Source organism: Podarcis bocagei (genome assembly GCF_964188305.1).
Source record: "Podarcis bocagei genome assembly, chromosome: 5".
NCBI lineage: Eukaryota > Metazoa > Chordata > Lepidosauria > Squamata > Lacertidae > Podarcis > Podarcis bocagei.
Window position 1 is genome coordinate 22,707,910 of NC_138129.1, and position 111,593 is coordinate 22,819,502.

Genomic DNA, 111,593 nt, shown 5'->3' on the forward strand with positions numbered 1-111,593 from the left:
TGGGCGCAGGATGTTGGACACAACATTATGTCAGATGACTGGGAATGGTTATGGAACACCGGTATTAAATTTACGGCATGTAATGCCTTAAAGGAAAACATTATGAAAATGGTATACAGGTGGTACATGACCCCAGTCAAGCTGGCAAAAATCTATCATTTGCCCGATAATAAATGTTGGAAATGTAAAGAGACTGAAGGTACTTTTTACCACCTTTGGTGGACATGCCCGAAGATAAAAGCCTTCTGGGAAATGATCTATAATGAAATGAAAAAGGTACTTAAATGTACATTTTCTAAAAAACCAGAGGCCTTTCTCTTGGGCATTGTCGGCCAATTGGTGACAAAGAAAGATAGAAATTTCTTTATGTATGCCACAACAGCAGCAAGAATACTCATCGCAAAGTATTGGAAGACACAAGATTTACCTACTCTGGAAGAATGGCAGATGAAAGTGATGGACTATATGACACTGGCTGAGATGACAGGCAGAATCCGTGACCAACGTAAAGAGATGGTGGAAGAAGAATGGAAAAAATTTAAGAGCTATCTTAAGGACTACTATAAACTCAACGAATGTTAAAATGTTGTGGTTGCTAGAAGTAACAGGGTACAGGGATACAAGGTTAGATAATAAAGGAGGACTAAGATGACAGAGATTAGAAAGTAACAACTGGGAGTTGCTAGTTCAAATATGGACACTGGGATGCAGAGAGGGGGGGTATGGGGAAGTCCAAGAAAAGAGGTTTATGAAAATATCTTTGAAAGTATTTTGTATGTTTGTTTTGTTTTGTGTTTGTTTGTTCTTTTTAAAAAATGCTGTAAAACCAATAAAAATTTATTAAAAAAAAAAAAAATATTCTGTATTTGCACCAAGAACAAGGTGGTACCTGACTGGTGGGCAAGAAACATTTTCCTGTACCAGTCTTGCATAGAGTATGAGAAGTAATCATGTTATAGACTGGTTTCTTGCTCCCTTGTAAACTGCAATTATGTATTTTTAGTTCATTTATATCCTGCCACAAACATTTGTTCGGAAGTATACAGAAACAGCAGCACAGGTTGCTAGATATGCAGCCAATCTCCAATTTTGCCCTTTCCAATCTTAAAAACATTCAGCTCTTGTGCACACACAAATGTATAACATTCATGTGCACCATACGGGACTGAATAGGCATTACGCAAGTGTTGGGTTGTGTGCTCATGTAGCACAACTTACCACTTTGCAGCAATGCAGCTGTTTGTAGATTGCACTAATTCAGATATACAAGTTGGAGTGCTCAAACAATGTTTTAAAAAACAGAAGCCCCACATATACACAAGACACAGATTTCTCAAACACGAATTTCTCCATCATCTCTCAACTGGCAGTAAATCAGTGCGAAGCCACCTGTGCATCAAGTTCTCCCACAGCAATACTTCAACAGATTAAGTTTCAAAACTCAACAAAAGTATCCTAAGGCAAAGGCACACTTTTTATTTAATGCATTTGATAGTACATAAAACATCAGTGTGGTGCAATGACACAGGGCAGTATGATACTCAATTTTCAATTCCTTTCATGCTGCAACAGAATGACATTTTCTTTCCATTATACAGATATCAGGTGTACACGCACACAACTATCCACACACATTTAAGGTAACATTCAGTTAAAACTGTATAACCAAAAAATTTGGCTTTCTGAAAAAAAAAATGAGACAAATCTGTCAGTGTAGAGGCTTAGAAGATTTATAGGTGCATGTTTGCAATTTATTTCTGGCCACTATGCAGTTACTGAACCATATTTTTTCACAAATATGAAACATAGTTCCCAATATGGAACAGTGGATAGACTCCACAAATTCAAATGCCATAGCCACTACCTTTTCCATTATTGATACAGTACATACATATTGTGTTAAAGTTCTAGGTTTGCCATTTATTTAAGAAAGCTGTTTGAAATTAGCTAACATAAAACATTTTAGACAGTACAGACTTCAACCTGTAAACCCACAGTGTCCACAGCTATCATCCTTAGGATGTAATAGTGTAATTGGCCTTTGGCCTCCCCTGTTACATAATAGTCCAGAACTATAAGCAAGTTGTTCAAAAAAACATAGTATTGCAAGCAGCACTGAACACTAAAATCAGGAAACAATATTTTCATCAAAACTGCTTAGAAGTTACTTTTATCAAATGAGGCATTCATCATTATACAAACAAGTTTTATTAAAATCATAAAAAAATATATTCTAGTTCAATGGTAAACATCTTCAGTAGAAATATACAGGATTGTGAGAAGTCAGACAAATTCCTATAATCTGCACACAGAAATAAGTTGGGAAACAAGAAAAATGGGCTCAAATCCTGAATAGCATTTGCATACAGATGATGACTATGTTTATATAACATACCAAAAAATTTCCTATTGAATGATTTTATCTATGTAGCAACATCAAAGAATATGTGACAATGGTTTAATTGACTTAATGAGAAATAAAGAATGATTTGTCACTTGTTTGTCACAGAAGCTGGTCAGAAGTGAGGTTTGATTTCATCACAGGACTGATGCAGACTGATTTCTGAACCAATCATAAGAAAATGGTTTGCCAATGTCACAGTAGATGGTTCTCCTGATATATAGCACATGGTAGCAAACCTTGCTTATTAAATATGTGTTTGCGTGAACATTAAAAACAACTCAGTAAGCTGTAATAGCTAACTGTGATTTAATTTATCATACAGTTTGTGTATGAAACAGGGACATCCGTGCTATCTGATGACCCTGCCATTGTGTTTCTGATGAAGGTACTTGAGGCATCTGTTTTAAGCATTTTTCCCCATCAAAGGCTTTAAGTGTAGTTGCTTTAAATAAGTACACAGCTTTTGTGCATGTGATAGCTTCCCAGCTGAGTGCAGTGTTAAGATAACTCCATGCACTCTGGGAATGAACCAAGTAGGAAAAAAATTGTGCTTATGGCAATGTCTGGTGGTTGGTATGGGGCTACTAGATACAAACTATGCTTGTAATCAGCAAGACTTTCAATAGCATATGGATCAAATTTTTATAGTGTCTTACAGACTTTAATCAGCTTGGACCATTTAAGCAAATTGTGTTAATGCTTTTACAGAATCCAAATGAATAGTAGGAAAAACCACAATTAAATATTAATATAATTATATAGATTTCACAAAATTCCTATATACCACAACCAACAGCACATATAAAGGGCAGAGGCTCTTACTGCTTACTTGCTCACTCTAAAGTACAGAGCTTAGAATGTGCTTTCAGGATTGCAGTCTATGTTTCCATTTGTCTCATTTACAGAAAATATTTCACTTCCTACTTCTCTAGAAGATAGCCTGGGAAAGGGAAGAAGTTTCTAAATGGAAGCCTGAAAACAGTGCCCTGTAAGCAGTTCAATGAACCCAGTGGGGCTTCAAAATTATTTTTACTCAAGCTGCAAATGCCCTCCATGCTGCATGACAAACATACTTCAATCAGTAAGGAGTTTAAAAACCTGCATGATGACATAAAATTCAGCTTGGTCAAAGTAAAAGAAATAACACTGGACTTCTGGAAGCCAGCTGCAAGAGTCTAGTAAGCTCTTTGGGTTTTACAAAGCTTCTCTTGAAAGGTTAACCATTTTTCTAAACCTTAATTATAATTGGATATTTTATCACACAGCTGTGCTATTTAGTGATTATGCACATCTGTTATACTAACCACTGATGAAGTGTCTGTTTATGACACTGAAGAGCCAGGTTCAGCTTGTTTTGAAATAAGAAAAAAATATTGGTTGTTTGTTATACTACATAATACAAGAAATGTGACTTAAATCTGAAATGATATGCGGCTCTGCTCATTAAGCATTCATTTTTAGATTCATGAAACAGTTAATTGTATCTAAACCAGCATAAATCAAACTTAAGCACCATGTGAATATGATTTAGTTTTGAAACTTACTTTTCAGGACTTCAAGAAGCCATGTGTATTTATATATAAATAAAGCCAGCTATGTGGGGTTTCGTATTAGGTAATTCAGGAGACCAATTCAGCAAAATCTGCCTTAATAGACTGCCTTCACAGTCATTTTCAAATACACAGTGTGGCCTCAAATGAACTAGCAGTTTTCCAAGATGAAGATATTCATTGATTTTATTCTCTTTCCTTAAACACTGTGTTTAACCATAGTTATCCAAATTATGAACTTTTAAAATAGGAAAACCATCTGGAATTACTTCTGAATAGACATTTCGGACAGTTTGAGAATAATGTGCAAAACATTTTCTTAAAAAACAAAATGAAAAAACCCTAACACAACTTCCTGCCCAAGTCCAGAAATTAAAGTTTCTGAAAGCTTTATACTTAAATGAAATATTAATTATATTTTAAAGCTTCAAATAAAAGCAATGTCTGATTTATAAGCCTTCCATAGCATTGAAGGATTTGTACTTACATTCAAGAGTAAGACAAATAATTTTTCAAAGACTGAAATTAATAGTGGAGATTGAGCATCTAGGTTAAATAAGCTAAAACCATGTTGAAGTACAGTGTTCTCACCATAACTTTGTTTTGATGAATTTTTAAAATATATTATTTCAGCCAGAGTCCTTTAGTGAACACAACTCTGGTAATGGAACATTTTCATTAATCACCAAAGTCTTCAATTAAAAGGTTGCTTTCTGGTTCTATGCTCCTCATAACATTTTTGATTTTCTTTTTCTAGGTGATGTACCCTCTTCAAATTTTACTGCTCCATTGACAAAGTTAGCTGCAATAAAAAGAGAAGATTAATGCAACACCCATTTGTATAAACACAATATTGTAATCTCCTAAATTGTCAGGATTAGACTTGGATTATTACTTAAACATCCAAGTGGGTACCTTCTATTACATATGTCATAAATAATCTCAGTTCCTTTGTCACTTCCTTCTGCTACCCACCTCTGCAACTTATTGAAAATTCTCCCCTCTGAACATGGCATAGTCCTTTGAAGAACCATTTTTCCAGCAAATATCCCAAGCTTCACCTTACCAAACTGCTAGACTCCCCATCTCCAACTCAAGGATAAATTTGGAAGAAAGGTAGGTGCATATTCCTATTTCCCCATACAGTTCCCCTGTTCCCCCACTATTTGCTCCGAAACATTCTGATAGTTGGGAGGCAGCACCCAGGGCAGCAGGAGGGAGGAGGAGAATCGCCAAAGAGCATGTGAATCCCTTTTCTGCTCACAAAAGGACTCCACTGGATCAGACACTTTCATCATCAAAGGTACACAACCTGAGTTACCGTATTTTTCGCCCTATAGGACGCACCGGCCCATAGGACGACCTAGTTTTTTGGGGGGGAAATCAAGGAAAAAATTTTTATTTCCCCCCCAGGTTTGTGCAGCCATCCCCAAGCTAGAAGATGGAGACGGAGCGCTCCGTCTCCCTCTTCTGCCCTCAGGGACAGCCTCTCTAGCCTCCGTGGGGCAGCGGCTTGCCCCGCTGTCCCCCGAGCTTGTGGGGCTGGCGATGGCGAGCTTGTGGGGCCCGCCAGCCTCCAGACCAGGTCCGGGAATAGCGGGGTGGCGGTGCTCCGCCTCCCCGCTATCCCCCGAGCTTGTGGGGCTGGCGGGGGGGGGGGGGGAGAAGCAAGCTTGCTTCTCCCCCCCGCCAGCCTCCAGTTCAGGTCGGGGAATAGCGGGGTGGTGGCGCTCCGCCTCCCCGCTATCCCCCAAGCTTGTGGGGCTGGCGGGGGGGGGGGAGAAGTAAGCTTGCTTCTCCCCCCCTGCCAGCCTCCAGACCAGGTCGGGGAATAGCGGGGTGGCGCGCTCCGCCTCCCCGCTATCCCCCAAGCATGTGGGGCTGGCGGGGGGGGGAGAGAAGCAAGCTTGCTTCTCCCCCCGGCCAGCCTCCAGATCAGGTCGGGGAATAGCGGGGTGGCGGCGCTGCGCCTCCCCGCTGTCCCCCGAACTTGTGGGCTGCAGGCTGCTGCCCGCAAGCCTTGCGAGCCCGCGGGACCTCCCGCCGGGCTTGCGGATAGCTTCCTGAAGCCTGGAGAGCGAGAGGGGTCGGTGCGCACCGACCCCTCTCGCTCTCCAGGCTTCAGCGAAAGCCTGCATTCGCCAGCCATAGGAGGCACACACATTTCCCCTTCATTTTTGGAGGGGAAAAAGTGCGTCTTATAGAGCGAAAAATACGGTAAATCAGGGATTTAAAAACAACTAATAGTGCAATCCAATACAAATCAGTATACTCAGAAATAAGCTTCATTCAGTCCACTTAACATGTTAAGCATACACCACGCTGCAGCCCTAGATGAAGTTTGCTTTAGACTTAACCAACAAGGTATACTCTGTCTCTACAGCAAGATGAATGGACTGAGCAAATTACATTCTATAACACAACACCAACTCCAGTGCTAAGATACCAAGCAAGTAACATGCTTTTCACTGGAAGCTGCCACTATAATATTGCACATTCAGCCATCAATTGCTACATATACAAATCATGCTAAACTTTAGCTGTTAAGCAATGGTTTAGTGCAGGTGTGGCCAACCTTTTTCAGCCTGAGGGCCTCAATGAGGATTGAAGCCTTCATGTCAGTAGTGGGCATGGCAAAGACACACTTAAACAGACCATCCAGATAGCACACTTATGTTTACCAGATAATCACACAGGCACTCAGCAGAGGAGAGAAGGAGATTCCACTCCATTAAAGCGCTGGGGCAAAAAGATGGGGAAAATGAAAGCGTTTCAAAGATCTTACTTCTGAAAAGTCCCACTTCTTCCTCTGGTACAGTGTCTTTGTTAGGAGCTATAAAAGAGGAGGAAGACTCCTGTTTCCCAAGCCTCTCCCATAACTTCAAACAGTGGCACTGTGCACTTTTCAGAAGTAAAATAAGCCACCGAATTTGGGAAGAGGCCACTCCTTCAGGAGGCAGGGTAGGATATAAATTTAATAATAATAATTGGATCATATGTTTACTGCAATGTGCATGAGCTGAATGAGCCCAAGCTCTCCCCCCACCTTAGTTTCAAAACAAGCCAACTTTGAAACAAGAGTTATGAAGCTTGTCTAAACCAACCATGCTTGAGTTAAACCTTGATAGTAGACTTTCCCACAACAAATTGAGATTATGGGATATGATGTAAAACACTGCCAAACTGGAAAAGTAAATGAAGTCAAATGTTCTACCAGGAAAGGGTGAGGGGAAGCACATGAGCCAGACACTCACTCCAGCTCATGTTTATCACAGTAAACCATGGTTTAGAACAACATGCCAATGTGGCAGTTACATTTTGTGACTGATAGCAGTATATGAGTATGAGGAATATACCTACCTTTGGATGATTCTTTCCTTGTTGGTTTAACCTTTATGTTTGTTGTTTTCTTAGGAATTTGATTCTGAATATGCTCCCTCCATTTCTTTAATTGGAAATTAATGAATTTCCACATCATCCAAGCTTGGGTCAAACAGATTGCAGCCAGACAGCTAATTCTAGTAAGTTGAAAAATGTTACATGGAAATTAATACAACAACAAGCACTGAACAATAAATATGAAAAGTTTAGAAATAACGCATTAAATTGGCTCAAGTTATGTTGGAGGCAAGCATGTTTGAAATGATCTACATTTATGGAGTACTGAAGAAATAAAAATTACTCAAGACATGCAACCGCACCTTTGTTAAGAGGGATGTCACTTTCCTGTGCTTTTAGAAGCAACCTGATGTTTCTGAGTGATATGGCTAATAACTATTAATAGACCTAACAAATATGGAGCAATATCCCTCCTGTTTCCAAATACAAGTTCAAGCAGAGGATGAACTTGTCAGAGACCTCAGGCTGGTCACTGCTGGAGACAGAATGCTGAAATGGCTGGAACTTATTTATTTCAAAACAGAAATTCATATATAGTTTTGCTATTTGAGCTATCTAACACTATTCCATGTACTTCTGATTTATTTATTTCTGCGCTTGCACAAGAAGCTACCAGCAAACTCCAAATAAAGAGAATATTCCCAATGTTCTGGGACAGAAGCAACAGCTGCCTATAAATCAAAGGGCATATTCCATAATTTACCATAGCTGGCATTGAGTACTGTTGTGTTTATCCTTCCCACCCTGAACCCAGGAAGGGGACCAAAAATAAAGGGGGAGGGGCTGAGCATACTAAGTGGGCATTGAATGCTGGCTATCTACTGGGGAGGGAAAGAACAGAAAAAGAATGGAGTGGATGAAATCCTGAACAGAAGAACTCAAGATTGCAACATTTTCGTGCAAGGTCCCGCTTGATCAATTAAGATAGATTTCAGATATCTCACACAAATTACCAATCAACTTAATAAATGTAATATTTAAAGGTGCAATAATAAAAAACCAACAGTACATTTTCCCGCAAGAATAGCAAGTTCTTTGCCATTTGTTAAATTCACTATACCTAAGAGTTAGTATGTTGAAGTTTCCTTCTGCTATGGAAAAGCCAGGATTTTCTGCTCTTGCCAGACCAAATCCAAATGTGAGAACTGACAAAGTTAGAGTCAGAAGGCGAGCCAATATGAACAGTAGAGCCCAGAGGGTAAATCTGAAAAGAAATTCATAGTAAGTATTTCCCCCCAAATCAGTTGCTTCACGAACGCCCTAAATTACCAGATTTTTTAAAAAACTGGGTCTTATAAAATACAGCACCAAGTCTTCTCACGTCCTTTGTATATCACAAAAATAGCATAATAAATGTGGGAAAATATTCAAAACTTGTGTTTCATTATTAGTGGTCAATGTACAAGTTCTTGGTTCATGAATTGGTTTATAGAATATGCATTCACCATGGTATGGTTCCCCTTTATCACATACACAGCACAGCAAAACAATGACAAGAATCCACCGACAGCATACGAATCAATCTGGCTAACCTGATTCAAAAATACACACTCCCCCCCCCCCAATTCTCACTACAGCCAACCAAAGACAACCAACCACACCCTAAGCCACCCCAACCACTTTCACCACCAAAGAAATACAACTAGTGAATATTAAGAAAACCCATACAAGTAATGCTGACACAAACCCCCCACCACTAAGTAGAAGAATAGAAGCATAACCACCTGACCCCACCCCCTCCCCTTTTCCCCCTCCCCTTTTTTCTTCCTAATTGTTTTTGTCCCCATGTCAGTTTCAGTTTATTGGTTAGTTTTTCTAATAAGGCTGTTTCCCATACTATTTGATACCATTGGCCCATGCTTACTCCTGACAGGTCTCAAATACAAATTACCAGATTTTAAGTTTCCTGAATATTGTACTGATAATTATCCCAAATAGCTGCTTAGAAAGGGCACCTAACAAATCCCATCATAGGAAGCCCCCGCAAGGACTTCCACTTGTGCAATGGGGCTTTCCTCCATCCTCCATGCACTCCAGCAAATTGAATCTAGGGGTCAGACTAGAGAAACCTAGAACAGCACACGAGGATGGAAGAGGGGGATTGTTCCATCTGGCAAGCTGAAAAACTTGAGTTGATGGAACAATCAACATAACATGACATTGAATTATTCTCAAGGAATCTGCTGTATAGCAGTGTTTTCCACTGAGTGGCGCTTTCCACATCATATTACTTCTGCAATAAAAGTTTCAAAAACTTGCATCATGTGGCACAGGGCAACCCTGCTGTACACATGCAATATTTTAAAGCTGCAAAAGACAGCTCATTGTATAAGATGGGAAGAAGAGGAACAGATAAGCCCTGAGATTCCTTCGAATCTTGGAGGAAGAAATTCTATAGATACGGGACTACCACTGAAAAAGGCCTTCACCTAGTAACTACCAACCTGCTCTTTCCCAGTGGCAAACTAGAGAACAGGGCCTCCAAGGCTGCTCTTAAGACCCAGGAGGCCCAAAAAGATGCACACAACTAGTGAAATAACCTGGTCCCAAACCAAATGCTATTATGTTGGTAACAAAAGAGGGCGAGGGGTAAAAGAAAGCGGTAGAGGGAGAAAATTAAAAGTTAATTTCATAATAGTAACAGTAATAATAAATAGAAATTACCCTTTTTGCTTATTCTCATCGCTGAAGTAGAAAAGGCGTGAGGCATGAAAAATAAGTTCCACAAGGTAATGCGGAACCAGCAAAATTAAGCCCAAGCGATGCAGACTGAAATATTAAAAACAAATATCTTCCTCAATATATTAACACAGTTCAAGATATCAGTAACTACTAGGCCAATGCATGGTCTAGTTACAGTACGGTTTGTTTTGCTACAGAAAAATCTGTTTTCAAATCCCAGCTCAGCTAAAATCAAATTATCTAACCATTGTTTCCCAATTGTGTCATTATCCTTATACAACATATAGGTAGTAGGGTTTAGACACATTTACTGAACATTTACTTTGCATGCTATAAAATACAAAGTTTATAGATACAGGCACCCCCCCACTTAAGCGCACCCCACTCGAGCACAACTGTTTTTACATGGGTCACTGCTAAATAAAGCGGGCTTTCTCTTGCTCGGGGCTACTACCCGAACAAGGGAAAGGCCACAGCAAATTTGAACCCTTGAAGCAGCTGAAGGGGAGCAGACTGCATAGAGTCCTCCCAGCGTGCAGGGAGCTGATCGCCTGCTTGTTTGCTCACCTGACTGCTTGCTTGCCTGCCTTTTGGCTGGGCCAACACACTCAGCCTCCTGGGACTGTCCACCTGCCTCCCTGTCTGGGCTGCAGCACAGCAGCACTGGAACATGGAGGCAGTACAGGTGGTGGGAAGACAACATGCCCAGTGGCAGCTGCTTTCAGCTGCCCTCCTCATCCCCTTGCCTGGTTTGCAGCCGGATGCCACAGCTGGGGTGGCTCGGCAGTCTTGGGATGGAGCCTGCACATACTGAGTGCCCCCCCCCCAGGGAATGAGGGGCCTGCTTTTTCTCTTCCAGACCTTGCTTGCATTTTGGATTGGGCAGTGGGAGGAGGGGAGGAAGCCAACTTGCCTAGCCCAGCCTTGTTCCCCTAATGCTCACCCAGTCCACCTCACTACTGCCTCACCATGGGGGAGAGTGCCAACTTCCAAGCTTCCTTACTCTAGAGTCACTTCTCTCTCTCTCTTTCTCTCTCTCTCTCTGTCCCTCCCTTTCTATTAAAGTGGGGTGCTCCTCACTTTACTCGATTTCAATTATGCATGCGGGGCCCCGGAACGTAACCCTCACGTAAGTGGGGGGACGCCTGTACTTACTTCAAAATGTAGGCACCGGATATGTGAACAATATAAAGACAGATGTAGTACAACTGCCTAGGAATATCTTCCTAGAATTATATGAAAGAGGAAAAGGAGACATGTTACATTTTAAAAAGACAAAAGAAACAACTCTGCGCAAGCTGTGTGATCTTTCATTGTTCTTCATACTTAAATTAAGAAATGCAGATTGAGTTGCAGGCATTAACTGCGTCATTTTGTCTTCATAATGTCTTCCAGTGCTATTTTCTTGGGTTCTGGAAAGGGAGGGCAGCAAAATTAAGTTTTCCCCATTTCATTCAAACTTCTCCTTATTTGGAACACCCACCATTCTCTTTGTACCCAAGATCTAATTTGCTGTTTTTTGGCCTAAAGTTTTTAAACGGTAGAATATTAACAATAAAAATATGGTGAAATTGCAACTCATACCTTTCGAATCTTTTGGAAGTACAGTTCTGGCAGTGAATGAAGCCAATAGGCAATTTGGCAGATATAGAAGAATTTAACCTGAAAACTAAACACACACACACACACAAAATAATTAAAAATTCAAAAACGGTGTTAACCTAACTCATTCAACCATTACGCTTGCCAGGGCAATTTTGACTCTGCTATCTAGTGAACAATGTGCCTTCTTCCTAACTTTCACGTTATGGGGGGAGGGATGGGGGATAATCCAAACAGTTTCAGTAACCTTCCAGTTCTCATGCTAGGAGGAAGGCAGGGCAAGGATTGCCTGTGACAACCTGGCATGAGTGAGCTGGCAGTAAAGCACACCATGCAAGTTGGAGTTAACTCTTTATTAGCAATAACACAATCTGTACAGACTTGGCAAAGTGTCAGTCCTAATGAGTACAGCAGCTCATCCCTGGTAAATCTTGCCCCATGGATCAGTTGCTGAGACTGAAAGTCTCAGCCTCCCTTGGCCCCTTTCATGCTTCATCTGGTTCTGGGAGACCGGGGGGAACACAGCAGGAGAGGGAGACACCCATGACTCTTCACCAGCCTGGCTCATCTCTGCCTCTTCACCTCCCTCCTCCCCTGCTTCAGCTTCTGCCTCTTCTGGATTTCCCTCTACCACAGACTCTCCTAGCTCACTAAGCCATGTTACCTCTTCAGCTTCAGCTTCAGCTTCCAACACCTTCTCTTCCTAGCATTCCCACCATTCCTCTGCATCCAGCCAGTCCATGACATCACCCTTACCAGTTCCATGGGAGTTTTTTGGCTGCCACTACCCAGTATCAGCTGAAGCTGATATACTCTCCAAAAGAGAAATATGTGGGGAGAGGGAAGCTTCTTCAGCTATTGCTGAGCAAAGGGGTTTTAATTCCTATAACCAAGCATCAGCTGAAGCTGGAATGCTCCTTTGCTGTAGGGGAAAGGCACTTGCCCCGAAGGCAGAAGGGGAGAGAAATCTTGCAATTGTATTTTTTGGCTTTGTTAGCAAAGTCAGTCAAGAATGTATACCTTGCTCATACAATTTGACTTTCTTGATTAAATTAATCTGCAACACTCAACATTCATAGAAAAACTCCCTAATATTTTATTTTAATGAATGTTTAAATATTATGTAAACAAGTGAAAGATAGCAAGGGCACTCTACCACATACTGTAGCCTGACAAATGCAATCTCAATATGCAGGCAGCACTTAATTGGCATAGTCTTTCAAATGTTCCTGAAAAAGCATAGCAACCATTGGATAAGAAGATCCCTCCTCTTATGGACAAGGAATTGGGGACAGGGTGTTGGCAACCAAAAATAGCTGTCACTACACTGGCAGTAGATCCCACTCGGATCTACATTTGTACTGGGTTTTTAAAAATAAACTATCAAGATATGGGTGTGAAACAGACAATGAAATAGGAAGGGCAGTAAAATCCCAAGCCCCTCTGAAGAGCTTCACAGTTGACTGGACAATGGAACAGCAGACTAAATTCAGCCTAAATGAAAACTAATGTACAATCCTACATACATAATGGAGTCTAAACTGCTTGCTTTAGGAAAGATCTTGGTTGACTGCAAATGGATTCTATTTGCAAAGTCAAACATAATTTCAAATACTGGTAAATATATCAGCAAATATTGTAAACTATTATATAAATCTAGGATGAATATTCAGATATTCAAAAGAATGCATGACAGATTGTGTAGGGGAAAATTTTAAGTGTATTATAGGGAAGGGGACATTGCAGATGGGACTTGTATACCTACTGCCCTCTTCATTCATTCAAAATGAATGGTTGAAGAGGGTTAGTCTTATCCCGTCCCCCAATTCAAGAGAACATAACAGAGTCACAAGAGATGCAACTAAAGTAGACCAGCGACTGTTACAATTTCTTACAAAAGGAAGGTTAATTTTTTTTCATATATATTAGCTTCTGGAGAGAGAGAAATGCAACTGAGGGGGACGTGACAACACAAATGTATAAAACTATGATTGGAGATTAGACACTGCAGAGATGTATTCAACCTGAAGAACATCAGAAAGTTAATTGAACAAGTAAAGCAAGATCCACTAAAATCAGATGAAGGAACACAAGAACAACACTTACAACATTCGAGAATGAGGGTAATCTTTCCACAACAAAGTTGGATTGGTAGTGAATTCTTCCTAATGGGGAGAAATATACAGGTAAAAGAAGTGATCATATATTTTGTGCTAACATGTATGTCGAAGAAATTCTAGAAAGATAACTTGACTTACTTACTGCAGACAAAATACTGGCTCCCCAGACAAATGAAAACAAGTAGAAAACTGCTAGTTGCCCTGATTCGTTGAATTTGCTATGCTTTGTTTTTGACAAGTGGAGACGTCTATTAATTTTCTAGAAATTAAAAAACAAAAACATGAGCAAGAGTTTACATGAGTTAGGAAGTGGGTGTTTTTCTGTACTGATTACGCTATCTGGATAATCTAATATCAGCACGTCAGTGCTTATCTTATCTTCTCTATTTGTATTCCAATGCAATAAGGCTATAAATTGGACTTTTAGCCTTATTAGCCACGTCAGCAATATGACTATCATCCACAGCAATTCTACCCTATCAGAGTAGCCCTAATACTCAAGTGTTTGTAAAATTGTAACATGCTGTGCCCCATACTGGCTACTGAACCTCTCACAGTTCAGAGCCCAAGATGTACAGCTTATGACATACTGTATAGCTAACAAGGGTAATAGGCAAGTTCAACTGGAATGGTGGCCAAGCATGCATACAATATGGTTACTGGTACTAGTATCTCTTCTTGACTGACAGAGAATAAATTTTCTGGCTCAGCAATGAGAGGACATTAAGAGAAGTCTCTAACATAGAGACAGAGAAGCTGTGTGCTTCCAGGTGTCGATGGACTCCAACTCCCCTCATCCTTGGCCATGCTGGCGAGGGCTTATAGGAGTCAGATTCTGACGGGCCACAGATCCCCAACCCCTGCTCTAGCAAGCCTTGCAGTGACTCACTGAATGAACAGTTTGTTGATTTCTGGCACCAAATATCAAGTACTTCATGACAAGTACTAGATGTACTTAAGAAAGCCATCTTAAGAGCTAAGAACTTATCAAATCCAAAATATGTACACCCATCTAATAATGGTCAACTTACATCTAGTATGTATTCCTGAATCACTGCATGAAGAATAATGGCTATAAGCATGTAGAAAAAGATGGTGGCCACGTCTTTTGGACCATACTCATAGAAATGTACCGGCTCAGGCCTCTCATCTGAAATGCATAACATCTTATTATTACAACAGTATCCAACTGTATAGAGTGCACTTGGAAAACCATTAGGCAATAAAAGAACACAAAAATGGTTTTCATCAATGTTGCTTATCTTAGATCAGTTTTAGAAACTCATAAGCCAATCTCCAAATGGCACTTTTAGCCTAGGTTGTGGTCACAACAACAATATCTAGGCACCATTTCCCCCAGTGGTGCTTATTGTTTATCCTTCATTTTATTATTCTTTTCAGTTCTATACCGCTTTATATTTTAAAGAAAAAATCTCAAATTGATTTACAACACATTAAAACATCAAACAATCCAGAATAAAAAAAATTCAAGCTTCAAGGAAAGTATTTCAGATCCTTCTGTAAGTGACATTTCACTTTCCTCCTTTTTATTTCCCTACGTAAATTACATAGCTTCCCCTTAGCAGAAGTACTCTAGGAAGTCAGTATGGTATAGTGGTTAGTGTCAGACTAGGACCTGGGAGTTTAGGGTTCAAATCGCCACTTAGTCAGGAAGCTCACTAGGTGACATTGGGCCAGTCACAGTCTCTTAACCTACCTAAAAGGGTCGATGCAGGGATTAATTGAGGAGGGGGTTGAATTAACCATGTACTCCTTGGAGAAAAAGGTGGGATATAAATGCAGTAAATAAGCTCTTCTGCTTACCTGTTAAGAAAGCTGGAGGGGCGAGCCAGATGGAGATGTCAGTTGCTAACCTGGCATCCAGAGATCTCCATGTGGTCACAATTGGACCCACACCAGTTGCAAAACGTGCCGGGTGTCTGGCTAATTTATAACGTTTTATATTTCTATGATGAATTCTTCAGGAAATAACTGGATAACAATTCAAGACTAAGGAGTATGTGCTATCTAGGATTAAAGGAATTTAAAATAAAGTCTTCTCTCTTGCATTTTTAAGTCAGTGAACTTGTTAATGTTTTACAGCCCCAAAGACATATACATGCATAGGATCAGGCTGTACTGCAGACTCAAAAAGATTATAAATGAAGGCTGCAATCCTATTCAAACTAAGGAGTAAGACCCACTGAACTCAGCAGAACTTACTTCTGAGTAAGCATGCACAGGATTGCACTGTAAATAATTGGCATGAGACTTCTCAGTGTTTTATTGTTTAAATCAATGGCCAGCCATGCAGATGATTTTGTTTTACTCTTACCTGTGGTGTATGTAACATTGTACTGAACAGTAATAAACATAATGGCATATTTGGCTGTAACCTAAAATTTAAAACAGAAGGCAAATTAGCAAGCACTTACATCACTTACATGTTTCCTAAAAGCTGCTACCGTAAAGTTTTTATCCTTTGTTTTAACACACAACTTTCTGGCTTTCAGTCTTATTATATTTATATGCATCAGGGATGGTAAACATTCACTGGTCTAGGATTGTATCACCAAGTTCAAAATTGGGCCATACCAAGGGCTGACACTAATGTAACACTGACAGTCCCTTAAGAGATCAGTCACAAGATTGTGCTCTCTGATGTGCAAATCCTCACTCCCGTGAGTTTTACTCACAGTTAGTCAGTATGTCTACAACTGATATAAAACGTGGTTAACACACTAAGCTGGGTTTGATCATGAGGAGGACCCAAAGCTAAGTTTTGACGTTGGCTCCTAAGTTCTTGTTATGAACAAAGCCAGCTTAGCATTAGCCATGCTTAACACGTGCAGGCATCAACAAAAATAAATAAATAAATAATAATAATAATAATGGCTAACCATAGGAAAAACCAGGGCTTAAAATGTTAGGAAACATGAGAGTCCAACCCCAGAACCATGGTTAAGGGACGAAAAGTGTTAAATTGGCAAAGGATCCCCAAAATACACATCAATACATTGTTTACATGCTTGCCATTTTATTTTTGATACACAGAAGCATGCGCATTACATTCAGTCCCAAATCTCCTTTATGATGCAGGCACAGTTGTTCAGAGGATAGTTCAAGAAACAGGGATGAAAATATTTCCCCAAGAGAGACCACAACAGCATGGAAGCAAAGGTCAGTATCCTTTCCTGGTCTACCTTCAGCAATAGGCAGCTAACCAACACAGGCTTCTTTTAAAACTTTCCTGGATTGAATATTGCAAATGGAACCTTCTATGCCAGGACACATGCGATGATTTACAGCCAATGACAATGGTAGGATTTTTCAATGACAATGGTAGGATTTTTAGTCTTTTTAAAGCCATATTCATTCCACTCAAATAAATAGGGAGACTACAAACACAAAATGCTTTTCTCTAAAGGCAGAATACAATTCCACATTCAAAAAAACAACTCCTACTCTCTACCTACAGGAATGAATATCATCTTATGGTCACAGTCCACCAAGGAATTAAGTGCTACACAATTAAGTCAAAACCTCCCTAACTCTCTGCTAGTTTGTAGCCCAAATATTTAAGCAAACAAGTCTTTATTACTATGTAGCCTTTGGTTGTTTGAGGAAACCATACACTCCATAAGGAAATGCATTTTAAGGCATCAGATGTGTTAAAAGAACAAGTATACTGATGTATAATATAAGGCAATATCTGCAGCTAGAATGTCACTGAGGATCTTTGCACCTTCACCATTAGCAGAAATAAAGAAAAGTATATAAACTGAATTAGAATGCTTATATTGCTACTGTAAATCCAACGTCCAGTTTCATCTGGAAGATATTCACAACTCTAAAAACTGAAATTCCAGTCATAAGTCTATTATACACTTGTACTTAATGCATTGCAGATCTAAGAGTACAACTGCAGTTTGCAGCCTGATTACGTTAACAATCTGCTACAAGTCTCCTCATACTAGCACCACATTGAGTTGTATTGATGAGCATAATTATGCCAAATCTTCTGGTTGTATTTTACTCTAAGACCAATTCAAACACCTTACTGAGTGAAGGTAGAAACTGATTTCCCTATTGTAACTTTCCCGTTTTTACAATGGCCTTCGATTAAAAAAAAAGCACCACTTCATTTTCAGACCATCACCTTAGCCATTGCAATTCTTTTGTCATATAACAGTGCTGTGCAATATCCAGATTACATGCAAACAGGGCAGTGAGAGTAAACCCTCCAAATGTTACTGGTCTTCAACATTCATGTGGAGAACCAGAGTTCCCTATCCCTGGGCTAAAATAATGTCTAGATCCACATGTCTTTATGACTAGAGTAAAAACTGTAGTGGAGAGGAAGTTGCTGGATCTGATCAACTCTTCCCTAACCCACAATTGGTTGACCTTCCCCTGCTGCTCCCTGTGAACTTCCTCTGTATCCTTCAACATTCATATTTGTATGTTGTTCAGGATCATAGCATTGCCCCTTTCTCCCTATTTACTCCCCCGATCTGTTTACTAATTCCTTTGCTGTTAAGACTGCCTCAGACTGAGCTGGGATACTTGAAAAGCACATGGGAGACTTTTCAACCCTACATATCCCTCTCTTTACTGTTCATTGATTTGCCTGCCCACCTCTACGTAACATCATGTTTGATGGCATTTTTTGAAAACAGGGCACAACTGTGACACAGTCATTTTATATCAAATCTAAGGTGTGCAAAAGTAATTCTGAGTCTTTTTCCAAATTCCATTTTGCAGGTTTATGAGTCAGTGATGAACATGTTTATGTAAATTTGGCCACTCTTGAGGCTTGACTGCTTAAAAGGCATGTTAAGTTGTTTATATTAACAGTATCCCATGTGGAAAGAACAAACATACACATCTTACACCTTTTTATCACAATTAGTTTATCATGGAACTTTGAAGTGTCAGGCATAGCCCTACTGGCTTTAGCCCAAACGTAGCAGAGTTTTCCTGCACAGCGAAGAAGCTAGTTGCGGCGGTAATGACTAGTCAGCTAGACTCAGAAGAACTATTTACAGGATTTATTAAAAGGAAAAATAAAACCAGCAGAGTTTCTGCATACAAATAAAAGCAAAGTAAACCCTCTCTTTCTCTCTCTCAAAACCATACACAGCACTTCTAACTCCTAACACACCTCACCCCAAACTGTGCTAGCAATCCCTAGATAACAGAGTTGAGTGCTGCTCGTTAACCAATCAGAGTGAGTAGTTTCTAGGTCAAGCAGACCTGGGCTTTCTGCCAAGAGTAAATTGACACCAGCTTGAGTTAATTGGTGAAGCTAGAATCTGCAAGTTTCCCACGAGAACCAATTAACAGAAACTGAACACCCCCTCACAGATTCTGCTGAACAATTAACTCCAAATACACCTATGTAGGAGATTATTTTTCCAGCAAACCTAAACCCTTGCACATTCGCTTGTTCTTTACCTTTGCCAATGGTTTAGTTAACACATCTGCTACATTTTCTTCACTTGACACATAAGTACAGGTGATTACATTGTCTTGTACACAGCAACGTACATTTTGGTATTTTACAGAGATATGTTTGGAACGCGATTTGAAGCCCTCTGTTTTACTTAAGGTTATACAAGCTTGATTATCAATGTAAACTTGTACTGGTTCTCCACAATTCACATTTAAATCTGTTAACAAATGCTTGAAATAAATCACCTCGTTGCACAATTCACTCAATGCGGCGTACTCTGATTCCGTTGATGACACACTTACAATGTCTTGCTTGCGTGACCGCCAGCTGATTAAAGCTCCACCGACCATTATAACTAGTCCTGTGACAGATTTTCTATCTGGCAAATTTCCCCAGTCACTATCACAGTAGCAACTCAACATTTCATCCTCTGAAGAATTTAATTGTAACATATAGCCAATTGTCTGTTTGAGGTATCTCAGAACTTGTTTTACCCCTTTCCAGGCATTTAGTGTGGGTTTTGAGACCAATCTACTTAATATGCCTACTGCATAGCTAATATCAGGTCTGGACCACTGTGCTATATACAACAAACTTCCAATTACAGAGTGATATACATCAGGATGTTCAAATTCAGGACTCTCATCTATGTGAAGTGTTTTTATGAAACCTGGATCCATAGGCACCGCTGCCCCTTTGCAATCCTGCATCCTGTATGTAGTCAGTAGTTGTTTAACTTTGTTCTGCTGACTAATTAGGCAGCTGCCATCTTGGGCCCAGCACACTTCCAACCCTAGATATGTCCTAACCGGGCCTAAGTCTTTCACTTTGAACTTACTGGACAATTGCTTGGCAAACCTTTTAGTTTGTTTATCTGTTTTACAGGCATACAATACATCATCTACATAAATCAGACAAAACTCTTGATCACTGCCTGTACCACGTACATAAACACAATTGTCAGCTGTACTCTGCTTGAAACCAAATGACACTAAGGCCTCATGGAAACATCTGTTCCAAGATCTTGCAGCCTGTTTGAGACCGTATAGAGCTTTGTTTAATTTCAACACTCTATTGGAACCTGTCTCATAACCAGGCGGTTCGGCTAGATACAGGTCTTCTGATATTGATGCATGTAAATATGCAGTCTGAATATCAAAATGGTTTAACAGGAGTTTTCTCTTTGCTCCAAGCGTTAGAATCAGCCTTACACTGTCCCCCTTAGCAGTAGGGGAAAAAGTCTCGTCATAATCTTTTCCAGGCCTCTGAGAGTATCCTTGAGCAACTAAACGAGCTTTGTATTTGTACTCTCCTGTCACCAGAGGTTTAAGTTTGTACACCCACCTGCAGCCTACAATCTTTGCCCCCTCAGGCGCTGCTACTGGTGTAAAAACCTTGTGCTCATTCAGAGAGGACATCTCTTCCTCCATTGCCTGTTTCCAGCGCTCTGCCTCCTCTTTTGGTAACTTTAACACCTCCTGAAAACTCTTCGGTTCTGCACTTACACTAAACACATTTGCAGTATCTGGGGAAAAACGCACCGGAGGCACTCCTTTGTTTTGTCTTTTAGATCTTCTGGGAGAAAATTTTTCTTCTGACCCACTTTCCTCCTCAGAACTACGACCTCTCTTTTGTTGCTTAGCAACTGGTCTCTGGCTAACTCCACTTTCTTGAGAGCTCTTATCTGAACTTTCCTCCCCCTCAGACTCTGATTCTCTGTGTCTACCTTCAGAGTCATGAAGCTCCTGGGAAGGTTCAAACCAAACCTCAGTATTGGCATGTAGTCTCTCCCAGCCACTATGTTCACAAAAACTGGCATTCCTGGAGATCACAATGCCATTTGTCCCTTCAGCAAAGCGGAAACCTTTTCCCAGCTCCTGGTAACCCACAAACACTAACTGTTTGGTCTTAGGATCTCCCTTCTTCCTCATTTGTTTCGGAATTAATACCCAGGCTTTTGATCCAAACACATGCAAATGGTCAATTTTGGGTTTTTTCTGAAACAATTTAAAGTACGGGGTTGTACCTATTGTTTGATGAAAGAGCCTGTTTTGGAGATAACACGCGGTGAGCATGCTCTCCCCCCAATAAGACATGGGCAAATCAGCATCATCAAGCATGGCAAACATCATATCTTGTAAAGATCTGTTTTTTCGCTCTGCAACACCATTCTCCTCTGGGGAAAAAACGTTCGTTTTTCTATGCCCAATGCCACGCTTTTGTAACCAATCTTTAAAGGCATTTGACATAAATTCGCCACCTCTGTCCGTCTGAATCCTTTTGAGTTTAATGGACAGAAATCTTTCCACAGATGCCACCCAGCCTTTAAACTTAGTGAACACGTCACCCTTATTTTTCATGGGAAAAACCCAAGAATAACGCGTGGCGCCATCCACAATTGTTAGTGAAAAGCGCGCTCCACCCCTGCTTACAGCAAATGGACCAATTACGTCCATGTGAACCAGCTGTAGCGGTGACTCACTAACTCTGTCACTTCTGGGGTAAGAGACTCTGTGGGTTTTAACCTTTTTACACACATTACAATCAAGGTACTTGTTACAACTCTTTAAATTACCCCCATCAGCCAATTCAGACATTTTTAGTACACTTTTCCAGCAAGCATGCCCCATTTTCCTATGCAATAAGTGCACACAGTTGTCATGTATAGCTTTGTTACTCACTGCAGGCTGAGATTTACTGACTACTGCTGCAACTTGAGATCCTGCTTTAAGCCAAAACAAGCCTCCCTCTGACTTAGCAGTGCCTAAAATCTCACCAGCCTTCTTAATAATGCAACTGTCTCCTTCAAAATACACTTTAAACCCAGCTTTTAGCAAACAATCTACAGACATCAGATTGCTCCTTAATGATGGCACACAAAGTACATTTTGCAGGCATTCACGCAGACATGGAACATAAACTGAACCCCCCGAAATCACTTCGGAAGTACTTCCGTCTGCTAGAGCCACCTGGCTGCGCTGTGCTGAGTTCTTGGAAACAAACAATTCATCTGAATTCACGATGTGGCGAGACGCTCCCGAATCGACCACCCAGACCGCTTGTTTCTCATCAGCAATCTTGACCTCGCCGGTCACCAGCTGAGCCGACTGTTTTCGTTTGAAGAATTTCTTTTTACGCTGCTGCTGCTGCTGATGATGATGATGATCTCGTCTCTGCTCCTGCACCGGCAACTGAGACTTGACCAACTCCGGACATTGTCGTTTTAGATGCGCTGAAGACCCACATCGGAAACAACGCCTAACAGCAAACGCTGACTCCTCACCAGTACGCTGCTTTTGCTTCACCTCTGGCACGGCATGGGAACTCCTTCCAAACCGCCCACCAGTAGAAGCCTCTGCAGCCAACGACCTTTCTTGCCTCTTCTGCCATTCTTCAATCAAACGCCCAGTAACGTAACTGACTGATAAATCACGCTCCTGTATGCTTTCTAGAGACAAAACTAAATTATCCCAGCTTTCCGGGAGAGAACTCAAAATAATAGCCACCTTCTCCTGCTGGTCTAACGCACAGTCTCTTTCCTGTAGCGCAGAAAACTTTAACTGTAAACTGTGTAGGTGTTCCTGCATTGTAACCCCAGGCTGTAACATTGCCTTGTACAATGCCTTGCGAATGAACAGCTTGGAAACCGCTGTCTCACGCACATGGAGTTCTTTAAGTGCTTGCCACACACCTCTAGCTGTCTTGATTCCCCTCACATACGGCAACTGGGAATCTTCCAGCCCCAAGACAATTGTGGCCCTTGCTCTTTGGTCTTTATCGAGGTCTTCATCATCAGGCTTCGTAGGAAACTTACTCACCACTTGCCAGAGACGATCCCTCTGCAGCACTGCCTGCATGCGTTCCGACCACAGCAAGTAATTGGAGTCATTCAGACGCTCAAAAGCCATCTGAACTGGTTGTGAGGCCATCTTGAGAGCGATGTCCCTGGAACCCGGAACCAGCTACTCACGACCACCGAGAGAGAAAACAGGAACCACAGCACCCAGCACTCACACGCTGCAGCTGTTGTCCTTGTGTCCGCTGCGTCACCAGCTCACCACGGTCAGGAACCAGCCAGAGAACAACAACTTCTGGAACTACTGGAACCAACGCCGTTGATGCTAACACCACCACAACTCAGGCTGGCAGCACAATGCCCATAACCTCATGGAACTTTGAAGTGTCAGGCATAGCCCTACTGGCTTTAGCCCAAACGTAGCAGAGTTTTCCTGCACAGCGAAGAAGCTAGTTGCGGCGGTAATGACTAGTCAGCTAGACTCAGAAGAACTATTTACAGGATTTATTAAAAGGAAAAATAAAACCAGCAGAGTTTCTGCATACAAATAAAAGCAAAGTAAACCCTCTCTTTCTCTCTCTCAAAACCATACACAGCACTTCTAACTCCTAACACACCTCACCCCAAACTGTGCTAGCAATCCCTAGATAACAGAGTTGAGTGCTGCTCGTTAACCAATCAGAGTGAGTAGTTTCTAGGTCAAGCAGACCTGGGCTTTCTGCCAAGAGTAAATTGACACCAGCTTGAGTTAATTGGTGAAGCTAGAATCTGCAAGTTTCCCACGAGAACCAATTAACAGAAACTGAACAGTTTACCTGCTGCTTGAACCAAATGGGGCAAAAAGCATTATTTAAGTAATCAACCAACCAACCACATTAACACAGCTTTCCGTAACTTTTACACACCTCATTCCTTCTGAATAGCGTGCACCCTATTAGCTTTCTAATGTTGGTTGGCATCCATCTGTTTTGAGAGACAATGGAGTGCACCAAACTCTGCAGGATTTTGGTGCTGCAGGAGTTGCCAGATGGAGGTGTACAAGGCACCATCCAACCATCTTAGGAATTCCACTCCGGATTTGTGTAGGGCTTACTCCTTAGCCTTTCGTTCTCCCAGCAAAATCCCACAAGGCAATGGAGCTTTAGGATCAGAGTTTTCCTTCTTCCAAATGGCCTACCTTCCCAGGTTGATAAGCCTCATGTGCCCCTCACTTCCATCTACAGCACATGCAGAAACTGCCTTCTTGACTGTTGGAACCCACTATTGGTCTCATCTGCTCTATGTGCTGGAGCCTAACTTACTGAGGGTTTGAGACCAATCTGATACCCACACCTGGTTTAGCTGGCACACTGAAGCCATTTCTGGGGTGTATTTACATGCTGACAGCTTCTAGGAGCCACAGGTGAGGTGACAGCTGAGCCCAGACAAACTATCACAGAAGGAGCGTATGTCCCCTACCAAAGGTACTACGGCTCCCCTAACACTCCATACACCCTTTCTAATGTAGCATCAATAAGTATATGTTATAATCAATGCTACAATAATATGTGTCATGCCAAATAGCTGCATTTGGCATACCACACGATTGCCAACTCATATAAACATATGACAGTGCCTCAAAATGTACAGACAAATAATGCTTAACACAGAAAATGAGATACTGTACTGAGTTCTGGTCCTCCTCAAACTGGTGCCCCTCCAGATGTTTTGTACTACAACTCTCATCAGCACTAGCTGATTGGAAGAGAGACAACCAGATTGGAAAGGGCTAGTCTAGAAATCCTAACCTTCAAATCTAACTTCTCATTAAAGTTTAGTAACCAATGAAACTTGAGATTCCTTATACTGACTGAGGTCTGTTCTTATCGTACACCGTAGAACTGAGCTTCAGTGCTGAAAATAGATGCCCATGGCTGGGCTTGCAACACTGTGTGACCAGCTCCAGAGAGCAGCCAAGCAGATTACACACACACACACACTGGCCTTGAAAATGGAGGATGGGCCAATTTCGAATACAGTGGTGCCTTGGGTTACAGACACTTCAGGTTACAGACTCCGCTAACCCAGAAACAGGACCTCGGGTTAAGAACTTTGCTTCAGGATGAGAACAAAAATTCCGTGGTGGCAGCAGCAGGAGGCCCCATTAGCTAAAGTGATTATCTCAGGTTAAGAACAGTTTCAGGTTAAGGACTGACCTCCAGAACAAATTAAGTTCTTAACCCGAGGTACCACTGTACCTTGGTTTACAAATTTAATCCATTCCGGAAGTCCGTTCTTAAACCAAAGTGTGCTTTCCCATAGCAGCAGGGGACTCAATTTACAAATATAACACACTCAACAGGAAACGAAACATGTTCTCATTCCAAGGCAAAAAACCCCCCACTTACTTCTGGGTTTGCAGCGTTCTTAATTCAAGTTGTTCATAAACCAAGCTGTTCTTAAACCAAGGTACCACTGTATTAGTAGAGGCAGGACAAAACTTTCAGGGGCGGGGCGGGGGGCGGCTTTGCCTCCCACTTTGCTTTATCTAGCGCTACATTGCCTACATCTATCGCTGCTATGCCGAGAAATCGTTTAGTTGTGGGGTGTTGTTCTTCTTATCAGTTCGGCCACCGAGAATTTATATCCCACCTCACCCCGCCCCTCCCTCTCCCGACAGAGGGTCTCTAACATGTGGCTTGGCTTGCTTTCACGAGTTATCTGAGCAGAAGACTCCGTGCGGGGGGAGGGAGGGAGGAGCGGTAGGCGAAGCCGGCCCCGGCAGGGATAACGTCGCCTCCCTTGCACAGAGGAAGAACGTGAACGGGCACACGTAGAGGGGGCTGGTGAGAACCGCCAAGGAAAAGGAAGCGCCCGAGCCGAGATTTCGGAGAAGGGCGGGGCCGCGCGCGGAGGAGGGGGAGGGGGGGAGGAAAGGGGTGTGCCTCAGCCGAGAAGCCCGCGCTTCGCTACTACGCTGACCACCCTACCCGCCCCCCGCCCTCTCTCGCCCCCAGGCCCTACACAGCGCTGATACCTCGAACATAAGCCCCAAGAGGAGGCCCATGGCCAGGCAGGACACGGCGTCCGCGTGGTTCTGGATAACGAACTCATGGCTCAGGACTGGCGGGCTCTTATTCTTCTTCCGCAGCCCCATTGCTGAGGAGGCTTGTGAGGCTGGGGAAGCTCCAGGCCCCAAAGTGGAGGGGAAAGAGAGAAAGAAAGAGAGAGAAAGAGAGATGAAGGATGAAGAACACCCGGCAGTCCTTTAAAATAAATAAAAAAAACTCCTCAACAATCCCCCCCTCACCTCACGCCTAGTAAACACCAACGACTTTCACCCCTTCCACAACTCTGGCCCGCCTCCTCCCTCCGGGGGTCGTCCAATCGCCGCGCAGGGTGAACGTGACTGTCGGCTTCGGCGGCTAATCGCTTGCCTCGGCTGTAGCTTGCCAGGGGCGGGGACTCGGGAATCGGGGAGGGAGGGAGGGAGAGGGGCGGTTGAGGGAGGCTGCCCGACGCTCGAAACGGCTGTTTGAGGAGGGAGGCGGGGTTCGCGTGACTGACACCTAAGTGCGGCCACTCGTTGGCCCCCGGAGGTGGAGCCTGCGCCGGGTCCAGCCACCTGTATCACTTGCTCTGAGCTTTCGGTAGCGGAGGCAACATCCTGCGAGGAGTTTTTAAGAGAGAAGAAAGAGCGTCAGGTACCGGTTGTGGGTGACGGGGCGGGCTTGTTGTTGTTGTTTGTTTCTCTTATGTGGTAAAAATTCTCAAAATATGCGTCCTGGGCTTTATCACAGAAAAAAACCCCGAAGCGAGCCACTTTCTGAAAATAAGAAGGACGTGCAGACCCCAATCCTGAGAGGAAGCTTTTTTGGGGTTCCTTTCTTTCGTCAGAAACTTAGCCCTGTTGAACTTAGTGGGCTTTCCGTCGGCCGGAATCCGGCTCCCAAGGCAGGGCCCCGCAGCTGGAGAAGTAGCAGAGCACGTGTTTCCCTTGGGAAAGTTCCCAGGTTTCATCCCAGGCATATCCCTCAGAAACTTGAGGGGGGTTGGGGGCGGGACGGACGGACGCACGGGAATGGGTCATGGTAGATCTTGGCCCCCAAACCCTGGAGGGTCGAAGAAATAGACCGCCACATTGCTCAGCGTGAGGCTGCTATGAGGAGGCTGCTTTCCTTCGTTCCCGCATCTTATCTGTGTGTGGCCTGGTTTGTTGTGTTTGCTTCTTCCCAAAGCCTTTCTAGTCTTGCTTTCAAATCTGGATTTCCGCAGCAGCTCACAGAATGCTAAAACTCATATAAATAGCGCAGGCGAGAATGGCTTCAGCTAATGAGGATTTCCACTTAAGATTTTGTTGACTTCTAAGTGGGGCCTGCAACAAAATGTTGCAGTGTGAAGCACACTTCAGATTTCCAGCCAGACCCATCATTAGGCTGAGTGAGGCAAAAGAAGCTGGGGAGGGGGAACAGTTGTATCCCCCCTCCCCTACTTCTGCAGACCCTCCTGAGCCACCTGGCCATTCCATTCTGTTGGAGATCAGAGCTAAGTGTGCCACAATTTGTTGTGTTTCCCTCAATTGAACTTTTGCTATCTTCAGGTGTACTGGAGGGTAAGCAGTAAAGATATGTCAGAAATTTTCTGTATGACATTTCATTGTTTGTTTAATAAAAGAAAAGTTCTGGGTAAAAGAAAAAATGCCTACCAGACTCTTAAGACCTTATTAGCTCCATCTAAGAAAGGATGAAATTAATGAGGAACCAAAACAAACAAACAAAAAGAATATAGGAACAAATGCTGTAGTTGTCTTCTGTTTTGCAGATGACAGTATTTTGTGTTTCTCTACCAGTAGCTTAGTTTAACTGAATATTGGTGTGTAAGACTTTATCATAAACCAAACATAGGGAAAAAAAGTAATGCTGATTTGTTTTCTCCCGCATCTTAAATCTAAAATCAAATTCATCTGGTTTGTTTTTCAGAGTTATAAAAGAAAGCCACCCAAGAACTTGTTTGTCATGATGGGGTAAGTGTAGTCACCCTCAAATGACCAGGTCTAATACATGGAAGTTGGAGTGACACAGATTAACATGGTCTGGCAGCGAAACTGAAGGGCTGCCAACTGTTTCAGGACACAGACTGGAAGGTGAAGCTTTTCTAAGCATGGTGACAGGGCCAACCCAGTACATTTTGATGCCTGAGGTGAACCACAAAATTGGTGCTCCCCTCCCAGCGAGGGAAGAGGGGTTGATATACCGTATTTTTCGCCCTATAGGACGCACTTTCCCCCCTCCAAAAATGGGAGCGCTCCCGCTGCTTGGGGAGAGGTGCCGGCATCCCGAAGCCTGCGCACGCTGATCTCAGCGCGTCCAGGCTTTGCGGACCTCTCCGCAAGCAGCGGGAGCGCTCCCGCTGCTTGGGGAGAGTTGCCGGCATCCCGAAGCCTGCGCGCGCTGATCTCAGCGCGTCCAGGCTTCGCGGACCTCTCCGCAAGCAGCGGGAGCGCTCCCGCTGCTTGGGGAGAGTTGCCAGCATCCCGAAGCCTGCGCGCGCTGAGATCAGCGTGTCCAGGCTTCGCGGACCTCTCCGCAAGCAGCAGGAGCGCTCCCGCTGCTTGGGGAGAGTTGCCGGCATCCCGAAGCCTGCGCGCGCTGATCTCAGCGCGTCCAGGCTTCGCGGACCTCTCCGCAAGCAGCGGGAGCGCTCCCGCTGCTTGGGGAGAGTTGCCGGCATCCCGAAGCCTGTGCGCGCTGAGATCAGCGCGTCCAGGCTTCGCGGACCTCTCCGCAAGCAGCGGGAGCGCTCCCGCTGCTTGGGGAGAGTTGCCGGCATCCCGAAGCCTGCGCGCGCTGAGATCAGCGCGTCCAGGCTTCGCGGACCTCTCCGCAAGCAGCGGGAGCCAGCGCTGGGCTCCCACGGATTGCAGAGAGCTGCCTGTTTGGGGGCTGGGGTCGGGGGAAGCTCGGGCAGCCCCAGCCCCGCGCCTGGGGGGAAAATAATTTTCCCCTTTATTTCCCCTCCAAAAAACTAGGTGCGCCTTATGGGACGGTGCGTCCTATAGGGCGAAAAATACGGTACATTAGGAACAAGGGAGCAGCGAATGAAGATCTACGGTACATCAGGATCTGCTGCCTCTGTGGATCCTGCCTCCTCCTAAGGCAGTTGCCTACCTTGTGTCATGCATGGGTGGGTTGGTCCTGCATATAGATAAGCAATGTAGCCAGTGTTTGCAGATCACACTGCTTCTAAAAAGCTCATAACAGGCCAGGCAGAAGTCTGGCAAGCCCAAATCCCTAAGGCGTTTTACCAAATAATTTTATTGAAATGAATCAGGTTCTATAATACCATTGTTTAGTCGTGTCCAACTCTTCGTGACCTCATGGACCAGAGCACGTCATTAGGAATTTGCATAACTTAAGAAAAAACTTGCCAAATTTGCATCTTAGTAAACTTTCTCTTGTAACTTGCTGGCCTAGGAAGCCTGTAGTAGTGTTATTATATTTGCATAGGCATAGGTTCAATGTAAGCTTTAACACTTGATTTTTTTAAAAATGTATTGATTAAACATGTATCCCCCACTATTCAGTTCTTGTTCTAATCATATATTCAGCAGTGTACATAAAGTCAACATGCAGTAGGAAAGCAGAATCACACCTCTGCATCCTCCCTTGGGATTGGTACAGTCTAAAAGTTATATACATGTATTTGTTCCTATGTACGTGTCCTATTTATGTGCATTTTTAGCAAGTCTCTCCTGTATTGAGCTTTAAAGTTTGTGCATTTCTGATAGGCGCTGACATGTGCTGACATGTGAAGTGGAGACAGGAAGGAAGTGTGCGGATATGTTTCCAATGTCCCTCCATGTGTTGATAATGTCTTCATTCTTTTTATATACTTTGACCAGTGAGTGACTAGAGCCTCTGTGTGATCTGAACAAACTAGTTATTTTGTCCTCTTGTTGGGAGAAGGTCAGATATAACCAATGTAGTAAAAGGTTTGATAGATATTAGTAAAAGAGCTTTGCATGTTAAATCTTTGCTGGAGGGAGCATGTGTACCTGCCATGTGGTGCCTCATTTCAGTCATCCTATTGGCATACCTTAATGGTGATGGCCAAACTTGGCCCTCCAGCTGTTTTGGGACTACAATTCCCATCATCCCTGATCACTGGTCCTGTTAGCTAGGGATGATGGAAGTTGGAGTCCCAAAACACTGGAGGGCCAAGTTTGGCTATCACTACCTTAAAGGTTGCAATAGCTGCTCCTGAAGATTGTTTTGTTGACGTTTCTGAATTGAGTTTGTTTTGTTTTGTTTGTAAAACTTTTTATTCCTTTTTATAATGTATATAAAACAGATAAAACAATTATAACAGATGAAAACCAAAAGATGAAAAACAAAACTATAAAACAGACATGTAGAATGTGTAGTTACATATGAGTTAAAATAATAACGTCCAAGTAAATACTACCAACTTTAGCAGATCATGAAGTACTGCTATATTTCCAGATTTGTCAGGCTTGTAACGAAGTTTGTCTTGAAAATGGTAGTTCCACTGTATATGTCATAAAGGAATCCCAAATCACATAAAAATTGTCTGGAGGTTCTAGTCCTTGCTGGAATCTCAAATTATGGATGATTTTCTCCATTATAGCTATATTCCAGAGTGAGTGGTACCAAGCGTCCAGTGTAATTTTTTTAGGCTGCTTCTCATTAAGCTGCAGTTACTATTCATGCTGCCAAGATTTCTGTGCTACTGATAGTCATTTACTTAGTGGGTTTAAAAAAAAGAGTGGTATTCAGAAGTGAATGACATTTTCTGCAGAGCGGTATAGTAGGAACTTGCTTTTCCTGCAGGGAACAGTGAACGTGATCTGTCAGAGTGTCAGTTACTAAATAATATGTTTAGTGCTTGATAAACTTTCCCTCTGATGGGTACTTAAATTAACACTTTTCATACTAGCTAATCAATGACAGAAATTTCACACAAATGTGTTAATCTGTGACAGACATTTCAGAGATAAATATGGTCTGGTTGAACCCAGGGGAAAAGACACTTCCTTAGGATACTAATTAAGGGCCTTTCCCCATTTACCATTGATAGAGGTAAAATTTATGGGTTTTTTTTGGATTTTTTTGCTATACTGTCACATTATATTGTCTTTATTCAGCTAGTATTCCACTGTACTAATACAATGTTTTTTCTTTGAAAGATCTGGAATGGATTCTCAATATTTTCATTTGTGTGGCATGCGTACAAGCGTCATCCAGGTTTCTGTGTGGAAGGGGAGGTGGCTATTGAGCGTGATTTGGGAGGCATCTGTTTTATGCCACTTTCTCTGACCAGTATGAGAAAGATATGACAGGTGGAGATGATGATACTGAGTCAAAGTACAGGCACACACCCCTTACACATGTTCTATTCATGTGCTACCCCATATATGTGTGACGCTTGGAAATAATTAAATAAATAGAACCATGCCAGGAAATGGAGGGAGAGAACTAGAGAGTCACTGTGATTCCTGAGGAGAACCTTATTGGAGCCCAAAGAGGGCATCAGTGAGGGAAGAAGCAGCCCCGAAAACACCTGGGGCAGAGATTTGTTTAGGCTGCTCAGCCTCCCTGCCTGGCAGCTGACATGCAAAATAGTGTAGCAGCAGCTGCTTTGCCACACAGCCTTCAGCCTCCAGCTTGCCCCAGGACTTCAGCTCTTTTTGAAGAGAGAGTTGTGTGGAAAGCAAGGGGGGGAGAGAGCTGGAGAACGGGGAAAAATGGGTGTTCAGAGGCTTTTTAGAGGGTGTTCCCCCTTCATATGATTTCACTTATGTGCGCTGGGGCCCAGAACGTAACCCCTGCATAAGGTGGGGTGGGGGGGAGCGCCTGTCACTGGCAGCAATTATTGGCTGTGGGCAATATTTCATCACAATAACCAGGTTTGTCATTGTTCATCTAGACCAGGGGTCTGCAACCCGCGGCTCCGGAGCCGCATGTGGCTCTTTTACACCTTTGCTGCGGCTCCGGGGCGGATACTAGCGAGGGGAGGAGGCACATTGTGCCCCCGACACTCCCCACTGTGGCGGGCGCTGTACTGGCTGTGACGTCGCATGGGGGTGGTGCGTGCGTTAGTCACGCACCGTCCCGACGTCACCTTCCCGCCCGCTCTCAGATCGGAGGGCAGTGGTGCGCATGCTTTAAATGTTGCAATGGTTTTGCGGCTCCCAGTTTTTTTTCCTTCGGAAACGGGTCCAAGTGGCTCTTTTTGTCTTAAAGGTTGCAGACCCCTGATCTAGACACATAGTTCCTCTTTTAATCTCCTATATTTCCACAAGATTAGAATTCTGGAGTACTAGACTTTTTTTTCTTTCCCCGAACATGCGATGGAAAGGGGACAGTTTTTTCATGAGGTTATTCTGGCGTCTCCATACTGCAGACCATCTTGGTAAGATCACCAGTGCACCTCACATCACAAAAAAGCATCAGTTGCTAAAGAAGACACCTCTTAGATGTTTTTGATCTCTTGTAATTGAATACAGGTGTTAAGAACTTCTATGGCTGAACTTACTGAAGAAACTGCTTCCATTTCATTTTCTAAATATCCTGCTTCCTATTCAGTTGAGTTCTTCATTTAAATTAACTATAAGGCTTACGCGGGTGGCGCTGTGGGTTAAACCACAGAGCCTAGGACTTGCCGATCAGAAGGCCAACGGTTCGATTCCCTGTGACGGAGTGAGCTCCCATTGTGCGGTCCCAGCTCTTGCCCACCTAGCAGTTCGAAAGCATGTCAAAGTGCAAGTAGATAAATAGGTACCACTCTGGTGGGAAGGTAAACGGCGTTTCCGTGCGCTGCTCTGGTTAGCCAGAAGCGGCTTAGTCATGCTGGCCACATGATCCGGAAGCTGTACGCTGGCTCCCTCGGCCATTAAAGCGAGATGAGCGCCGCAATCCCAAAGTTGGCCACGACTGGACCTAATGGTCAGGGGTCCCTTTACCTTTATAAGGCTTACAAATTCAAAATCATTCTGTTTGTCTGTAATAGATATTTTATATAGTTGTATGTTCACATACTCAAGAGTGTAATACTAATGGGTATTGATAAAGAGTGTGTGCCTCAAGGCCTAGAAGAACCAGGTTCCTTGAGAATAAGGGCTCTCAGAAGCAAGGAACCTTGAAAGTTGGGCTAACAAGTTGAAGCTAGGTCTGGACGACTATAAACTACATCATGCTCCATTTGAAGACTGTTAGTTGTAGAACAATATTGGTTCTCAGCTGTGTTGAACCCAGTTTCTGGTTTCTTCCCTCACTGTTGCCTACTAATACCTTGCTCTTGGACTACAGTACTGTGCTGTGTTTGACCTGGGCTTTGTTTCATGATTCTGCTGTTGGACCATGCCCACTTCTGGGCTGCCTCACTGTGGACTGCTCGACATTAACTCATTCTTAAGACCTTGTGTATTTGAATTGCCTTGTTTCCCAACTGCTAACTTGGACCTCCAGAGTTTGCCAGCCCTTGTCCTGGGAATGTAACATCCCTGGGGGTTTTTTGGCTCGGGGGCCAAGCCAGGACCAGACCATTACATGTGGATGGGTACATAATCTTAACTGAATTGAAACTTGGAGGAGTGTCACACCAAGGCTGAATTGCAGTAGGTGCATTCATGGAGCTGGTTACTTGAACAAGGTCTAAAATAATTTCATTTTCCCCATGCACCTTGGAATATGGTATTTATTTCCCTGTATTATGATTCAGTAGGGGTACACTCTCCACCATGGGAATCTTCTTAATAATTGCAGGAGGACCTGTGTGTGTGCATGTGCATGCATGCATGCGTTGCCAATAACTTATTTGTTTAACTGTACACATTTAAGTATCTTTACATTTTGTGTGGCTATGCAGCTCTTGCTTCAGACTCATACTTCAGAGATGTTTAAAAGTACAGCCCCTGCTCTTTTTTAATGAAACTTTTTCATGACTCTAGAGTCAACACAAGGCAACACAAGAGGGTGCTATATTTCTATTAACGCAAGAGGAGAAAGCAGAAGCAGTTATCAATACCCTGCATTACTCCTCTCCTCCAAGTCACTCTCTTGTTCCTATTTTTTTTAGTTAAGTAGGTGATACACTAGGTAACTTGGAGTATGGAGTACATTAAGGTAGAAGATGACACAAGCAGAGCAACCATTTAACAGTTGTTTATGGCACAAGCATCTGGGTGATATTTGATTAAGTCATATATGGAATGGACTTAAAGGTCAGTCATGACTATCTTAAGTCCATTGATTTCAGTGGATCTACCCAGAGTATGATGTAGTTGGCTATAGCAGGCTGTACTTAGAAATGATTTAAGACTACAGCTAGAATTTAATTTAAATTTAAGCAATACATAGAGTAACTCCAAAAGGCCCTATCACAAAAAAATATGATATGTAAGAGTGAATTTGTGGGTTCTCAATCCAACTTGGATGAACAGCATTTTAAATTTCTGTCCTAAGTATACTTTATTGGAAGCAAATACTTGATTTACAGTTACAGTCGAAATCATTCAGCCCCCATTGCAAATCAGCTTTATTATCAAATTTTACAGACTTTCATCTGCTTGCAATGAGCAAATCAAACAAAAGCAATTGAAATAGCTCAACACAATGTATACTTAAAGTGATTTCCTCAAAATCAGCTGAAAATGCAACTTATACTGGTTTCTCCAGTCTCACTATTATTTCACCCCCTGAATAGAATCCTTCACAGCAGCACAAATACAGCAGGTGTTGTCTCAAGCACACTTGATGCAACTAATCAAGGGCTTCATTAGTTGCACCAGGTGTGCTTGAGGTGGAACACAGCAAACCCCTAGCCAGCTCAGGTATTTCATGAGTGTCAAATTTGGCTGCATGTTAGAAATATGGCTAAGTCAAGAGAATGGTCCAGGAAGGTAAGAGAAGAGATACCAGTAATTGCCCTTCACAAACAAGGAGCAGGATACAAAAAGATAGTGAAGGCACTGAATGTTCCTAGAGACACCATTGGAAGTATAGTTTGCAAGTTCAAAGTTAAAGGAACAGTGGTTACGCTACCTCAGGCATAGGCAAACTCGGCCCTCCAGATGTTTTGGGACTACAGTTCCCATCATCCCTGACCACTGGTCCTGTTAACTAGGGATCATGGGAGTTATAGTCCCAAAACATCTGGAGGGCCAAGTTTGCCTATGCCTGCACTACCTGGATGGGGCAGAAAAAGGAAGCTACAGTAAGTGCAGCCAACTTACTTCCAGATAAATGTATTCAGGGCTGAGATGTTTGACAAACTTCACAAGATAGATAATAGCCAAAAGATGCAATCCTAACCTGTCCCTGCAATGGGATGAGCTCCCGTTGCTCGGTCCCTGCTCCTGCCAACCTAGCAGTTCGAAAGCACATAAAAGTGCAAGTAGATAAATAGGTACCACTCCGGTGGGAAGGTAAATGGCGTTTCCATGCGCTGCTTTGGTTCTCCAAAGTCATGCTGGCTCCCTCTGCCAGTAAAGTGAGATGAGCGCCGCAACCCCAGAGTTGTCCGCAACTGGACCGAACGGTCAGGGGTCCCTTTACCTTTTTACTTTTGAGTAGACATGGCTAGGATTGCAGCCTAATCTGCAACATTGGGTACCCATAACTAGGGCCAACACAAACTTAGGGAATCTGAAGAAGTGTGTATCTGAAGAAGTGTGTATCTGAAGAAGTGTGCATGCACACGAAAGCTCATACCAAGAACTAACTTAGTTGGTCTTTAAGGTGCTACTGGAAGGAATTTTTTTTATTTTGACTATGGCAGACCAACACGGCTACCTATCTACTACTTAGGGAATGGGAATTTGGGATAAAAGAGAAGAAGACACTTGAGCTGAATGAATTACTGTTGCTAGGCATCTTTCTTGTGTAGAGGTTCATTTGCTCAGACAGACAAATACTGAAGTATAGCAACCCACAAATATTCTAGTAAGCCATCCAGCCTGTATATACATAGTGTTGCAGGGTGACAGCAGGGGGCCTAGCAAGGTTTTCACTTGGAAGAAATTATTACTACTTATAGACTAGCAGACAACTTGAAGCGTACGTTAACCAATGCCACACATTTGAAGTTTAAGCAGATGGATTTTTCCTTTCTTTGAAGCTTAAGTGGCTAATTTGGTCTGGCAATTCTCAGCTTAGGTTTTTTTTTGTTATTTTCATAGTTTAACTATAAAGAAAATTTGTGGTCATACACATTTTCATTGTTGGGTAGTAATCACCACCAGTGATTTCCATCATCATATCTGCATCCCACCCCTTTATCTGTTTCTAGAGAACTAATCTCATGAACAAGCAATTGCCTTTTTGCATTTCACATCAGGACAGCTAATAACATTATACAAATTATGTAACTGAGGGCATCCCCACAGCCACAAAAAGTATATGTGTTCACAAAGAACAAAACCAGGAACATGACTCAAGCTGAAATGTATTTTTTATTATTATTAAAACAAGAGAAAAATAGCAAGCAGTTTGTTATGTGGGTCAATTGGTTCTAAATTTCTTCCTTCCAGTAGAGTTAACTGGCATTTTGGGTTATGGCAGCGGCAGCAGGAGCTTCTTGCCAGCAGCAGTTGTCATGTACTTGTAGACTTCAGTAGCAACACCCATTAGTTAGCACTTGCCTGGTGCAAGCATGTGTGCCTAGAACTGCACTACACAGAATGTCTGCAAACCAGTGTCTTGGAATGCTGATTAGGGTGAATTCTTCTGCCCCACAATTTCTCACCCAAATTGTCCCCCCCCCCCGGTAGTTGGATTTATTTCTGATCTTGATGCCAAGCAGGAGTAATGTGGCTGGAAGGAATGGGTTGTGAGGGGAAAGCGGTGAGAGGCAGAAAGGTTTGACACCCCTTACTTGACTTGCAATCACTTCTCTATCTTGCCACTTTACTCTTACCATAACCTGTTCTCTAAGACATGGCTCATAAATGTTATGTTTGACTTTGGCACCCATATAATTGGTCATGAGCAGAGTAGTAGCATTACACCTATTGTCTCCAGTGTTGCCTACTCATCCTTTAAAAAATACTAAATATCAAAACGCTTATGAAGCGGACATCATCCCACAATTGCATGCAGTACTCTGCCTTTATCCTCTTTAACCCCACCTCTCTTTGTTCCGAGGTCTTTGGAAATTAAGTCATGCCAGTAGCCTTTTGAGTCCCAATAAGAGAGCCTATATTGGGATGCGGGTGGCGCTGTGGGTAAAACCTCAGCGCCTAGGACTTGCCGATCGCATGGTCGGCGGTTCGAATCCCCCCGGCGGGGTGCGCTCCCGTTGCTCGGTCCCAGCGCCTGCCAACCTAGCAGCTCGAAAGCACCCCCGGGTGCAAGTAGATAAATAGGGACCGCTTAATAGCGGGAAGGTAAACGGCGTTTCCGTGTGCTGCTCTGGTGCCAGTTCGCCGGAGCAGCTTCGTCATGCTGGCCACGTGACCCGGAAGTGTCTGCGGACAGCGCTGGCTCCCGGCCTCTAGAGTGAGATGAGCGCACAACCCTAGAGTCTGTCAGGACTGGCCCGTACGGGCAGGGGTACCTTTACCTTTACCTTAAGAGAGTCTATGGTCTTTGGCTAAGTTAGGAATAAACATTCCTTCTGACCTTGAATGCATTTAATAGTACAGACTTCACCATGGCTAAATCATATCTTATTGTTTCCTTTAAAAGTATTTTCTTCTTTGTAAGAAATTAACACCGCATTAAGGTGGAATGATATATGAAAAATTGCATTACATGAAAAACGTCCCTTGTACACTCACTTTTTGAAAGAAAAAATCAAGGGTAACATCTTTTGGTGGGATTTTATTGAATATATATAAAGGGAATTTTACACTGGCCTTTTCCACAAGTCTCTCAATAAATTTAGGATAAGTAACGTCTACTTGGTTGAAAATATTTCATAATGTAATATAGAGCCTTTTTTTGGTACTCCTTGTGCCTCTGATAGTTTCAGTTATAGATTTATGTTTCTCTATATCTTGTAAGTCATGTGTGCCACACCTCTTGTTCTCCCATTTCTTATGATTATACCCTCCACTTACCTGTCTGTATCTTATCACAAGCATCCAGATAACCTGCTTTATTATTTTTTATTGTGTTTGTAACATCTCATGCCAGCCTTGGTTTGGTTTAGTTTTTGTGTTTGTATCAGGAAGTTCTATTTTGTTAGTATAGTAATATGGATAACATTTAATAAAACTAGAAAGATGTTGATGAGTAAAGCTGTTGTGTTTGAGCTCTGCAGTATATTCTAATTCTAGAGTGTTTATGTTTTGAATAATTTTAAAGTCAGTTGGCTCAGGAGTGTTAATTGCATCATGCAGGTATGTAGCATATCTTTATTATCTGTTTTACTTTCATGTGGCCTTAAAAGCCAAATAGAATCATAGAACTGTAGCGTTGGAAGGGACCACAAGGGCCATCTAGTCCAACCCTTGCAATGCAATAATATTTTTCCCAACATAGGGTTTGATCCCATGACCCTGAGATTAAGAGTCTCATGATCTACCAACTGAGCTATGCCAGCTGCATATTTTAATTGGAGAACAGACGCTGGGAAAGTAGTTGTTTTGGCTCAGCATTTAGCTGATAAGGAATGCTTAGCTGCCTCATCTTGCCTGAAGTACGGTAATAGACCATGAGGATTCCCTGGGAACTTTTGTTGTTTTTAATTTATTTTTGCTTTTAACTTTTTAATTTTTTAAAATGATTTTATTCTGTAGTTTTATGTTTTTATATAAACTGTTGGAATATATTTTTGATACAGTGGTATATAAATATTTTTTATAAATAATAATTCAAAGAACAAAATGCTGATGGTCCAGAAAAGCTGAAAGGTGATCAGTAAGGAAATTCTTTCCAAATGTAACTAAGCCTCTGCAGCATGCTTGTCCTCCAGAACAATATGAATTTCTAAAATAGTATATTACTGCACATCACGCAGCATATGAAAAAAAGAACTGTGCCAGTTTTGAGTATTAGCATTGCCCTTTTAATCTCCCCACACCCCCATACACAGGCATCATTGGGCCAGTATTCCTCAGAATTCTTGCGACTAACTGCTTTAATATTGCCTTGGTGCAAGAGGCCATTATACTCTTTAGTACCTAAGGAGTATCCTGCAGCTGAAGTACAAGAGGTTTCATATGGGGGAAGGTTGCCTATCTGAAGGTGTCTGTCTGCCTACTCATGAAAATAATGATTTTGATGTGGAGTGTTTTTAAACAAGCTACTGTATTTTTCGCCCTATAGGACGCACTTTTTCCCCTCCAAAAATGAAGGGGAAATCTGGGTGCGTCCTATGGGGCGAATGCAGGCTTTCGTTGAAGCTTGGAGAGTGAGAGGGGTCGGTGCGCACCGACCCCTCTCGCTCTCCAGGCTTCAGGAAGACATCCGCAGCCTAGGCAGCCCTGCGGGAGGTCCCGCAGGGATGTCTAGGCTGCGGATAGCAGCCTGCTTCCCGGAACGTCGGGCACCCTGAAAGCAGAGCGCCCGGCGCTTCGGGAACACATCCGCAGCCTGCTTCCCGGAGCGTCGGGCGCCCTGAAAGCGCTTCGGGAACACATCCGCAGCCTAGGCAGCCCTACGGCAGGTCCCGCAGGGATGTCTAGGCTGCGGATAGCAGCCTGCTTCCCGGAGCATCGGCCGCCCTGAAAGCAGAGCGCCCGGCACTTCGGGAACACATCCGGAGCCCTGACAGGGCTCCCCACACTGCGGATAGCAGCCTGCCGCCTGGCGGGTGGGGCGCCCTGAAGCAGAGCGCCTCACGCGCCAGACAGACATCCGCAGCGTGGGGAGCCCTGCAGGAGTTCCCCGCAGGGCTCCCCACGCTGCAGATAGCAGCCTGCTGCCCGGTGGACAGGGCGCCCTGAAGCAGAGCGCCCCGCCCGCCGGACAGACATCTGCAGCGTGGGGAGCCCTGTAGGAGTTCCCCACAGGGCTCCCCACGCTGCGGATAGCAGCCTGCCGCCTGGCAGGCGGGACGCCCTGAAGCAGAGCGCCCCGCGTGCCGGACAGACATCCACAGCGTGGGGAGCCCTGCAGGAGTTCCCCGCAGGGCTCCCCACGCTGCGGATAGCAGCCTGCTGCCTGGCGGGCGGGGCACCCTGAAGCAGAGCGCCCCTCGCGCTGGGCAGACATCGGCCAGCCCCGCTAGCTCGGGGGACAGCAGGGAGACGCAGCGCCGCCATCCCGCTGTTCCTCGACCTGGTTCGGTTTCCCCGACCTGCTTTTGGGGGGGAAATAAAGGGGGGGATTCCTTTATTTCCCCCCAAAAAAACTAGCTGCGTCCTATGGGACGGAGCGTCTTATGGGACGAAAAATACGGTACCTCCCAAGTGAAGTTGACATGGTACAAGAAGTGAGAAGACTTCACCATGTAGCCTCAGTGGCTAGAAGTGCCTTTTACTGACTGACTGGTTCAACAGCTGTGGTCATTCCTGGACTTTCTCAGTGCTTGCTACAGTAGCTGCTGTTAGTACTGTGCAGTACATTGCAACATGATTGCTGCAGGAGTGAGACTTTTGTTAGAATATAACACCTGTGCTCAGAGATCTGCACTGGCTGCCAATTTGCTCCGAGGCCAAGTTCAAGGTGTTACTATTAGTATATAAAGCCCTTAACAACTTGGTACATGTTTATTTATGGGATCGCTTTACCTTACATGTGTCCACTCAACCACTTTCATCAGCGGAATTGGCACTACCTACAGGTGCCACAGGGGACGCGGGTGGCGCTGTGGGTTAAACCACAGAGCCTAGGATTAGAAGGTCGGCGGTTCGAATCCCAGCGACGGGGTGAGCTCCCATTGTTCAGTCCCTGCTCCTGCCAACCTAGCAGTTCGAAAGCACATCAAAGTGCAAGTACAGTGGTGCCCCGCAAGACGAATGCCTCGCAAGACGAAAAACTCGCTAGACGAAAGGGTTTTGCGTTTTTGGAGCTGTTTTGCAAGACGAATTTCCCTATGGGCTTGCTTCGCAAGACGAAAAATGAAAACGTCTTGCAAGTTTGTTTCCTTTTTCTTAACACCGTTAATACAGTTGCGACTTGACTTTGAGGAGCAACTCATAGAACTTGGTGTGGTAGCCTTTTTTGAGGTTTTTGAAGACTTTGGTGATTTTTTAAGCTTTTCCAAAACTTCTTTTGCAGCCATTTGGTAAGTTAACCTTTTTTGGGGGGGGTTGGATTTTGGTTTGGGGTGTTTGGAATTCAAGGACTTGGTGTTGGGGAGGGGTTTGCAAGAATCTGGAAGCTTGTATGGGTTTTTTCTGCATTTTTATGATTTTCTGTGACCATTGGGCCACTCTGCTGTTTTTTTTAAAAAATTCTGGATTTGAATTTCTGTGTGGTGGGTGGCTGGGGAACAGTTGAGGAGGGGGTTCTTCAGCAAGAAGCAAAGAGTGGAAGAGGAACCTTCTTCGAGTTGTCCTCCAGAGTCTTAGAAAATGTACTGTACACTTTGTTGATTTTTAAATGTTTTTCTCTCATGTTTAGAAACTTAATTTATTGTTCCTTCAATTTTTGAAATGCTCTTTACAGTATGTGTGACTTTAAAGAGCACTTAATAAACTCTTGTTGTACCAAATTTGGCTTTGTTTGGACTTTTTTTGACCATAGGAATGCATTAATTGAATTTCAATGCATTCCTATGGGATTTCGTGCTTCGCAAGACGAAAAATTTGCTAGGCGAAAAAACTCGCGGAACGAATTAATTTCATCTTGCGAGGCACCACTGTAGATAAATAGGTACCGCTCCAGCGGGAAGGTAAACGGCGTTTCCGTGCACTGCTCTGGTTCACCAGAAGTGGCTTAGTCATGCTGGCTACATGACCCGGAAGCTGTACGCCGGTTCCCTCGGCCAATAAAGCGAGATGAGTGCCGCAACCCCAGAGTCGGTCACGACGGGACCTAATGGTCAGGGGTCCCTTTACCTTTACAGGTGCCACATAATACCTGTTTTGCATTTGTAAGAACTTTATAATTTAGTGTAGCAGCTCCTGAACTTTGGAACTCCCTGTCTATTGAGATCAAGCAGGCAGCCTTCACTGTACTATACTATTTTTGACACCTGCTAAAAACATTTATTTTTAGGCGGACCTCCCCAGATGCTTAGAAAGTTGGGATAATTTTAATCTGTTTTAGTATTTTAACTTTTGAATGTTTTAAAGTATGGTTGTGAATCTTTCTTGATTTTACTGTTTTATCTTTTGTAAACTGCTTTGAGGGATTTTTTACAATCAAGCAGTGTATAAATTTTATCAAGTAAATATAGTCAATTCATGCACGTTACAACTTGCCATTAGTACACTGGATCACATGCCAAGATAGAACCAGAGCAGTCCTGTACTGATGGCATCAGCTTTGTTAGAACACTTGAGAGTTAACAAGTTTAATCAGAAAGGCTTTCACACCATGTCAAGATCATGTTGCAAGCAATGTGAGTTTACTTGCTGTTTTTCAAGTTGTCTGTAGGAAGATGAGGAATGTGCAGTCTTTGCTAGAATATCCCAAGCCACAAAAATGGGAAAAAAAATCAAATAGGCAAAAAACAATGCACAGATATGACCTCCAGCTTTTCTGCATGCTAGAAAACTGGTTCATCTTACTCAAGTGTTTCAGGCAGCTGGTTTGCTGAGCTCTAGATCAAAATATCAGTCTTTTAAGGCAGGGTTAATAGTTTGACTGGGAACAATTCCAGAAATGCAAAACCTCTAACCCAGCCATTTATCTATTTGAAACATGAGATTCTATGGGTGGAGTCTAGCTTTCTTTTAAATAGTCTGCTGTATAATTCAAGGCAACCATATAGCTGTCTGTAGGCAATTGCATCAGACACTGCAACCCAATGTTATTAAAATGCAGATGAAGGAGTTTGTGCTAATGGAAGGCAAGAAGTATTCAGAACCCACATAAAAACATGGGAAACATGCTTTTGTTTAAAAACAAGTATATACTTGCAAATCCTATTTCACTAGAGCTAACAGTGCAATGGTTTGAATGTTTACAGCGGAAGAATAAGGCACAGTAGAACATGGCTGCTTAAGGCAGAAGTTCTCTCAAACTTTCTACTCACAGGGCCCACTTGAGATGGCTAAAATTTATTAAGGCCCATTAGTCTCAAAATGGTGGTACAGAGGTAGAGCACAAAATGGAGATAAAATTTGACATAATCAGGTAGCAATTGCTGACATTACTTTCCAATGATATCTGTTCCATCTTTGGAAATTGATAAGTTCTTCATCACAAAATTTTGCTTGTGTCAAGGAGTTCCATAGTTCAGCTTTCCTCAAGCTAAGTACAGAGGTTTGCTGTAGAGGTATATATCCAGATATTTTTACTCATGTCCTGTAATTTCTTCCATACCCTTTTTAAACTAAATTTTTACCTAATTCCCAGCCCAAATTTATTTCATTAATCATCATTGGTCCTTTTGCATTCACTTGTTCCTCCTATAAAAGCTTTTACACTATCTGGCTAGGTCACTTTCCAGTTCACGTGAGGAAGCCGTTTTTCCATGTTCCTAGGGTCAGAAAAGAGACATCTGTCCATAGATATCAATGGAAATTAAATAATTTTATGTAGATGGAATTGAAGAATTTAATGTAGTGTGCCCACATCCACAGTCTCCCCCCCCCCCCCCGCTGACGGACTGTTGGGGAGTAGGAAGAATTAGGGCTGTGGAATGGGGAGTTTGGGACCTTCAATAGAAGCCTTGCAACATTTTGTTGCAAGAGCTCACTTGCCTATATAGTAGTAGCGGTATGTTGTCCATGGTTTGAGCAGATTCGGCAACAAAAGTAAGGGAAAGCTTGAATTAGTATTGGCAGACTCAAAGTTAGTTTGTTATTTTTAAGTGTCCTAAGGGACAGCTTCCCAAATACATCCATACATTAAATTGTTTAATTTCTGCATCTGGGAATGACATAGAAACCCCTCAAAATGTTGACTGACTGTTAGAGGAGGGTGAGAAAAATAGTGGGCAGGGTGTGGAGCGGTGTTATTCATTTTAAAATATTTTTCTATTGCCTTTCATTTAAAAACCACAAAGTGATGTACAGCACAAGGTAAAAACTGGAATATTAGCATCTATACAATAATCTTTTAAAAATGGGAAAACAGGAAAAACAGTAATCGAAAGCAAACAGATTAAGAAGAGATTGGTATTAACAGCCAGCAAAGGCTTGGAAGAATAAATGAGATTTCAGCAGGTGCATAAATATAATCAGTGTGAGTGCCTGCCATAATTCAGAGGAGAGATGATTCCATTAAGAGGCCACCACAGTAGAAAAGCCCCACCTCGTTACTACAAGATGGATCCCTGCTGATGACTGTGCAACCATACTGTCCATACTACTTCACTACTTTTATTAGCTGTGTGAGATTACTACACTAATAGATAGATTCCCAAAAAGAACAGTAGCAATAATTTCCATACATACAGGTGTAGAATAGATGCTTGGTTGGGAAGCCCCAGGTTTTTTAGAAAGGGAGGTCAGAGATTCTCCAACTTCTTACCACAAGGGTGAGACTGCTGAAAATTACTGGGAGTCACAAAATGGTGAAGGAGCAGAGCCAATCACAAAATGGTGGTACATGGAGGCAGAGTTTGGCATAATTAGCTGCCAATTACTGACATATTCTACTAATATATAATTCATAACTGGGAATTGTTAAATTCATTGTCAAAATGTTTTGCTTGTGGCAAGGAGTTCCATAGCTTAGTTTTCCTCAACCTAAGTACAAAATTTGCTCTGGAGGTATTGTGAGTCAGCACCTACATTTTAGGCAAAATATTCTAATCCAGAGGTTCCAAGTGCAGAAGCCTTTTAAAAATATTTTTTCTCTTTCTGGCACCACATAGCTCTGAATGCCCCCCCCCAATATTCTGTAATTTCCCCCCACATTCTTCTTTCTCAGTCAACTTGTGCCTTATTCCTATTCCCCTGCCTCCCACCTAGCCCCTGCTGCCCCCCACCCAACCCCTGCTTGTTTCTTTTATCCTTTCTCACTGGGCCTTCCCTCTCTTTTCCCATTCATTTCTTTTCTCTGTTTATTATTATTAATAATATATTATTTCATTTTTTAATTTGCTTCAAAACCACCTCTTGCCCTTTCCTCTCAGAGGAGGGAGACCTTACTTCCCTTCCCCTCTTTTCCAGGCAACCTTTACTCAGCATGCAAGAAGATGCTGTTGCTGGCATTGCTCCTACTAGAAGGCTATAGCATGACTGGAAGGCATGGCAGACAAATAAGGAGGCACTGCCTTGGCACAGAAGCCCATCTGAAAGTCTTGGCCCAAGGCCCACTCTTTGAAAAACACTGGTCTAAATTGCTTGAGAAACACTGAAGGAGAGATAACAGGATGCATCCTGATCTCTGTCATATCACCTAACAGTGCCCTTGCAGCTATAGGCTAGAAAGGCTATTATTACCCCTCAAGGTGATTTGCATAGCTGAAGGCCATTTGGCATTGTTATTCCATTTACCCATTATTACCCCCCAGTTCACTAGCCTGGATGGTTTGCCAACATCCTCCATATACCCTTTGCTTGCTTGTTAATTCATATGTTTAGAAAACTTTAACCAGAAGGTAAGCTTTCAATACTAGGTAAGACTGTTTTGTATCTCATGTTTTATTTCTAATTTCTGTTATGCAAAATACTTGTTTCATATAGTACCTGGGCACCTTCTCTTTGGGGGATTTTTTTTTTTTTACTACTTGCATGATGCTAAAAAAATTATTCTGAACTACTTTACTAATGTAGACCATTGAAATGTTCATGGGCCAATAATACCACCAGTGAAGGCATACATCTTTTTCCAGTTACTTTTGAAATACAGTCTTCTGTCTATCAACCTTGTGGACATATTCTTCCCTCCCCCCATTTCAGAAACATGTATGCTGCTCCAGTCTCCTATCTGGTACAGTGAACCATCTGCAACAGCTCTCTGACTCCTTTGTAGTATGCATAGTTGAGCAGCCTACTTCTGCATGCATCTATTTTTCCTTTTCATATAGCTCATGTTGCCTGTTTTCTTCTACACAGCTTTTTCCTTTCTGCCTGAACATGTCTCAGCAATTACTGTTTTCATGTCTTGTGAACAGAAAAGCATCTTCTTTTGTCTGTGTCAGGCACTGGCTGCTCTTTAGGGAGAGCTCTTATTTGTAGTGTTGTGGGCCATAAGTACCATGTGTGGCATTTTCTGGGAGCAACTCTCCCTCCCTTCTGCCTTATGGGTAATAATGCACTCTCTCTGAGGCAATCTGTAAAGAGAAGAATTGAGGGAAAGTGCCATGTTTCTAGAGTTTTCTATTGGCTTGTGGTTGATTGAAAAAACAACAACTCTTCTCCCACATCCTTCTGTTTCTTTCTAGGCTTTGTTTTCATGGTTTTCAACCCCCACTTCATCTTTTACCACTTGGGTTCTTCAGACTGCTACTGATTAACATCTCTGACTTTAGCCCTCTATTTCCGCCTTCCTGCCTGTCCTTCCCATTTCATTGTTGTTTTTCTACAGCCTACACTCTCAAATAGCCACACCCCAGGAAAAGCAATTGGCTAATCCTGCAGTAGGCTATGCATTTTAATGGCCTTTTATTACAGGATAAGACACTTCATTCACTGATTGCAGCAGGGGTTTTTTCAGTTGCCTTAGCTTGAAGCATGAAAGCTTCCTTGCTTTCAACAACATATATTGTTCCAATAAAATGTACTTTTGCCTCTCATTCTTTTGGGGACTTGGCATGCAAGATCATTCCAAATGGGGGAAGAGCAAGCTCCAATATTTCTTCCACTTTCCTAATTTAAAATACTTAAAGGATATGTTTACCACAGTGAGATAAATCTGCTGTTTGCCTCTGAGTTCAAAACAACATGAACTACCTGAGAGGGCTCCCCAATTAGTCTTTGTTTTTACTGGCACTTAAAAGCCCTTTGCTTTAGCTCAGTAAAGCATTTTGTTGTTTTAGAAGAGCAGAACTTGAGGCCTCATCTAGCTATTGCTGCTATTAAATTACTAGCTGATATGTGACCAAATCCTCCCTCCAGGGACTGAATGTGTCACTTTGGCTATGTGCCCAGCCACCATCAGTGCCATTGCACTCCCAGAGCCAGGACGTCTTTCCCACAGAGAATCAAACTGTATACCAGTTGTATTTGTTTGGGAATGTTGTTCTTGATATGAATAACACTGAAGCAGAGCTGCCAGTGAAATAAAGCCACATGGGCAGCCTCCATAGTGGACTCTCTCTCTTTCTTGGCTTCCGAATCATTAAAACTTTAAAGCACCAAGAGTGAATAAGAGCTATATGTGCAGTTTGCAAAATGCTCCTCTGTATTAGACAGGGCAAGGCAAAGGAAGCTTTGTCTACAGCACTGACACTGCTGCTAGCAGCCATTTTGGTGTTAATATGGGTGTGCAGTCCGCTGGGGGCAATTGTGCTTGGAACATGTGTCCAGTCAAGTACAAATTAAATATCTGTTTAAAGTTCATAAAATGAATTCATGGTGCAAAAAATAGCCACATTCCTATAATAATCTTTCCCCCTCAGGATGTAATAATTCAAGTAAATATTAGTTGCTCATTTCTCATTGTTAGAAAAGCACCCTTGCAGTTTTACAAGTGGTGATTACATATAAATGCTAAGCCAAAGCCATGTTTTAGTAAGCCACACTGTGCATGTAGCTTGGGCACATTCTGTTTCACCCCTTCCTTTGTGCAAGTGGGTAAACAAACCACCAAGGGCTTAGTGTGAGGTCTGAACCCAAATGTACTTTGTTTCACCAGAACAAACCCTGATCTCCAGCTAGCCTTAAACCATGATTTACTGTTAGTGATTGTGTGTGTTTTTTTTAGGGCAAAAGCTCATGCACCAAGCTCATGCACCAAGTGGCTTACAAAACTATTGTTTATGGCAGAGATGGAAAACCTGTTGCCTTCAGGCATTGTTGGACTACAACTCACACAATCATCCCTGACCACTGGCTTTGCTGGCTGAAGCTGATGGGACTTGTAATCCAGTAGCAACTGGAAGGCCACAGGTTCCCCACATGCCTAGTATATGGCAGTGTTTTCCAACCTTTTTTGGGCAAAGGCACACTTGTTTGATGGAAAAAATCTCGAGGCACACCACCATTACAGCCCCGTGACGTCAGCGCGCAGCGTCACGCCGGGAGGGACGCACGAAAGTGTAAGTTTCAATTTTTTCCCTCCCCCTTGCTGGGGAAGCTCCAAGCTTTGGGGGTGGGGGGGGAGGAGGCAGCAAAGCGAGGCAGGAAGGAGAACGCGGCTTGGCTGGGTGAGCTTTGGCAGGGGCAGGGAATGAGAGCCGCGAGGCAGGCGCTGCGGACGGAGGCGCTGCCCGCCGAGCTCACAGGCAGCCAGGCAGGCAGACGGCGAGAGCCCCGTGCTGGGCGGCCTCTCCTCGCCATCGCCGCCCCACCTCTCGCCGCCCGACTCGCCCGCCTCCCTCCAGGCAACATCTTGCGGCACACCAGGCAACATCTCGCGGCACAGTAGTGTGCCGCGGAGCAGTGGTTGGGAAACACTGGTATATGGCTTAGCATTCCATGTTAGCATCAGACTTCAAAGACATTAGCCTATTGATTCGTGCCCCCCCCATTCTTGAAATGTCATATATTATTGACACAACTGCACACTAAAGCTGTAGCTAAGTATTTCCAAGAAATGTGTTATACTACATGAGCAGCATTGTCTTGTACTGCAGAACTAAAGGAATATTCTTTCCTTTCTCTACCTGCAATGATTTGATCCCTTTGGTTTGCATGTTTTACTGTTTGGACGCCCCCCCCCCCCCGCCCCCATCTACCACCAGGAAGCACCCTTTATAATTGTCCATTACAGTGTTGGTTGTCTCAGATCTATGTTCAGTCTCTCCCATTACATGGATAGAATGTTGCTGTGCTTTCAGTCTCTCCCTATCTAAGAGCGAGTGTATTTATTTATTATTTACATTTATATCCCTCCTTTCTTCTAACATGGAACACAAGGAAGCATACACATAGTTCCCTGGAGGCCTCACAGGCAGGCATTGATCAGACCCAGCTTAGCTTTAGCAAGGTGGTGCCCTCCTATGCCTTCAGACCATAACCATACCTTCAAACTTCAGTCCTGTACTCTCCAGTATAGCAGCCATTTGAAAACACAACAGCTGTATGTGTTATATGTTGATTGTGGGAAAGGACTGGTTGTGCTTTTTTCTCCTTTTTAGTGATTTTCACTGTCCCAACACTCCTACCAGTTGACCATGTTGGGAAGAGGAGGTGAGGTAGAGCTAGAGGGGTTTTAGCCTGATCCAGCAGGCTCTTCTTACATTCTTGATTCTTGTCTTGTTTTTCTTAAGGTAGTGTTCTAAAACACGACCACATTTCTAACTATCTGATATAAACTCCTATTGGATTATTGTTTGATCTATAAAACCACTGGATACAAAGAATTACCAGAATAATAATAAAGAATTCAGATTAAGCGTGTGGTCTTTTATTATTCAGTAGTTTCAAATACTGAATAATATCCCATAGATTAGCAGTACTATCTGGTGATTCCTTCTTTCTCCTGTAGGGAATGAATTTGATCCTGTGTGGGTTGTCACCGCCCATTCCTTTGCATTTAGAATAGAAACATAGGTTTCTGTACTTTTATCAGGAGTTGCCAACAAGGTGCCCTCCAGATGTTGCTAGACTAATCATGATTCCTACTAGCTAGGATTAATGAAAGTTGGGGTCCCGGAACCTCTGAAGGGCACCACATTGGGTATCCTAAAATTATAAAAACTGTCTCTGAGACTCCTGGATATAAACATGCACAGAATCATAAAATTGCAGTGTTGGAAGGGATCCAAGGGTCATCTAGTCCAACCCCATGCAATGGAGGGATATCAGCCAAAGCATCCAAGACAGATGGCCATACAATCTCTGCTTAAAAACATCCAAAGAGGGAGAGTCTACAGTCTTCCAAGGGAGTCCCTTCCACTGTCAAACAGATCTTACTGTCAGAAAGTTCTTCCTGATGTTTAGTTGAAATCTTCCTCGTAGCTTGAAGCCATTGGTTCAAGTCCTAACCTCAAGAGCAGGAGAAAACAAGCTTGCTCAATCTTCCATGTGAAGATGGCTTTCATATCTCCTGTCTCCTCTTTTCCAGGCTAAAAATACCCAGCTCCGTCAACTGTTCCTCATAAGACCTGGTTTCCAGACCCTTTATTAGATCGGTTGCCCTCCCGCCCACACGTTTCAGCTTACCGACACCCTACTTAAATTGTGGAGTCCCGAACAAGATACAGCATTCCAGGAGTATTCTGCTCTCAGATAGTAGAAAACCTAGTAGATTTGCTATTTCCAGCTCCCTCTTGCTGCAAAAATGGGGTTAAAAATTCCACCCCCACTGGTGTACAGCAAGCCCACAATTTACGCACATTTAACTTGTGCACATTTAACTTGGCAAAAAAGGGGGTTAAAAAGGAGGTGGGGTTCCAGGAAAAATGACTTTAGCAATCCCACCCACCATTGAACATAGTGTGTTTTAACTATATGGAATTTTGACTTTAGACACAATCCTTGGAACATAACCCCCACATAAGCTGTAGGCTTACTTTACTTCTCATTGTTGAATTTGCACATATGTAGACCTATTTCTAATATATTGTCACCTACAGAGTAGTAAACTATGTCCCCAAGTTTTAGCCACAAACATTTTATTTTTATTTTTTTAATGTTCACAAAAGATTTCACAAACAAAAAGATTCAATGAAATCTGTAGATTTTTGGCATTTGGGGGCCTTTTTTGTTTCAGGCAATTGTGGTTTAAAAATGTCATATATGAATGACACAGGGAAGCAGATAATGTGCCCTTCTGACACAATACACATGGCTTCACTGGGGGACATTTTACTGCCCTTAAACACTTTGGGATTTTGCTTGGGTTAGCAAAATTGCTCAGAAATTGCCTATCTTAGTTTCCACTGAAGATGGTTAAGTGGCATATATATTTCCCCTTTATTATATTGTTCAGTTCCTGCTGCATTTTGAAAATGGACAAAAACTGTGAAGGTACGTTCTGAGTTTTGCTGCTCACCATCCTGAAAAACAGTGATTAGGTTTTGAAAGGCAAAAAGCTTCTGCCTCGCAGAAACTAGAATTTTGTATATCAAATCAGTATTAAACATATTTTGCTGGTATAGCCTGAAAAACAGCCTTGGTGAAGGACATACATCTTCTTAGTGGCATAAGCACTGAGTTTTCCTGTGAAGTGTAAAGATGATGGTTATCTTAGAAAAGCATGGCCACAGCATGAGGCAAGAGAGCCTGGGATTATTTCTTTGCCTTGGATTATGCACATGTGACTTAGTAAAATCCACAATCAAAAGGGGTGTGTGTGTGTGTGTGTGTGTGTGTGTGTGTGTGTGTCAGTGTCCGTGTCCGTTCATCTCTCGGTCTTAACTTTGATTACATTACTGAGTGTTGAGATTGGGGCAGTTAAGAAATAGATTTAATTTGATTGCTAGCCTTTCTATTTTGTGGCCACAGAATGCTGTTGCTTGCTTGTGTACCTACGCACCTTTGCTTATCGGTTCCCTGCTCCCATGGCTTTTCTATATATTATTTCAGGTTTATACTCAGAACTCTTTATTTTCTTTACTAATTGCTTTCAGCAAACTCACACTTCCTTATTTTGGTCTGTTCATATACAAGGTTGCTAATATGCCTTTCTCTTTTCGTATACACGTTTCTTTGCATGGTAATTTGTAGGTGCAGCTGGGGCTTTTTGTTTTCTTAACTGTTTTAGCTGTGAATACAGAAAAAGGTCAGCATAAATGTAAGCATTTACTGGAGAACCTGTGTGAAAACCTGTTCTTTGAAATGTTTCATCTAGAACTATTTCCTTTCCCTCAGCATAACAACATCTTTTAAGGCCTATCGTAGCAAAACTGAAATACTGGCTGTTTTGGAAAAGAATGAAGCCTAGGTGTGTGTCTTTTTCACACACAGAGAAGTGCTTAAGAACTGGCCCCAAATCAGGCTATCCAGTTTTGGCTACAGTGTCCTGTGTATACTTACATGTACCATTGATAAACAACAGTGGTTACTTATTAGTAGTTACGTTCGGGATCGCACTGTAAATAAATTATCTTTTAAAACAACCTTTTAAAATTGCTTCCCATTTTTGGAGACCTAGTTTAAATGAGGGCTGTACATGAAATGTTTCTAAATTCAGACTGCACTCCCATTGTTCCTCCCTGCTCTGAAAGCAGCTCTGGTATTTTTCCACACACTGAAACTCAACTCTTCACAAGGCCTGCATCTTAAAAAGAGCCGAATGTGATAGGGTTAATGGACAGGAAGCTGCAGCTGCAGCAGACTAATAGGCAAGCGAGATTTTTGTTTAACTGACAACTTTAGAAGGCCTTAGGGATGAGGGAAGGGCAGTTTGTGAAAACAGCATGCAGCATACTACTGAAAAACGTAGCTATTTTCTGCATCCTTTATATTTAATTAGGAAAGGGACATTGTAAGTGATTAGGAAATCAGAATCCTGGTTAATAATCCAACTTTTGTTAGGCACTGCAACGTATGTTGGGTAAAAATCCAGAATGTGGGTTCTTACAGCTCACGGCAATCGTGTGTGTGTGTTCTGTGTGTGTGTGTAGGAGAGAGAATCATATTTGCTTTTTGAGCTGTGTAGATGTTATATAATAGCTGAACTACAGCACTAACCTTGATCCTTTATTAAATGTTTGTGTATCTGACTGTATCTGTGTCTGTGTGTTATGCTTCAAAACATTTTCCTTCCTTTATGTAGTGTGCTTTTCACAGTGTTATTCAGAATCGCTGTTTCTCTGTAGCAAAAACAGCTTTTGTGACCTGGGGAAACCTCCATGTTTAGAAAACCTCAAGCAGAAGCAACAGATGTGGTTTGAGAAATTCTTTATTTAGACTAGCACTTAGTGTTCACTTTATTCTTCTTGAAAATCTGCTTTCTGCAAGGAGTTTGTATGTGTGTGGCTCTTTTTTAAAGTTTCTTTTGCTGAAACAGGCCTAGTTTAGCCTGTCTTCTCTGTGCACAGGATGGCTCCTGCTTGCCAGAGCTGCACAAAGATAATAGCTCAGGAAGTGTTTCAGCCAATCCCCTGAAGCTTTACATTCAGATTTTCCAAAGTAGCCAATCCAGGATTAGCTTTTATTAGGAAGACAGATCATCAAGCTGAAGTGCCAAGCCCTTTCTGTCTGAGTACTGAGAGCCTGTCCTCCATGTTTTATAAGTATTGACATAACACTGTGTTAACAATGCATCCACAGAGGTAAGCTTTACTTTTTTACATTTTTTTCCTCTAAAACCTATGAGTTGTGGTTTAACAGTGTGATTCTCTGTGATTTGTCGCGCAAAACTCACCCCACAGCACTTTATTAAGTTGAAAATGTTTAAATTTGCTTTCTTGGGTCACATGGTTTAGTAGCCATTAGCCATAGCTTTATTTTACAGACTGGCAAAACGTTTGCATACATACTTCTTCACAAGGGGATGGTGGTTTTTAGAGTTTGTCAAGATACTGTTCTTCCAAAGCAGCTTTCTGTGTCTGAGCAGTTTGCCTGCACTATTGTCTGTTGTGTCACATGCCTGCTGAAGAGAAAATGGAAGCTAGGGAGCAGATGCATTTAACTGCCCTACAGGGAGACAAGCAGGGATAATGGCAGACAGCAGAACAGGCAAGTTTACCTTTTCAAACAGTGAAAAGAAGAGCTATGCTACGTTATCCCTGATAAAATATGGGATTTTTAGCAGCCTAGACTGCAGTAAATAGTGCTAATAGTAGATTGAAGATACTGGGCCTAACTGGTGGATTACTATTGCATCATGTTTTTTGTGCAGTTTTGCCTTAACTTAAAATGGATATTTAACTCTCTCTTTTTTAACAGGATCCTTAGAAGCAGTGTGTGCATTTTTCTGGATGAGAATATATAGCTTACAAGCTGTCTCTTTAAAAATGACTTTCTTATTGTAGGTTTTAGAAATAGTTAAGGTCTAGGTCTGAATCCACCAGGCATAGCTATGCATCTCTTCCAGTGTCTTACCTATTTAAAGACAATTCAATTTTTATCTATTATCTACCTTTTATTTAGTACAGATAAAACGATTTGACTTTTTAACTGTGCTTTTCTCTTCTGTAAAAAATCAGGCACAGTTCTCAGAGGTGGAGTGATATAAAATCATGTGTGGTTCATGAGAGCATTACATGTTCAATTTTTTCCTCCTTTTCGGGCTTTTCTGGTTTTTGGCATGATGCTACGTAATTATTTCAAAAATTTCCTTTTGGTCAAATCCCAAATCTGCCAGCTTCTTGTATCCTATTTACTGGGGAAAATGAGATGGTTGCTTGAACACTTGGTAAGTAAACTTGTATGCTATTCTTTGATAATTTTAAACAGTTCTCAATCTTTTGCTTTTAACAGGGCAAAATTAATCCAGCCAGTGAATTTTTGTGGATAGCTAGTTCAGTAAAAATAAATATTATTGTATTCTCAAAATTCTGTTCATTCAAACAGAGTGCTTTTCACAATGTTCTGCCACACATGAAATGTATACTTCCTGTTTTCCTCTGAAAACAAAATTCTGCTTACTCTTTGTTCCTAGACCCCCTTAATTAATGCATTTGCAGGTTAAAGCTCAATTCAGACTTTCCTCAGGCTTTTGAAGTGTGATGAATGTGCTAGTTCTCAGCAAAGTAATTTACTACATTGTTATAAGGCTATCCTTCAGTAACTCTATGCTTTTGTTATCCTATGATATATCATCCAGCATGAAATTTGGTTTTAGAACCACTTTTGAGTATCTTGTGCTTTTAAAATAATCTGGAACTGAGACATTTTGTATGCATGTCTCAACAAGCAGCTTTTCATTTAAAATTTTCTCACAGCATTACACTCTGCTGTGTGTTCAGTTTGTGCATAGTTTTGTAACAGTGCAATTCACAATATTATACAAATGTATCTTCTGAAAGAATGCCTTGTCACCATTTGTGCAGGGGCCTCATGATGATTATAAACTGCTATCTAGTATCTCTTTTACTATGATTGTGTCCTTAAGCTCTATCGCTTGTTGAAAAGCTCAAAAGTATGTACCATTAAGAATACCTAATTCAGATTATTCTCTTCCCCTCCCCCCATTTCTAAAGAAGCTGACATTTATTATCAAGCTTTTATGCTATTTTAGAACTTATTACCAATATACCTTAAATGTTTAGTTCCAATGGTTGTCAAAACTGTGCTCAGATGTATTTTTCTTGCAGCACTTTATTACACGTTAGCAGCTGGGTGTGGAATCTTAACATTACACAATATGATCTTATGAAGAAGCTGGAGAAAATGAGCTTGAATTAAAATGGCTCCCCTAGGTTTTGTTGAAGAAGGATGTGTCTCAAATCTGCACCTTCAGAGGTATTGTTGACAGGGGGAGGCATATTTGCATGGACTACCCTTGTGCACATAATGAAACACAGCATCACAAGTCCCCTGAAGTTCACCCTTTTAAATGTTCAAATGCTAATTCTTTCATAGTTCACAAAATATAAATGTCTGCATTGCAGCAAGATGTCTGAGGCTAGGAGAGACAGCAGTGTTGTTTCCAGATCAGACCAATCATGCTGCTCTTTCGAGAGCCTGAGCCAATAGAAACAGAGGATAGGTTAAAGATTGGCAAATACTGTAGCAAGGCTAAGAGAGGCCTTCTGGAAATTTCTCCCATCTTTGTTCCATCAAAGTAAAGCAAATTCAGCCAAAGTGAGGAATTCCAATTAAAAAGAAATGTTTTTGCAAAGTATAACAGTCACTTTTATGGATGCCATATCCTTAGAAGCACAGTGTGCCAACCCATCCCACCCTTTTTGAGCCAGGTGATGTTTTTGTCTTTAAACAACAGAGGGTGGGTAGATGAATACTTAAATCTTTTTGCCCAGACAGTACTGAATCTTGAAAGTTTTGTTGTTGACTGTAGTTTGTATGAAGCAACATAGCTGTGATTTGGTCTTCTGATAGAAAACAATAGTTTTGGCAATAAGGAAGTAGTATAATTCCAATTTATTTATTCTTAGCAGCTACATAATTTTTTAGATTGGCCAGTATGAATATAATTCACCACTATTATTTAGACATCATTCGGTTACTTTTGTAATTGACTCTACAGAGAACCGAACCGAAAAACAAAGCGTTCTGGTTTAGAAAATAAAATAAAAACATTAGCTTTAAAAAGACCACATGCCTTTCATTCTGAGTAGCAGTACTATTTTAGTTTTGAGCTAAATGGAAGTGGGTAAGTTTATTGATAGCACTTGACATTGCAGGGAAAGGAAAGGGTTCCTTATGTAAAGGGTCCAAAAAAGAATGCTTCTCTCCCCCCCCCCTTCCTTCAGCAGCTGCTTTGCTGACATTGGAAGAACCATATGCAAAACAGCCCCTAGGTTTTCCCACACATTTGTAAATATAACATCCGTGTACATGAGCTTCTCTGTATAATGGCCACTCTCCCCACTCCCTCGTTCAGAAAAGCAGCCATGTTTGCTTTATACCTGGCAAGAAATAAAAGAAATTCAATCCTCCCTAAGACAGGTGCTACTTTGTAGTCATCCGCTCTAGAGTGATAAGTCTCAGTGCCAGCTATGCCCTAGATTCTGTTGAGCCAAGAGTATCAACTTAAAGAGCCCCAGATGGCATCTTGGCATTCTGGGAGCTGTGCTTGTACCAAATTCTCTACGTAGCACCACAAAATAGGTGCACTAGGCCTTAAGATTGGACTTTCAAAACCTGTTGTTAGAAACCAGGGCCCAATGTATTTCCCCCCACAGAATCTGTTACATGCAAGCTGAGTTTAACATATTTTGCTACAATCAGACATGTTTTTTCCCTTCAGTGGTAACAATTTATTGTCAGAGCCCATGACACTGAGTGATTCAAAATATGATAAAAAGAAACCTTTAACCTGAGGTAATATTCACAGCACTAATCTAGTGTTGGTTGTGCACAAAGGAATATACTCAGTTATGTTTCCATATTTTGGAGGTGTTCAGCCAGAGTTGGCTTAGGCATGTCAACCTCTCCATGGGATTGAGCTGTTAGTATTATAAGAAACCTATTTATGCCATATAAGTCTTGATTAAACAGTTGCTTGCAAGATCCTGTAATATGTGAACATTATTACCACTTTCTCATGCTTTTAAGAAAAAAGCACATTTAAAATGTATGTATGCATCTGGATTTAAACTGCTTAATTTGTCTTGTACATATTGTCAGTATTATTTAAATTTAATACATATTAGGCTTTTTGCAGGGTAACTGGAGAAACATTGTCAGTGCTTGCACATGCAAACTGAAGCCAGCATCTAAAATGGAAGGATTTCCTTAGTAACCTGTGACTTCATAGAGCTCCCTGTCTTCTGAATTTTAGTTACACATTAGGTTATCAGATATCACTGTGTCATCTTTTACAATTTTTTCTGCTACCGAGATGATTTCTTTGAATACAGTGCTGCTGTTTAAACAAGGGACATAGTTATTGAATAAATTGCTACCATTTTAGCTTTCAGTATAGGAATGAGGCAATGCAGTGCTGCCAGACGCCATTTTAAGAATCCCTGCATAAATAGCATAGCTACCGATGAGTAAGAGACTGTTATAGGTGAGTGCTTATACACAGATGCTATTTATTCAGTAATGGCATGCAAAATACTTTGTCCAATTTCTTATTAAATGCAATTTCTGGACATTTTATTTTATGATTGCTGCTCACAATCTGAGAGCAGCAATAATTACTTTGAAGCTAAAAATGAATTTAAATGTTTATGATGTTAAAACATTGTTTTTCATTTAAATGAAATAGCTTCCAGAAATGTATGGTGCTTGAGATTAACTTAAATACAGTAATTTCCATAACTGATACTATTATATATGTGGGCAATATCTTCTAGGTAGATTTCCATATCAGATTTCCTGGTTTAAATGTCAAGGTGCAGCAGTTCATCTACAACTTTTGACTGCTGTCTATAGTTAACCTAGGATAAGGGAATATGCAGATGTTTCTACATTCATTTTTTATTATTCAGGGTGTAATGAAATGATACTCTCTGAAGGATATATCTTATTTGTATAAATAAAAAAAACCTATAATACCTTATGGAGGCAAATTGGAAATATGATTCTTTTTTTAGTTGTGATAAAGATAGATATGCTGCAAACCCATAGGGTATGTTTGTGCTCATTTATAACCCTCCTTTTTACTTCCCATCTCCCAGCTTCCCTGTAAAAATAAAGGAGGGGGAGAGATTCCATTTGCAAATCATCTCTGTCATGCAAGTTAAAAAGTATATGAGGAACAACTTAGTTTTGTTTTAACATTTGAGACTTAATTGAGTGTGTGTTACTGAACCTTATAAATGCTGTAGTTAATATAAATTTTAGTCAGTTATGTTGTTGGCAAAGATTTCCTCACAGAAGTGCTCTCTTCAGTGTCTTTTTCTAAGAAAAGAATTCTCTCACAGAATATATATATTTGTGGTGGTAGAAACTTCAATACTATTTGTGGTACACAGCTCTAGACTAGTATCTTCTTAAATATACAGTAAAAGGCAAGAAATATCAGATTACTAAAATGAGCTGAATGAATTGTTGGTGAATGTGGTAGGAAAGATGTTGTATATTTACCCCTCAGTTTTTTACTGGTTTTCTTTAACATTATCTTTAATATTTTCTTTCTGGTTACATTTCATTTGATGTCAAAGTGCACTTCCATTTTTAAAAAAGCAAAAGAATAGAAAGGAGTATTAGGGAAAGGGAAAGCATTGCAAAAGTACTGAATCACAGCTGTTTGGGAAATGTTTTCTTTTGAGATTGTCTCTTTAAATCTTTTATTTAAACTGCTGGTGAGATGAATGAGATATTGTATTTAAACAGCCTGCAAACAATTATTATGGAGAATTAAAGGCTAGAACCTTTATTTTTTAAAATAGAAACATAAGAAGCTGCAGTGTACAGAGGCAGATCATTGGTCTGTCCAGTTCATTGGTCCATTTAGCTCAGTATTGTCTGCACTGACTGGCAGTGATTCTCCAGGGTGTCAAAGTCTTTGTCAGCTCTACCTGGAGAGGCAAGTGATTAAATTTGGGACCTTTTCCATGCACAGTGTGTTCTCCACTATGAAGTTATCCCCCCGCCCCGGTATTTAGGATTTGGAAAGCTGCTATAATTCAGAAGAGTATCACAGAAATCCTGACTTCAAGAAGCCAGCATAATTTACACTGTCTTATGTTAAAACTACCAGCATGAGTTTGACCAAACTACGGGAGGCAGTGGAAGACAGGACTGCCTGGCATGCTCTGGTCCATGGGGTCACGAAGAGTCGGACATGACTAAACGACTAAACAACAACAAAGTTAAAACAGTGTAAATTACCCCATTCCTAACTCTGTTCAAGAGCAGGGCTACTGCCAGCTGAGCTGGCCTAAGACTGGCAGTGGGAAAACAGAAATAGAATTTGACTTACACCAGTAAGTCACCCCTTTTGATGTTATAGGTTTGGCGCGGTCACCAGCTCTTGTGACCAAGCGCAACGGTGTTAAGATTCTGCCCACCCCACCCCCAAAACACCCATTTTAAAGGGCTTATGCTCGTGGAAGATATACCAGTCTCAGTTCAGCCAGCATAGTCAGTTTGAGGGAGTTATGCCAGTGTATCTCTGGCTAAACCAGAATGTGGGGCATATGCCGACACGGCCTGGTTGAGCTGGAGATCCTCTGGATCCTCACTTAGACATCCCAGTGAACCTTGGGTTTGGAACGTTCCTTAAATTACATGTAGTGTGATTACAATTAAAATGGAAGGTTATTCTCTATGTACAAAATTTCACTGCTATAACCCCAATTAATAAGTGGAACCAGTGTGTGTTTATAGCTGCCAGAAAATGCAGGGATATTCTAGCCCCATAATGCAAAACCATTGTGACAATTGATAAACATATATCTGTATAATGTTTCACTGATCTTGGGATCCTGATAGTGTATATAACAGAGATGTGAAGTCAAATCTATGGTCCTATCCTTAATCTATTTCCAAAAAAGTATTCTGTTTTACCACTAAAATGTGTTAACTGTAGTCTTGCACAATTTTAGAAAATTTAGAAATTTCAGAACTGTGGGGGATTTGGAAGAGCAGCAGAGAAGAGGCAGGAGTAATTTATTGTATCTATTTCTGTCATGCCTGCAAAGAGAATATTATCTTATCTGCAAATATGTAGATAGAAATTAGTTCAGAATATTCTAAATACTTTGAAAAAGATTTTTGACAGTTGACTCCTAAAGAATGAATTAGGGCATTGTACGCGGGTGGCGCTGTGGGTTAAACCACAGAGTCTAGGACTTGCCGATCAGAAGGTCGGCGGTTCGAATCCCCGCGACAGGGTGAGCTCCCGTTGCTCAGTCCCTGCTCCTGCCAACCTAGCAGTTCGAAAGCACGTCAAAGTGCAAGCAGATAAAATAGGTACCACTCCGGTGGGAAGGTAAACGGTGTTTCTATGTGCTGCTCTGGTTCACCAGAAGCGGCTTAGTCATGCTGGCCACATGACCTGGAAGCTGTACGTCTGCTCCCTCGGCCAATAAAGCGAGATGAGCGCTACAACCCTAGAGTCAGCCACAACTGGACCTAATGGTCAGGCGTCCCTTTACCTTTACCTTACAGATCATTAGTTGCTTAAAAACAAGGAGAAGATGAGCATAGTGGGCTTCCCCAAGAATTGTTACGGAATTTGTATAATTTAAGCTATGCATAAATGATCTAGTTGTGGATAAAGAACCAGGTTCTCAAGTTTAACAATGACTACCAAAATAAAAAAATTCCTTCCAGTAGCACCTTAAAGACCAATTAAGTTAATTCTTGGTCTGAGCTTTCGTGTGCATGCAATACCAAGAACTAACTTAGTTGGTCTTTAAGGTGCTACTGGAAGGATTTTTTTTATTTTGACTATGGCAGACCAACACGGCTACCTATCTGTAAATGACTACCAAGTTATTCTGGATACCAAGCAACCGGCAAAGATTCCCAAAGCAAGCTCTGTATGCTGTTACTGTGTTCTCCTTGTCATGTTGGCTCTTCTAGAGCTGGAGCTGGTGTAGACCAGGTATAGGCAAACACGGCCGTCCAGATGTTTTGAGACTACAACTCCCATCATCCCTAGCTAACAAGACCAGCGGTCAGGGATGATGGGAGTTGTAGTCCCAAGACATCTGGAGGGCCAAGTTTGCCTATGCCTGGTGTAGACAATAGCAAATGGAATAATAAAGACACAGTCTTAGTTGTAAGGAAGGCTAAAGAGGATGAACTGCCCTGAGACATATAAATTCAATAAATAAATAAAATATAGCATTTGCGTAGTTCCTTACACCAGATGGATGTGAAATTGCCAGCTCTGGATGGGGTTACACTCTCTCTAAAGGAGCAGTCACATAGCATGGGGTTACTTCTGGTTCCATCACTGTTGCTTGAGGCTTAAGTGACTTTGGTGGCATGGAGTGTCCCACCTATGCTCCAATGTGGACACGAAGAGCCTAGTTTCTGTTTTATACGCTCTGGTAATCTCTATGTTAATTACTTCAAACTATTGCACTTGGGGCTGCCTTTGAAGATCATTTGGGAACTGCAGGTAGTATAGAATTCAGCTTCCTGGATGCTCACCAGGACAATATGTATGGTCTGAGTACATAACACTAATCTTGGTCTGTCTGCACTGGCTTCCAATTAGATTCTGGGCCAATTTCAAAGTGCTGGTTTTGACCTATAGAATGTTGTGTAGCTCAGGACCTCAAGGACCAGCTGTCTCTATATAAACCAACCCAGACCCTGCAATTGTCATCTGAGACCCTTCTCCATGTGCCACCTCCACAGGAGGCCCTGTGGCGACACAAGAATTAACCTTTTTAGTAGCTGCTTCCTTATGAAATGTTCTCCCTAGGGCACCATCATTAAAAGATTAGACAATTTCTACAGGATAGATTTGATAGCCGTTAAACATGATAGTTAGTAATGGGAACTTCCAGTTCATATGTGGTATATATTGATTACTAAGTGCAAGAGGTGATCAAAGAGAGAATGACTATTGCCATCATGCCTTCAGTGGCCACCTTTAGGCATTTGTCTTTAGGCATGGTTTACATGGTTTACAAAGCCATGGGTTCAAAGACTTCTCTCACCCTTCTTTTTCCCACTGTGCACTAGGTTCAATGTGGAAATCCATTAAGCCAGAGTTACCCATTTTGCCTGAAACTGGGAACTCTGGCTTAATGTCATTTAACACACTGGGCTAATAAGGCATGAATTATGAAGCCATGGATGATTGCCTTTTGTGAGCTTCCCAGAGACATATGGCCAACTGTTTTTAGAAACAGAATGCAGGGCCTTGAATTCTTGTTATTTCATGACCTTAAGTATTCCTGCTGTGTCCTATTTGAACCTCTGCCATCTAATCATTTATATTCCGTATTATTCTGGTTGGTGGCAACTGGGCAGGTTTCACAGGTATTGGCAGCTCCTATGAGTCTCAGACATTTGGAGAGCCATAAGACAATTTCCTGCTTTTTGACTGAAGCATATTGCAGTAAGAATAAACTCCCATGTTTCCCCTCAGCTATGGAGACAAACTGGACTTGTATAACCAAAGCCTGGAAAGCAGGGAAGGGGTGGTTTTTCCAAGTTGTGTCTGCCAGGGTTTTTAGTTCATCACCAGAGCAGATCCTAAGGCTTGAGGAAGTTGTCCGTATAAATTGATACTTCGGTTTCTGGTTTCTGTTTCTGAGTTCCTTGTGTTGTGCCTGGCACTGGATGAACAGGACAGATTAGGGATTGCGTTTGCTCCTTGCTCCCGACAGTCTCCCCGCCTGAGCATCTGGGATGTGGTGTTAAGATTCTCCAGGCTGTCCGTCCTGAGGTATTTTAACATCCATGCTGAGGCTGCTGTTTCTGGGGCAGCTCAAGACTTCACAGGGTTGTCCCAACTTGTCTTCAGCCTAACACACTTAGCTGATCACACACCGGACCTGATTTTCTTGGTGGGGTAGGAAGAGAGTGATCTGAAGGTGATCAGTTTTGATACCATTTCCTTGGCATGATCTGCTCACCTGTTGAAGTTCAGATTAACTGTAACTTTCCCCCTCTAATGGTCTGCCCTAATGTATCCTATTAGTTTCCTGTTGGCTCTGGGGTCTTCTCTAGATGACAAGGTCTTGCAACCATATCAAAGATCTGGTCACTCTCACGGATATAGAAATGATCCAGGCAGATGACATGATTGCTCCTGAGTATTCTCTTCCACTTAGCCAAGCCTGGGGTGGCACTGTGGTATACCACAAAGCAGAAGGCAGTGATAGCAGTTGGAAAACAGCTAGAATGCAAATGATGAAAGTCTCCAAACAATATAATTGAACTCAAGTGCATGCTCATATAGTGTTAGAAACTGAGATATGAAAGCTAGGAGCTAAATGGCACCCTAAACCTAGGTTACGGACGCAAAAACAAAATGTTTAGACACACTTGTTTATAAGAACACCACAAAGCTGAAAATGAATGAACTGCAGCTAAAATATTCATTTTTCACATGGTCTAATCTTTTCCTAATATTCTTAAGAAGGATCTCTTCTCCAGTCTTCAGAGAGTAGCTAGGAGTGGGAGACAGAAAAAGGTCCTCCTTTCCTTCCACTCTGCAGTTTTAATCTGAAATCTTAGGTGCAGTATTGTGCCCAGAGCTCAGAAACTGCTCGCACTTAGGAAATTCCCTGTTGAGCCTGCTTTGTGGTGGAAAGCATCAAGGAAGAGTTGCTTCTCTGCCTCCATTGCACCCTTGGTGTCATATTCAGTGGAGCTTTATAGAGTAGTACAGTATGGAGCTTTTACATACTGGCTGAAAGGAAGTGATAGAACACATAGTAGTCTGCATTGACTTTTTGCAAGGCTTTTGAGAATAAAATTGCTTGTATTCATGGGGACCTAGACTCTACTATTGTAGCGGATCAGTAGTAAGGAGTACCTTGTGCTATCGGGTCAGTTGTTGGAAAATTTGTTTCAATTGATAAGGTTCAAGGATGTGGATGGGAGTGGTTGACCGTTTGTGTTCTTGGCCCTTGACCCTTGTGGTTGATAGATAACATGACAGGAAGAGGACTGCTAGCTGACCAAGGAGATGTATTAGTCCCTCTCTAAAAGAAGGAGTGGTCCCAGGCTGCCTGAAAGAAGTGAGAGTTAGACCACACCTTAAGAAAGTGTTCTTGTTACCACATGATCTTAATAACTAATTGCCAGTAAGCTCTAATGGTTGTAATCATGTTATAAATTACTTTTTTTTTAAAAAAATCACAAATAGTTTTCATGAAAAATATGTGCATTAAGATTCACTAAACTTCATTCTGTGTCTCAGGGTTAGGGTTCACCATGGCAATTTGTTTTTTGTGGGCAACTCATTTATTCTCATTTTGTATCAGATTTTAAAAATATATTAAATACGGTGCTGCAATGGTATTTTAGAAAACAATTTTTCAGACTATGCTCTAAGTGTAGTCACCATAGTGCCTTGAATATTATCTCTTAGAAGTCTGTATATTTGTCATTTACAGAATTGCAATAGAAACCCATACAACTCTTACCTTCTCTGCTTTCTACCATCTTTCTTAGACTGAACATTGTATTTATTTATTGGATTTATATACCATATTTCTTCCAAAGTGCCCAAGACGGTTTACAATTTAAACACTAAAACAAATACATTATATGAATAATGAAATGTGCACTTGCAATCTTCTACTTCTGATAATGAAAAAAGGATATTGGAACAGGTCAGGTTCTTAGGCATTTTATCCAACTTACAGGTCTATCCATCCAAAATCAAACACCAATGTAATTTATTGTATCAATACTTCCGAAATGTACCTAATACATCTTTGTATTCAACATTTCTTATAGGAGTTGACATTACTACTACTCAGAACTGTCAATTTTTGATAGGTAACATAAATTATTTCTTGCAAAGGTGGATTCAGGATCTTAGTCAGGCTCAGCACTGTTTTGACCCCTCCTCTTTCCTGTCCCCATTGCTCAGTGCCCTTGGTATGTGTAGGTGATAGCATACCAGAGATCCTTATGAGGTTGGTGTGTACTCTAGTGTTGAAATTTGGATGAGAGTATTAACTCCGCTGTTGCCACCCTACCCATCCACTGCAGTAGCACATGGAAGTGAGAATCAGGCTGCTAGTCAGCTTCCCTTCCTCTTTAAGGCCATAATATGTAAACTACAGTGTGAAAATAATAATCTTAAGTATCTCTTTGCTTTCTTAGCTTGGCTGAAGAAGAAATAAAGGCAGAGCAGGAGGTGGTGGAAGGGATGGATATCTCCACTCGATCCAAAGGTGAGTTAATACAGTGTTTCTGTTCCTCAGAGCATAAAGTGAATACTGGCTAACGTTGCTTCATCTGGTGACTTGGAACCCTTGACATTGATTTGACCTATGCTCCTGCTCCTGTGAGTACTGTGGCATAACTATTTTACAAGTGCCATTCTTTTGGTTCCTGCCCAGACACTTAATATTTATTAGGTCATTAATCTTATTTTGTCCTGTATCTCAGTGAATGGACACCATTAACAAGGTCACCATCCACTCTTTAAATACTGTAGTTTTATCGTTGTTTCCCATATTCATTATATTGCCACCATGCTCTTTCTCCCAAACCTTCTGCTCAGCTAAAGCTCTGTGTTATGCCCTGGTCATATTCTGCTATGACTCACATTGAGTTGTTTTTCATCTTATCTAACACAAATCTGGCAAAATCATTCATCTTTCTCAGTGTTCATGCCATGTGACAACTTTTCTCAAATTCTTATGCTGGCGAATTCCCTTTCCCTTCTACATCCAGTACAAACTACCTGCTTTTTTAAAGCTCCCGTCACAAAGCTTTGTTTTCATAACCCAATATTTCTGTCAATGACCATCACTTCTCCAGCTCTACCATCCTGAGTTGCCTTAAAGTCTCTCTTTCTTGTAAAAGCTCTACCCAGTCTCCCTTGCTGCCTCTTAGGTATAACTACCTCCAAGAATACCTATAGGTTTCTACCTGCATTTGCCCCCATTCATCCCTTGTTGTCCCCACCCCTGCCCCCCCCAATCTAAATTTAGATTGTGTATGAGTTCCTTAGAGCACACATTATTCCCTTAAGCACTATATACTCTGGTGTTGGTGTATACTAATACAGTGGTGCCTCGCAAGACGAAATTAATTCGTTCCGCAAGTTTTTTCTTCTTGCGAGTTTTTCGTCTTGCGATGCACGGTTTCCCATAGGAATGCATTGAAAATCAATTAATGTGTTCCTATGGAAACCACCTTCAGACCAGGTCCGGGGACAGTCTGTCCCCCGACCTCTTCTGAAGGCTGGGGGGGGGACAAGGGCTTTTCTTCCCACCCCCAGCATTTTAAAAAACCCCGGGACAGCGGAGGACTTCTCCGCTGTCCGGGGCGATCTTAAAATGCTGGCGGGCGGCATTTTAAAATCGCCCGGGACAGCGGAGGACTTCTCCGCTGTCCGGGGCGATGTAAAAGCCCCTGGGAAGGCAGGCAGGGGGGACAAAGACTTTTGCCCCCCGCCCGCCTTCAGAAGAGGTCCTGGACCTCTTCTGAAGGCGGGCGGGGGGCGAAAGTCTTTGCTCCCCACCGCCTGCCTTCCAAAGCCGTCCGGGACAGCGGAGAAACGTGCTGCCTTTCTCCGCTCTCCCGGGAAGGCAGGCAGGGGGGAGCAAAGACTTTCGCCCCCCGCCCGCCTTCAGAAGAGGTCCTCGACCTCTTCTGAAGGCGGGCGGGGGGCGAAAGTCTCTGCCCCCCCGCCTGCCTTCCAAAGCCGTCCGGGACAGCGGAGAAACGCGCTGCCTTTCTCCGCTCTCCTGGGAAGGCAGGCGGGAGGGAGCAAAGACTTTCGCCCCCCGCCTGCCTTCAGAAGAGGTCCTGGACCTCTTCTGAAGGCGGGCGGGGGGCGAAAGTCTTTGCTCCCCCCCGCCTGCCTTCAAAAGCCGTCCGCGATAGCGGGAAGCGCTTCCCTGCTATCCCGGACTGCTTTTAAAATGCTGGCGGTGGGGAGCAAAGCCTTTCGGCCCCCGCCGGCCTTCCTGGACCTCTTCTGAAGGCCGGAGGGGGGGAAAGGCTTTGCTCCCCACCACCAGCATTTAAAAGAGGTCCCCGGAGATTTCCCTATGGGCTTTCTTCTTGCGAAGCAAGCCCATAGGGAAATTCGTCTTGCGAAGCGCCTCCAAAACAGAAAACCCTTTCGTCTTGCGGGTTTTCCGTCTTGCGAGGCATTCGTCTTGCAAGGTACCACTGTACACCTAATATAACAGTTCTTCTGTGCCTCTGTGGGATATTGGGGAGAAGACTTCCATTTGGGATCCCTCTTAGTTATACCTGGTCATAGCCAGCCAGACTCACACTCTCAGTTTCTCCTTTCTGGCATTGGAGAGTATGGCTCCATGACTTGGAATGGAGGAAATAGACTGCAGTATTAATCCCTTTTTAGTCTTGCTCTTTCTGTGACTTGTTCACCCTTTGTGCAAAGAGATGCAATTTTAGTTTTGCTAGTTGCACTGTGAAGCACTTACTGTTGTTACACTGTATTTGCAAATAATTGGAGAAAGGGGTACCTAAAGCCTCTTCTTTTGGCAAATTTGGACATTATACTTGCATCAATAAGCATCTATTTAGCACTTTTCCTTGTTGTTCAAAGTGCTTTACATACTGAGAGGATATGTTTCTCACAACAACACCGAAAGGCAAGCCATAATTATTATTTTATCAGTTGTGGGTGCTGTGACTAAGATACCCAGTGGCTTGTCTACTACCTTATGAATTTATTGATAAGGTAAGATTTGAACTTGAGACTTTGCTGCTCCTTCTTGGTTAGCACATCATGTCATGTCAACACAGCTCAGTTATGCCTTTGATAATGTGAAAATTAAATGAGTTCCCATCTCCTCTGAATTTCAATAGTTCCAAAGCAGCAAATCTCTAATTATAGGCCACAACAAGTGCAAAGTATACATTGAATTCTCTCATATTTTTTTCTCCTGAGTTATTCATTTTTCTTTTATTTTAATATATTTTTTATTAACAAACCAATCAAATCACATTAATTCCAAATTACAGAGCCAAATTTTTTAATTTTTGTTGGGTGTACCCATGCTTCAAGCTCAGAAAGGGATCCAAACATATCTATTGCTACTGCTTTAGTATTCACAGTTCTGTCCAAATAGTATTCACAGTTCTGTCCAATCTTCTTCTTTATAATTTTCCTCATCTTCTTGTTGTTATCATATATTCCTTTCTTTGTGACCTCTGATAGTCTCCACAAGTGGGTTAAAAACAAATGGAGTTATTCATTTTTCATGTAACAAAATATAATATTGGAAACCTATGGGATTGTTTACATTTCCCTTCATGCAGGATATTTTGCTGGAATCCAAGATCATGAATGATGGCTGTTTATAAATAAGTTGTGACACTACATAAAGTTGCATTTTATTTTTGTCATTTGGGTAACTATTTTGGGTAAAAAAGCACACCCTTTTCTGAAAGGTGGGCTGCCATATGTCCATTTCCCCCCAGACACACCAGCTTTTTTAGACTTAACATTTCTGTCCAGGTGGATTTTTAAAATTTGGCAAAATGTCCAAGTGTTGTTGTTGTTGTTGTTGTTCTCTGTCACCATGGGTGGGGAGGGGGTTTGTGGTTAAAGCACAAATAAGAGGAAAGGGAAGTCCCATTCCATGAGCAGAAGACAAATCTGCAAGTGGGCTGACAGTGTTGGATGAAAATCAATTGCATCTGGACTTCTGGCAAGGCAAGATGGCAACCGCCACAGGATCGGCAAGCTGCTAGGGAAAATACAATACCAGCGGGAGTGTCTGGCTGGTCCTTGCACCTCCAAAGCCGTTGTTGCAGCTGTTGCTGCAGGCAGAGAGGAGCCCAATGGGAGTGAGGGAACCGGAGAACTCGTGGAGAAATGTGTCTCCCTGGGCGCCTCTCATCCTGGGATGGAGACAGACCCAACTGGTGGCCTGATAGAACCTGGAGGCCCAGGAGAACCGTGTGGTAGGACAGGCACAATGGGGGAGCTTCTCCCTTGTACTGAGTGGCCGCTGAGCTGCTGCTACTGCCGCTTTTACAGAGGAGAGGCCGAGAGGGATCAGAGAAGGGTGGAGTAGGCCATGTGGAGGCATGCCACGGGGACTGACTGAAGTGGAGGAAGAGACTGTTCAGGCAAGGGACAGGCTGATCAGATTCCCACCATCCACTACCCCACTGTTTCCTGGGACCTGGAGCAGATGGAAGAGGCAAATGCAACAGCAACCTCCTTGTGTAGGAGAAGTGACTGGTTACTTGTCCACCCTCCATAATATGAGGGTACTTAAGCACACGGTGGGGGCGTGGTCCCACTTTAAATGTGTGGCTTTGTCATTACAGAATTTAACTACCAGCCATTTGTTCTCTTTGGTTGGGTGTGCTCAGGACAAACTGATATTCAGAAGCATTATTGTCACACGTAAGAGTAAGTCATGGTGTAACAGTTTAGTGCTACATGAACGAGTCTGCATGTGCAAAGCATTGGGCTTGCATGCTCCCCCTTTCCCTATCCTCTTTCCAGTGTTACAGAATCCTTATGAGGAAAGGTTGCAGCATTTGAGACCGTTTAGTTTAGAGAAAAGGTGTGAGAGAGAAATTTATAAAATTATGTATGCCATGGAGAAAGTGAATAGAGAACTCCCCCCCCCATAACACTAGAACTCATGGACACACAATGAAACTCGATGTTGGAAGATTCAGAACAGATAAAATGAAATATTTCTTCACACAGTTAGGCTATGGAACTCACTCCCACAGGAGGCAGTGATGGCCACCAACCTAGATGGCTTTAAAAGAGTTTTGGACAAATTCGTGGAGGAGAGGACTACCAATGGCTTCTAGCCATGATGCCTATGCTCTACCTCCACAGTTGAAGGAACCAATGCTCTTGAAAACAAGTTGCTGGAGGGGTGAGTTCTCTTGTGCTGGAATCCAGCTTGCAGGTTTCCCACAAACATCTGGTTGGCCACTGGGAGAACAGGAGGCTGAACTGGATGTGCCATTGACCTGATCCATCAGGCACTTATATGCTTATGTTGTGTTTTAGACCATGGTCCTTGGTGCAAATATAACAGTAAACTGGGGTTCTGTGAAAGGGAAACTAAACTTAGCTGAAGTCATATTCCTAGCCATGCTGGAGGAAGAGGAGACAGGAGCTTGCATGCTCAGCATTTTGCTGGAGTTTTTTAAGGCTCATCCATAGATCATGAACTATGGTTTAGCAATGCATTACATGCAAACATGACCATTGGAAGTATTCATAGTCCTTGTCTCCTTTAGACAGATTTTGTATTGATGAATTTGGTGTTTGTGTTCTATGATTTTTGACTGTGAACACAATATGGGTTGGTTTAATGGCTTTTTAATATTTTTATTGACACTGTAAGCTGCCTAAAGTCTGTTGGTTGAGTAGAGTATAATGTAAATAAGAAATATTTAAGAGGGCATAATTATGAGGGTGTGGAAAATGTTCTCCCTTACTAAGCAATTGAATTAGGATACATAATTTGGTAGGATTTTAATGGGAAAGTGACTGTTACTAATATAATGTAATTAGCTCCAAGCTGTGTTGGCAAGCTGAACTTTATTTTAGCAGTTCTGCCAAGGGATCTTCAACAAGACTATTTTTTTCTTGTTTTCTTGACTTTGCTGTACCTCAGTTTTTCAGGCTTCTAAACTGGAAAGGCGAAAATGTCAATATATTTACAAGTGGCTTGAGTGGAGAACTGAGAATGTTCCTTTTTGCACATTAGGAAGGATGTGGAAGTGAGATATTTCTCTAAAAATAACGTAGCTAGTCCTGCCATCATCACAAAGGCTGACTGTGAACATTGCCACAGTGCACAGTCAATTATACTAGTTTTTTTTGAATCTGGTTGTTATAACCTCATTTCCATAGTGGATTCAGATATTTTGCTGCTTCCTTGCAGTTATATAGTTAGTCAACATAGTACTATCAAGGAGATTTGCCTTGGCTGGTTCTGAGCTAGATAATCTGGGTGCAAGGAGCAATGACTCTATTCTCATGCGTGCACTAGAGTGTGGTGTTGCCACCTTGTATATTTTTTCTTGGTACTGGGGAGTGCTCTCTGTTTTAGACTGCAATAGCACCAGTGTGTGGGAAGAGAATCAGTAGTGTGTGAACTCCACAATCAGGACCAACAGGACATAGGTGACTTCCCAAGACAAGCATGAGCTTGTCCAGGGGACAATGGGGAATACAACAACAGCTGTACTTTAATTTTGTGTTATGTCATGCCCCCATGGCCACCATTTTGTGATAGTGCCCATAGCAGTTTCTCAAAATTCAAAATGTGTCCATTGGTTGAAATTGATTAGTAAATCCTGGTATTCAAAATACCAAGCGAGCTGGGCCTATGATATGATTTGGTAGAAGGCAACTTTCATGCTCATCATGTTTTGCTTTTGATCCAATATATTTGTGCTGTGGTTGCTCTTAGTGTGTGATTATAGGAACTTTGATTACATTTGATAACACACAACTTTCTAGGACATATTTGAATACAAATGTGAAGTGACATAAAAAAAAAAATCTACCACAGAAAGTACATTTTGTAACCCTGTCACCCGACAGTACATTTTGTATGCTGTCAAATATCTTAAACCCAAAGTATGTTAATTTTCATGCTAATTTTTAAAAAAGTACAGCAAATACATAAATACATTTTTTCCCCTTGCTGATTCAGAAAGGTCATGTTGCATACAGTGGTCAAAACAGCATCATTGAATATTACATGTATGGGAAACAAAATAGCTTTCACCATATCATTGCAGAAGTGTTTTATTTTTATTCAATAATCAATATAACTTAATTTTAAAAATATATCAGATGACATTGTAACATAAGAGGGTACAATTTTAACTATTCTCATGAATGTGTGATACCAAAATAAGCCCAATCGGTTGAAAAATAAGCAAAACAGGAGGTTTTTTCTAAAATGACGCAGAAATTTCATTGGCCTAAATCACGTGAAAATAGAAATCTTCAAAAAATTATCCTGCGCCCAATTTTGGAAATCTTAAAAAAAAATATTGAGGTTATCTCATAGGTATCTACATAAAAAAATTTTTTTGAAGAAAATCTGAGTTGTGAGAGCACGTGGCATCAGGTGATTTGGCATGGAATGACCCACAAATAAGTAATACAATGGTAGGGAAATTGTCATGTGAAGATTAAAAAATTGGGTAGCTACATTCCAAACTGAATTTCTACTTGGTGTGTTTTTCTCTGGGTATTTATATAGTATGCAATATTAAAATAAATTTATTTTCCAAAGGCATTCTTTGGAACCCTTCTGGAACCCTTTCTAGTTATGCTTAATCAGTAGAATTAAATCACATCATCCTCTCAGTATTTAGTGTTCTTAAGCTGTTGACTTTTCACAGTTGTGCCCAGCAGTATTGTTTAGGTTCTGTATAACCATTTCACAAGACCAATGACCAAGAGTGATGTTAGGTAATAATCATTCTGGAACTTTCCAAGGTGTGTAATATTTGCCTGCTTGGCCTCAGTTTCATACTTTCTTGTCTAGGCTGATTCCTCATGGCTTAGTGGTGATAGTCATGTAGCTGAGTAAGTGGAGAGCTAGATTATACCTATAGAAATTACTTGCATGTAGTATTTGATACTTGCTGGCTATATCTTAAATAAAATACTTTTAAATTTGTGGCAAGGGGAAATTGGTGGAATTGTTCACAATACTGTACAAGAAAAAGTAGTTTGAGAGTCCACAGAGAGCCTTCCTGGCATTCTGTCACTTTACTGCATTATTACCTTTATTATTATGTCCTGTTCATTGAAATACTAAAAAGTGCTAGTACATTAGTGGTATGCTAGGGGTGCTTAATGTTGGTATAATTTTTGTTATAGATCCTGGCTCTGCTGAACGTACAGCACAAAAAAGGAAGTTTCCAAGTCCTCCACACTCTTCCAATGGCCACTCCCCGGAGGACGCATCATCAAGCCCTATTAAAAAGAAAAAGAAACCTGGCTTATTGAACAGTAATAATAAAGAGCAGGTAATAGAAGTCGTGGATTTGATGCAGTGTTTTATATGAAACCATTGGAGATTACTAGGTGCTCTACTCTTTCCTTGGTTCAGTATCTGTACTTATAGTAATAGTTCTGCATTGGCTGTAGGGTCTACTGAAGATGGAGATTACTGTTTTATTTCTAGTTTCTACAGCAGCCAAGATTTATCTGAAACTAAGAAGTGAAGTCTAAATGAGTGCTATTTTTGTAAGTAAACAGAATTCTGGTTAAACAGACTCTAATGTCAGTCAAATTTTCTTGCCCCTTATATTGAATAGACACCCCGCCCCCCCCCCCGTACTTCCAGGGTTTGACCAACCTAAACAAAGGGAATAGTTTATTCTTTCTTTATTTAAAATAATGAATTGACATAACGTATGAAGAGGTCTACTGAATCAAGCCAAAAGCTTATCTAGTTCAGCATCTTACTTCCAGACATGGCCAACCGGTGTTTCTCCATCGCTTTGGCTCTGGTAACCAGTCCTGCTCCTCTCTTCTCAGTTCCCACACTCAACAAAAGTATAGGTGCAGATCAAGGGAAATAATAGTACCACTCTATTCTGCCTTGGTCAGCCACACCTGGAATACTGTGTCCACTTCTGGGCTCCACATGTGCAGAGAAGGGGCAACCAAAATGATCAGGGATCTGGAAACTAAGCCTTATGAGGAGCGCTTGAAGGAGCTGGGTATGTTTAGTGTGGAAAAGAGGAGACTGAGAGAAGATGTGATAGCCAACTTCAAATACCTTAAGGGCTGTCACATGGAAGAGGGAACAAGCTTGTTTTCTCCTGCTCTGGAGGGTAGGACTCAAAACAATGGCTTCAAGTTGCAAGAAAGGAGATTCCGACTAAGCATTCGAAAAACCTTTCTGATAGTAAGAGATGTTTGGCAGTGGAACAGACTCCCACTAGAGGTGGTGGACTCTCCTTCCTGGAGGTTTTTAAGCAGAGGTTGGATGGCCATCTGTCGTGGGTGCTTTAGCTGAGATTCCTGCAATGCAGGGGGTTGGACTAGATGACCCTTGGGTCCCTTCCAACTCTGAGATTCTATGGTTCTAGGACTCCTATGCTAAGCACCACTTACTTGCTGCTTGCTGGGTGTTCTGCTAGCTTTTAACTTGGAGAAACCCAAGTAACTGAAGGGGATGAAAACAGCCTCATGTGGCTGTTGTTCAAGAACTCTGGAGATGGACTTAGGGCAGAGCAGCAATTAGCAATTTCAGTGGAACAGGCTATCATGAGGAGGGGGTGTTATATTGCTCTGTCTACCATTTGCCCCACTCTGCTTGTTGCAGTCTTTATAATACATTAAATTGCAATGTCTCCCAAAGTGTGCTTCTGCCAGCCCCAATGGCAACGGCCTTCATGGGTGCCTTGCCAGCAGGCTACTTAGCTCTTTTGCAAGTAAACTGGGCAGGGCTGGGAAGTTCTGGAGCTGTATGTTTTGAGAGAAATACAATGCTAGAGTGCTAAAGTGCTGCTGATAGTTCATTTGATGAAATATCCTACTCAGAAAGTGTTTTGTCTGTGATGGCAAAATACCTTCTACATTGCTACTCCAGTTGCTACTTTTGTATCTGTATTGCTAAAATGAAACAACAACTAACACCACTAACAACTAATGCTACTTAGTAAATAAATATAGCAAGATAATATCAAAGAGATAATTTTAGATTGCTGATATTTAGATTGCTAAATAGTTCCAGGGAAACTAGGAATTTTTTCTACATTATCATGCTCTAAATTATTGATCACTATGTAAGCACACAAAAAGCAACTTTTTCCTAGTAATAATGATTTCAAGTAATTGAGTCAAAGCCCAGGTATACTTAAGCAAATGTAATATTTATGCATTTTATTTGTTTATTTCAACCAAAGTTCTCAGAATACATAGAGAAGATCTATTACAGCTTAATCCTAACCAGCTAATCATTGGATGCTTACTGTGTTAAACAGTTTCTCCATGCCTTGGAGAAACTCCATGTTCAGCTGTGGTATTAGTTTCTCTGATGCTGTAGCATTTGTTGAAAAATGGTATCTCCTGATGGAGATTTCCTATTTTCTGCATACTCATCTCCTAGTCTGTCTTCTATTAATAGAAAATAATTAGGGCCTCATGTGGCACTGCCCAAATTTTTGAGGTGGCAATTGAAGATAATGAGTGTGGTTGCTATATTTGTATGATTGCAATAACTATCTTCTTGTGATTGTAGTATTCATAATGTAACTACAACCACTAAAGCACTTTCAGATGAAGTATAAGTAAGCAGTGATTATTTCTGGTAGGCTAAGTAACCACAACAAAAAGTGAACAAAGCATTCTTGGAAAATACTGTAAAATTCTTCATACATTTTACAGTAAAAAAGAAAGTTCTACGTTTGAATTTTTGCAGTATTCTACAAAGCACTAATCTTGCTTAAATAACAGCAGTGCTATTGTTGTTTTGAAGCAAATGCAAAGTCATTCTAAACCATTGGTACCACATTTGTCATTTTTAGTATTCTAGTTTCTTATACAGTAAGAACTGAAACTAAGTCTTCCTATCATGAAGCTGCTGAGAGAAAACATAACCAAATGTCTCTTTTGGTATTTCTTATACATGTGTTCCTTCTCTATTTCTATGGGAGTAAATCAGGAGAGTGTAACATTTTTGGTATTGGCATATAGTTGGTGATAATACTAATACTATTTGTTGGCACACTTATCAATGTAAAAATTAATACTGTAAGTGGGAACAGCAGCAGTAGCAATTTAGGTATGGTAATCTTAACGTGTTACCCATAGTGTTGAAGTAGGATTTGTAATGGGAAGTCTCTCCCAAACAGCAATGTCGTTAGGACTATTTATGTATTAAATATTTCTATCTTACTTTTCTATGGATCATGCCTAAGGCAGTTGCCAACAACTGGTACAAAAACATGAGTAAAACTATCATATATTTTAGAACTAAATACATTAAAGAAGTGGAATAAAATATAATGAAAGAGCAGAACAAATAATGACAATAACATGCCAGAGAGAATGGAAAGGAGAGGAAAAGCTGTCTGGTCTTGTTATTAGCATGCTGGTGGTACAACATTTAAATCTCCAAACAGCCTCGCCCAGTGATTTTGTGCAGATGTTGAAAAGCATAGAGGACAAGATGGAACACTCTGAGTTACCATAGCCTAATTGCAAGCAGTAATTTTCAGCATTGTATTCTGGAACAGACCCTCCAGGAAAGACTGGAGCCACTATTAAAACAATGTCCCCAAGTCCCATCCTGGCCAGGCTATGCAAATGGATACCCACTGAATGGATGTAGAAAATCTACCTCATCCAGGAAAACCTGGAGTTGATAAGTCATCACATGCTCAGTCAGCTTAACCAGGAATGGAATGTTGGAGACTGGCTAGAAATGATCAATGAGAGTTTTTTCCAAGAAAAGTTTTACTACCACTTCCTTAAGACCATGTTGGACCATGCAAGAGAGACATTTACCACTCTTCTGACCTACTTGGCTAGTTTTTATCTGGCAATCTTAATACATTGTATGTGGTAGGCCCTAGCCTTCAAAGAATCTTGTCCATGTCCTCAGGTTCTACAAAATGAAAAATATCCATAACAGTTAGGCAAGCAGTTACTTAGAGGTGCATCCTGCAGTACATACTAAGCCTGGAGCATCTACGTTGGAGCAGGTCCAAGCAACTTTTAACTTAAGTGTCTCAGGTGTCACCTAGTGGTCATAACTATTACTAACCTATTGCAGCAAAAAGAAAAAAGACACATTTAGTTATGTAACTGTTTCTAGAATTGAATTAACACTGATAGAGTATCTCTAGTGTTACAGCTATTTTCAAGTTGCTGTGAAAATAAGGAAAGGAACCTTTTTTGAGCTGAAAAGTTTTTGCAGCAAGTTGTCCAACACACAAAAGGGCCTTGAGAACAGAGTATGATATGATTAAGTTAGGGTTGTTTATCTTGTAAAACATGTCAGAGGTGGTGAATTCAAGGTGGTTGTTCTCAGTAAATATACTTTATTTACATGGATGTGAAATCGAGGATGATTACTGTCCTAGATTGCAAGCAACATATTTCATGCCTTCATAGAACTCTATAAACTTCATCTCCAGCAGCAGCCAAATAATTGTTTGAACTTCAGAGTCACTGATTTCTATATGAAGCAATAGTTACTTCCAAGAACTACTGATTTCCCAGTGGCAAACTGAACTTCAGTTTTTGATTGAATACTGTAAATGAGTTTGAGGTTGCAGTAATGTTCAGTTGTGTAACATTTAAAAATATATAAAGAAGGCTAAAATTGCATAGAGTAGCCTTTCTCAACCATTGGTCCTGAGATGTTGTTGGACTACAACTCTCATCATCCCTAGCTAGCAGAATCAGTGGTCAGGGATGATGAGAATTGTAGTCCAACAGCATCTGAGAACTGAAGGTTGAGAGAGGCTGGTATAGAGAGTTCAAAGACTGAAACTATATAAGAGTTTTAAGTTTCTCCTTGGGTCTGTTTATTTGGTTTTCTAACTTTGGAAATATTGGGAATGTCAGGTCTCAAGTGTGGTCTTTTTGTTTTGCTGAAGGTGTTCCTTGGAGGCTCAAGGAATGTGAATGAGGAGCACTCTCAGGACAAATCTTGTCTGCGCTAAAGAATTGCTCCTAATTGGAGCAGTGGGGCCACTTTAGTTTTAGTAATAATGTTTGGCATTTGCCCTCTAGTTTTGCTTATTTTGTCCATCAATGTTGTATATTCATTATCCTTTTGACACACTACTGCAGTTTATGTTGCAGCATATTTTATGATACCTACTGGACCACATTTAGAATTGTACACTAGGAAATGATGATAGGTTGGGTCATATTAGTGACCTCTTTTCACATTGACATGCCTAATTGTAGTAACTAGATTAAAATGTATGTTTGCTGTATTTTGGTGTGAGCAGAACACTTAGCCGCCCAGAGTGGCTGGGGAAACCCAGCCAGATGGGCGGGGTATAAATAATAAATTATTATTATTATTATAACAACATATTTTGAACACACGCTGCTGGAACTGCAGAAGTGTTGGAATCATGTGTTTCTTTGGAGTTGACATGGGTTTAGCTATTTTAAGTTTTTTATTTCTGCAGGGTTACTTTCTTTGCAAAGATATTAAAGGCAGAAAAAGTAAAAAAAAAATTCTATTGTGAACAAACATGTCCTGTTTCTTTTGGGCTTTTATTGAATGTGCTCATATACAAAATGGCTAAAGACCAAAATATGCTTTGCTTTGAAGCCAACTTCCACTGTTAATTAATTTAGAATCAATGTTTTCTGAAGTGATAGCTGAGCAACTATTGAGTTGGCCCAGTTGTCTTTTAAAAATATGTTAATGGTTTTGAGCAAGAAGGACTAGCATTGGAAGGGTAAGGGGTCAACATATATTTAAAGCATTTTATCTGAGCTGAAAGGACTCCCTAAACTTCTGGAAGCTAAATGACAAGTCTGTCCTCAGATTTGTAATCTAAAAGAAAAGTCACATAAAGGGAAATAAGCTAAAACAAGCATATATTTTTAAAGGTACAAAGTTCTTGTAACAACAAATTTGAATAGAAGCAGAGCAGGAAGATATTCTTTTCCCCATCTCTCGCTTGGCACATTTATTTCCAGACAGATACTTGTAAAGAGAGGTATACAGTGGTACCTTGGTTTGCATACATCTTGGTTTGCATATGTTTTGGATTACAAACACGTCAAACCCAGAAGTGTGTGTCCCGGTTTGCAACCTTTTTGGGAATGCAACCCATCTTTTTTGGATTACGAACAATTTTTTAAAATGTTTTTTTGAGGCCCCATTGGCAAAAGCGCACCTTGTGTTACAACCTGTTTTGGTTTACAAACGGACCTCTGGAACGGATTATGGTTGTAAACCAAGGTACCACTGTATGTCCTCTCCCTTCCCCTTTCTAAATTTTTCACAAATGTTCACATGGTTTACTACTGTCCTGCACCTTCCTGTTCAAACATTCACACATTTAAAGCACATGAAATATCGGGAAGCTTATGTTTATATAACTATTGATTGTATAAATACAAATAAGTTAAATTCGGATTTTTCTGGTGAAGGTTGTCTGATAGAAAGAGTCATCTGCCCCATAAATATAGTTAATTATGCTTATCTATGTACCGTTGCAGCTAATGCAAGTTTTTTTTCCAATGCAAGTATTGGATGTGGTGTGGGGTGTCTGATATATTTCTGGACAATGGGTTGATTCTCCCCTCAACCCACCCATGGTATTTGCTTAAAAAACACACTCAAGTATACAGTTACTAACTGCATCTAGTTTGGTCCTAATTAAAGTACATTAGAGTACATCAGAGTACATTAAAGTACATCTCAGTTGAGACAACTGCACTTGCCTGAGGGAGATATATGTAGCTCTGGTTTCAAATGCTTATTATGTACTGAATGAGAGAAGTCATCTGAATTAATATTAGGTGGGCTGTATCAAATGCTGGTGGGGGCTGGTTGGTCATGTTTGATCATCATATTTATTTTAAAATACAAATTTGTTTTGAAACCAAACCTGTCTTTCTTGCCTACATTTCAGTCAGAACTAAGACATGGTCCGTTTTACTATATGAAGCAGCCACTCACCACAGACCCTGTTGATGTTGTACCGCAGGATGGACGGAATGATTTCTATTGCTGGGTTTGTCATCGGGAAGGCCAAGTCCTCTGCTGTGAACTCTGCCCTCGGGTTTATCATGCTAAGTGTCTGAAACTGACAGCGGAGCCAGAGGGGGATTGGTTTTGCCCAGAATGTGAGGTTAGTCTATCTGAGGTGAATATGTGTCTCATTGCTACTGGTTTTCACCTCTCAGAACCATGTTTTTTCTTTCCAGTGTGACTTCCTGGTCACTTTTTGGAAAGGCAGAGAAGCAATGCAAAATTGCATCCAAAATAAGGCTATTGCCAATATTTACCATTCTGTTTGTTTTTCTTTCATTAATGTTTCTCCCCATCCTTAGCACCTACATCCTCTGTGTTCATCGTGTCTTGTACCACTGTATGGGGATGGCAGGGGCATTTGTGTCCATTTGCGCTTCCTGAGCGACACTTAGCTTGTTGTGGTGAAAGCAGTTTATGTATGATATCTTCCTCACATCATTTTGGTGTGTGCAAGGCCAGTTGTATGATTCCTTTCTGCCTTATTCTTTCCCTTCTGGAAAGGATTAGCCTTCCCTACCTGTTTTCTGCATTCAAATACTTACTGAGGCAGTGTAAAAAAACTTCACAGGGAAGCAGGTTCCAGACCATTAGCATGAAGTATGAATGGGGATTTAGTCATTGCCTCTGAGATTATTAGTATAAAGAGCAAAGGGGGGGGGGCTTGGCAAAGTAATACTGTACAGGATCGATACCAGCAATCATTCTAGGTATGGCAAGACTGCTAGCCTTGCACACCAACAGGTAGATGCCTCAGTATAATGAAAAATGGTACACTTCATTTAGAAAGAGTGTACTTACAGTCCTCTACATTTGGAAGCATTTTCAGCTTTATTTGTTAGGGGGGAAATAGAGGACCTAAATAGGTTATTTGGAGTGATTATTGCCACTCACACAGATTCCATTATCCTCTATGGCACCATGATTCTTTCCTGTTAACCATGATTCTCTGGTTCACAATCTTCCTTCCTGTCCAAGACAAGTGGTGTAAAATCCTAAGCTCCTTGGGCATAATGGTGGAAATAAGGAAGATTTGGGCAAGTGCCCAGCCACATTTAACTTCAGGATTCATAATTCAGTAGCACTTGGGGGGTCAGTCAGAAACTGCCAGCAAAGCCAGCCTGTCTTCATCCTCCCCCATCCCCACGTGAATCTTTTTAGGGTACTATTTCTGAACCAACAGGACATTTTCATGAACACGGGACTGTTGCAATATTCATTGCACCACTTAAGAGAAAATTAATTATCAACATCCATGTCTGCATGTGGCATTAATCTTCATGTTCCACAATAATGAAGGGGTGATGGGGTGCTCATCTGCACGCATTTTGCAATTTTTTTCAGTATTTTCAATCTTTACTTTTAGAAAATTACTGTAGCGGAATGCATAGAAACACAGAGTAAAGCTATGACAATGCTCACTATTGAACAGCTATCCTACTTGCTCAAGTTTGCACTACAGAAAATGAAACAGCCAGGGGTAAGAATAATATGTGTTACTATTTCACTCCACTGGATATTGTCTGTTCAGCCTTTAGATTTCTGACTACATGTAAAGCTCCCTAGAATTTTCTTACCCTATCTAATGTATAGTGGAAAAAATTGGTTTCCTGCCACCATGGGAGGGGGGTGGGGAAGGGAGAAGGAATTTACTATTAAGACCAGCAGACTGCCATCTATAATTTCATGGCAGATGTTTGTTCACAAGATGTTGGTTTATGTCTAATTTGCACAACCACTTTTGAACAAATGTTTAGCCAATTATATAAAAGAGTTTAGATGATTTGATATCTATAAATTTAAAAGAGTAAAAGCAATAGTTCTGAAGTGAAAGGCAAGTTTTCTTTGTTTTAGATTATTTATCTCTTTGTCATAGGATGTCAAATTTTAAAGGTGGTATTCCCCCATTTCTCTCACTGGAGGCACTTGGTTGTATCCAACTGAGTTATGGTCATAGTACACCCATTGAAATCAATGGGCTTAAGTTAGTCTATTGATTTCAGTGGTCTGTTCAGAGCATGATTGAATTGGATGCAACCCAGTGGTTCTGAAACATCCTTGCCACTTGCCGTTTTTATAAGGACTTGTATTACTGTTGCTTTTGCTGCTGCTAAATAATATTAGATAATGTGTCTTCAGCCTGTTTGGACAACTTTTTACTTTGACAAAAGTTTTAATTGATTAGCTGAAACCAATTTTAATACAATAAATGTTGCAGTCCTGACTCTCTCCTTTTGCTTTTATTTAAACAGACAGAGCCATTTCAAAAGCCAGTTTCACTTGATCAGCATCCAGATTATGCAGAATACATATTTCATCCAATGGACCTTTGTACATTAGAAAAGGTTGGTTGATAGCAAGGAGAAAAATCCTATTTAATTCTACTAGATTATTGTTACTATGCTCATAACTATATGTATTGTCTCATTTTAAAATCCATGCAGTTTTCCCTTTAGATGATGAGCAAGCTTGCCCAATAGCTATACTGGAAATATTGGCCTTTATTATCCTTTGTGCTAGTATTATTATTATTATTATTATTATTATTATTATTATTATTATTATTATACCCACCCTTAACTACAAGGTCCCAGGACAGGTTATCGCAATTTAAAACATTAATATTAAAACACAATATTAAAAACAGCTTAAAACAACTTAAAATTACAAAAATAAGGTGGGTCTTGGTCTTGCTGCTGTGGTAACTTTTCTCTATTATTTTATCTCTTTGTCGTCAATAACTATTTTCTTTTAGAACACAACAAACCTGTTTCCCCCTGTTTTTATATGGGTGAAAATTGGCATCACAGTAACTTTTAAAAGAGTTTATTTTGCCCCCATCTTATTGGGGTTTCCTTCTTTGTGTTACAACTTTTATCCTGTATTATATGTATGCCATTTAGAGGTTTAGTGAATAAATGGTATATAAATCCTTTTAAATAAATATAACCAGATATAACTATTATTTCCCACAGTATATAAGAGCTATGCTCTTTCTAGATGTATTCTTGCATGACAGCAAACCATGATTATGAACGCACAGATAGCTCTTCCTTCACCCTGCATTGCTAGTATTTGAGTGCAACAACCACAATTTTTGTCTTAGTATTTATGTGTGAACCAGGGGCTGTGGTTTGTTTCATTCCTAACAGCTATGATTGATAAGCCAAGCAAAAAAACTTTGCTTCAGATTGTGGTTTTGTTTGGGGGTTGCAATTGTTCCACTTCCAATTTGTAGGTAATGCCAATCCAGGCACTGTGGTTCTTGCTCCCATTCTCTAGTAAGGAGGAGTGAAGCAGGAGTGAACAGCTTGTCCATGGTGAACTGTTGTCATTATTTGCTTGTTTGTTTGTTTATCCATGTTAACCATGCCTTACTGTGACACATGGACACAACTTCTGTTTCTCCCATATCTGTCATGTGCCTCAACAGTTACAAACTATTAAGGTTAATTTGATGGAATTTAGGAGAATATGGCAGATTCTGGAAACAGGCATAAACGGCCCCGTTGTAGATGAATTTTCTCTATTTTTAAAATGGCTGCAAACTGCACTAGAATGTCCAGTTTACAAAATGTTGGCAATTTTGAGGATGGCTTTCTTAACTATTAATACCAATTTTATTGCCAACATTTTAAAAATTGTAATCCTACTCCACCAATATTTTGTTGAGCTGTCTTTTACCTGATTTTGCATATGAAAAAGAAATTACAGTGGTGCTCCGCAAGACGAATGCCTCGCAAGACGGAAAACCCTCTAGACGAAAGGGTTTTCCATTTTTGAGCTGCTTCGCAAGACGATTTTCCCTATGGGCTTGCTTTGCAAGACGAAAACGTCTTGCGAGTGTTCCAATTTTTCCCCGCTCCCCCCCCTTTTTCTAAGCCGCTAATAGCCTTTTAGCTGCTAATCCGCTAATCCTTTAATAGCCGCTAAGCCTTTAATAGCCGCTAAACCGCTAATAGCGCTAATCTGATAAGCCGCTAATAGGGTTGCTTCGCAAGACGAAAAAACCGCTAGACGAAGAGACTTGCGGAACGGATTAATTTCGTCTTGCGAGGCACCACTGTACCTTAGCAACAATTGTTTTGAGTATCTTGGGACTTCTAAAACTCTTAGTCATAGTATGCTATTTTGATATCCAAATAAATTACATTTGTGTCAAATTAGGGCAAAGTTGATTATGTCAACTAAGTTCTTGACTATGAACAAACTAAAACACTTTTGACAGTAATCTCACTTTTGGTAAAATCTAGGCACAGCTTTTCATTAATATGTATAGAATAAAATGTGAACTTAGTTTCTGGATTTTTAAATTCCAATACATTTTTTATATTTTCTTTTGCAGAATGTTAAAAAGAAGATGTATGGATGCACAGAAGCTTTTTTGGCTGATGCCAAATGGATTTTGCACAATTGCATTATTTACAATGGAGGTAAGTATGTGTAAGATGATAAACTGTATCATTTGATCATGAGGCCACATTATGGTAATGCAACAAATGGCAGGCAAAGCATCCATAAATAAGAACTTGAAATCTAAATAAGTTGAGGGATTTGAACTCCAAGAAAGAAGATATTTCTAGTTGATTTTTTCATACTGGCATGACTTAAAATATATGTTAAGTTGGTTTGCTTTGTATGAGGCTAAGTTAAAAATGTGGTTCTGAAATGCAGAATGCTAACACTAAAAGGGACTTCTATCCAATAATTACTATTTAAAGAGAGGATTCTTTCCAAAATGTTGTGGCCATGTTATGCCTGGGTTCAGGAAAGGATGAAAGCCTTATTTTTGCAAACCGTTCTTTGTTTTGTTAGTTTTCAATATACCAATAATTTCCCTTTAATAAATATTTTGAATACCAACCAATAGAAATATTTATTATAGATTGTAGTACAAATAACACGTCTTTACAATGGAGATTTTATTAGACATCTCTGCTTATCTGTTTCCTCAGGAAATCACAAATTAACACAAACAGCAAAAGTCATAATCAAAATCTGTGAGCATGAGGTATGTATTACCTAGTTAGTTTTCATACTGTATACATATTTTCACAGTAGTAAGTTCCAATGAGACTTGCTCTCACTTTAATCAGGATTGCAGCCTTAGTATGCTTAGTATGCTTAAATTTCAGAATTCACAGACTGGTAGAATGTATTATTCTCTGCAGTAGAAAATTATGAATGACTGCTCTTCTTACTCTGGATTCCTTCTAATAGAACAGTTGGAATAATTAAAATTGAATAACACACTCCCAACTCCTACAGTAGCTGATGTTTCTCTTTACAGATGAATGAAATTGAAGTATGTCCAGAATGTTATTTAGCTGCTTGCCAAAAACGAGAGAATTGGTTTTGTGAGCCTTGTGTAAGTAAAATCTTTTTTTTAAGTCCAGTTTAAGTTTGGAGTTATTCTTTTGCTTCTTACTTTAAATCTGTAAGTGACCTAGAGAAATCTACTTTAGTTTTATAAGTATGCATTTTAAGCTACATTTGATTTGTAAATCCAAAAGTTGAATTTGTTCATGGTCCTCCTCCTCCTTGGCAAACCCAAGCACTCCAGCCTTTTGTGAAAAACAGGAATTTTGCTAAAACATCCAGTCCTTAAAATCAGTCTTCAGTTTTGCACTTGAGTTCAGTTTTAATTTATGTGAATTAAATGTCAAATATATGGTTTGATTGTCAATGTGCAAACTACTTCAACAGGTAACAGAAACTTAATGTAGTGGCCAAGAGTACAAGAGTACAAGCACAGTTCAAATTCTCAGCCACTGTCTCTTGTAGGGACTCTTGTAGGTAAGCAAGCAACCGAGAATCAAAAACAGCCATAAAGAAAAAGCTTTTGGGTTCCCAACAAATTTTGAGATAGGGCATTTCTTTCAGTACATATCTGCTTTGGTGAACTGAAAGAAATTTCCCCAAGCAGTCCTATTAAGAAGCATTGAAAGAAATTCATTTGTTTAATATGTTTTCTTGAAATGCATTGGAAAACCTAATCACCTGTACGGCTATCTTTCCCATTTTAACACCTTGACAAGCCCCTGTTCTCCGTCTCTTTAATTCTCCTGCCCTCTATAATATGCAATACATGGATAATGGAAAAGCCTACTTTAAATGACTGTTGTAATAGAGACTGAAGTAAAGGCCTCAGTTCTGTGTCACATAGTCTGAAATAAATAATGGTTCACTGTACCCTCATTCTCATGTAACTCAAGCCAAACCTTGACTTAGCACAAACAAGTAGGCTCCTGAAACAGAGATCATACCTGCTTTACTCCTCTCCAGTCATTTTGCTGTTGTCCGGAGCTAAGCCATCGCTTTGCTCGGCATCTTGTCTGAATTCAGGCTTTTGGTTTAATGCACTCCATACAAACCATGAGCTTTGTTCGTCTTGTTTTCATGGAAATTCAGCAAACCCCATTCTAAGCAACTTCCAGAAGTGATGCAAAACTTTCAATTTTGGGTGAGTTTTGCTAGCTATACAAATAAAATAATTTCTAGGGCAAACCTTCTGAATTCCCCTCACTACCACCACAAACAGGACTGATATTTCAAGGGAAGGCAAGACAAGCATTTCTCTTCATAACATACAAAGAATGGGAAAACTTAAAGCTATGCAATTATCTGGACAAACGCTACCCTTTCTGCATAAGGAAGCTACATTGCAATATCTGAAATATGCAATTCATATCGTATCTTAAAGTATTGTCTTGCATGCCAATAATTAGAAAGTACTACATGTCTTTAAATAGTTTCTCACTGTGTGGTCTCTGTGCACTTTCCTCTAGAGCAATCCACACCCGTTGGTCTGGGCTAAGCTCAAAGGTTTCCCATTCTGGCCTGCTAAAGCACTGAGGGATAAAGACGGTCAAGTTGATGCTCGTTTCTTTGGTCAGCATGACAGGTGGGAGTTCAGTCAAAAGGTGGTTGAATGGTTCAATGACTCTTCTTTTTGAAATATATATCTATTACCACACAGTGGTTGCTATTGCATAGTTCACATGTTATTATTCTGCTTTGTAGTGCTTCACATTAGTAGCATGTATAGTACATTCCATTTCCCCATTAATTATCATATTTTTATGTCTCATACCAACTGGTTGCCACCATGGCAATGTAAGCTTACTAAACATATTTTGAATATGTAAAGTTAATCAAGATGTTGTTTTTGTATACACAACATTGAGGCAATGTTTTACTCCACTAGCATTTACTCTCTGGGACATTATAAAGCCTATGCTAAATTTTGTGGCGGGGTAACGGATCATCATTAGATCAAACTATGTTTTTATGCCTTATACACATTATGTAGTTACTCTAACATTTTAGCATCACTGTAATGTTGTTAATAGAGGGGGGAGGGTCACAAAAAAGCAACTTCGTAACATATTGATGCTCCATGAGAATTTGTGTGATGTGGGGGCTCAGCCTTCATTTCCCCTTGAAACAGGAGCATAAAATTGATGGTGTGTGAATGGTGGAAGCAGCTGCTAAACTGAGTGCTGCAGCACTACAAAGCAAAGGATGGCTATATTAGAAAAGACAGGTAGGGATACATGTTACATTGAGGAGAGTTACTTTTCCCCATTGCTTTCATTGAACTTGGGTGGGGACCCTGGCTTCCCCAATGACAAATTTTCACCCACCAACTATTTATCATGCTCTATACCTGCAGAAATGCTTTGTGTATGTGGTACTCTCTCAGAAGGAGGTATGGCAACATTCTTTCAAAAAAGAAAGTAATACTATTAGTATTTTACTGTGTACCTGGGGAATCCCCCTACCCCCCGCCCCACAAAGCATGCAGGAATTCCTACACTTCCTGTAGATGCCTGCTCTCACTGCCCTTTTGGTTACCATGGGGCCACCAAGTTTGCCAGTCAAAGAACTGATTGTGTGGTAGTGTGGTATTCATGGTCTGTCATATGAACAGGTCTTAACAATCTAGTCCTACGACGTCATGTAAGTGCTTGTGGTGAGGTGTTTAATAAGTACAGTATATTAGTGCAGCGTTGCAAAAGACATGCCAACACTACAGGAAAATTACAGCCTGCTGGGTAATAATTTCCTGGTTAATTGTGACTGAAAGTTCAGTGAGAAAGTGTTTTGAATGGCTCAGTGTCCCCCTTTTTTATTCTGTCAGTGTTGAATTTACTTAATCAAATTGTTTTGAAAGCAAAACATACACTTGGAATGGTTTTGTCTAAACTGCAGTATGTATTGCATAGACTGGAAGTATCCTTAAGTTTGTCCTAAATGAAGGTTTCGATCTCAAACAGGCATAATTTTATGTAATTCATTCATAGGATTGTTATTCAGATTCTAAACATACTTGAAAGTAAGACTTTGACACAATCTACATGAAATGTCATGTCATGTCCCCTCATTATTTTACTGTCTTATATGCAGGGCCTGGGTTCCAGTAAATAATTGCTACCTCATGTCTAAAGAAATTCCTTTTTCCGTGAAAAAGACTAAAAGCATATTCAACAGTGCAATGCAAGAGATGGAGGTTTATGTGGAGAATATTCGCAGAAAGTTTGGAGTATTTAATTATGCACCTTTCCGGACACCATATACTCCCAACAACCAATACCAAATGTTGTTAGACCCTTCAAATCCTGGTGCTGGAACTGCTAAGACTGACAAACAAGAGAAAATTAAACTTAACTTTGATATGACAGCATCACCCAAGATTTTAATGAGCAAACCAATGCTGAGTACCGGTACTGGGCGAAGGATTTCCTTAACAGACATGCCACGTTCCCCAATGAGTACAAATTCGTCTGTTCATACGGGATCTGATGTTGAACAGGATGCAGAGAAAAAGGCAACCTCCAGTCACTTTAGCGCAAGTGAAGAGTCCATGGACTTTATTGATAAGAATACAGGTAAGGAGGGCAGGGGGGAAAAGATGCTGCTTTAATGGCTATATTCAAACTTTATCATCATGCAGAACAAGGAAGGTCAGAAAGCTGGAAGGAAATAATCTGGTGTTCATTATCAAAATACTTGTAGGAGGTATTGTTGGACTCAGGTGCAGCTCTGCTCCTAAGCATCTGCACAGCTATCTTGGGAACAATTAAAAGATTGGGTCAGAGCCAGGAAGGTTGTTGCTCATGCTAATAGCAGAGGATTTGTGTTAACTTCAAGGTGGGTCAAAGGCACCTGGGAAGAGTATCATTTAGGAAAGAATCCAGAGCAATTGTTCAACAAAGGATGTCAGGTCAGACTGGCATTGCACTGGAGAACTAAGAACCAGGGAGGTGGGGCATGATCTGAGCATCTGGATCAGTAGGAACAGGTAGAAATGTGTTTCTGATACTTCAGTGTGTTGATGTGATGAAAAGAAGGATGCGTTGTTTGGTCCAGAGGGTCAGGTTTTCATACTACCTTCTCTAGGTGCAATGGGGAATATGATGTCTTGGTGTCTCCTTGGATAGGAGCTATTGTTTAAAGTTAATGGAAGTGTCATTGCAAGGAACACGTCAGTGGGACTGGGTAACTTTGGGAGGGGGTGTCTGCCCCATATCAGCAGTGGTTTGCAAGGAAGGCACCTACAATTCACAGAATACTGAATTTTGAAAGGCAGTGCAGAGTGACAAGTTAGGGACTAGAATACAAAGGCCATTTTGCCATGGTGTTCTTTTATTTTAGCAAGCTTTTAAAAATCTCTTCTAGAATTTAGCTACCATTAAGAGGCAAGGAAGCAACAGTATCTAGCAGTATAAGCTAAAAAAATTGCAAAAATAGATTGTGTATAACACAAGTTGTTTACAGACTCTTCATTTCCCCCTCAGAGCTATTTATGTGTAGTGTCAGCACAGTACTTTACAAAAAAAGCTGTATTATATCCAATATTGGTATCCTAATTTGTTCATTCATGAATGTCTTCTCTCTTCATTAGGCATGGCTGAATTTTCTATTTGTTATGTTAATAACATCAGGAAGTGTTCTTAACATTTACTATTGTGCTAGGCTCTTGCAGATTTGCTTAATTCTTTGCAAGAGTGACTGCTTTCCATTTTTAAAATATTACACAACTTCTTCTCATTTGAACATATAATATGAAGAATCTTGCTCTGCATTTAAAATTTGAATTGGAGGAGAATCAGATAATTTTTGAAGTTTATGATCATCTTCCTTTTGGAATGTAGACCAAGTACCCAGTAATCTCTAATCTGCTGCCACCACCTACCAAGTTACAGAGAGCAATAGGAATCTTCCTTTATTTGCTTAATTGTGCACATCAAAGTAAGCCTAAGGGGGAAATGTATTATTTCTAGAATCGACCTAGACCAGAACACATAGATAAATTTAAGAACCAGTAAACTTTATAAAATAAACAAGAAAAAATAGTTACTTAGTTATGAATAACATGTATTACTTCTAAGTCCCTTTTTCAACATCTACCCTAACTGCCAGCCTTTCACCTATGCCTTTCCTCTCTGATCTTACCTGCTCACCATATTCTCTTAACTTTTTAACTGTCCTTTCTCAGAACTCCTTCACTTGTAACTCACTCTGATTCCTGCCATCACTCATCTTTCCACTCATTACTCTATTACAAAAACACTGTGAACTTGAGATCGTTACCTGGGGAGCAAATTATCTTGGACCTGGTATTATGCAGTGTATAGGTGGCATGCATTTTCAAACATAAGGGCACGCCTGGCTTTTAATTTGATGCATATATTAGGTATACTATGATGCACTGGACAAATGGAATTTTGAGCCTGAATGTGCCATTATTTGTTCTGGTAATGATATCCAGGTTCTGGAAAGGCATATTTTAGGCAGCAGTCCAAACCTCTGTAACTCTAGGATGAGGAGGCAACCTTCTACTTGCTTCTGCTGGCTCAGCCAGTCTCCTGATAGAGGGACACTTGTGCTATTCTTGCCACCAAATGGGAGGGCACAGGGGTTGGACCTGATCTGTTGCCCTCCCCACTTCTGCCACCATTGTAAGTGGGTGGGTTGCAGAGACGTTGGAACTTCCAGAGCGCTGCAGCAGCAGGTTTGGATTGTAGTCTTAATCCTTTAAAACAGTCTCTTGCTCTGTGTTTGTGAGGTTTATGAAGGAAATTTGGGTTTGCCTCCAATTTTCAAGTTCCATGGACATTCAGTTCCCACTAACTCATCCTCACTATTTTATATAAAGGCAAGAAAACTGGTACAGATATTTCTATTGATGTGTATTCAGGACTGTGACCTAAAAGAATACAAACTTGGACCTGCAACACACTGCAACATTTTGTCCTTCCACATAAAAGAAGCTCCTGCTCGGGTTCCAGCCAGCCATTCTCTCCAAACAAGGCATTTCTCCCTTCTCTCCCAGCCCATTCTTCCATTTTTCTTTTTCAGATGCCATTCTTTATTCTATAAGTACTAAGCATGCTCAGTCCGCATTGGACTATTCATTTTGTTGCCACTTTAGTTTGCTTTTTTTAAAAAAATAAATAAATTGCTTCTTCAGACCATGGCATTCTTCCAAGCATGCTGATATCTCCTTGTTTCTCGGTGACCCTGTTTTGGCTACAGTCTTGTTGCTATTCTCCACCTGAGTTTGCTATTAGAAGAAGTGATGACATGAAGCATCTTAAATTTGAAGGCTAAATAGTATAATGAAAGATTTCTCTGCTTTGCAAATATTAAGCTAGGGTTCTTTGGCTTAACTTGCTGGCAAAACAGCATGTTAGAATTTGATAAATACTTTTTTTGCAAGACATTCAATTTAAACTATCTTAATAAGTAAGCAAGCAAGCTGTAAAACCTGTAGAGAAGCTCAGTCATGTTTCAAAATAGTTTGTTTTGATTTAGCAAGTTGGAACAGTGTCTTGAGAATAATATGGTATAGGAAATCCACATACAGGTGAAATTTACCAGAATCTAAGGTGGGTAGAGATAAATGGGGAAGTAGGCCTAAAACTTTCCAAAGTGAGAACTGGCAAGTTGATAGTATCTGAAAGCATTCCTAACTAATTAGTTATCTATGTTAATCAACACATCATTGGTATAATTAATCTTCTTACTTGACATAATAAAAGAGAATTTTACTCTCAGTTGAAATTGTTTAAATAAATTCACAATTTTTGCACTCTTTTTATTCCAGTGCAGCTACTTAATAAGGGCCCTCATATTTTCTAACACTTGTGCTGTGGAAGGATTAGGGATGAATCAAGCAGCCTACTGCTTTCCTGTTTCATTTCATTTTCACTGGCACTCCTGTCCCGTCCTTCTGACTTTTCTGAAAGAACATGCAAACTCTGCATTTAATTGGTACACATTTTGTATAAAATAAACATTTTTCAGTGTATTTTCTCATAAAATGTATTTTTAATGTAAAATACTGATTTTTTTTGTGCTCTTTGCACACCTAATCTGCAATCTAAAATCCAGTAAGTGAAAACCACAACCGGGGTGGGGGGTGGGTTTCCTGTTCAAAGCAAAAATGCTACAAATCCCACAGAGTGGACCCAAGACCTTGGTCATACCTGAATAAGGGGTTTCAGTCATATTTTGAAATGGCAGTTATGTCAATTGTCTACTTTGTCAGCTTCTCCAGCACCAACAAGGACAGGCCAAGCAGGGAGCTTATCTGGCAGCCCCAAACCTTTCTCTCCTCAAGTCTCAACGCCTGCTAAACAAGAAAGAACATCCACTCCAGGAAGCATTCTGAATCTGAATCTTGGTGAGTTAAAATTGTCAGTACCAGCTTTCATTTTATCAATGCTATTTGCTTATACGTATGAGAAGTTTCAAGGTGATTCTATGAGTGCAGAATCATAAATGTGGACAGGTAAACTTCCTGTTTCCCAACTGAAGCAATTTCATTCAATTTAAGGATATTTTAAATGCTTTTAAAATGTCTGGGAAAGTACATAGTTAAGCAGATACAGGATTCTGAGAACTAAATGATATTTGCTTACCTGCTACCAAAAACCATAGTTCCTTATTCTTGTATAAAACTCAATATTTCTGACAAAATCCTCTGGTCCTTGGATAGCATAAACATATAGGTGATACCAGTGATTTTCCCAGTCAGCCTGACTTCAAAAAAGCCCCCTGGCATATTTGGGCAATTTGTATAACTTTGATGGATATGTTTTGTGAGAGCACTGACTAGGGCTTGACAAAGCATTACGCTAAGTATGCGACAGTATAAGGTTTTTGCATCAGCATAATTAAGGATCAGAGTTGGACTCTTCTTTAATTCTCACTCAATACGGCTTTGATTATAGAAGGAGTTATACTCAATTGTACTCCTTGACTGCAAACCTTCACATCAACTTCAGTGAAAATTAAATCTGAAATTGAAATCTGATCAACTTCTGTGAAATTTAAGCAGCCTAATTGTTTCTGGGATTGCAGACATGCTTCCAAATAGTTGTTCAGCATTTATTTTGAAATGTTGTCATATATGTGGTAAATATTACCAAGTATTAATACTGAAAGTGGACTGATTGAATTAGGTTTTTTCCTTGACAAAAACAATTTCTGTTTAAGCTGTGTTACGTAATGAAAACACTTTTATTTAATATTCTAGATCGTAGTAAAGCTGAGATGGATCTGAAAGAGTTGAGTGAATCAGTCCAGCAGCAATCCACACCTGCGCCACTGATTTCCCCAAAGCGGCAAATTCGCAGCAGGTTCCAGCTTAATCTTGACAAGACAATAGAGAGCTGTAAAGCACAGTTAGGTATGCACATGGTAATATCAAATTTGTGTTGAAAGCATTAGAGTTGAAACATTGTTCATTTTAACATAAATGGGGGGAAATCTTAAATATGGTGTGTTGTCCTTTGTGCAGAGAGTTTGGCTTGCATCTTAGCAGACCAGGGTTCAAAGCTTCTTTATTTGGGGAGGCAAATGAGCCTTGCTTGCAAAACTAATACTTGAACAACCTACTTCACAGAATTATTATAAGTATGGTATATAATTAGTCTGTTACAATGTATGTGTGCTCATTATTTTATATCTATAGCTTAATTCTTAAGTTTTATAAGCCTCAATAATTGTAAAGAGGTGTGTGGTAGAAATATATGAATAAAAAATAGTCTTCTTTTGTACTTAGGGATCAATGAAATATCTGAAGATGTTGCAGTAGAACATAGCGACTCAGAGGACTCTGAAAAGTCAGATTCTAGTGATAGTGAATATATCAGTGATGATGAACAGAAATCCAAGAACGATCAGGAAGAAGAAGAAAAAGAAGGTGCAAGAAGTGACAAAGAATCCTTGGCCATGAAAAAAAAACCAAAACCACCAACGCCAACTGAAGAAAAAGAAGAAATTAAAAGTACAGTCTCAGAAGTGGAGAAAACAGATACCCCTGTCAAAGAAAAGGCAAATGTAGACTCTGATAAAGAAGTTTCTGAAAAGGGGAAAAGTTTGTCACAGCCTACAAAAGAGAAGTTGAAAGGTAAAGATGAGACTGACTCGCCAACAGTACATCTTGGTCTGGACTCTGACTCAGAAAGTGAACTTGTCATTGACCTAGGTGAAGATCAGTGTGGGCGTGAGGGACGCAAAAATAAAAAAGAACCCAAGGAATCTCCTCCTAAGCAAGAAGGTAGAAAAATATACTTTTTCCTGTTATGTGTATTGGCAATCTAAGATTAAGCACTTTGCTGTCTGTGGTGTTCAGTCCCGGAAATCCTGATACCTTATGTGGTGTGTGTGTGTGAACGTGTGCTTCTAGAATGGGGTGGAAATAATTTTATTTTCCTTAAAAATCTAACAGTGCAGCTATTTTGAGGATTACTTCTCAAATAATATTTGCTCAATGTTGTCGAACATGCACATATAGATATCGATTTTGGAACCTTTATTGCACAAGGTTCAAATGCTGTCTTTGTATTTTCTCACTGTTTGAGCATTGAGGAAATACTTGTGCTTACAGTAAAAACAGAAAGGGATCAAAATAAAACAAAGCCCCACTGTAGGACCATTAACAAATCAGCTTCTAACCCATGAATATAGCTCATGCATTCTACAAGGTGCCAGAAATAGAGGCCTGCAAAGCAAATTGTTCTGCATTTTAAAATGAGCCTAGCCATGCTCCACAGGAGAACAGCATGTTTAGGTTTAGCAGACTGTGATCAGTCTGATTTCAATGTAAGATACTGTTGTGCTTTTCTCTAAAAGTCTTAAAAAGAAGTGTAGAGTTGAAAGGGATCCCAAGGATCATCTAGTCCAATCCCCTGCAACGCAGGCATCTCAGCTAAAGCATCCATGACAGAGGGCTATCCAACCTCTGCTTATAAACCTCCAGTGAAGAAGAGCCCACCACCTTCCAAGGGAGTCCATTCCACTGTCAGACAGCTCTTACTATGAGGAAGTTCCTTCTCAACAAATATTTTGAAGAATAAGGTTAGAATAAAAATTATCAGTTTTGGATTTTTAAAATAATCAAAGTAGACTGTTTCAGTTGCATGCACAGACATGTGATGAGTGCTGCTGTAGTGAATAGGGCTAGGGATGCACAACTGAGTGCTAAACTGCAGCCCAGGAAGCAGGGCTGCTAGGGGCAGTTCACACATCCGCAAATGGGAAATGGGTGTGCATAGTGGGGAAGCAGCCCCCCCATGTGCCACTGTATGCACTGTGTGTACTTTGAATATACCTGAAGTCATCCCACTGTGCTGTACAGAGCCAGGTGGCCTGTGCCCCTGTAGTGTGCTTCTACAACTGCGGGGGGCAAGGGTGAGGAAGGAGAGATGAAGGAATAACCCTGCTGAAAAAAGCAAGGCATTAGTAATACAGTGGTCCCTCCGCTTGTGGACAGGATCTGTTCCAGAGGTCCGGTCGGATCCCAAGGTTTCTGCAACCTGAGGACCACTTCTGTGCATGCGTGTGTAGCGAAACCCGGTAAAATACTTCTGGGTTTGCCGCACGCATCCCGAAATTTACGTAACCAGAGGATTATGTAAATGGAGGTTCAACTATCTTCCAAAAATGTATCTTTGCTACAGTGGCTTGAAAACATGCAGCTGTACTCTAGATTGCACTAGCTTTTGTCAGTATGTACAGAGTATTAGTATCTTATCACCCTTCAGATGTTGGACTCCCATAAGCCCCTACCAGTCTGGCCAATGGTCTTGGATGATGGGAGTTTGAGTTCAACAACATCTGGAGGGACCTTTGGTTCCCAATCCCTGATCTGTATTCTCCAATGCTCAGACAAGGAAGATGGTAGATAGAAAGGTTAGAAACACTTCAAGAAGGGTTTTTTTGAGATTATTTCAAACCTTTCGGTATTTAATATGAGAAAGGGAGAGTTGAATTTGTGTCACCTTTGCTGGTGTTATTTGTAAGCGAATTTTGTGTTTTGTTCTATAGTTTCTGAGTTTTATGTAATTTTTGGTTTGGACTGCATATATTACAATTAGTTTATACAGTGGTACCTTGTCTAGTGTCCGCCTTGTCGCACACCCGTTCTGTTAAACGTCCACAGCAAACCCGGAAGTACCGGAATGGGTTACTTCTGGGTTCACTGCTCGTGCATGTGCAGAAGCACAAACTACTCCGCACGCATGCACAGACGCGCGCTTTGTCCAGTGTCCTTTTCAGCCCGCGACCAGGGCTCTGGAATGGATCCTGGTCACAAAACGAGGTACTACTGTAGTAGTATCAAATCACCAGGGAACATGTGATAATGAGAGTCTTGAAATCTTGGTGTGTGTGCTGCCTATAGTAGCAAATTCCTGAAACTTCTGCTGAGTGCAATAATTAAGGATAGTTTCATAATCTGAATGAAGACGTTTCAAAACCTAATATATGTCAGTGTAAAACAAGGATAAAGAGCAGCTCAGAGGCATCATCTGTATGATGTGAGGGACTAAAAATAGTTCCAGAGTAGATGATGTAAGGGTCAAAATGAAAGTTTCGAGGCTTCTAGAGTGACAAACATATACCCCGCAGAACTCAGTTTACTTTCTTTTACTTCATCACGTTTTCTCTGCAGGCAAAAAGATGGCATTTGTAGGTCTGTGATGTGTAAATTGCTTTTGAAAGTCAGCTGGCAATGAACAATGCAACTTTCAGCCACTGAAAAATAATTATGTGCACAGATATCTGTTGTACTATGTTGCTCACAGTAAGTGGGTTTTGTATTACCTGAATTGTCAGTAAAAAAGATCATGTTTTTTTTCTACCCGCTTAGCTGCAGCTAAAACCCCACCTTCTTCAACAGTAAGTAGTCAGCCTCCAACTGAAACTCAGGTGCTTACTCGATCCGCATCCCAGACTCCTCCAGCTGGTGTCACAGCTACAACAAGCACTACTTCTGCTGCCAGCACTCCAGCTGCAGCCACCGGGAGCCCAGTGAAGAAGCAGAGGCCGCTTCTACCAAAGGAAACTGCCCCAGCAGTCCAACGGGTAGTATGGAATTCTTCAAACAAATTTCAGACTTCTTCTCAGAAATGGCATATGCAGAAGGTGCAAAGGCAACAGCAGCAGCAACAGAGTCAGCAGCAGCAACCTCAGTCCTCCCAAGGAACAAGATATCAGACAAGACAAGCAGTGAAAGGTATTATCACCTTTCCCATTTTGTTCTCACTGCTGTATTTTTGCTGTGGTCATTGTGCTCAAGTACTTCAAACTATTCTTCCATAAATATGGGTCCTGTAAAGATATGAAAATGCAAAATCCCTCCACCAGTGTGGTCCGTAAGTGTACAGTGGTACCTTGGAAGTCCATTTGACTTCCAAAACATTTGGAAACCAAGCCGTAGCTTCCGATTGGCTGCAGGAAGCTCCTGCAGCCAATCAGAAGCTGTGGAAGCCGCACCAGACATTCGGGTTCCAAAGAACGTTTGCAAACCAGAACACTCACTTCCGGGTTTGTCGCGTTTGGGACCCAAGGCGTTTGGGAGCCAAGGTACAACAGTACTTAGAGTAATTTGTTTATCTCCAGCATTTTAGTTGGAATGTGAACTGCAATATCTTTCCACTGTAGTTTTAATTATTTCGTAAGTATTATAAAATGAAATGTATCTATAACTGAAAAATGAGCTCTCTTAAGTGGAAATAACCATATGAAGGGAAATGATTGCAATCACCAATATTTATTAGTGGAAGAAAGTGAACTACTTCAGGGATAAGGCATAGCTTATCTTGTATCAATATGGAGATGCACAATATAGGTTGTATCTAATGCTGTCTGTGCTTGAGTCCCTCCCTCTATAACCCCCCACACCCTTAAAATCTGCTCTGGAGAGTTAGAAAACCCTCCCGTGCAAATTGTTTGTGTGACAGGGGACTAGGGCATGGCTGCAATGAAGAGGTGAGGAAAATAAAGTCCCATTGTGCAATGTTAGATTCCACCATATAATTTTGATTGGTTATAAAGCTGTCCTTAAAGAACATGTTGATCCCTTGTTATGTGATGACAGAAGGTTTTTTATTTTCTGTGAAACATGGTTATGAAAACGAAGAGTGCCAACCTTTTAAGAGGATAGATCCAAGTAACTTCTAGATTTCTTATTTTCCAAAAATGGGGAAACAGCCATTATTATTATTGTCCTAGCAGTTCTTAATCTAATTAATTCTGAAATTTAATTTGCACCTAACAGATACTAATCTAATTAAATCTTCCTAATATCTTTAGACAGTTGTAATCTGCAGATTTTGGGGCATCAACCGAATTTGCAGCTTCCCCCCTTCTCTCCCTCCCTGTCCCATTTTGCTTAATATCATACTGGAACAGTTCCTAATAACTCAACAGCTTGTTCACTACTTTGTGACATTTTACTTGGCCATAATCAAGGTATTATCCCACTATGGTACATTTTAAGGAGTATTTTCCAGTGGCTGGTGAAACCAGCATAGACACTCACTAAAAGTTGCCCTAAGAATCCTTAACTGCCCTGTCTTAGGGTTTTCTGCCCTGGTTTACACAGTTATGCCAGCATAATGTCACAGAATAAGGTATGTCACCACTGCAAGAGCATCACACACCAATCCACCAACACAAATGTTCAAGATTGAGCTGTGAAAAGCTATTGGACAGCATTTATTTAGCATTGGTTTGCCTGTTTTTTGACATTTCAAAAGCATTGAAATCTGCAGTGATTCACTTGTGGGTTTGTTTTGTGTCCTTAGCTGTACAGCAAAAAGAAATTACTCAGAGTACTTCAACGTCAACCATTACCTTGGTTACAAGCACTCAACCTGTTTCCATAGTAACCAGTTCTGGATCAGCAAGTACACTTTCATCTTCAGTTAATACAGACTTGCCAATAGCAACAGCTTCAGCAGATGTGGCTGCAGATATTGCTAAGTATACTAGTAAAGTAAGTTTTTTGTTTTTGTTTTAAAAAAGCACTACATTCTTACAAGTTTTCCTTTGAAGTTAATGCAGTTGCTGATGTGCAACAAAGCAGGTTATCCACTTGCCTGAACATTTTTCCTCATCCTGTGATGTGGATAAGTTTAACCTTTGAACACATGGAAGAACCTTAACAGCAATATTTTAAACTGGCTGCTGGTGTGTAGCTGGAAGCACTGCAACTTTTCCTGCCGTAGTTCTCCAAAAACAGAAGCTTGGGTTTTGGGGTCAGGGATGGAGGGAAGAGACAAAAACAGCCCGAATGTATGCATGGTTAACATACATTTATGGATAAATTTTATTAACCCAACATGTGTGGATATATGTATGCACATCATAATTTTATTAGTACTTATCAGATTTATCTGTAATGTTTGACAAAGCTTTTTTTTCTACTTTGTGCGTGTTTCTTTTAGCATAGACAACCATCTGTATGGTGCATTAAAATAATAATGAGAAAACAAATGCAAGTGCTTGCCTCAAAGAGCCTAAAATCTATATTTAAGCAGTAGGAGAAAAGTAGAGAAAAATTAATACAAGGAAATACTGTTTCATGTCCTTAAACTTTGCTCCAATTGGAGATGAGGATCTAAATATTAAGCCTGAGGCTTAATAGAAAAGGGGGCCTTTGTGGAATTTGAAGGAAGACTCTGAGATGGCACCATGTAGGTGTTCTTGCGTAAAGGCTACAAGAGAGAATTTTTGATATTCTGTTAGGAAAAAAATGGTATTCTGAGCTGAGTATTTTCCACTTCAGTGTACAGAGCAATGATGTCACAGTAATAGCCTTAAACCCCGCACTTCTTGGGACAGTCTTACAGATATGTAAAGCTATCTCTATAGAAGCTATTTGGTACAGGAGCCCATTGGATACAGCTGTATAAGAGTAGCTGAGCTATATGAGTTTCTGGTAGCCAGGGAAGCTGATGCTTTTGCTTGGCCTATCTGGGCAAGTGGTATGCCACAGTGACCAATTGGTTCTTGCTCGGGAAAGCCAGCATCTTTGGATAAGCGCTTTCAGCTACAGTTGCCAAACATGGCTTCCAAACAGATATGGGGGCTTTGGTGGTGGAGTGGGGATAGAGGATGAACTGTCCTGTAATTAGTGTGTGCAAGCTGTGACACAACAGTTCCAAAGGCTTTAGGCTAGTACACATGTGGTAGATAAAGGACTTTATATGAAGGGTTGACATTTTTATTTTTAGGCAGGGCTGTAAAGCCTAGTCTTGCATTCCTTCCCCCTGAAAAACTTGCTACACATTCTGTGTATGCAAGAGAGAAATAGTAGATTTCAAATCACTTGTAAGTCGTAAAGTTCATTGGTTGGCCTTGGGCAAGTCAGCATCTTTCAGCCATACTTTCTTGCCTGGGTAAACTAGCCTTGTGTACTACCTGAACTCTTTCAAGGAAGACAAAGGAGAAGTGGCCAGAATGAGAACTGAGCAGGCAAGGCTGTAAACAGGTGCTTCATTGAACATCAAGCTTAAGTGCATAGCAGGCCAGTTTAAAATACTGCTGTGAAAGTTTCCCCGTGTGTTACAGCTGGCGTACCTTAACACCACTAGTGAGACTACACAGGGGGAGCACAACTGGAAGAACAATTAATGACAAGTAAGTAATTCCATTTTTGTTCAGGTACCAAAATCATAAAGTAAAAACAACTCCTGCTTCTTGTGTGAAGTGGTTCTTCTAAAATGTGTTCATTTAAACATAATGAGAGGTTTTAGAATGATGAAAAATGAGCCATCCAGGGGTGGTGCTTTAAATGTTTACAAAGTGCATTTGCCCCCTCCAGTGTCTTTATTTTAAGAAGCCATTCCAGTTTCTAGTGATGTAACTTTATTTAATTAAGATATTTAGGCAGAGAGCTAAATTGAACCTTACTATTAAAAAAAAAATAGACGTGAAAAGCAAAAATGAGGAATTCCTCGCATCATTTTCCAATGTAGCCATTTGCATGAAGTGGAGAGAAACACAGGTATCTGCCCTGTTTATCTAAACCGCTCAGTGAGTTGATGCCATGTATAAGGTCACAAATGATGTTTAGAAAGTTCATGCAGTTTCTTTCTCCCATCTCAGTCCTGTAGGTATCTTGATCCATTTTACTACCTCATGAATGTTGACATCTGATCCTGCATCAGCAGCTTGCATGGTAGACTGTGAACAGATTCCCAGAGTACTGCATTTCAGATTCTCAATGCATAAATTAGGACTAAAATTAAAAGTAAACGGTTCCAGAATGCTTCGTTGGTGTCTGATGTATGCAAGCGAATAGAGTTGGATTCTGATTGTCATTTTGAGATCTAACTGCTATAATAATGCCAACATGGAATTCTGTGTTTTGACATGGTGATTGGTGATTTGAATGCTCTTATGGCATTACAGATACATGGCAATATTGTAATTTAACACCATCTAGAGAGAACCTATGGCATTCAGGTTGAAAAAGTAAATAGTGAACTATGAACTCGCCACATGTCTGAGAGTCCAGTTGTCTGGCTACCAAACTAAACATACTGTAAAGTGATTTAACCATAGCACGTGGCACCCCACATTGTTGTCTGAGGCACACACAGATACACCCCTCCCCCCGGCAGGTATGCAATCATGTTGCATGCAATCATTTATAATGGCTCTGTATAATCACTTGCTATTTGATTTCTGAGATTTTACTCATAGTCAGATTAGAAACTGATATCAAAAGAACTAAATGGAGAGGTGATATTTTTATTCACACACAGAATCCCACCCAAGTTCATAGAATCATAGAAATATAGTGTGAAGCAACCCAAAGGGCCATCTAGCCCAACCACTTGCAATGCAGGAATCATTGCTAAAGAATCCCTGACAGATGGCCATCTAACCTCTGTGTAAAAACCTCCAGTGAGGGAGAGTCCGCAACCCTTCAAGGTAGTTCGTTCCACTATTGAGCAGCATTTATTGCAGAAAGTTCTTCCTAAAGCTCAGTTGTTCACTTCTATCCATTGTGTGTGGAGTGGATGAATCTCAGAGGTCAAGAGGTATCAATATGACCTAAGATACAGTGGTTGCTGAGTTTATTTTATATTATTGATATGATTTACAAAATCCATTCAAAGAAAAATGTGTCAGTAGTTTTTATAATATCCTACATAAGAAATTATGGAATGTTCCCAGGATAAAGAAATTTAAAAAGCAAGATCACTTTTAATTCCTTAATAAACTTTTTTTTTAAACAGATGATGGATGCCATAAAAGGAACAATGACAGAAATATACAATGACCTTTCAAAAAATACCACTGGAAGCACAATTGCTGAGGTCAGTGTCTTTTGCCATCAGCAAGTCACATTTTTTTCTTTAAAAAATAAAATGTGAAACACTTTTAAAATAAATAGAAATCTGCCTTTTAAATATTCTGCAGATATGTATTTGAGTTCTAGCCTCTTGTCTGATCTAATACCAACTATTGTGAAAACTACTGGTTGCATACTGTGTGAGAGAGAAGCTCATTAAAGTTTATAGCCTGAAATTTTAACTAGGTTGCTCTTGCTAAAAGCTGTTACTACTGTGCCAGACAATGACAATATAATAGGTCTACAGTGGTACCTCGGGATACAGACGCTTCAGGTTACAGAGTCTGCTAACCCAGAAATAGTACCTCGGGTTAAGAACTTTGCTTCAGGATGAAAACAGAAATCGCATGACGGCAGCAGCGGGAGGCCCCATTAGCTAAAGTGGTACCTCAGGTTAAGAACCGTTTCAGGTTAAGAATGGACCTCCAGAACGAATTAAGTTCTTAACTCGAGGTCCAACTGTACTTCCTTAAATGCACGGCAGACTAGCTATTCCAAGATTTTCCTTCAGGCCTTCTAAATCTAACTTGTTTACGCAAGCAAAATATCTTAGGTCCAGTTCACAATTTGAAATACTCAGTTAACAGGGAGCTTATTCTGGCTTGCACACATAGGGCTAAACCATTGTTTAGCATTACATAAGAGTACAACCAGTGTCACCACCTCAATTTGTTTAGTAAATATATTGTTTTCATGGAGCATGAAAAACAGGAAGGAAAGGATGAGGGGAAATTATTTTCAGTATCTTATCTTTTTTCTTTCCTGTGATTCAGGCACATTAACTAACCCTTCTCTTTTTCATGCCACGTAGCAAGGGAGGGGAGAGAGTGACTGTGCGATGCCCATGTTACTCAGAGTTCTGTAGGCAACTAATGATTTACAGAAGCATGCTGATCGTGACATTGCATTAAAAAACAGCCTTCTCTCTCTTTTTTTTTAAAAAAAGACTGTTATTTTTCTTTAAAGTCAATTTTTCTGAATGTTTATTTATTTACTAACTACCTTTATAGCCTGTGTTATAACACAACTTTTTCAGAGCAGCTTACAACATAAAACAAGCAAAACTTTTAATAGCAGTAAAATGAAAATTAAATCAGTTGGGGCACTTTACTTTTGTCATTCACTACGGTGCTAACTATTAATCCTGGTCCATATACCTGTATGAAACATTAAAAAATATTGAGTTCTTCATGTAGAACCATTCTTGTAAATTCTGCAGGATGCATATTTAATATATGTAGGTTCCTCTTAAGGACTCTCATTTTTTTGTGTACAGATTCCCTAGCAGTATTATTAGAGAAAAATTGCTCCATTTGCTATCCATTTTGCTGATGAATTTTGCTAAAATCTCTTATTATGAGTGTGAAAGTTGTTTTTTTTATCAGTCTCCTAGTTTTCTCTCGTTTACTGTTTGAAATACCAGAAGGACGAAATTTGCCTTGTTTCTCATCATTGTTGGCATAAATTCCTAGTGCTCTTTTTGAATCATGCAATAACTGGTTAAAACCAGCAAACTAAGCACTTCTATTTATGTATTGGTGTGTGTGTGTGTGTGTGTGTGTGTGTGTGTGCGCGCGCACGTGTGTGTGTGTGTTTTACTTTATTTTATTTAGAAGAAGGGAAACCTAAAGTATGAATCATGGAACTCTAAAGTCACTTAGTCAGTTTAAATATACCCATTATTAGTTGAGCCATGGGTTATAAAAAATGTTAGTTATTTTTAATAGTAAATAGATACAAATCCATAGGAAGCATTCCTTTTTACACACAGGTTGGAATGCCTTTTCTGATATGGTGATTATTGGGAAACAGAAATGTATCTTCTAAAAACCAAGAGAGGGTGCTTTTTCCCCTTCAGAATCATTTTGTTTTTATGCAAACTTATGCAAATTAAATCCAAAACTCATAGGGTTGAAAAGCCTTTTTTTAAATCAAGTGACCTAATTATTTCTTTGATATTCCAGATTCGTCGTTTGAGAATTGAAATAGAAAAGCTTCAGTGGTTACATCAGCAGGAACTTTCAGAAATGAAACACAATCTGGGTATAAAAAATGCAGTTCAAAATAATGATGTTGCCACTTATTTTTTAAAAGGCCATGGCAGTATCTCAGCTGCAACTCTGTGATAGTACAAATTGTCCTCCCTAGAAAGAGTAGAAAATGTGATGGAACATGCCATCTTAGACTGTTCCTCACATGTACAGTCAGTTAGAGTGGGCTAGTTCAGACATCTGAACCAGCTCAATATAGCATTTCCTGAACCACAATTTAAATATGTACTGTTTTGAGAATGGAAATATGCTTACTCTTTTTGAAATCCAGAAAGCAAGTTAAACTGCAATTTGGATAGTAATTGTTCATTTATAGTTCATTCATGAGAACCAATAATCACTAGTTTGGTAGATATGTTGCCTAATGCTGCACTTGCAGTTACAGAATGAAGCTGGGTTTTTTTCATCTAAAAGTCACTAATGCATCTGGAGCTAAAACTTAAATTTCTAAATTACCATTTGGACCCACTGTTGACTACATGCTGTCTGTCTGTTGACTAGAACTCACAATGGCTGAAATGCGTCAGAGTTTGGAACAGGAAAGAGATCGTTTGATTGCCGAAGTGAAGAAGCAGCTGGAACTGGAAAAGCAGCAAGCTGTGGATGAAACCAAAAAGAAGCAGTGGTGTGCCAACTGCAAAAAAGAAGCAATTTTCTACTGTTGTTGGAATACCAGTTACTGCGACTACCCTTGCCAGCAAGCCCATTGGCCGGAACACATGAAGTCCTGCACACAGTCAGGTAAACAATATCTTTTTAACCCAAGTGTGGGAAACCTTTGACCTTCTAGATGTTGCCACGCTACAATTCCCATGAGTTCCACGAAGCCTGACCAATACCCAGGGATGGTGAGAGTTGTAGTTCAGCAACATCTGGAGGGCCAACGGTTCCTCACAACTGTTTTAACTTATTTGTGAGTGAACACCATCCAATTACATAATTTAGAAATCCTTTTGTTTTCATTTTAGCAACTGCAACACAGCAAGAAACGGATACTGAAATTAGCACAGAAACATTAAATAAATCATCCCAGCCTACCTCCAGTGCACAACCGGCACCTACAGAAACTGCCAGTACTCCAAAAGAAAAAGAGGCAGCTGTTGAAAAGAGCAAGGAGAGTGTTACAGTAAGTATTTCAGTCAGTCCTTTTACTTGTATGCCGCCTTTCCAAAGTTAAAACCACTCTCAAGGTGGCTTACAACATACTTCTTTACTTAACCACAACCCCCTTCATGTCAAATTTGTGAGACTGTTTAAAACACTGAATTCTGGTTTCCTGTTAAGGTTCTTGAGGGTTCATATGAATTGAAACACATTTTGGAGATTTGTCTTTAATCTTACAAAGTTATTTCTTAAGGGAAGGGACCAAAATGTATCTAGGCTCTCTCATATTTCATTTCATTTATTTGTGTCCAGTCTTCCTTCCTTTAAGAGGGCCCAGGGTAGCTGACAACATGAAATTTCATAAGACCAATTCCAAAATCAGTAATTAAAATGACAGTGCCCAAATAATCCTATCTCCTTCCAAAGGCCTGGGCAAATAAAAATGTGTTTTACATTCTGGCTGTACTACCGCAGAGGAAACCCCTCTCATACTTTTTCACCCTCCTTGGTGTCCACAGTGTTGGTACTGCAAGAAGCCCCCCCCCCATTGTAAACTGTGTGCTTAGACATATGGCAGAAGACACTCCTTCAAGTACTTTAGGGCTTTGTATACTAGTACCAACACTTTGAATTGGACCCTGAAGTTCACTGGCAACCCATGAACACTCTCAGAACTTGAAGTGATATGCACTCTTCTGGCTACTCTGAGTACTAGTTGCAGCCTCCAGACTGTTATTAAGGACAACCTCATGTAAAGCACATTGCATTAATGTGTATGGTTATCAGAGCATGGATTACTGAGGCCAAACTATCTCAGTCCTAGAACAGCCACAGCTGATGAACCAGCCAGAGCTGGATATAGGCCCCGCCAAAACCATCTGTATATTCAGTGACACTTTGGCCTGTAGGAGTACCCCAGACTTCGAAGCTGCTCCATCAAGGGGGGCGGGGATGCCACCCCATCCAGAACAAGCCAACCCCTTAATTCCTGGACCAGAGACCACCCACCCACAGGACCTCCATCTTAACTAGATTCAATTTCCATTTATCAGCCCTAGTCCAACCCATCACTGTATCCAAACACTGACCCAGTGCCTGCACAGCCTCTGAACAGCATGAGGGATAAGATGGAGCCCTGTGGGACTCCATAACATAAATCCATGGGTCGAGCCCGTGCTGGAAGTGACTCTGCAGGTAGGAGTAGTTAATGGTGCCCGTCTCTCAGTGAAATTCTAGGAGAAACAACAGCACCAGTTTTGTCCTTCACCATGCCATGCCCAAATGAAATTTCATGCAATATTCTGCCACTCTCATTGAGTCTCATTGAGTCAAAGCTATTGCTCTGGGTGCATGAATGCCCATCAACCTTTCTCTATTCTAGCCCCTTTGAATCGCAGATTGTATTTGCCCTGTAGATACACTCATACAGCATGCCCCGGCACTTCTACCAAGCGCCCAAAACTCAGGTTTGAAACTGTTGCTCAAATTACCATATCCTCAACTAATCCTGTACCCTAACTTCTCCACATAAATGGCAGGCATTGGAATACATAAGCTGTCATTGGCTACATACGCCTTGTATATCCTTGTATATGTCAATTAACATTCTTCAGATGGATTAGGATATGATTTCTAATCAGAGATATGAATAACCATTGTCGCACTGACAATATCTTTATGAAGAGCTGGAATTGCACATTTCATCCCCAAACCCTGTGTGTTTAGTAAAATAACAATATAGTATTTACTTCACCAGTACTTTAATTGCATCATGTCTCATTTGAACTATATTGGAGAACAGGACTCAAGGTATACTCATGAGCTCACACTTTCTGTGAACCTAGTTCATAAAACTTTATAAGTTGTTCTCTAGATTTCATGTGTTTTTTCATTGAGGGGGATGCTTGAAACACATTGGAAATTGGTGATGCTTACCAAAAAACCTTGACTGACTAATTAGGTACACACATGTTTAGGTATTTTTAAAAGAGCAGTCTCTTCTGCTTGTAGCAGTGCTGTGTTTTGCTATGATCTGGCATTATTTGCAAAGAAAATGTTGGGTGCCTACAATTTCTACCATGGAACATTTTGCTTGAAAATCTCAAATTGCTTTCACATAATTGTTACACCTTTTTGAAACATCAAGCTGTATACATTGCTCACATTCATATTTTGAATTTTGGTTTCATTAACAAAAAAGTAACCTGTGAATTCATTGAGATGCAAATTTTAACGCAAGCCAAACATCTGACAAATTTCTATGATAATAATAAATAGGTGGCATTTATGTAAAAGCTGAACCTTTTGCTGAGGTTGCCTGTGCTGTCTCTGCAGATAGCAACAGGTGTGACAAGCAGCCAGCCTATAAAACTGGTCCAGGTCCCGCAGACCACCACCTATATACCAACTACTCAACCCACAATTGTAAGTACTGCTTTTGGCATTGAAACAGCTCATTATCTATTGTGGGGGGCGGGGTTTTCTCCTGTGTTATCAGGACATGAATTCACCGGTCCCAAGTCTATATTTGCAGTATAAAACGCCTTATTTTGCCGTACAACATCTCCATTTCCCTCATGCCATATAATTTCATCATAGAGCCAACCAAGGATTCAAAGACTAGCCAACATTCACACATAGTTACAGCTGCAATTTTGGGGGGGAGGGGGGGTAAACATTACTGCAAATATGGTGAGCTCTTGCTTTGTGCAATGTGAACAAGTTTTATTTTAGCGCTATCCAGGTTATGCCAAACAAACCAAGCCCTAACAATATTGCATATATGTTCTGTGTTTCTGGAATTGTCGCATTGCCATTGTACGTCACGATCTTTTGCTGCTGAGATAGGAAATGTTGGCTGTGATGTAGGAATTAGGCCACTGTTCCGCATCCATTTAATCCCTCAGGCTTCTTAATTTCTTTTGTGCAATCACCATGTGGTAAGCAAAAATTTAACTATTCATCCTGTGCTCTTCAGGCCCAAAAATGCTCAACAGAGAGACTGAGCTAGAGTTATTTGTAACAAAGTGAACTTGGAGCTTCTTGTTTCAAAAAAACTTTCCGCCACAATTAGAAGATGGAGGGTGGTGTTGGGATTTACTTCTGCCTAAAATGATTTTACCTTAGAAAGTTCTGTTGGTTGAGTTTTACCTTGCTTTGCTGACCATGTTTGATCCCTCCGGAGCGGCATGTTTTCCTCAAAATCAGATGTCCTGGTGATCCTGTTTTAATTTTTAACAATACTGCCTTAAAGCAGGAGGGAGAGCCTTGGTGATTTTTCGCCCTACTTGACATTTAATTCTATAATTTACAATGGTCAGTACCAAATGTTCTGTTTGGCCATACCAAATGTTCCATGTACATTTACTGACCTACTGTGGTCATAATGCTAACGATCCTACTGTTTCAAGGCACAGTGCCCAAATCCACTAATTCTCTTACTATGTGAGTATTAGACATGTTTTATTAGCAACATCTGACCTAATGCTATTGTGGAATGCATATATGAGTTTAGTAATAAATCCTAATGCCTTAAAGGGGCTCAACACATCAGCATGGTTCAATATTCATCCTACAGTTTGTGTAAAGAAAGCACTGGATCAGTTCCTGGTACATGTGATGGAAGTCTCCAGGTTACTACATTTTGAAAACACCACAATCATGGTTTGTTTTTTTAGCTGTTGTGCCCATTGTCTCCTGTAAATTGTTGGTTTGTGAGCACTTTGAAGACCAGGATTTACCATCTGATTTGAGTGAACACACATTGTTTAAACAATACATAGAGTTTGTTTTCTAGTGACAAGACAGAATATTTGTGTAATACAGAAACTTCAAACACTTTTAATCAGATTTCTACTGTTTAAGGGATTGCTTGCAATTATATTGAGAGGAAAGTTACACACAGGTCTGAGGCTATATAGCAAGGAATAGGAAAACTCATTTTTTTGACTCGGTACTGAATATCTTGTACACGGCTCAGAGTGCTTATTATGTACAGTAGTGTATTATTATGTATTGTGCCCTTTATTTCCCGGGTAGTATCATGCTGAGGGTTTCTCATGACAGGCAATCCTACGTTTCTGTGCTTGTGGTTGCTGACATGTGTGTTTTGGTTTTAATCCACAGACCATTCCTGTAGTAGTAAGCCCTACAGCTGGGACCGTGGCAATGAGAACAGGAGTTCAGTATGTTCAGACAACAATGCCTGTCCAAGTACGGAGAGTTTAACTGCTAACAAAGGAATCCAGGCAGCTGTTGGAGTATATAATCGTCTCTGTAATAGAAATGTTTTTTAAAAAATCCCCGCAGTTCATTGGATTAACCTCAAAGGTTCAGACTTTTAGCTTTGTACAGGTGTACAAAGCATTTATTACACTACATTAATGTAAAGCATTAGCGCTGGCTTTAAAAAGCTTGAGGACTGGTAAAATTCATGGTAAATCTATGCTTCTGTTGTAAATTATGTACATTTTGTGGATGATGTTAGAGTACCATCTCCTTTTTATATTTGTATTGACTTCGACGTATAAGGAGTGTTGGAAGCTGGTGAAGGAAAGGTTAAATCAGACTTGCCACAAACACCACCAAGAGAAATGGTTTTCTGGGAACTGCAGTTGCACACATAAATCAAGAATGAGAAGACTGAACCACTTGCCTTGCCTTTGGAGACGGAAAAAAACACACGCCTGCACATTGGTTTGTGCAACTGAAGCTGGAACTTGCCGTTTTAAATTTGTTAAATCAAGCATTTCCAATCTTAAGGCTCCTCGTACATTAAAGGACATATTTTGTGTTTCATATTTAAAATGAGAGAGATTGTTTACAAAATGGGGGGGGGTTAAATTTCATTCATGCTAAGAGAAAAGGAAAGTCGGAAGCTAAATATCAGATCAATAGTTCCAGAGATAATGAAAATGGATTTTGGGGCGTATGCTTCCTACTAGGTTATGTTTCAGTTGTATTGCTGCTGCTTCTTTTTTTAAGTGTCCAAAGGACTTTGAAATTGTTTTCAAAGGGAACAAGAGCTATAGATGGAGAAGACTCTTTACCAGGAAACGAGGGCAAAGGACATTGATGCTGGAATAGAGCATGTATTATGGGATTTTTATGTTTTTATGTAAGCATGAAACAGTACAGTATGAGAGAGAAAGTAACCCATGAAAACACTGTCTGTTACACTTAAACTGTAGTACCATTTTGTATGTTGTGTAAACAAAGCATTGAACAAAGCAAGGTGATGTATGTATATGAGAAAATTAATTGTATTATATCATTCCAGTACATTTTGTTGTACATTTTAGTCATATTGATTTCTCCCATTGTTTATAAAGGATGCGGTTTGTACAGTCTCCAGCTAGTACACACATTAGAGGAAAGAAGAAGAAAAAAGCTAGAAGGAAAAAAAAATCAGGAGCAGAATATTTGTGAATTGCATTGTGTCAAAGATAGCCTAGCTGGCCTTATTTGTGAAGCATAATTGCTTTTAGCATATGGAAGTATTTTTTCACATTTTCTTTGTATAAAATTTGTATTAAACTAAATATCTTTTTTGATTATTGTGTTTCTTTTACTAAAGCAGGTGACGCACAATATGCTTTGGGATTTCCCAGTTTTTTTCAGGGCTCTTTAAGTTTCTTTAATTCTTCCTTTTTTTAAATTAAACTGTTTTAGAAAAAAATGGGTCATGTTGGGTTTCCATTTTCCTTCTGAAAGCCAGGTTACATTTACATGTGTCCTTTAAAAACAACAACTCATTCTGATCCAGCTGTATTTCTCTGGTAGTTGATACTTAACTGCATCACTA

The 111,593-nt window shown here is 40.8% G+C and overlaps 2 protein-coding genes across 16 annotated transcripts; one reads left to right on the forward strand and one right to left on the reverse strand.

The window, feature by feature from the left end:
- Nucleotides 1–1,453: 1,453 nt before the first annotated feature.
- LOC308588187 (translocating chain-associated membrane protein 1-like 1) lies at nt 1,454–26,429 on the reverse strand. 3 transcript variants are annotated; one of them, XM_081196568.1, is made up of 12 exons: nt 26,298–26,429; nt 26,025–26,173; nt 16,093–16,153; nt 14,789–14,907; nt 13,900–14,016; nt 13,744–13,802; nt 11,620–11,704; nt 11,191–11,261; nt 10,018–10,122; nt 8,414–8,557; nt 7,315–7,472; nt 1,454–4,756 (listed from the first exon to the last, which is right to left on the reverse strand). In XM_081196568.1, the coding sequence occupies exons 2-12, from the start codon at nt 26,142–26,144 to the stop codon at nt 4,683–4,685; spliced, it is 1,113 nt and encodes a 370-aa protein (XP_081052694.1). In that variant the 5' UTR covers nt 26,145–26,173; nt 26,298–26,429; the 3' UTR covers nt 1,454–4,682. The 3 variants fall into 3 exon arrangements, with proteins under 3 accessions (XP_081052694.1, XP_081052693.1, XP_081052695.1); XM_081196567.1 differs by lacking the exon at nt 26,298–26,429 and having other exon boundaries at nt 26,025–26,287; XM_081196569.1 differs by lacking the exons at nt 26,025–26,173; nt 26,298–26,429 and adding an exon at nt 25,396–25,818.
- A 154-nt stretch (nt 26,430–26,583) lies between these two features.
- Nucleotides 26,584–111,342, forward strand: ZMYND8 (zinc finger MYND-type containing 8). Of its 13 annotated transcripts, XM_081196028.1 has the most exons (23): nt 26,584–26,691; nt 27,967–28,010; nt 65,394–65,464; nt 73,108–73,256; nt 79,854–80,087; nt 81,339–81,452; nt 82,225–82,317; nt 84,318–84,405; nt 84,928–84,983; nt 85,263–85,340; nt 86,761–86,876; nt 88,382–88,863; nt 92,529–92,663; nt 93,519–93,671; nt 94,047–94,544; nt 97,137–97,502; nt 99,076–99,266; nt 102,520–102,600; nt 104,600–104,678; nt 105,188–105,427; nt 105,655–105,812; nt 108,125–108,214; nt 109,916–111,342. In XM_081196028.1, exons 2-23 carry the CDS (start codon nt 28,003–28,005, stop codon nt 110,015–110,017), a joined length of 3,582 nt encoding a protein of 1,193 aa, XP_081052154.1. In that variant the 5' UTR covers nt 26,584–26,691; nt 27,967–28,002; the 3' UTR covers nt 110,018–111,342. The 13 variants fall into 13 exon arrangements, 12 of the variants coding, with proteins under 12 accessions (XP_081052154.1, XP_081052157.1, XP_081052160.1 ...); XM_081196031.1 differs by lacking the exons at nt 26,584–26,691; nt 27,967–28,010 and adding an exon at nt 45,530–45,613; XM_081196034.1 differs by lacking the exons at nt 26,584–26,691; nt 27,967–28,010 and adding an exon at nt 45,967–46,013.
- The last annotated feature ends 251 nt before the right edge of the window (nt 111,343–111,593 follow it).

Excerpts from the sequence above, each read along its gene's own strand:
- LOC308588187 (XM_081196568.1), bottom strand. The coding sequence starts at position 26,144 with ATGGGGCTGCGGAAGAAGAATAAGAGCCCGCCAGTCCTGAGCCATGAG. Across the intron at positions 13,803-13,899 it reads GAGCCAGTATTTTGTCTGCA|GAAGAATTCACTACCAATCC; the intron begins GTAAGTAAGTCA and ends TCTCCCCATTAG. Across the intron at positions 4,757-7,314 it reads AAGGAAAGAATCATCCAAAG|CTAACTTTGTCAATGGAGCA; the intron begins GTAGGTATATTC and ends TTTTTATTGCAG.
- ZMYND8 (XM_081196027.1), top strand. Across the intron at positions 88,864-92,528 it reads CTTTATTGATAAGAATACAG|CTTCTCCAGCACCAACAAGG; the intron begins GTAAGGAGGGCA and ends CTACTTTGTCAG. Across the intron at positions 108,215-109,915 it reads CAACTACTCAACCCACAATT|ACCATTCCTGTAGTAGTAAG; the intron begins GTAAGTACTGCT and ends TTTAATCCACAG.